Source organism: Sus scrofa, chromosome 12 (assembly GCF_000003025.6).
Source record: "Sus scrofa isolate TJ Tabasco breed Duroc chromosome 12, Sscrofa11.1, whole genome shotgun sequence".
NCBI lineage: Eukaryota > Metazoa > Chordata > Mammalia > Artiodactyla > Suidae > Sus > Sus scrofa.
Genome location: NC_010454.4, coordinates 22462855 through 22605075, shown reverse-complemented (window position 1 = coordinate 22605075; position 142221 = coordinate 22462855). Strand labels below are relative to the sequence as shown.

Sequence of the window (142221 nt, the reverse complement as noted above, 5' to 3'; positions counted from 1 at the left end):
CATGTGATCTTCTTGCTGTGTCTCAGTTTCCTCATCTGTTAAAAGGGGGCAAAAATAGTCCTACCCTCATCAGGTGGTTATAAAGTTTGAATGAAGTTTGAATGAGTTCATATTTGTAAAGCAACATAGAGCTGTGCCCAGCAGATACTATGTTAGTTTTTCCTATTTTATCGTAAATGTTTAGGGTTTTTTGTCTATAATGTGGATAGATCAGGATTATATTTTAACAGCTCCCCATTTAATGATGGGTATTTAGGTCTTTTTTTTTTTTTTTTTTGTCTTTTTGCCATTTCTTGGGCTGCTCCCACAGCATATGGAGGTTCCCAGGCTAGGGGTCAAATCGGAGCTGTAGCCACCAGCCTACGCCAGAGCCACAGCAACTCGGGATCCGAGCCCCGTCTGTGACCTACACCATAGCTCAGGCAACGCCGGATCCTTAACCCACTGAGCAAGGCCAGGGCTTGAACCCGCAACCTCATGGTTCCTAGTCAGATTCGTTAACCACTGAGCCATGACGGGAACTCCGGGTATTTAGGTCTTTAAATTTTTTTTTCTTTTTAGGGCCGCACCCACGGAATATGGAGGTTTCCAGGCTAGGGGTCTAATGGGAGCTGCAGCTGCTGGCCTACATCACAACCACAGCAACACGGGATCTGAGCCACATCTGTGATCCATACAGCAGCTTATGGCAATGCCGGATCCTTAACCTGCTGAGCGAGGGCAAGGATCAAACTCACATCCTCATGGATACTGGTCGGTTGGTTAACCACTGAGCCACGACGGGAACTCCTAGGTCTTTAAATTTTTAAAATTTTTGTTTATCTTTTGGCCTCGTCCACGGCATGTGGAAGGAAGTTCTCAGGCCAGGGATCAAAGCCGCACCCTAGGAGCCTCTGCCGTGACAACACCTGATCCTTAATCCACTATGCCACAAGAGAACTCCTAAATGTTTAGATTTTTAAGTTAAAATTTTAAATTAAAAAAACATTATTTTTTATTTTTAGGCCTGCAGGTGTGGCATATGGACGTTTCCTGGCTAGGGGTCGAATCAGCTACAGCCAGAGCAACACCAGTCTGAGCCACATCTGCAGCAATGCCACATCCTTAACCAGGGAGTGGGGCCAGGGATCAAACCTGCATCTTCATGGGTACTAGTCAGGCTCGTTTCTGAGCTACAATGGGAACTCCTAAAAACATTTTTCATTTTTTACTTTTTTTTTTTTTTTTAGGTCTTTTTGCTGTTTCTTGGGCCGCTCCCGCGGCATATGGAGGTTCCCAGGCTAGGGGTCAAATCGGAGCTATAGCCTCCGGCCTATGCCAGAGCCACAGCAACGTGGGATCCGAGCCGTGTCTGCAACCTACACCACAGCTCACGGCAACGCCGGATCCTTAACCCACTGAGCAAGGGCAGGGACCGAACCCTCAACCTCATGGTTCCTAGTCGGATTTGTTAACCACTGCGCCACGATGGGAACTCCATTTTTGACTTTTTTAGGTTTTTAATTTTCGCTCTAACAAACAGTTCTGCCTTGTACATGCCTCTGAGATTAGGGGCCAGAGTCTCTCTAGGCCACATTCCTGGAAGTCGGATTTCTAGATCAAAGAATGTAAATACCGTGTTGATCCTGCCAAACTAGGGCCTGGGCTTTGAAGCTCAGGATGGGACCAGCTGGGCTTTGATGGGCAAAGGGTTTAGGTGGAGGCACTCAGGCAGTCCCAGCCACCCAGTCCCAGTCCTTGACCATGCTGACTCCCCTCCTAATCCTCCTTCTAGGGACCCAGCCTCCAGCACTGCCCCCCTACAGCCTGAGCAGCTCAGAGTGTTTGAGACTCTGGAGGAGATCACAGGTGGGCGGTCTCTCTGAATCCTGCTCTGACGCTGCTGGGGATCCGCAGCCTGTCCCCACACCCCTAGCCTCTCCCTGTGCCTCCAGGTTACCTGTACATCTCCGCTTGGCCAGATAGCCTGCCTGACCTCAGTGTTTTCCAGAACCTGCGAGTAATCCGGGGACGAGTTCTGCATGAGTGAGCACCAGGGGAGCGAGCCCTGACGGGGGAGGAGCTTCTGGGGGGTGGGGCCGGGAGAAGCTTTGGGTCTGGGGGGAGGGGAAGGGGGGCGGGGAGGGCGGCTGAGGGGGGCTTCCGATTCCCCTGGGACTCCAGCAGCACCCTTTCCATGAGAGTTTGCAGCGTGTGCTGGAGGAACAGGAGGAAGGCGAAGGGCAGCCCTTGCTGACAGGGGAGGGTCGGCGGTGCGGTGCCGCCCTGCATTGGAGCACTCCTCCTCCCGCAGTGGTGCCTACTCGCTGACCCTGCAAGGGCTGGGCATCAGCTCGCTGGGGCTGCGCTCGCTGCGGGAGCTGGGCAGCGGGCTGGCCCTCATCCACCGCAACGCCCGCCTCTGCTTCGTGCATACGGTGCCCTGGGACCAGCTCTTCCGGAACCCTCACCAGGCCCTGCTCCACAGTGCCAACCGGCCAGAGGAGGAGTGCGGTAAGACCGGGAGCCCAGCGCTGCCTGCTGCCCATCTGCCAGCGCACGGGAGTGCCCACGGGCCGCTGGCGGCAGGAGTCTGGGACTCACTCATGCACGCGGACAGCCCGCCCCTGGTGCCCCGTCCTTGACACAGCTCTGGCTGGCCTGACTTCTTGGCATGGCTTCTGGCTGGGTCCTGCCACATGGCTTTTCCTCTCCACTCAGCTCCTGGAACCTCAGAGCCCTTTCTCTCCTGCTCTGCTCAGCCCCCACCCCCACCTCTCCAGCCCACAGGCTCCCCCCACAACCCTGGCTCCCTTGGACCCGGAGCCTCCTTTGAGTCCCCTCTGCCTCCTTCTTCCTCACCGCAGTGGGCGAGGGCCTGACCTGCTACCAGCTGTGCGCACACGGGCACTGCTGGGGTCCAGGGCCCACCCAGTGCGTAAACTGCAGCCAGTTCCTTCGGGGCCAAGAGTGCGTGAAGGAGTGCCGAGTACAGCAGGGGTACGCGGGGCAGAAGAGGGGGCGGCGGGGAGGAAGGGGTGCACAGGGACTCCTTCCAGACCCCTTCACCGGCTGTCCTCCCTTCAGGCACCCCCGGGAGTACGTGAAGGACAGGTACTGTCTGCCGTGCCACCCCGAGTGTCAGCCCCAGAATGGCTCCGACACCTGCTTTGGCTCGGTGAGGTGCTGGTGGGCTCAGAGTTGGGCGGAGGGAAGCAGGGCCACGTTGGCAGCGGGTCAGGGAGGGGATGCTGTGGGGGACCTGGCCGTCTCCCAAGAGGGTTCCAAGCTCAGACCTGAATGGTAGGAAGGTGGAAGGAGGCTGGGACGCTGGGGGCTGCGAGAGTTGTGGACCCTTCAGACCTGGCTAAGGGCCCAGGGAAGCCTGTGTTAGTGGCTGTGGCTGTGCCAAGGTGGTTGGACCTGGGGGCTCAGGCATCGGGCTACCTGGATTCAACTCCAGGCCCCACTTTTGACCTTGGTTTGCTCATTTGTAAAACGAAGAGTTTACTAGTACCTACCATATTGGAATGCAGTAAGAATGAACTTAAAATTGGGTTTGGCACAGGGCCTGAGCACAGGAAAAACTTTTTTGGCTTTTTAGGGCCGCACCTGAAGCATATGGAGGTTCCCAGGCTAGGGGTCTAATTGGAGCTGTGGCTGCTGGCCTACACCAGAGCCACAGCAACACAGGATCCAAGCCACGTCTGCGACCTACACCATGGCTCACGGCAATGCCGGATCCTTAACCCACTGAACAAGGCCAGGGATAGAACCTGCCTCCTCGTGGATGCTAGTCAGATTCGTTTCTGCTGAGCCATGATGGGAACTCCAGACTTGCTCTTATACTTTGAGTAATATACTCCCTCCCCCCGACCCCCAGCCTGGGGATCAAGCTTTGAAGGTGGGGACCTGGGTGCAGAACAGGGAGAGCAGACACAGCAGGTCTGGGGCTGTCTCAGGAGCGAGGGTTAAGTGCTGCAGAGTGGCTGTGGGGAGACCACTGCACCCCCTGCTGCCTTGGGGGTGTTGGTGCCAGCCCCTCACAAACCCTTCTTCCCCTCGCAGGAGGCTGACCAGTGTGTGGCTTGCGCCCACTACAAGGATCCCCCCTTCTGCGTGGCTCGTTGCCCCAGTGGTGTGAAGCCTGACCTCTCCTTCATGCCCATCTGGAAGTTCCCGGATGAGGATGGCATGTGCCAGCCGTGCCCCATCAACTGCACCCACTCGTGAGTCTGAGGGCCTTTTCGGCAGAAAGAAGGGCTTTATTGCAGGAGCTTCCCCGAGGCTCTTAGTGTAAACGTAGGATAACTCTGCCTTTGCTTACCCTCAGACCCTCGATTGTTTATCTCTCTCTCTTTTTTTTTCTGATCACAAAAGTAACATATTGTTAAAAAAATTTTTAAAGTGCAAAAGATAAATGAATAGCGTTAGCAGTTCATCCCAGTGTTAATAACTTGCAGTACTTTTCCTCCAGTCTTCCTTCCTCCTTCCTTTCTTTCTTTTTTTTGTTTTTGTCTTTTTAGGGCTGCACTGGCAACATATGGAGGTTCCCAGGCTAGGGGTCAGATCAGAGCTATAGCTGCCGGCCTACACCATAGCCACAGTGACACTGGATCCCTAACCCACTGAGCAAAGCCAGGGATCGAACCAGAGTCCTCATGGATACTAGTCGGGTTTGTTAACAGCTGAGCCATGATAGGAACTCCTTTTTTTTCTTTTTTGATCACCCCGTGGCATATGGAAGCTCCTGGACCATGGATCAGATCTGAGCCACAGTTCTGACCTCTGTTGCAGCTGTGGCAACACTAGATCCTTTAACCCAGTGTGCTGGGCCAGGGATCAAACCTGCAGGGATGCAGCCGATCCCGTGCACCACAGTGGGAACTCCTCCTCTTTTTTTTTTTTTCTATCCGTGCACGTGCTAACGTATTATTAGTATAACATAAAATATATGCTTATATATTATTTATCATTCTCAAGTTTTTAACTGCACATTCTAGTATATATATTTTTTAGCAAAATGGGGTCATAGACCATATATATCATTTGCAATTTGCTTTTTCTCACTCAACATTGCAATTTTTCTTGCAGTGTTTTGCTGTGTCCTAACATGGTAATCTACCCTGTTCTTTTTATTTTTTTTTTTCATTTAGTTGTCTTTAATTACACATGGAGTACATGCATACGTTCTTGGGATGCACATTTTCAGCAATGTCATAGTATAAGCCCTGTAGAGAAGAGGCACCCTTTTGTCTACTCCCCCCACCCTGCCAGCCCCTCCCCTGCCTGAGGAGCACCACCAGATCACTCTGGTGTGTGTGTCCTTCCAGGCTTTTCTCTACACATTTATATAAGTGTATTTTAGGGTGTTCCCATCGTGGCGCAGTGGTTAACGAATCTGACTAGGAACCATGAGGTTGCGGGTTCGATCCCTGGCCTTGCTCAGTGGATTAAGGATCCGGTGTTGCTGTGAACTGTGGTGTAGGTTGCAGATGTGCCTCGGATCCTGTGTTGCTGTGGCCCTGGCGTAGGCTGGCAGCTTCAGCTCTGATTCAACCCCTAGCCTAGGAGCCTCCATATGCCACGAGAGCGGCCCAAGAAATGGCAAAAAGACACACACAAAAAAAGTGTATTTTACATTTATGTTAGGTTGAGTCATAAAAGATTGCTGTTTTTGTAAGCCACCAATGACCAAGGGGAGTTCCCTGTTGACCTGGAGGTTAAGGATCTGGTGTCAAAGCTGTGGCTCTGGTTTGGGAACTTCGTATTGCTATCGGCATGACCAAAAAAAAAAAAAGATCTGGAAATAGCAATCTCATCTAATTCATATATAATCTGTTTAGGTGTTTTTGTGTGTGCATTTTTTTCTTTCTTTTTCCTTTCTTTTTTTTACAGCTGCATCTGCAGCATATAGAAGTTTGGAAGTTCCTAGGCTAGGGGCTGAATCAGAGCTACAGTTGCCGACCTGCACCACTGCCACAGCAGCGCCAGATCCGAGCCCCAGTTGTAGCCTGTACTGCAGCTTGCGGCAAGGCTGGATCCTTAACCCACTGAGCGAGACCAAGGATCTAACCCAAATCTTCACGGACATTCTGTCTAGTTCTTGAGCCACAACAGTAACTCAGTGTGTGCATGTGCTTTTTTTTTTTTTTTTGTCTTTTTAGGGCTGCACCCTCTGCATATGAAGGCTCCCAGGCTAGGGGTTGAACTGGAGCTACAGCCACCGGCCTACACCACAGCCACAGCAACATGGGATCCGAGCCACGTCTTCAACCTACACTACAGCTCATGGCAGCTCTGGATCCTTAACCCACTGAGTGAGGCCAGAGATTGAACCTGCATCTTCATGGATGCTAATCAGGTTCATTAACTGCTGAGCCACATCAGGAACACCTGCATGTGCATTTCTTAATGTAAATGGGCTCACACTCTATATATTGTTTTGTTTGCTCCTCTGCCCCTTTATGTGTCTTGGAGTTTCTTTTCTTGTGAGTGGACATGGATCTGCCTCCTTTTTTTTTTTTAAACTACTCAATCTGCAGTATGGATGTAGTATTTTTTTAACCGTGTCCCTGTTTGAGGGATATTAATTGAGCTTGTTTCTTTTTTTTTTTTATAGTTTATTGAACTTGAGCTCCATCTATAAGTGAGCATCTTATACCTGCTCCCTAGTGTACAAGGGTTGGCTTTTTTTTTTTTTTTTTTTTTTTCCTGCTATTTCTTGGGCCGCTCCTGTGGCATATGGAGGTTCCCAGGCTAGGGGTTGAATCGGAGCCGTAGCCACCAGCCTACGCCAGAGCCACAGCAATGCGGGATCCGAGCCGCGTCTGTAACCTACACCACAGCTCACGCAACGCCGGATCTTTAACCCACTGAGCAAGGGCAGGGATCGAACCCGCAACCTCATGGTTCCTAGTCGGATTCGTTAACCACTGCGCCACAACAGGAACTCCAGGGATTGGCATTTTTAAGGGCTATCCTGGCAACCGGAACTGCTGGGGCTCCATATGGCCAAACTGTCTTCTGCAGACATTGTGCCCGATTACAACCCTGGCATCTTTAGGGAGGGACTGGCTGAGCTGTTGGACTTGTTGCTCCTTTGGGTGCCCCCCCCTTCCTCCCCACCACTGGGAGGTGCAGGGGCTGGGGGTTTGCAGACTTGAGAAGGACTCCCCTGTGGGGTGGCAGGAAGAGCACTGGCGACCTTGAGTTTCTGGCGTTGTCAAATCGGGATAATGACCCAGCCATACACACCTCCTGGGATATGGTGAGGCTTGAGTGAGTGCAGGAGGCGGTTCCCAGCCTTGTTAACTGGACTCTCTCTTCTGCAGCTGTGTGGACCTGGACGACAAGGGCTGCCCTGCAGAGCAGAGAGCCAGGTCAGCCTGGTCCCCGGGGTGCATCCCACATAGCCCCTTTGTTCTCCACCTGCCTCTGGGTGTCACTGCTGCAGGGAGGGGGTCCCCCAACAGGACACGTGTCTCTCCCCAGCCCACTCTTCCACTGCTGATCCTTCTCTCACTTAGCTTCAACCAGTGGATGGAGGACCTGGTTGGGATGCTTGGGGGCGGGGGGCGGGTAGCGAGGAATAGGGGAAGATGGCAAAGACACCGGGCACCTCCCCACCTCAAGTAGCCAGATGTCGTAAGGGACACAGGCAGCGTCCAACCCCCTAGGACCCAAGGCACATTGAGAAGAGAGCGCAGCTGCAGCACTGAGGACAGGATGATGAATTCTTACCTGGGGGCGGTTGGGAGGCTTCAAGGAGGAGCTGGCATATGAGCCAGGTCTTGAAAGGGGGCAGGTATGTCACTTGGAGTAGGAGGAAAGCGACCAGGCCAGAGAGGGGTCAGGAAAATCCGGCACATGTTTGCTGGAGGTTCTGCTGTGATGGTCCCCTGAGCAAGGGATGAAGTCTGAGTCAGGTTAGGGTCAGATCTGGGGGCGTAGGCTCTCTCTCACCATTAGACTGGCACCATTAGGACGTGACATCCGTCATTGCCACCACTGGCCTTGATTCGGGGGCAGCAGGGTATTCAGGGCAGGGCTTTCGGAGAAAAACCAATTGGAATATGCCCTAGGTAAGCGTTTGTCCATGAAATGGCATTCATTAGAGGTCCGTGATGTGCCAGCCCTTGGCGAAGCAAGGGAGGGGGCCAAGGATGACGGTGACATAGTGTCAGCACCCAGGAGCTCCATCTGTCCCAGGATGAGCTGAGTCTTGCAAGATGACCCCATGCAAAAATGGTGGTCCATGCAGAAGTAACACAGGCCGAGGAAATCATGGCCTATGGCCTATAGCCTATGACCTATGGCTAAAGATTTTGGCCAGCGTATCAGAATCGCTGGGGGCACATTCCTGGCCCCACCCCATATCACGCTCAGAATCCCTGCAAGTGGGGCTCCAGAGCATATTAACAAGCTCCCTGGTGGTTTCTGTCAGGAAGTTTTGCGAATCCTGGGCTGGGGCCATAGGCAAGAGCATAGACAATTTGGAGATGTGGGTGGAGAGGGTTTTGAGTGCCCATCGAGGAGTGTGGACTTCATTCTGGAGGCGGGAAGGTGCCCAGGAAGGTTTTAGAGTAGGTTCAACAGGATGGGAGCCGGTGGGTCATCCTTGCAACTTCCCTTTCCAAACGCCAGTGACCTTCATGCCCCTCCATGGGACCCCTTCAAACGTCCTGCCCCAGACTGGTTCCCAATTCCTCACCCTGGCTCCTGCCCCCAGCCCCGCGTCGTCCATCATTGCCGGCGTGGTGGGCGTTCTGCTGGCCGCCGTCATAGGGGTGGTCTTTGGCACCCTAATCAAACGAAGGCGACAGAAGATCCGCAAGTACACGATGCGGAGGCTGCTGCAGGAAACGGAGGTGAGCGGCTCTGAGGGCCCTTCTGTCAGCCTGGGGGTCTGCCGCCCAGCCCGTGGCGCTCACGCAGCACCCCTTCACCCCAGCTGGTGGAGCCCCTGACGCCCAGCGGGGCGATGCCTAATCAGGCTCAGATGCGCATCTTGAAAGAGACGGAGCTGAGGAAGGTGAAGGTGCTTGGATCTGGCGCTTTTGGCACAGTCTACAAGGTCAGGGGCGGGGCCAAAGTCCGGGGTGGGCGGTCCCAGAGGACGCGTGCGCAGTGTGGCCGAGGGTTCTGTTGGGAAAGCCAGCCAAGAGCTGGGGGCGGATGGGTGGTGAACAGAGGCCGGGATAAGCGGGAAGGGAGTGGCAAGTGGGCCTCCTTGGTGAGTCCTCTAAAGTAAGGGGGTTGGCCCAAGGGTGGGGAAGGGGATTGGGAGCACAAATAACGACCCCCTGGATGACTGCAGGTTGGATCTGGCCGGCCCTCTCTCTGCTCACGTCCTCTTCTCTCTGCCTAGGGCATCTGGATCCCCGATGGGGAAAATGTGAAAATTCCAGTGGCCATCAAGGTGTTGAGGGAAAACACGTCCCCCAAAGCCAACAAAGAAATCTTGGACGTAAGCCCTTCCACCCTCTCCGGCTGGGAGTTCGGGTAGGGGTGGGGGACCCCTGGCTGCAGCTCAGGGCTCTGGGCTCTCTCTCTCTTCACTGGGGCTTTGGGATTCTCCAAACCGCTCTTCTTAACCTCCCTAGTCTGTGGGCCATGCTTCTGGTTTGTGGTGAATGGGGTTGGATTGCGTGAGGGTCCCCAGTGGTGCCCCGGCCCTGGGGAGGGGTGTGTGAGGGTTTGGGGTTGGTGGTCTCTCGTACCCTCTCAGCGTGTACCGTTGCTCCCAGGAAGCATATGTGATGGCTGGTGTAGGCTCCCCGTATGTGTCCCGCCTCCTGGGCATCTGCCTGACATCCACGGTGCAGCTGGTGACACAGCTTATGCCCTATGGCTGCCTCCTAGACCACGTCCGAGAACACCGCGGGCGCCTGGGCTCCCAGGACCTGCTGAACTGGTGTGTGCAGATTGCCAAGGTATGCATGTCAGGGCCGGGGCTCTGCAGGTGCCCTTGGGAGCGAGCCTCTGTTCCCACTCAGGGCTCGGAAGCGGGGGACGGGGGGTGGGGCGCTTCCTGGGAGAGTTCTGGCAGAGCGAGGTCCACAGATGCCTCTGATCCCAGGGCATGAGCTACTTGGAGGACGTGCGGCTTGTGCACAGGGACCTGGCTGCCCGCAACGTGCTGGTCAAGAGTCCCAACCATGTCAAGATTACGGACTTCGGGCTGGCTCGGCTGCTGGACATTGACGAGACGGAGTACCATGCGGATGGGGGCAAGGTTAGAGGAGGGAGCAGAATGAAGCAAGGTGGAGAGGGGGCTGGCCCCTCGGAGACCTTGGAACAGCCCCCTCCCCACCACACTTGGTGCGAGGACTTCCTTTGCTCTCCCAGGTGCCCATCAAGTGGATGGCATTGGAGTCCATTCTCCGCCGGCGGTTCACCCACCAGAGTGATGTCTGGAGCTATGGTGTGTGTGTGACAGGGCGGCTTGGGAGGGTGGGCAAGGAGCCCTGGCTCGGGGGGGGGGGAATGTGGGTGGGCAGATGAGAGCTGGGATGGGGCGAATTAACGGAGATGCCTTAGCATGAATGAGGGAGGGAAGGAAGGGGCCTCGGTCTGCCGGGGAACACGCACTTCCCAGGGACTAGGGAAGGACTGGCTGTCTCCTGCCCCTTGGCACCACATCCCTGCCCTGCTTCCCCCATGGTGCCAGGCTTGTGGGCAGAGCCTCTGAGGCTCTGTACACTATGTTCCCTCTTGTCTCCCACCTCTTAACCCCATCTCTGCCCTAGGTGTGACTGTGTGGGAGCTGATGACTTTTGGGGCCAAACCTTATGATGGGATCCCAGCCCGGGAGATTCCTGACCTGCTGGAGAAGGGGGAACGGCTGCCTCAGCCCCCCATCTGCACCATTGATGTCTACATGATCATGGTCAAATGTGGGTGGCTAAGCTGCTGGGAGGAGGGGCGGGAGGTCCGGGGGTGGTGGGGAGCTGAGAGCAGGGTGAACGTGGACCCAGAGGCTCTGATATGGTTAACAGAAGCTCAAAAGGGTCCCGCTTCCCCTTTCAGAGCGCCCATCCAGAGAAGCTCTCTAGGACCAGCTAGAAAGAGACTTACATGCAAAACAAAAAGGGGAAACTAGTAGCGATTCGCAAAGGTTCTGGCTCAGGACCCGAGCCTGGTACCTCTTCCCCACCACCTGAGGGCTTGGGACTCCAGTACCTGGGATTGTCTAGACCTGGGGGGGTGGCGGTGGGGTGCCACACGCGAGGCTGCGGCGAGGACTGAGACGCCAGCCCCCTCCTGCCCCCAGGTTGGATGATTGACTCTGAATGTCGGCCGAGGTTCCGGGAGTTGGTGGCCGAATTCTCCCGGATGGCCAGGGACCCCCAGCGCTTTGTGGTCATCCAGGTACCTGGGCCTTTCCACGCCATCCTGGCCTAGGGCTAAGGCCACTCTCCCGTGGCAAGGGGGAGGAAGGGAGAGGATTCCCGGGCCCCAGGCCTCCAAGCCCAGCCCCTGCCTGCCTGTGACACCCCGGCCCTCCCTGCGCCTTCCTCTGGAGGCCGCGTGCTGGGCTGGGGAGAGGCGGCCACGTGCTCTGTCTCCCCCTCCCCAGAATGAGGACTTGGGCCCGGCCAGCCCCTTGGACAGCACCTTCTACCGCTCGCTGCTGGAGGATGACGACATGGGGGACCTGGTGGATGCTGAGGAGTACCTGGTACCCCAGCAGGGCTTCTTCTGCCCAGACCCTGCCCCGGGCGCTGGGGGCACAGCCCACCGCAGGCACCGCAGCACATCCACCAGGGTCAGTGCCCCCAGTCACACACTGTGGTTGGTGTTTGGTTACCTCGCTTGACCCCAGTGGACGAGGGTCGCTCTGTCCAGTGTCCCCCCCAACCATCGCCTCTCAATGGTTACTTCTCATGAGGTTATCGCCACCCCATTATCCCTAAGATGGATTCCTACCATTTTCCAACTGTGACCCCATTTCTCTCCACGGTAACTGTTAGACCCCAAAGGCGACTTCTGTTTCTCTCCTGTGACCCCGTCACATCCCATGGAGTGTCCATCCCAGATCCATGACTGACCCCCACGGTGACCTTCTGTCTCGTCCTCAGAGTGGCGGTGGTGAGCTGACGCTGGGGCTGGAGGCCTCTGAGGAGGAGCCCCCCAAGTCTCCACTGGCACCTTCCGAAGGGGCCGGCTCTGACGTGTTCGACGGCGACCTGGGCATGGGGGCAGCCAAGGGGCTGCAGAACCTCCCCCAACACGACTCTAGCCCTCTACAGCGGTACAGTGAGGACCCCACAGTACCCCTGCCTCCTGAAACTGATGGCTACGTTGCCCCCCTGACCTGCAGCCCCCAGCCCGGTATGGAGTCCAGGCCCAAGCTAGAGATAGTGGGAGTTGGGGGTGCTCGGCCCGGGGCCACTGTGGGGACAGTTGGTAGCAGCTGGGACACGTGAGTCCCTTCCCCTAACGAGCCTTGTTCCCTTGTCCTTCCAGAATACGTGAACCAGCCGGAGGTTCGGCCACAGCCCCCCTCGCCCCTAGAGGGTCCTCTGCCTCCTCCTCGACCTACTGGAGCCACCCTGGAAAGGCCCAAGACGCTCTCCCCTGGAAGGAACGGGGTTGTCAAGGACGTTTTTGCCTTTGGTGCTGCAGTGGAGAATCCAGAGTACTTGGCACCCCGGGGCAGGGCTCCCTCTCAGAACCACCCTTCTCCGGCCTTCAGCCCAGCCTTTGACAACCTCTATTACTGGGACCAGGACCCATCAGACCGGGGCGCTCTACCCAGCACCTTTGAAGGGACCCCGACTGCAGAGAACCCCGAATACCTGGGTCTGGATGTGCCAGTATGAGCCAAAAGGCCAGGTCCACTGAGGCCGTGCTGAACCCTCAGGGAGCGTAGAAGGCCTGATGTCTGGGCCACATCGGGACGACGCAGCGAGAAGGCCCTTGGACCACGTCCTGGGAAGCCTGCTGTGCCAGGCATGTCTCTTCCTACTCCGATTCCTAGCTGGCTGAGAGTGGCCTGGCCTGGCTGCCAAAGTGGGCAGCCCCGGGGAGTCTTGATCCTGGAGCCCTGCCCCAGCAAACTCTAGGGTCCACAGGATGCCACAGCCACAATCTCCTGACCTGCAGGAGCAGCCCAGCTGACTTTTCTTCTAGACCCTTGGCACGGACTTAGAGAAGCTGGGCCTCCAACTTAGAGAAGGGGCTCCAAGGGGATGTCTAGGAACCAGAGCAATCCAGAGACTGTCCCTGAAACCTAGCTTGGCCCCTAGGAAGAAGGGGGCAGCATCACCCAGATCCAGTCCTTGTACAGAGTGGGGATTTTTGGTTTCGTTTTTACGTATGTTTTGGGTTTTTGTTCTTTTTTTTTAAGATGAAATAACTACTTGAAATAGACAGTGGCTTCTAGAGAAGGCGGGATCTCGGGGGTTGGGGGAGGGATGTCCCTTCTCCACCCACTTTTTCCTTTTGCAAATATATTTTGGAAAACAGCTGGGCACCAGTCTCTGTCAGGGTGGCTCTGAGCCCTCCCTCTACCGCTCACCTCCCAGCTCACATTCAGTTCATCTTTCCCGGAGGGACTGGCTAGGAGTCTTCCAAAAGCTTGAATGAGGAGCCTACTTCCAGTTTCCTGGCGTTAGGGTTGGGGGGCAACTTGGAGCTGGGATTCTGATGAGAGGCCTCTGGTAACCAGAACATTCTTGCTTAGAAAAAACAAACTCAGGGAGTTCCCGTCGTGGCGCAGTGGTTAACAAATCCGACTAGGAACCATGAGGTTGCGGGTTCGGTCCTGCCCTTGCTCAGTGGGTTAACGATCCGGCGTTGCCGTGAGCTGTGGTGTAGGTTGCAGACGTGGCTCGGATCCCGAGTTGCTGTGGCTCTGGCGTAGGCCGGTGGCTACAGCTCCGATTCGACCCCTAGCCTGGGAACCTCCATATGCCGCGGGAGCGGCCCAAGAAATAGCAACAACAACAACAACAAAAAGACAAAAGACAAAAAAAAAAACAAAAAAAAAAAACTCATAAGGCCCCTCACCAGAATGGGGTGATTTCCTCCCTGTAGGTGAGGGAGTCATGGAGGAAAGAAGAGGCAGCACCTACTATGTGGCTCATCTTCCCTGCTTTGGCTCTGAGAGGAGGTCGCTGAATTACAATTAGAGTTCCTGCTGTGTGTGGCTCAGTGGTAACAAACCCGACTAGCATCCATGAGGATGCGGGTTCGATCCCTGGCCTCGCTCAGTGGGTTATGGATCCGGCAGATGTGTGAGCTGTGATGTAGACTGCAGATGTGGCTCAGATCCAGTGTTGCTGTGGCTGTGCTGTAGGCTGGCAGCTGTAGCTCTGATTCAACCCCTAGCTTGGGAACTTCCATACGCTATAGGTGCGGCCATCAAAAGCAAAAAAAAAAAAAAAAAAAAAAAAAAGTAGCTATCCAGTAAAAAAGAAACAAAATCTAAAAAATTAAAAATCAAAAAGGAGTTCCTGCTATGGCACATCAGGATCAGTGGCATCTCTGCAGCACCAGGACACAGGCTTGATCCCCCGTCCAGCATGTGAGTTAAAGGATCTGTGTTGCTGCAGCTGCGGTGTAGGTCACAGCTGTGTCTCAGATCTGATCCCTGGTCCAAGAACTCCATATCCCATGGGGCAGCCAAAAAAAGAAAAAACTTTTTGAAAACATTTGCAGTTAAAGGAGAGAAAAAGAAAAAAGAAAATGAGAGAAGGAAATACTAAGACATAAAGCAAGTATTAGTTTGTGTAAAAAGGCAACTAGATTCCCAACTCATTCTAGGAGGTCAATATTTTCCAGTGTTAAAGCCAGGCAAAAATAACCACAAAAAAAGAAAACTACAGTCAAATAGCTCATGTAACAGAAATACTTAAACGAAATATTAGTAAACCATCTCATAACAAAAAAAGGATTATACACCATGGAGGGGAGAAAAGTAGCTATGCAGGAGTCCCCTGGTGGTTCAGGCAGTTAAGGATCTGGCACTGGTGTGGCTGCGGCACGGTTCAGTCCCTGGCCTGGGAACTTCAGTGTGCTGAGAGCAACCAAAATAAAAAGAAGTAGCTATCCAGAAAAAACCCATCCAACCAGCAAAGTTACGTTGGTGGCATAAAGGTTGGTTGGGCTGGCTTCTGTCCTCTCGCCCTTCCCCAGTCCCAGACCAGACATAAAAACACACACCAGCAGGCACAGGTGTTTGCAGTGCCACTTTATTGCTGATAGCTGACATTGCCTGGGGCTAGTGAAAATAAATTACAACTATGGTAGCATCTGACAGGTACGGCTAAGCTGGAGGGGGATGCAGGCTTTTGTGGGCACTGATCCTGGGAAAGGGGCATAAAGTGACTGGAAGTGTCCATGGAGAGGGTCTTCTTCCACCCCCAAGACCACAGATGCATCTATTCCTCCCGGTACCCAAAGGTGCGAAGTGGGGGCCAGGGTCTCTTAGTTACCAGGAGCTAAGTGAGGTGAAAGAGGCAGTGGGGAGCCCTCAGCAGGACCAAAGGGGCAACCAAGGCTTGGATCCCAAAAGAGCAGGAACCTAGAAACACATGTAGTCACAGGATGACGCAGGGAGGGCGGCTATTGGTAATCTTTTCTAGGGGTTCTCCGTTACTGGCTCTTCGGATGGCCTCAATGAGCTAGAAGGCAGAGACAGGGAATGGGATGATGCATTCGTTGTGGGGGCAGGGCGAGCCGGGGATCTTCCCAGCATTGCAAGTACTCACATCTTTCTCGTAAGGAAAGCCCCCATTCTCCAGCTTGGAGAACACCAGCTGTCCATTGATTTCGATCTCAAAGGCCCCTGGTATTAAACAAACGGATGAATGAACTGGATGCTGAGAACAGGTAAGAGTCAGGGGAAGCCCTCCAAAGTGGGGCCCTCCCCACTCTTAGATTTAACACCGGCTCTTTCTTGTCCCTCGCTGGCCCCATGAGGACTCTAGAAAGCCATTTGCCAACCCTGTATCAAAGCCAGAGGAACCTAATAATGGAGGCGTCTCAGTGTATCTTTCCCTTGAACTCAGCCTCATAACTCAATAAAAGGTTCCCTCCCCTCCAACTCTGCACTTCAGTCTCATCCGTTTTCCCCAACAGGCTTCATCTGTGACCCGCCTCACCAGGTAGGGGCCTTACGTTGGTTGGCCGTTTTACTATGTGCCACTCACTACTGTACACGATGTGAAACAGCCAATACAGAGTTCCCGTTGTGGCTCAGTGGTTAACGAACACTACTAGCATCCAGGAGGATGCGGGTTTGATCTCTGGCCTCGATCAGTGGGTTAAGGATCCAGCGTTGCCATGAGCTGTGGTGTAGGTTGCAGACGTGGCTTGTATCCTGCGTTGCTGTGGCTGTGGTGTAAGCTGGCTGCTACAGCTCCGAATCGACCCCTAGCTTGGGAACCTCCATATGCTGTGGGTGCGGTCCTAAAAAGACAAAAAAGAAAAAAAAAAAAAAAAAAAAAAACCTCAAAACAGCCAATGCCAGAGCCAGAAAGTGGTAGAGCTGGGATTTAGAACACTGACTCAGCAGGTGTTCTGCGGCCTCACCTGTGCCCCCCAGGCGCGACTCGATCTCGATGCCCGGATACTGCTCCTTCACGGCACTCGCCAGCTCCAGGTAGGTCGCTTCGAAGCCGCAGGGTTCACTAGGGAGAAGACACCTGGGGTCCACTTGGATTTCGGGAAAGGTTACTCCAGTGGACCCACCCTCGTTCAGCCCGAATCCTCGCACTGGCCGGAGCCGCTCACCAGTACTCAACCACGATGCGGACCCCACTGCCCGGTTCGATCTCCCCGGGAGGGGGCGCTACGGATGTCGGCCCTGTCTCCCCGCTCATTGCCTTGCCGCCGGCTCCCCTCTGCCGCTGCTTCCGGGTATGACGAGACGCCGCGGGCACGTGACGGGGCGGGGCCGCCGGACGGGGCCGCTCCTTACGTCTGGGCGCCCCCTGCAGGCCACGGCGGCTGCTACGTTTTGACCCCATCGCCAGCTTGAAGGGCAGGTGGGTCCAGACCACTTTCCTGCTCCCGGGCTATCAGAGGGCCTAACTTGCCGTGCACCTGGTGTCTGCTGGACTTCACGGTCTTATTTAATCTAATGAAATGTCTTAGACTGCAAAACGCTCTCCAGTTTACAAAAGGAAGGGAAAGTGGGGCAAGCGGACCCAGAGCCTGGGTTTGGCTGATGCGATAGAACAGTTGCCATTTCTCGCTAACATGCTGATGGCATTTTAAACCACTCAATAGTTACACGGTCACGTACTTCTGACTCTTAAGCGCTAGACTGCAGGCACAGTCTGGGCAATCGCTACCACTCTCCTGCCTTCGAAAACCTGAGGCTCTGAGCCTCCCATTCTGTAGGCTCTATGCTGCCATCACGTTCACGTTCACCTCCCGTCTCCTCCTTGCTTCGCAATAAAGAGCTGGGGGCGGGGGGACTGAGAAGGGAGTTCCCGTCCTGACTCAGCGGTTAGCGAACTAGCATCCACGAGGACTCCAGTTCAATCCCTGGCCTCGCTCAGTGGGTTAAGGATCCGGTGTTGTGAGCTGTGGTGTAGGTCGAAGACAGGGCTCAGATCCCCTGCAGCTGTGGCTCTGGCGTAGGCCAGCGGCTACAGCTCCGATTCGACCCCTAGCCTGGGAACCTCCAAATGCTGCAGGTGTGACCCTAAAAAAGACAATAAATAAATAAAGAGCTGGCTTCTTTATTTCCATTTTGCAGTTTTTGAAATGGAGGCTGACTCTCTGTCTCTTCTCTCCCTGGGGACATCCTTACAGGTTACCAAACCTAGCATTTCTTTAAACCATTCTTTTTTGGAGTTCCCGTTGTGGCGCAGCAGAAACAAATACAACTAGCATTTATGAGAGTGTGGGTTCGATCCCCGGCCTCGCTCAGTGGGTTTAGTATTGATTTGTAAGTGTTCTTTATATACCTTTGACCCTTGAACAATACAACATTGAACCATGCAGCACTTATGCATGGATTTTTTTCAATAAATACATAATACATAATCCAAGGTTAGTTGAACCTGAAGATGGAAACCATGGATAGGAAGGGCTGACTGTGAAGTTATACTTAGATTTTCTACAGCTCAAGGGTTGTCGGCACCCCTAACCTCTGCATTGTTCAAAGGTCAACTCTATTCTAGATACCAAGTCCCTAGTCAGATTATGATTTGCAAACATTTTCCTCCATTTTTCACAAGATTTCTTTCTTTCTTTTCTTTTTTCTTTTTTTTTTTTTTTAGGGCTGCCCCTTTGGCATATGGAGGTCCTAGGTTAGGGGTCTAATTGGAGCTGTTGCCGCCGGCCTACACCACAACCACAGCAATGCCAGATCCGCGCCGTGTCTGTGACCTACACCACAGCTCACAGCAACGCCAGATCCTTGACCCACTAAAGGAGGCCAGGGATCAAACCCGAAACCTCATGGTTCCTAGTTGGATTTGTTTCCACTGCACCACGATGGGAACTTCCCCCCAAATTTTAATTTTGATGAAATATAATTTACCAATTATTTTCTTTTGTCATTTGTGATTTTGCTCTTATATCTGAGATCTCTGCCTAACCAAAGGTCAAGATTATTTTCTCCCATAGTTTCTTCCCGAAGTTTTATAGTTTTAGCTTTTACATTTAGGTCTGTAATCAGTTTTGAGTTAACACTTGTACGTTGTGTGAGGCAAGGATCTCAATTCATCTTTTAGCACAAGGATAGACAATTGTCACAGAACCAGAGTTCCCACTGTGGCTCAGCAGGGTAAGAACCCGACTAGTATCCATGAGGCTGTGGGTTTGACCCCTGGCCTCGATCGATCAGCGGATTGAGGATCCAATGTTGCTGCAAGCTGTGGCATAGGATGCATCTCACATCTGGTGTCCCTGTGGCTGTGGTGTAGGCCGGCAGCTGTGGCTCCAATTCGACCCCTAGCCTGGGAACTTCCAAATGCCTTGGTGAGGCCTTAAAAAGGCAAATAAAGAAATAAATACAAATTGTCCCAGAGCAACTATCAAAAAGATTATCCTGGAGTTCCCGTTGTGGCACAGTGGTTAACGAATCCGACTGGGAACCATGAGGTTGTGGGTTCGGTCCCTGCCCTTGCTCAGTGGGTTAACGATCCGGCGTTGCCGTGAGCTGTGGTGTAGGTTGCAGACACGGCTTGGATCCCGAGTTGCTGTGGCTCTGGCGTAGGCCAGCGGCTACAGCTCTGATTCAACCCCTAGCCTGGGAACCTCCACATGCCGCGGGAGCGGCCCAAGAAATAGCAAAAAGCAAAAAAAAAAAAAAAAAAAAAAAGACTATCCTTTCCCCTATTGAACTATCTTGGCACCTTTGTAAAAATATCAACTGACCAGAAATGTAAGGGTTTTTACGTGGATTCTTGATTCCTTTGATCTATAAATCTATTCTTTGTTATTGTTGCTTTTATTTAAGAAATTCAGGAGTTCCCATTGTGTCTCACTGGATTAAGGACCAGATGCTGTCTCTGTGAGGATGGGGGTTCGATCCCTGGCCTTGCTCAGTGCGTTGATCCAGTGCTGCTGCAAGAACTGTAGCAGTGTAAAAAGAAAAAGGAAAAAAAAATTCATACATAATTTTTTTTTTTTTAGGGCTGCACTCACAGCATACAGAAGTTCTCAGGCTAGGGGTCGAATTGGAGCCACAGTTGCCGGCCACAGCCATAGCCACAGCCAAGTAGGATCAGAGCCGTGTCTGCCACTTACACCACAGCTCACGGCAATGCCGGATCCTTTACCCACTGAGCAAGGCCAGGGATCGAACCTGCATCTTCATGGATACTAGTTGAGTTTGTTACCACTGAGCCACATGGGAACTCCCATATATAATTTATCACAGTTATACCCATCCTCTTGATCGTACCTTTCTGTGAGTGCTGACACACTGGTGTACGTCCACCGTCAAGACCAAGATCCCCAGCAACTCCATTACCTCCTCACAGGCATCTCTGTGGTCGACCCCTCTCCCTTCTTCCCAGCTCCAGATCTGCCTTGGGTCCTTCTCATCTGCCCACTCCAGAAAGTCATATAAATGGAAACGTACTCAGCCCTCCGAATCTGGCTTCCCCCGCCAACCTACCCTTCAACACCAGAGTGAGTTTTCTAAAATATAAGTCTGCCCCTCTTCTGTGCCTCTACTTAAAGCCCAGATGGACCCTGCAGAGTCTGGCCTCTGCCCATAGTTCCTGCTGGTCTGGACAGACAGGATGGATGGCTCTTAAACCTGGTTTACAGAACAACCACCGGAGGGCTTGTCAATACCACACATTCCTGGGTCTTGGCCCCAGAGACCAAGATTCAGTAGTTGGGGAGGGGCCCAGGGACCTGTTTTTTTACACAAGCCTAGAGAGCGTTGGAGGCTGTGGTCACAGGCCACACTTTGAGAAACAGCTGTGTACAAAGCCTTTCGCCACACCTTCCATACCTGCTCAGCCACACCTGTAAGGCCTCCTGTCCTTCCTTCTCCACCCCCATTCTGCCTCTAGATGCTCTGTCCCCTTTTGCCAAGGGCTTTGGCGCTTGTTCTGTCATCATGAAAGGTGACATTCCCATCCATCAATCCACTTCTGTCCCCTGCCCCAAGACAACTTCCCCCCTGCTCCAGGGTCACTTCCATGGAGAAGTCTTTCCCAACCTCCCAGGTAAGTTGTTCTCCCAGTGTAGTTGTCTCGTGCCATTTCTTATTATTTGTGTATTCTTTGATTAACATAAGTCTTTGTGATGGAGCTGCATGAAGATAAGGGCAGGTCATTTTGTTGTATCCCCAGTGCCAAGCATGGGGTTTGCATATAGTAGGTACGTAACAAATATTAGTCAAGTGAATGAAGGAGTGACTGAGTGAATGGTCTACTGCGCTTTGCACAAACGCTTCTGTGGCCCAGGTGACCTCGCCCCTCCCTCACTTCTTGGCTTAGTCCTCTCATACTGGTTTTTCCAAGGAAAACCCAGTTTGGAGAAAGTTGAGCCTGGAGCCACTCCTCCACGCCCCCCCCCGGGGGGGGCAGACCTCTTATCACCCCTATGAATTGTTTGTTTATCCAACTGTCACCCGCTTGGGCTGGGAGGTGGCTACTGTCTTTGATCTCAGCCTCTCAGGCGGGCTCTTCACCGTTGTGTTTGCCTAGTGCTGAAGGAGAGCGCAAGGGGAGTCCCCTAGCACCTGGCCAGAGCTTTCCCCAAATCACTCCTCTCACCAGGGGACCTCGTCTAACCCCTTGGATTTCAGGAGACTGAGACCCTGGACTTTGCTCAGAAGACAGGATTTAGCCCAGGTGCCTCCGAGGGGCCAGGATGCAGGCTGGGTGGCCAGACTGTGGCTGGAGGTCAAGGGGCAGGCCAAGTTGCTGGACACCCCTCTGGCTGGCCTCCGGCTTTCGAAGAGTCGCCCTTTGCCCCAGGGGGGTAGGCCCCAGAGCTGCAGTCAAGCCCCCTAAATTGGCCAATGAACATTCCAGGTTTGGGAAGGGTGGGCGGGGCCCTTTCCCCTGACCTTCTAGCCCCCAGCCTCTCCCTCCCAGGTGGTGAGGACCTTCGCTCTCGGGCTGCTCAGTTCAGTTCAATCGCCTCTCCCCAGTCACCTGCTGCCAGCCTAAGGACAAAAACAATCCCAGCCAGCGTAGTGTTGGGGAGGCCCCGCCCCTCCTCCTGGGCTTCCTCCTCCCACGCCCCTCCCCCGTGCCCCGCCCCCACCTGCCCAAGATAATTTGTTTCCCTGGGCAAGGTGCCTGGACAACAGGGCTCAGCCTTCCCCCTCCTTCTGTGCCCAAAGTCAGGACACCCTCCTACCACCTGTAGAATAGAGGGAGCCGATTTGAAATCAAGTCCAGGTACCTGAGGTTCCTAGACAGAGCCGGACTTCAGCCCCTGTGTCCTGCGACTCCTGCTGGGGCTCTTCCAGGTAAGGGGACGGAGATTCGTCCCAGAAGACAACTTGCTCCCACCTCTAGCCGCACCAGGGCCCCAGGCTGTGCCAGTCTCAGGGCCAAGAGCTGGCTGGCTGGCTGCCCAGGTGGGCGGCCAGGCGTCTGCCTGGCTCCCCCTTCCCTTCCTCGCTCAGTGATGTCAGGCCAGGGCGGGGACAGGAGGAGGACAGGTAGTTAAGGGCTTGGCGTCTTCCTCCTTAAATCGGTGGCCCCAGCCCGGTGTACCAACGCCCAGGGTCCAGGTAAGGACCAAAGCGGACACTTCATCTTGGGGGTGGGGAGCCCCAGGGTCCATATGGAAAAAGATTCGGCCTCCTGCTGGGTTGCTCTGGCGGCCTCACTTTCTCTTTTCCTCCAGCCTCCCATCCCGCCCCCTCCTCACCAGCTGCCCTCAGTCTTTCCCTACTCTCATCTCCTGCCCTCCCGGCTCCTCCCGACCCTCTCCGCAACTCCCCGCACCCAGGTCGCCCCCATCCCAAACGCACACTCACCAGCTGACGGGGCCGGGAAGCGAGATCACAGATTCTCGCCTCCTGGAGACGCGGTTTTCCCGCTGAAACTAGCCCCTCCCCACATTCCCAGAAAGAGAGCTGAGAGGGGAGGGTCCAGATACCGAGGGAGCTGCCCCAAGTCTCTCTCTTGCTCTGTCTGATTTGACCGCAGCTTGAGTTCCCCCAAGTCTTTATGAAAGAGTCGTCTCCGCGGGGGCCACGGGGGCACCCTCAATTTGGAGGGCAGTAAGGGACAAGGATTCCCTAAACTGCCAGAACGCCGTCTCTCTGGAGTGTAGCCCCCACTCGGCCACAAGGATGCCCTCGGATGGGACGGTGGGGGTGGGCAGGCGGGGGGTCCCTCCTGGCTTCCGAAAGATGTGGTCTCGGTAGACTGGAGGGTTAGATGCGGGGGGATCCGCAGTGCCGTGTGCGTGTGTGTGTGTGTGTGGTGGGGGGTGCTGGGGAGTGTGTGCGCGCGTGCCTGGGGCGGGGGCGAGTGCCTTGTCTGAAGCGGCTGGGGAAAGACCCGGGTCCGAGTCTGGGCCTCCCGGGCAGGTCGGGGATGGAGAGTGCACCTGCCCGCCATCGTCAGTCCTTCCAACCCCGCTGTCCCTCGGGATTGCCCCCTCTTGGTCTGCCCGTCCTGGACTCTGCTCTCCCCTCTCCCCCTGCTCTCCTGCTGGGGGGGCCCCCCGTGAAGGCAAGCGGCCTGTAATGATTAACTTCGCAGACACTCTAGCATTCTTCCCAAATTAAACTTTAAAAGAGCTGCCCCCCCTCACTCCCATTGGGTGTTTTTTCCCCTTAGTGAGGGAGTGGGCGGGGCCTCAGGGTCCCGGGCCCTCCCCCCAACTCCGGGTCACCTAGGGGTTTCCCGCCTCCTCACCTGGGCCCTCGCCCTAAGAGCTCCCCGACAGGTAAGGCCTCCCCCCCGCTCCAGGGAGGGGGCGCGGGGTCCTGGGCCTGGAGGGCGCCTTCCCGCCTCCTCCCGGCGGGGGTTCAGGCTTCGGCTGTTCCGGCCCCTCCCCCCACCTGGGAGGCACGGAAGGTGGCCTTGTTTTCTCCCGGCCCTAGACTGTGGGCCCTGCCACCCGCCCTCGGGGCCAGCCAGGTGGGGCCAGATTCAGGAAGTAAACAAGGAGGCAGGAGGCCGGGAGGGCGGGCAAGAGGGTGGGGCTGGAGCCGCCGGGACAGGAGAGGCTCCTGGGGAAGCCGCAGGTACGAGCGAGACGCAGTGTTGAGGGGACAGATGGAGTTGCGAGGCTAGTTGTTTAAACAGAGCCTTTAGCGAGGGACCCAGTTTGAAAGCTTGAGAGTCTTGTGGATGCGGAGGGGGCTGGGTGGGGGGGTGCGCTGCCCAGGCTCCAGGGCTAGGACCCGGTTCTACTCCCACCTCATCTCTCTTGCAGCCCCTCCCCTAGTCCTCCCTGGAATAAAGTCACCAGGGCTGTTTGCCAGAGAGGAGGCTGGGGGTGGGAGGGGGCCCTGTGTTTGGTGTGGATGGGCGCCCGGTGGGCGTGGGGTCCCCTTTCCGGCAGGACCCTGCTCTCCCTCCCTGCCGGCCTGTCAGTCCTCTTGTATGTTCTTGACTTTCTTTTTTCTTTCTTTCTTTCTTTTTTTTTTTTTTTTTTTTTTTTTTTGCTTTTTAGGGCCGCACCCACAGCATATGGAAGTTCCCAGGCTAGGGGTCAAATCGGAGCTGCAGCTGCCGGCCTACACCACAGGCACAGCAAAGAGGGATCCAAGCTCCGGGGCGGGGCCCTGACCTACAACACAGCTCACAGCAACGCCAGATCCTTTACCCACTGAGTGAGGCCAGGGATCGAACCCGCATCCTCCTGGACACTAGTCGGATTCTTTTCCCCTACACCACAACGGAAACTCCTGTTCTTGACTTTCCACTCCTGCTCCTGAGTACACCTCTGGCCAGACAGGCGAGGATGTTGCTGCATGTAGAGTGAGGGGCACCCCGGAGAGGTTAACTCCATTTCAGATGGGCTTCTGAATCCGGGCCAGGTCTTTTTTCTCTCCCTCCTGGGTGAGGGGGCTCTTGGGCTGGGCTAGTGGCCAGGAGCCCATAGTAGGTCCCATTGCCAGTCCCACCTGGACTGGAGGAGTGGAGCTGTGCCGCAGGTGGGGAGGAGAGATGAAGTCAGAGGAGCCTCAGGCCCTGCATCCTCCTCCCCCATCCTGTTCCCGGCCCTCCCCCATTCCTCCCAGGCGCCTATGTTGGGGGCGGGAGTGGAGGGGGTGGGTAGAGGCAGGGTTGTTTGTGCTTCTCCTAAGCCAGGAAGTTGTGCGGATGAGTCAAGGTTGAATGGAGAGCCCCAGGCAGTGCTGTCCCGCCCCACCCTGACTCACCTGTCTCCCCCTCCCACCAAAATCTTCATGCCCTCACTTAAAAGTCAGGGACCTGCTTCATCCTGGGGGCTGGGGGGATCCCTTTGGCCACTGGTCTAGCATCCCGAAAGCAGGCAGGGGGCTGAAGTTCTACCAGGTCTGCCCAGGTCTCGGCCCAGCCAAAAGGGTTTGGTTCCTGTGGAGGAGGGAGCTGCAATCCCTCTCTACCCTCCAAGGGGCATCTTTGCCCATCTCTAATATCCTTGCTTGTCCTGGGAGCCTTGTAGCATGTGCGAGTGATAAGACCCTGGCCTTGCCTGGGGTGGCCGGGCATCTTGAGACCAGCGGGTGGATACAACAGGTGCACAGTAATTGATGCAGAGGCCCCAGCCCAGGGTCCAGAGGGAGCTCTTCGGTCTGAATGTGGACAAGCCAGGAAGGCTTCTTGGAGGAAGTAACTCTGGCATGGAGGCCTCAAGAAAGTGGGGTAGGAGGAACCCGGGAAGACACACAAGGTTTGGGGGCTGCTGGGGCCCAGGCCCCCAGGCTAGCCTTCTCCCTCCCACCACCACTGAGGCCACCTCTGGCCCTCCTGGTTCCTCCTTCTCTTTTTCTGTGCATCACTCAGCGCTTGGGCAGGCGTTGCCACAACAGGCTCTGGCAACAAAGCGCTGGAAAAGCCTGGGGCAGAGCCCAGAGGAGTGAGCGCCCCGCATTTGGAAATGAAGTGGTGACCTTGAGAGATACCGAGCCCCAGACCATCTGTGGGTCATGGAGTCTGTTGCTGCTGCCTGGCTTGTGGCAGGGGGACCCTCATAGCTCTTCCCTTGGGTAACTCAGGGCCAAAGGAAGAGCACTGGACTCAGAGTCCAAACACCCAATCCTCCTCCCTGGTTCACCTGTGATGGGGCAAAAATGCTTCCTTCTCAGGGACTCAGTGTCCCCTCTTGTCAATGGGCTCATTCTACCCTTCCCCAAAGGCTCCAGGAAACCCTCGTTATAGGAGGAGCAGCGAGGTGCTGTGTAAACTGAAGCGCCCCTTGACAGCTGGGTGACGTCAGGCGGTCTGGGTCCTCTTGGTCCCTCTTTCCAGGACAAGGGCACAGGAGCCGCTGCGTCAGCCCTTTCTTCTCCCTCAGATGTCATGGAGCTGGGTCTGTCTCCGTCTCATCTCAGCAGCTCCCCGGAGGACCTGTACCCCGCCCCTGGGACCCCTCCTGGGACGCCCCCATCTCCCGATGTCCCTCTGTCTGGGGAGGTAAAGAGGTCCCAGCCTCTGCCCATTCCGACCAGCAGGTAAAATGGGGGTGATGGCTGGGGAGGGCTCGCGGGAGCAGTCAGCCCTGGGCTAGTGCACAAAAGCTCACTGTCACTTCTGTCCCCAGGAAACTTCGAGAGGAGGAGCCGCGGTCAACCTCTCTACCCGCCATCCCCAACCCCTTCCCCGAGCTCTGCAGCCCTCCTTCACAGACCCCCATCCTTGGGGGGCCCTCCAGTGCAAGGGGGCTGCTCCCTCGAGACGCCAGCCGCCCCCACGTGAGTTGTCCTGGGAAAGAGAAGGCAGGGAGCGTGGGGTGGATGTAAGTGTCACTTTGGAGGAGGTGGGGGGATTTGGTCCCGGGTCCCCGAGGGTAGAGCAGATGGGGGAAGGGAAAGGGCCACGCCTTGCCCCTCTGGAGCCGTCCGCCGTTCCTGGGATGCAGGTTATAAAGGTGTACAGTGAAGACGGGGCCTGCCGCTCGGTGGAGGTGGCGGCGGGCGCCACGGCTCGCTACGTGTGCGAGATGCTCGTGCAGCGGTCTCACGCCCTGAGCGACGAGAACTGGGGGCTGGTGGAGTGCCACCCCCACCTAGCACTGGGTGAGTTGGGGAGCAGGGGGGCTGCCTGGCCCAGGAGGCGACACTTCACAGCTTGGGCTCATCGGGGAGGCCTGGCTGGTCCCCACTCACCCCTGCTTCTCGCCCTTGACCCCAGAGCGGGGCTTGGAGGACCATGAGTCAGTGGTGGAAGTGCAGGCTGCCTGGCCCATTGGCGGAGACAGCCGCTTTGTCTTCAGGAAAAACTTCGCCAAGTATGAACTGTTCAAGAATGCCCCAGTGAGTGTTTTGCTGGCCGGGGAGGGGGTGTGGGGGGGGGCGTCTGGGCACCAGGACATCCTGATCCCCAGCCTGGACCCTCCATCCCTGACTCCTGGCTCCTTTCTCCCCCAGCACTCCCTGTTCCCAGAGAAGATGGTGTCCAGCTGTCTGGACGCCCACACGGGCTTGTCCCACGAAGACCTCATCCAGGTGAGGGGACGGCCCCATCTCACAGCGTGTCTGTGATTCCCGGGATCAGCCAGTGTTTCTTGGCCTTGAAGCCTGGCCCTTCCCTCTATGAGGTGGAAAGCCCAGTGCAGCCCTAAGGGATGGTGGACAAGTCACTTTTCCTGCGTGGATATCAGTTTCTTCATTTACTAAATGAGGAAAATAAATGCACGCGGAGTACCTCTTGCAAAGGCGTGTGTGTATGTGTGTGAGTGTGTGTGTGTGTGTGTGTGTGTGCATCTCCACCTCTGGGCCGCTCACCCTCTTCTTGTTCTCCTCTGGCCTCAGAATTTCCTGAATGCAGGCAGTTTCCCAGAGATCCAGGGCTTCCTGCAGCTACGGGGCTCAGGACGCAAGCTCTGGAAACGCTTCTTCTGCTTCCTACGCCGGTCTGGCCTCTATTACTCCACCAAGGGCACCTCCAAGGTGAGATCTCGAGGGTGACAGCCCCCAGCCCCTCGACACCCCCTCCCTGGTCCTTCTGTTGGAGCTCCTGGACCTTATTCCCCCCGCCCCTGGGCTGGCCCCCAGGCCCTGAGACTCACAGGTCCCCTTTCCCTCCCAGCTTACCTGCCCCAGGAGGTAGCAGTGGGAGAGACAGATGAACTGAGTTCAAGTCCCAGCTCTACTTCTATTCGATGGGTGACCCCGGGCACTTCTCTGCATCCCTCTGTCCCCTCCTCCCCATGGCTTAGGGGGGCAGTGATGGGGGATGGGCCTGCCTGAACCAAGTCCCGCTCCCTCCCACTGCCCAGGATCCGAGGCACCTGCAGTATGTGGCCGATGTGAACGAGTCCAATGTGTACGTGGTGACCCAGGGCCGCAAGCTGTACGGGATGCCCACGGACTTCGGCTTCTGCATCAAGGTGAAGAGTGTGGCCTGGCCTGGCAGGGAGTGGGAGCTGCTCAGGCTTGGGGAACCTAGCTGGGGCTTCTGAGCTCCCTCGGGGACACCCAGACCCCTCTCCCTGCTCCCTGCCCTACCCCACGGAGACAGGAAATGATACCTGGTCTAGGCAGATGTGGGACCAGCCAGTTTCCTCTCCCCACGGAGACAGGAAACGATACCTGGTCTAGGCAGATGTGGGACCAGCCAGTTTCCTCTCCCCACAGCCAAACAAGCTTCGAAATGGCCACAAGGGCCTTCGCATCTTCTGCAGCGAGGACGAGCAGAGCCGTACCTGCTGGTTAGCTGCCTTCCGCCTCTTCAAGGTGAGATCCTGGCCTGGGCCCATCTCAGGATCCCTGGTGTCAGGCAGGAGTTATAGCTTTGCCCTCAGGAAGTCTCTAGAAGGAGGGGGCATCACAGCCTTGCTCTCTTGGAATTTGGTCTGGAGTTCCTGTTGCAGCTTAGTGGGTTAAGACCCTGGCATAGCGTCTGTGAGGATGCATCCTTCCTTAGTAGGTTAAGGATCCAGTGTTGCCGAAAACTGCAGTGTAGGTCAGATCCGGCATGGCTGTGGCTGTGGTGTAGGCTGGCAGCTACAGCTCCAATTCGACCCCTAGCCTAGAAACTTCCATATGCCACAAGCGCGGCTGTAAAAGGAAAAAAAGAATCCTTGGTCCAAAGCTGGAGTCACAGCTCTGGTTTAGGAAGCCCCTTATCCAGGGGCAGAGATAGAGACCTGCCCTTGGGAAGACCTGGTCTGGGGGGTGTCATGGCCCAGCCCCCCCATCACCTCGTTCTCTCTCCATCCCCCAGTATGGGGTGCAGCTGTATAAGAATTACCAGCAGGCACAGTCCCGCCACCTGCGCCCGTCCTGTGCAGGTTCCCCACCCTTGGTGAGTGAGCACAGGGGTGTTAGCGGGGGATGGGTCGGGGGAGGCACCCAAGCCCTGTGCCAGGAATAGTCTGGTCCTGTTCTGCCCCTCCACCCACCCCATCCTCTCCCACCTGCAGAGGAGCGTCTCGGACAACACGCTGGTGGCCATGGACTTCTCCGGCCATGCTGGTCGTGTCATCGAGAACCCCCGGGAGGCTCTGAGTGCCGCCCTGGAGGAGGCCCAGGCCTGGAGGGTGAGGGTTTGCATTCATCTGCATGTCGATCCTGGGAACTGCTCCCCACACGAGGTTCCATGGAGTGGGAAGATGAAAGGGAGGGCCGGGGGGTGGGGGGCAGCTTCAGAAGGAGGGCTCTGTATCCCTGAGGGGCCGCTGATCCCCCAGCCACGCCCTGACCCCTTGTGTCCCCCACTGTGTTGCAGAAGAAGACGAACCACCGCCTCAGCCTGCCCACCCCATCCTCAGGCACGAGCCTCAGTGCAGGTGGGTGAGGGCCCAGCGTCCCCAGGGGTGGGGCTGCCGTGGCTTCTCTGAGCGCCCCCAGTGGGGGTGGTTAGAACGAGGGTCCCTGCCCCGGAGTGACCGTCCATCTGCCTCCCTTCACCCCAGCCATCCACCGCACCCAGCCTTGGTTCCATGGACGCATTTCCCGCGAGGAGAGCCAGCGGCTCATCGGGCAGCAGGGCCTGGTAGACGGGTAAGGGGCAGTGCTGGGCCGGGCAGAGACCTCAGTCGAAGTGGCAGCCCTGTGTCTTTGGGTCATGGTGCCCTGTCTCCTGGCAGCCTGTTCCTGGTCCGAGAGAGTCAGCGGAACCCACAGGGCTTTGTCCTCTCTCTGTGCCACGTGCAGAAAGTCAAGCATTACCTTATCCTGCCAGTGAGTAGTCCCGGGTTCCTGCAGTGGAGACACAGGACTGCCAGCACCCTGTCCTCCTCTCAGGCCCTCTCAAGAGGCATCCCCTCCCTGCCCCCCACCCCACCCCCCACCCCCGGGTCTGGGATCTCCTGTTCTTTGCTTTCTCCTGCGAAAGCACTGGGGGACTTCAGCCCTGGCCCAGGAGGGAGCTCCCGCAGCCTGGCGCCCCTCCCTGACCTGCCACCCCTCTGGCCGCTCACCCCAGAGCGAGGAGGAGGGTCGCCTTTACTTCAGCATGGACGACGGCCAGACTCGCTTCACCGACCTGCTGCAGCTCGTGGAGTTCCACCAGCTGAACCGCGGCATCCTGCCCTGCTTGCTGCGCCACTGCTGCACCCGTGTAGCCCTCTGAGCACCAGGCAGGCGGGCCCGCGCCTCAGCCACTCCAGGCCACACGCCGCCACCCCTCCGCATATAGGATGGACCCGGAGCATGAAGAAGGCAGGGACAGGCTCACCGTGAAGACCCAGGACCTGGGTGTTCTCTGCTCCTTGCCTCTTTCAGGCCGAAGTGCCCCCCGCCCCCAGCCCCTCGCCTCATCCACCCTCGCCTTCTCCTTAAGGGAGGGCCCTGGGGTGGACCCCTCCCCTTCACGGAGCTCCCGGGCACCGCTCTGGGGTAGGGCATTATGGGAGAGATGGGGGCAGCTCAGGTGGTCTTTAGGCCCCACACTTTGTACAGACCGAGAGGCCAGTTGATCTTCTCTGTTTTATACTAGTGACAATAAAGATTATTTTTTGGTACAGCTGTGAGTTTTTTTCTGGCACCACCTGGCTAGGCCGGAGCAGAGAGGGGAAGAGGGCAGAGGGGGAGGGGAAAGGTCGGCCCCAGTTAAGGCCCTGCGAAGGTGTCGGATGGATTGAGGCTGCCTACCGGCCGGGCTGGATGTTTCTTGAGGTGCTTCTGGCTGTCTGCCAGTCTCTGGTGCCCAGCATGGAGCCTGACCCAGAGTCGATGTCCAAGAATTGCTCGTTGAATGAATGGAGGCATTCCTGTCGTGGCTCAGCTGAAACGAATCTGACTGGCATCCATGAGACGCAGGTTTGATCCCTGGGCCTCGCTCAGTGGGTTAAGGATCCAGCACTGCTGTGGCTGTGCCGTTGGCTGGCAGCTACAGCTCCGATTTGACCCCTAGTCTGGGAACTTCCATATGCCGAAGGTGCCGCCCTAAAAAGACAACAAAAAAAGACTGAATGGACAAGGCACTCTCATCCGGGTGCGATTTCCTGATGGGACCCAAAGCTACAGAGGGCGCTCTAACAGAGCCTGGGAGTTGGCGAGCATCCAGATCCTCAGCACCTCCTGGGCTGGGTGGGATAATGAGTCCTGACAAAGACACAGGCGCTGTCCACCAGCTACAAGTCAGCGACAGCTCCGACAGCTCCGTTACCTTGCCTCCAACCCAACCTGCCCCACCCCCTCCGCGCCGTCTCCCTCCTCCCCAGCCTCTGATCTGCTTCCTGTCCTTTTTTTTTTTTTTTTTTTTTTTTTTTTTAGGGCCGCACTTGCAGCATATGGAGGTTCCCAGGCTAGGGGTTGAATGGGAGCTGTAGCCACTGGCCTACGCCACAGCCACAGCAATGTGGGATCCAAGCCGCGTCTGCAACGCCAGATCTTTAACCCACTGAGCAAGGCCAGGGACCGAACCCGCAACCTCATGGTTCCTAGTCGGATTCGTTAACCACTGCGCCACGACGGGAACTCCCCACTTTCTGTCCTTAGGGTTGGTTCTACGCCCTCCAGAAAGCCGTAATGGAATCCCATAGCACTCAGTTGGCTGAGTCGGCTTCTTTCTCCAATCCATCCTTCAATGTCCAAAGTCACCCTTCCAAAACATCGATCTGCCTGCTCCCTCATGCTTCCACTTAAACCCAGATAGACCCTGAAGGGTCTGGTCTCTGTCCGCTGCCTGTATTAGTCTATTTTTTCCTTTTGTTTTTGTTTGTTTGTTTTGTTTCTTTTCTGGCCACCCATGTGAAGGTCCGGGCCAGGGATCAGATCTGAGCTGCATTTGGGACCTACGCCGCACCTACAGCAACGCCAGATCCTTTAACCCACGGGGCCAGGTCAGGGATCGAACCTGCCTCCAGAGATGCCCCTGATCCTGCTGCGCCACAGCAGGAATTCCCTGTCTATGTTTTTGTCTAAGATTTATGTCATTTGAGCTCTTAACATGATGGGAGGACCTTTATAAGAAAGGTACCAGGTTGGTAACACCTGAACCTGCTGCTCAATCTTCAAATCACAAAGAGACAGGTCCTCCCTCCAGAGGTGTGAAGTCCAACGGGGCATTATTTTTGCCAGAAATCAGACTCCCTGGATCTAACTACTAGTTTAGCAGAAATAGAGGGAATAGAGGAACATATGAAATGAAACATGGGGATGCAATTACCAAAATCTGGATTGGGAAACTACAGAACAAATAACCCAGTTTCTTTTTCAACAACAACAAAAAAATTACAAGAAAAGAAAAGATGGGAAATCTCTAGATTGCAAGAAATTTTGACATATCGAGCAAATGTAATGTGTTGACCTATTTGATTCAAATCCAAACCAGAGAACTGTAAAAAGCATTTACGAGCAATTGGGGGAAATTTGAACTCTGATGAGATTATCTGATACTATTAGGAAGTCATGGTTAACTTTTTAAAGGGTAATGGTGGCATTGTGGGTTTTTCGTTTTTTGTTTTTGAAGTCTTCCCATTTAAGAGATTCAAGTGAAATGATGTCTCAGCTTTGCTTTTAAAATAACCCAGAGGGTAGGGCAGAGAGTGTGAGTATAGTCATGGGTTGACCATGAGTTGTTTGAAGCTGGGTAAGGGGTACAGGCAGGTTCATTAAATTATTCTCCAATTTGGTATAAGATTGAAAACCCTATGATAAAATTTTTCTTTAGTTTAATGGAGAATTTCTTCCCCAATCTTTTCTTTCATTCTTCCTTTCTTCTTTCCTTTTTGCTTTTTCGGGCTGAACCTGTAGGGCATATGAACGTTCCCTGGCTGGGGGTCGAATGGGAGCTGCAGCTGTAAGCTTGACCTGAGCCGCATCTGCAACCTACACCACAGCTCACGGCAATCCTTAACCCACAGGGTGAGGCCAGGGATCGAACTTGACTCCTCATGGGTACTAGTGGGGTTTGTTTCCGCTGAGCCACAGCAGGATCTCCCACTCCCCCAGTCTCTGGCGTGGGCCAGTGGCTACAGCTCCATTTAGACCCCTAGCCTGGGAACCTCCATATGCCGCGGGAGCGGCCCAAAGAAATAGCAGAAAGAACAAAAAAAAAAAAAAAAAAAGATTGGTTGGGGACGGGGTGGCAGGATCCCATTTTGTAGGTGAAAAAGCTGATGTGCTGAGGACAACTGCCCCACATCACAGCTAGTGGGAGAACTGGGATTTCACCCCAGGTCTGGGCTGTGCTGCTACCCTTGCCTGGCTGAATTCCAGGTAGAATTCCCACGTGCCTGTAGGGGGTCCTCCCCTGGAGAGCCCCTCCCTTCCCTGCAGCCTGGTCTCTGGCTGGGGGTGGAAGGGAGGTCGTTGTCCTGAGGTGACCTTGAGAAAGACATCCTGGACCAGGCTTGGCAGCCTTAGCAGCCACTCGTGACTGAAGCAGCCCCCACCTTGGCTAATCCCCGGCTGGGGAACCAGGCCCAGCAGACAGAGATGGGCAGCAAGCCCACATCCACCTTTGCCTGGAATCTACTGGGTGAGGATTTACCCTGAAAAGCTTACTATAGCTTAGTCCTGAGAGGGGTGCAGGGGTGCAGAATTTTTTCTTTCTTTCTTTCTCCCTTTTTTAGGGCTGCACCTGAGGTATATGGACGTTCCCATGCTCAGGGTCGAATTGGAGCTGCAGCTGCCGGCCTACGCCACAGCCACAGCAAGGAGGGATCCGAGCCTCGTCTGCGACCTACACCACAGCTCACGGCAACACTGGATCCGAGAGAGGCCAGGGATTGAACCTGCATCCTCATGGATATGGATCAGCTTCATTTCCACTGCACCATGATGGAAACTCCCAGAGTTTGTTGCTTTTTTTTTTTTTTTTTTTTTTTTTGTCTTTTTCTAGGGCCCCACCAGCGGCATAGGGAGGTTCCCAGGCTAGGGGTCAAATTGGAGCTGTAGCCACCTGCATCTGTGACCACAGCTCACAGCAACGCTGGATCCTTAACCCACTGAGCGAGGCCAGGAATCCAACCTGCAACCTCATGGTTCCTAGTCGGATTCGTTAACCACTGAGCCACAACGGAAACTTCGGAGTTTATTCCTTTTCAGCAGGATTTGAGGAGGCAAGGACCAGGGCAAACTGCTGCCTTCCACCTGGCATCTGCCATGGTTCCCAGAACCATCCCATCAGCGGCTGCTCCTCGGGCTCGAGCTGGCTGGTGCTGGCTGTGGGCTGGCCAGGGCCACTTCCAAAGCCTGGGTGCTAGGGGTCCAGGCTGGGGTGAGAGCGAGGGGGTTAAAATGAGTCCTCTCTTGAGCACATCCAGAGATTTAAGTGCTTTCATCGCCGCAGCCTCAGCTCAATCCCTGGTCTGGAAACTGAGATTCCTACATGAAGATGCTGCACATGGCTGCCAAAAACAAAGAAAAAAGACAGGACACAGTGTCTCCTCACTACCTGAGGCACAAGGAAGGAGACAAGACCCTTCTATGTCAATCAGATGATCGGAGTATGTGAGACAGATATGGTTCCCATTTTATTATTATTGTCTTTTTAGGGCTGCACATGTGGCATATGGAGGTTCCCAGGCGAGGGGTTGAATCGGAGCTACGCCGGAGCCACAGCAACGCCGGATCTGAGCTGTGTCTGCAACCCACACCACAGCTCATGGGAACATCAGATCCTTAACCCACTGATTGAAGCAAGGGATTGAACCTGCTGCCTCCTGGTTCCTAGTCGGATTGGTTTCCGCTGCTCCACAACAGAACTCCGACACTATGTCAGGTTCCTAACCCGCTGAGCCATGGCGGAAACTCCTCTTGTACGTGGTGAACATAGGCCTTCCTTGCCCTGTCCTCTGTTCTCTACCCCACCCTTCCCGGTGCTAGCCACTCTGAGGGGCCTGGACTGCTGGGGGCCTTTGGAGGTGGCAGCTGGCACAACCCTGGGCTGAATCCCACTAGTCATCCTTGGTGAGTGGCTGAGATCCCTGGCTTCCTGGAGGACACAGGGAGCAGTTGACAGTGGAAGGGACAAGGGTCCCTGAGGCCAGATCTCAGAGGCAAGGTTCCCCAGCTCTGAGGATGCAGCCTGACCCACAGAGGCCAGACAGCAGAAAGCACTGCCAAGGAGAACTGCAGTGCTAGATAGCAGAGGCCTGAGGAAATCTGGGCTGGTGGGAGGGAGGCAGGGGCTTTGTGGAGGGGGTAGAAGCTGGCACCTCAGGTGATGTCTTTTTATTTATTTATTTTTATTATTATTTTTTTATTTTTAGGGCCGTACGTGTGGCATATAAAAGTTCCCAGGCTAGAAGTTGAGTAGGAGCTGCAGTTGCCAGCCTACACTATAGCCACAGCAACACTAGATCCGAGTTGTGTTTGCAGCCTACACTGCAGCTCACAGCCAGATCCTTAACCCACTGAGTAGGGCCAGGGATCGAACACACATCCTCATGGATAGTAATCAGGTTTGTTTCCACTGAGCCACAATAGGAACTCCTAATGCCTTTTTTTTTTTTTTTTTTTTTTTTTTTTTGTCTTTTGTCCTTTTTAGAGCTGCACCTATGGCATATGGAGGTTCCCAGGCCAGGGGTCCAATCAAAGCTGTTGCTGCTGACCTATGGCAGAGTCACAGCAATGCCAGATCCAAGCCGTGTCTGACCTACACCACAGCTCACAGCAACACCAGATCCTTAACCCACTGAGTGAGGCCAGGAATCAAACCTATAACCTCATGGTTCCTAGTCGGATTTGCTTCTGCTGTGTCATGACAGGAACTTCCTAATATCTTTTTTTTTTTTTTTTTTTTTTTTTTTTTTTTGTCTTTTTGCCTTTTCTAGGGCCGCTCCTGCAGCATATGGAGGTTCCCTGGCTAGGGGTCTAATTGGAGCTGTAGCCGCCGGCCTACACCAGAGCCACAGCAACGCCGGATCTTTAAGCCACTGAGCAAGGCCAGGGATCAAACCCACAACCTCATGGTTCCTAGTTGGATTCACTAACCACTGCGCCATGATGGGAACTCCATGGGTTTGATTATTTTTAAAATGTGTTTATAGGATTTCCCGTTGTGGCTCAGTGGAAACAAACCCGACTAGCTAGCATCCATGAAGACACAGGTTTGATCCCTGGCCTCTCTCAGTGGGTTAAGGATCTGGCGTTGCCATGAGCTGCAGTGTAGGTCGTAGATGCAGCTTGGATCTAGTGTTGCTGTGGCTGTGGTGTAGGCTGGTGGCTACAGCTCCGATTAGACCCCTAGCCTGGGAACCTCCAAATGTTTCTGGTGTGGCCCTAAAAAGACAAAATAAAATGAAATAAAATGTGTTTATCAAAGAACATTTGAGGAGTTCTTGTCATGGCTCAGTGGTTACCGAACCTGACTAGTATACATGAGGACACAGGTTCCATCCTGGCCTTGCTCAGTGGGTTAAGGATCTGGTGTTGCCGTGAGTTGTGGTGTAGGTTGCAGAAGCGGCTCGAATCCTGAATTGCTGTGGCTGTGGCATCGGCCAGTGGCTACAGCTCTGATTCAACCCCTAGCCTGAGAACCTCCATATGCCTCGGGTGCAGCCCTTAAAAGACAAAAGACAAAGAACATTTGAGAAATCTGAAAAAGACTTTAGAAAAGGAAATTCCCCATAATTCCCCCTTGCTGAGGATGAGGAGGACCCAGGCCTTGGGAGAGGGTGATGCAGGGCCCACGTGCAGGCGGCTGGTCCTCAGTGGCCTGCAGCACATCATAGACACCGGCTCCTGGGGTAGTGTGGCTGCTGTGAGCCTGGCACCAGGGTACAGAGCTATCCCGGAGAGCACCAAGGGCCTGTAGGAGGGTGTAGCCACAGGGTTGGCCTCCCTGCCTGCTCAGGTGTGGAGGGCAGGGAGGGCTGATGCCAACTTTCTGGACTCTCAGAACAGGTGGGCATGATTCAAGGGGAGCCCACCTCTTCTGGATGTCCTGGGCGGGGCATCCTGAGAGACAAACTCTGGCCGGTTCCTGCTCCCTCTGCTCTACAGACATCCTATTCAAGGAAACCTGCGCAGCTTCCAAGTTCATGGGCGGAGGGCCTCTTGGTACAGTTCTGAGAGTTCAACATTGGGTCACTGACCTTGTCTGGCTCCTTCCTCTTGCTCTGGTGCCAGGCACACAGAGAAGGGAGGGAAGGAGAGGGAAAGGAGAGAGGCAAGAGAGCACGTGGCCACTCAGAAGGATCCTTCTGAACTGTCTACAAGAGCAGTTTTCTAGTAGTTCCCTGGAGTCCACAGGTTCCGGCAGCGGCTGGGGGGCAGGTTGAGTAGGAGCGCTACCTTTATATCTGGGAATTTGGTTTCATGGTATATTTGGAAAAAAGGCTTCCACTGCTAAACCACTAATCTGGTCCAGCAGGCAGGAAAGGGGACCCGGAGAGGGCAAAGGTTGGCCCAACTTGCACAGTGCAGGGTGGGTCTTTGGCAGAATCTGTTTTCCTGTCCTGTTGGCAGAACCTCAGCTTTGCGGCTTAGGTGTGAGGTGTGCAGTGACCTCTTAGGACAAAGGACTCTGAGCTTCCAGCTGGGGTGGGGAGATGGGAGAGGAGGGAAAAGAGGGCGTTGGATCTTGGGAAGATGATGTTGCAGACTGGTGTCTAGAGCTATAAGGGAGGCGTTCCCATTGTGGCTCAGGGGGTTAAGAATCTGACTAGTATTCATGAGGACGTGGGTTATATCCCTGGCCTCGCCCAGTGGAGTAAAGATCCAGTGTTGCTTCAAGCTTGCAGCATTGTTTGCAGATGTGGCTCAGATCCTATGCTGCTGTGGCTGTGGTGTAGGCTGGCAGCTGCAGCCCCAAGGGGACCCCTAGCCTGGGAACCTCCATACGCCTCTGGTGCGGCCCTGAAGAAAACCAAAAAAAAAAAAAAAAAAAAAAAAAGGACTATAGGGTAGTGGGTGATCCTGAGGGTTGAGGCTGAGGCTGGTCCTCAGGAGTCCCCAATGATCTCCACACAGGAAAGTGTGCTGGGAAGTGGGGACCATTTGGGCCGACAGGGGTTGTGTGTGTGTCCTCTCGCAGGGCTGTGTCTGCCCCAGGGAAGGGGCAGGCTTTTCTTTACTGGGCACCTGGAGGGTTATTTAGCCAATGCTGTGTTTTCATGGTAAGCCGTATGTTTTTAGCCAGGGTACGTCTGTCTTAGGGTGGTTTGGGTGTGACTCACCGAGAGTGGCATGCCAATGCCACTTCTTCTTCTTCTTCTTTTTTTTTTTTTTGTCTTTTCAGGGCTGCACCAGTGGCATATGGAGGTTCCCAGGCTAGGGGTCCAATCGGAGCTGTAGCTGTCTGCCTATGCCACAGCCACAACACCAGATCCCAGCTGTGTCTTCAAGGTACGCAGCAGCTCTCAGCAATGCAAGATCCTTAAGCAACAGAGCAAGGCCAGATAGGAAACCGCATCCTCATGGATACTAGGCAGACTCTTAACCTGCTGAGCCACAACGGGAACGCCCAATGCCATTCTTTTAGGACCACCAACTGGATCCCCCTAGAATCTCTGTAATGGAGCTGGGCCCTGTGGCCCTGCAATTTGAAGGAAAGCTAGCTGTAGACAGGAACAGAATGAGCCAGATCCATCCCACAGACCTCCAGCCAATGGGCACGTGTTCCTCTGCATCTACCTGCCCAACTCCGCCCTGAGTCAGACCCAAAACAGTGTAGAAGTGGGCATTCCTAACAGACAGAACCTTCCCCAATTTTCCAAAAGATTCCAGGCTCTCTCCTTTCTCCCAGCCTTGGCCCATCCACAGCCCTCTTACACCCATCGATTCCATACAGGTTCCCGTCTTTTCGTTCCCTTCTCCCAAGCTGAGCCATCCGTCCCACACAGCTAAGGGATGAGCTGCGGGTGGGAAGGGGCGGCTGGGAGAGTAGGAGTGGGGACGCACGCGGGGACCCATCCAGCAGTCGCTCTGGCTCCCCAACACTTGATCTGCACCCACCGCTCGCTCTTCCTCCCCCTTCTCGCCGGGGAACAATCCGGCCCGTGTGCAGTCAGTGGCAGTGACCGGCGCCAGCCGAGCAGTTGGGGAGATGCGGTCGCCGGGCTCGAGGGAGCCGCCTCCGGCTCTGCGGCGGAAAAGCCTGCCGGCTTTGCCAGGGGGCGAGCTCCGGAGGCCTGACTTTCAGCACATCCGGCCCCGCCAAGGCAGCCGAGGATGCGTCGTCTATCCTCTGGCCTGACGAAGGAGGCTCGCTTGGGGCCACAGCAATGAGCCCATCCGTCGCGGGGCAAGGGGGTTGATTTGCTCTTCGCTGAGAGCCTGTGGGCCGGGTGGAGGCCTCTAGAGACCAGGCGGGTGGAGGAAGGTTCTGCAGGCCACAAACAAGCACGGAGGATGCTTCGGGGGCGAAGGCGGCGGTGGGCTCGGGTCATCCAGCTCCTTTGGACCCGCGCCCCCGCCTCCCGACGGCCTGGGCCGGCTCAGCCGCGCGGCTGCAGCGACACCCAGTGGCTATGGTGGGAAGTGCAGGCGCCTCTTCCTTGGTTCCCGCTAAGGTCTGTGCCGCTAGAGGTTCCCACTAGTGGTTACGGACGGGCACTCCCAGGAGAGAAGGCCTCGCTTTGCAGACTGCCCCACGCGGCACTTCCCCTTCCCCTCCCCCAGTTTCCTCCCCAGCAGTCGCCCGAGTGCTGGGAGATCCTGCAAGGCTGCAGTGCCCGGAAGGGCGGGGCGTGGCACAGCAGCGGCGCTGGGCTGTGACCCTGAGCGGTTTCACTTCTGGATCCTGCTTGGGGTGTGATGGGAGAGTACCCGGGCTGGGGGAGGAGGGGGGACACGCGGCGTGCCAAGGTCCAGTGCTCGGGACCCCGAGTGAGGGATGGCGTTTCACTCCTGGGGTGTCACGCAACCCACGCTTTCTTCCATTTTCCACCCCCACCCCCAAGTCCCATGGGTTCCACTCGGCTGTCCCCGGAGCTGCCGCTGCTCCTTAGCAGCCGCCGCCTCCGCGGGGGCTGTCGACCCCCGGAGAGGCCCCGAGCGGCGTGGGCGGCAAGAGGAGCGAGCTGTGAAGCCGCAGGCAGGGGGTTAGGCTGCGGGCTGCTGAGACGCCCGAGCTGTTTCTCAGAAGTGCAGCTGCCCCTCCCCTCACACCCCCCTCAACTCCCACCTCGCACCGCACCTCTTCCCCCCTCCGCCCGACCTTGGCTTTCCTCTCCCAGGCACCCCCAACCCGGGAATCTGGTGTCTGGGTTTATGCAGAGTTAAGAGGAGGTCCCGAGAAGAGGCCAGGGGCCCGGACCCGACCTCAGTGCCCATATCCATTGTCACCTTGCTGTCCCCATGCCCCGCCCCACCCCACCCCCACTTTGTGGGCCAGGGCTGGAATTTTATAGAATGGTTTTCTCTGACCACTTGAGAGAATCAAAGGCCGCCGTCACTCTAGCTCCGGCGCCCCACCTCCCTCCCAGTGCCTGAGTTTGGGGGAGAGAAAGAAGAAGGGCCAGAACCATCTTTCTCTCCTATTCTTGTTTCTAGATTTGGGGAAAGGCCTGGCTGGAGCGCGGGGTTGAGGCCAGGTTGCCTGTTGGATCCCTGACTCTAGGGGGAAAGCAAAGCCCAGACAGGGACGGCAGGGTGCTCAGGGGCAGGTAGAGAGCAGCCGGGCTGGGATTGGAACCCAGGAGTCCAAATACTCAGCTGGCGTCTGCACAAGGCCGGCCTTTGCTATACAGAGACTTTGCTGGATTCACTGATTCTGCCTGCTTTCCCCCAACACATGCACACACAACCCCCTCCCCCCCACACACACACCCAGGAGTCTAGAGGAGAGCAGTCAGTGTCTGTGAGTGAGAGGGAGATGGAGGTGCTGAGAATGGGATTCCTGTGGGGGTTGCATGGGGATGGAGCCCTGGGAGGACAGCCTGGAGGAGGAGGCAGCATCTGCCCCCCTAGTTCCCATCCCCCAGCTGCCCCCAGGGCTGTGGTTTATTTGACTAGGCGGCTCTTCTGGGGGGCCTGGGGGGTTTGTGGGGGAAGGAGAGGTGATGGGAAAAGGCTGCTCTGGGGCTTCCTGCCCCCTCAGTCCTGGGGAAAGGGAGGGGCAATTTACATCACCCGCAGGCCCTCTAACCTCCATTCTTTCCACTGAAGGCTCCTTCCTTGGGTGTGCTCGTGTTATTCTGGGGGAAGGTCTGTTATTTTGGGGGGAAGGGAGGCAGCTGCCTACTTCACAGGTCAGGACGGAGTTAAAAACAAAACCGCAACAAATTCAACACCCCGTGTCCTTCAGGGACTTTCCATGACACCTTCCTTCCCCCCTCTCCCCCAAGCCAGGGAGCACCTCCCCAGAGGGCCTCCCCACCCCAGGTGCAGTGGCTTTTGGCTTTTATGCAAACAACTGTCTGCCTGGGAATGCTCGGGTGCCAGACCTTGTGTCCTGGCCACAGGAGCTCCTCCACCCTCCCTCAGTGTTCTTGGCCTTCCCAGAACTGTCACCGTCCCCTCCCCAACTCTTCCTTGGCCTCTGGATTCCAGGGGATGGGAGGGAGGGAAGGGAGCTAGGTCCTGGTCCCCCTGCCTGCTCGCCTGCCTGCCTGCCGGGTGGCAGTTGCCTGCAGGTGGAGGTTTGCACCGCAGCAGTGAAGGGCCTGGTTGTATGGAGGGAGGGGGGAGGAGGAGGGTGCAGGTGTGGGGTGGCCGCCACAGCCGGGCCCACCGCCCTCTAAAGCATCAACGGAGTTCCCGAGAATGATAAAGGAAACTGCTCAGGCAAGAAGGAAAGCCATTCAGCCCCAACCCCAGTGCCAGCCAGCTGTGGGCTCTCTCCCGGGCCCCCCTCTGTTCTCCCTGGGCTGCTTCTGCTTTGGGAAGGGAGTGAGGATGTGGCAGGGCACGTCCCCACCTCTCCAAGCCTGAATGTCAGCAACCGAGGGGTCATTTTTGACTGTATTTCATGTTCCGATTCCCAGTGCTGTTCCTTGCCTCCTGCGCTTCGTGTAGAGACTGGAAAATCCTCTCAACAGTGGCGCTGAAGGGAGCGAGAGGGTGCTGAGCACAGGGCCAGCAAAAGCCACCACCACACTGGCCTCCTGTTAGCTAATCCCGAGCTTCCTAAACCGCAGAGGAGGGGAAAGGAAAGGTGTTCCGGATAAGACTGAGCAGAAGCCCAAACCACCTCTCAGACGCTTTCCTGACCTTTTCTCAGACAGATCAGAGGATATTAGGACAAGAAAAGAGCTGTTTGAGCCACTGGCCCTTCTCCTAGGAGTTTCCCCCAGCACCTGAGGCTTGGGTCTCCAGGTATTGACGGACGCATTTCAGGGTGGCTGAGTTCAACTGCAAGTTGAGCTGCCCCGTGTGGATATTTCTGAGACCCCAGAGATGGGAAAAATCAAGACCTGCCTATCTTGTAGGAAGGATCCTTTCTGGGAGGGAGGGTGGGTTGCGGGGCAGTGGCTTAGTTGAGCTTGTCAAGTCCAGGCTCTGGGCTCCTCGGGTTCCCTTAGTGAACCGAGGGCCAGGGAAACCAGAGCCCCACCACGGGGACATGGTGGCCAGCAACAGGATACCCATGGCAGGTTCAGCAAGGCAAGATGTTTTATTTCAATGATAATTCTGTTTATCTAGATAGCCGAACTTTAACCAGAGGGGCTAAATTAGAAAATATTCCAGAATTCTCTTGTGGTGCAGCGGTTTGAGGATCTGGGCATTGTCACTGTTTGGGTCAGTGCTGTGACACGGGTTTGATTCCTGGCCTGGGAGCTTCCATATGCCATGAGTGTGGGGGAAAAAAAAAGCTCTTCTTAGGAGAGAGTTAAAACCTTCCATTTTCTGACAGCAGCCGCTACAAATGATAGGCAGGCACAGTGACTAATTTTAAACACATCAGTATTTTTTTATTTTTCAGTGTAAAAAAATCAAACACGATAAACTTTGAAAAACTAACAGCAGGGTTGTTTTTGATGCAGGAATGCTCTCGTTACAGTTCTGGCAAGGTTAGCGTGGCTACATTTCAGAAGCTAATTCTTTACGCAGTCTCTACAGAGGGGTAGGGTGCTCCACTGCTCCAAAGGGTTGGGCTCCAGGTAAAATTCGAGAGTCAAGAGGGAAGGTCATTGCTGGGCAGGGAGGGCATTTCTGAGAAACCCAGACGAGAGGGCTGTGTGCACAGGCTGTGTCAAAACCACTCGGCAAGGTCTCCCTCCCTCACTCCTGGTGGGAAGGCCACCCTGAGCCCCAGACCACGTTCCCTTCTCTGCCCCCGCCCCCACCCCGTCCTTCTACAGACAAGGGTCATCCACAGACCACACGTGTGGTGGCTTTGGCAACCAGAAATTAAAAATAAGCTATGGTTTTTCCAGTAGCCAAAATGATCCCTCACCAAAGCTCACAGACTGAGAACTTGAGCATGCAAAACCACAGTCTGGGTGAAGGGATGTCTGCTTTTCAAATGACCTGCTAATTCTTTGCAACCCACAGTAATTTGGTTTCTGTGAACCCACAAAAGCAGGCCCACCAGAAAGGTCCTTGTCTGCTAACCTGGAAAAGTCCTTGTATAAGTGAGTCACCCTGGCAGTGGGATCAGTCATTCTTTAAGGCTGCCCCATTTTAGGAGAGGAAGAAGCAGAGTCGCACCTACATTCAGAATACGAAGCAGGCCCCAGAGACACACGGCATGGGCTTGCGAGAAGCGGGGTGGGATCCTGGGACCGCCCTCCAGGCTTCTTAGAGTGGGGCTGAGGGAAAGATGGACAGTGAGGACCCCTCGAAGAAACTCTAAATTGCTTGGAGACTCCATGGTTGAGGGCTCATAAGACAGCGAGGGAGCAAAAAGCTAGGCTCCCTCCCTGGCTGCAAAGCCATGAGGTGTCTGAGCCGTGTGGTTCACACACCTGGGTGCTAAGGGTTAGCAGAGTCTTGACTCTTAGGCATTAAAGCAACACGAGGGAAACTCTGTGTTAGAGATTAGTTCCACTGGCAAGCGAAGCACTCTTATGGTCCTAGTACGGCCTTTGAATATTTTCCATAGTTTTAACTCCAGACACAGTACACATAGTGGAAAATTTGCAACAAAATTGCCCCCTTCCCCACCCCTCCAAACAAAGTAATGTTATTACCCCCAACTACAGAAAACCTCACAACCACCTTGGGAGGTAGATACTGTGATGCCCTTAACAGTTTAAAAATCAAAACACATTGTAGTTTCAAATAACAACTCGGTATCAGTGGATAAAACAGTCACTCTTGTCATATTCAGAGGAAACTTGCATTCTGCTTCATCAAAGTGCAAAGACCCTTTTCTCACGTTGATGGCCCGGCGTGGTACAGGCTATACACAGCTTGGGTAAACAGAGGCACAGTCTTGGGCTATAAGCTCACAAAAGTTGAAAGCCCGTACCTCTCTTCCAGGCTCCTCCGTCCCAGTCTCCAGCCCCAGGTTCACTGATCATTCTTAGAACTGCTCAGTCCGTTTAGGCTTAGAGAGAACAGAATCCTTTCCTCTGCAGGGCTTAGGTTGAGCATTTGGTTTCAGGTCAAAATTTCCCTCTTTGCAGGCACTTAAATCCCAAATCATTCTGCTTTTCTGAACTCTGCCTATAGTGATTCTCTGAACTATACTTTCTGTTTGAGAATAAAAAGAGCTCCTAATTCTTTATATGATGAGACAGATCACTCAGTAACTTGTCTCTTCTGCACAGCCTGATTCTGTTTTCCAGGACAAAACTGTCATCACTCTGTTTTCTTTTTGTTTGTTTGTTTGTTTTGTTTTATTACAGTTGATTTACAATGTTCTGTCCATTTCTGCCGTATAGCAAAGGGACCCAGCTATATAGAAACACACACACACACACACATATATATACATTCTTTTTCTCACAAGTGATTAGATAGAGTTCTCTGTGCCATACAGCAGGATCTCGCCGCCCAGCCACCCTGTTTTCTTTTCTTGAGCTCACAACTCCCAATTCTGAGTTTTTGTGAAATGCCCGGGCACTCTGAGGACTCAAATCTTGGCGTCCTGGGGCTTCCAAAAGTCCGCTAGAGACCAACACAGCTGCTCTCAGCAGGGTACAGGTTAAAACTAGGACTCTAAATACTAAACATTTAACACTTCCATTGCAGTCTCACCACTTGTCCTGGGATGTGTGTGTATCTATCTATACATACATCAAAAGCACTGCTTTTTTCCCCTGAAAACCTTCTAACCTTACATTTAACAGGGAAAAAAAGCAGGAGAGGAGAGTAAGAACAGCGGTGCAGAGACCACTTGGAAAAAACTTTAGGTTGACCTGAGATTTGTAATGAACACAGTGTTTCAACTGAGTAGAATGTTGTGTTTTTAAACATTTCTCTTTGCAAAAGAAATTTGGGGTCATTTTTGCATCTGGGCCTGGCCAAATGTTAAGCCCTGCATTTGAAAGGGGAGATATTTTGTCACTGACAAAGTCAGAAGCGGAGTCTGGAACAGCTCAGAATGGGTAACAGAGCGTACGATTTGCTAGCTGCTCTGTGTCAAGGCTCATATCTTTTTGGGAGAATGACTTAAGGAATGGAAAAACTGGTAGATTCATGTCTTTTTTTCTTCCCCTGCTGCTGGTGGTGGAAGGTCATGCGGGAGACTTCTCTTTGTCCTCCGCCAGGAGGGACACCTAGGCAACGCTTCGGGCGGCGCTGAGGATGATGTGGGGAGCCACCTCTTGTCCTGTGCCGTCCTCACCCCAATCCTGCCACCTTGGCTCTAAGGGAATCTTTCAGGGGTTCGGCTGTTCCTCAGATTTCTGCCTCCTGGGTGTGGGATGGGAAGCCTGGCTCATAAGAGGGTTGCTGGGAAGGCCTACGAGGCTCACGTTCACAGGGACTCTGGCTGAGAATGGAAACGTGAAGCTGCCACGGGCGCTGACCGTCCAGCGGGGTCAGATGTGAGACGTGCCCGGCCCTCCTCGCTAAGCTTCTTGCTAAGGTTCTCCTTCACCTTCTTCCCACGCCCAGCGGGGGAGGCAGTCGGGAGACCAAGGCGTGCCTGCAGCGGCAAGTGGTTACCTGTGTGGTGGTAACCCCTACACACCACCTGGTTCACCTTCGAGACCTAAGTGGGCGGAGTTTCCACAGAGCCGTTCTCTCTGGACTTGATGTGTCTCCACTTAGGCTCGGCACGCTACAGTGAAAGAGCAGCCTGGGTGAGGGCTCACCCCACTCGGAAAACTGACCTCAGAAGAATGGAAGTCACTCGGAAAATCCATTAGTCACAGAAAATGAAGGTCACGTCTACAGAGTCCCCATGGTGGTGGGATGGGCTTTAGTTCCACTGACTTCAGGTATAGAAGCTGCTGTCTTCCCACCAGCCTGGTGCCAAAGCTCCCTTTCCCTGCCTTTCCTGCTGATCCTCGCGTCCAAGTTCTCTTTCTCTCGTCCCCTGAAGAGTCAACGGGATGTGTGATATTTCAAGACTCGATGAGACAGCTCCCTTGCCACAACGGGCACAAACAAGCTGGTGGAGGCTGGAGTCTAGGATTACGGACGTACAGTGAGGGACTGAAGACACCACCACGCCGGAAGACGTGTGTGGAGTCTTTTAGCTGCAATCTCAAACATGTTGGGACTGTTGCCATGGAATTTCACAAAATCTTTTTTTTTTTTTTTTTTTTTTCCTGAGACAGACGCCACGCTACAAAGAAGGATAAGCCATTTGTGCAGTCTGAGGTGGAACATTTTAATTACTGGCAGCACATAAACGAGTTGAGTTGGAGCCTCATGCATAAGCCCTTTCGAAATATCAAGGCAAATACATAAAACGCTGATCTACCGGGAATGTGGGATTCTTGGCTCCGGTAGAACTGTTCACACAGCTGACTCTGACTCTTTAGTTTGTAAATAGGCTCCATCAAGTTGTCCCTGGAAGCAGAAGTCATTTTCCCTAACACAAGTTCTTAAAAAGGACAAAAAAAAAAAAAAAAAAAAAAAAAAAAGGGCTTTGGCAAGCAGCTGCAGGTGCCAGTTTGTATGTACACTTTGGGGCAAGATCAAAATACCTTCCTGTGTTTTGTTCTTCCCCATCATCCCCTTCACACTCACAACTCAGTGGTTACAGGAAAAACTTAACAATGCTACCATTTTCACACCAAAGAAATGTGAAACGTATATTCACATAATACTCTTAGTACCCATACGTTAAGAGGTTTAAAAAAAATATACTGCGGTTACTGCATGATCACATCAGTTTAAAGCTGGGAAGGACCTTAGAACACAGAAATCCAAGTCCTAATCCTACGGTCGAGAAAAAGTAGTTTTGAGAGTTAAGTGATTTGCCAAAGTCGTCCCGCTCATTAGTGCCAAATGTGGAATTAGTAAACAGATTTTGTGACCCCTGTTCCAGAGCTAATGTCACAATGATCACAGCCCTCTTCCTTGATAGCCTGTCCTCCATACTTAATGATAAAGATGACTGAGGAGCCTGCAGAACCAAGATCGGATTTTCAGAAACCTTTGTGGACTGCAACAGCGCCACTGAAAACGGGGGTGGGGAGGACCCAACGGGCCTGATCAGGGAGCACCTGCCAGCAGAGGTGGTCCCCTCCCCACCCCATCCTGAAGCTCAGCTTTGATCAGGGTGTCCATCCCTGATGCCTTTCCTGCAGGGAGGGGGAGACTACGTCATACGTTTTGGATCCTTTGGTCGTTTTTGGTCAAAAAAATCATTGGCAAGTTTGCTTTGGGTTTGGACGCCACTTCTCCGTGAAGAAGATGGAACACTTTGTGGGTGGTTGTTCCCCCCCCCCAACCCCCTGGTGGTTCTGCTAAACCTTTTCCCCCTTGGAACCAAGCCTGCCAGTCTTTTCTTTTTGTGTTTTTAGGGTCACAGCCGTGGCACATGGAGGTTCCCAGGCTAGGGGTCAAATCAGAGCTGTAGCCGCCAGCCTATGCCAGAGCCACAGCAATGCAGGATCCGAGCTGCGTCTGCAACCTACACCACAGCTCACGGCAATGCCGTGATCCTTAACCCACTGAGTGAGGCCAGGGATCGAACCCGTGTCCTCACGGATGCTAGTTGGGTTCATTACCGCCATGCCACCACCACGGGAACACCCAGCCTGCCAGTCTTGATGGGAGGAAATGGATGCCATACCCACAGTGGACAACCTCCTGCAGGTCCAATGATGGTCTATATTTAAACCATTGGTTCTTCTGATGTAGAGTTGCTTCTATACAGGAATGGTTTAACCCAAAGCAGCTTTTAAGTGGAGACGGGTAGATAAAGAGTAGAAGCAGAAGTATCATCAGATAGCTTGTTTTTTTCTTCTCGTGTGATAAGTGGGTCTGATGCTCAGAGACTAGGGGCTTCAGTTATTCATAATGCAATTTTTGGCTGTTCTTTTCCTTACCCTTGGACTATGATCTGGGGTGGTGGGGGTTATGTCCTAACCCTTCAGCCTTATGTGAAGTGCAGAAGGCCAAGGCTTCCCAGCAATGTCAGTCAGCTGGTGGGCTTTTCTTCTCTGTGGCCCTGGGCATGTGACTAAGAGGCTTTTCCACATGTGGCTGATGCTTTTCCACATGTGGTTGATGTATCTCAGAAAAAGGGTCTCATGCAGCACAACCAGGGGATGCTTCCAGTTGGCAACAAGCTCCAAGGAATGCCTGTTCTACTGCTGCAAAAGATGATGACCACATACGTCGCTGGCTTTTAAATATCATAAAATTCAAGTTCCTGGGGGGAAGACAAAGGGTTCCCCAAACTAGGAACACGATGTCTCTGCAAACAGTTTCTAAATGGGGACAGCGTTTCTCTGCTGCCCACGTGAACGTGATCCTTTGGACACTAAAAATGGTGTAGAAAGGGGTTTGGAACTGAGTTTGTTTTGAGCGCAGGTTGTTCGGCGAGGACATTATATATCGGCCTTCAAAAATGATGTTGAGTGCGCAGGTGCCAAGCGTCTCCGGGCCTGATGTTCACTTCATCATGGCTCTGTGTTCTCCTCTGGCTATGTGCGAGGAGAACTCATAGCGATCGTGGCTTCGATATCCACACATGTTACACTCAAAGGGGTCACGGAAGCCGTGGCAGCCCATGTGAATGGTGAACATCACGTAATCCAGGAAGAGGACGCGACAGTGGTCACAGCGGTACACGTCCATCACCTCCCCTTCTTTGTTGATCACTTTGATGGAGTCCCTCGGGCAGATGGGCGGGGGCTTGAGGAGTTCATAAGAGCGGGGGACCTCCTTCAGAAGCGGCATCCCATTGCGGGCCCGGGGAGGGACCATGTGATTTTGCTGGTAGATGTGATTCTGGCGCTCCTCGTGGTTGCTGTCAGTGTCCGTGGAGTCGTGGCCACTGTTGTTGGGGGAGAGGCCTCTTTCAGAAGGCAGGTTCTTCTCTGGCAGGTGGACGTTCTTCTTTTCCAGGTCCTGGGGGGCACCGTTCGGCATCTCAGCTCGGGTGAGGGCTATGGGATACATGCTGCTGATAACGGGGACCATCTCCGAGGTGGGAGCAGGTGGTGTCTGGACCAAGGGGCGCAGGGCTTCAGCACCGAGATAGCTGATGGCGTTATTGATGGCCTGGTCCATCATCCGGGTCTGAATCATCTCGTTCTCTTTCTCGTACATGTAGCTGGGGTTATAGCTGACGTCAAAGCAGTGGCGCTTCTCACCTGGAACAAGGGAAAAGGAAGAGTGACAGGAGGAACGACACACAGGCAGAGAGTTCGTAAAATTATTTTCTGGAGTCCTTGAAAGGGGAAGAAGGACCCTCAACCCGGGCAGAACCGTCCCACGTGGCACTGAAGTCTCAGGGGACAGTGGCAGATGGCACATGTGTGGACAGTCAACATAACTTAAGCCAGCAGGCGAAAGGGGGCGTCAGAGATGTCATTAAGTGGAGGCTGCAATGTGAGTTGTTTCCACTGCTCAGGTCAGAGGGGCACTTTGGAGAAAAGGTGCAAGGGAACAGGGGGAGAGGGCTTAAGAGGGGGCGAGGGAGCTGCTGGTGCTCAGGAGCATGGGGCCTCTGCGCTTCCACTGCCCATGCATTCTTAGCCCACAGTCAATTCCCGAACTCCTGGTTTGCTTGTGCTTTTCTGCTTGTAACACTAGGGAGCCAGGGGGCCGGAAGTGCTGCAAAAAGTGGGGATGTTATTTAAAAAGCTGCAGAGGCAGAAAAAATAGCCCCCAAACTCCAAGTCCCCAAACACATCCGTCATCAGACTGGCAGATTGAAGTAAAAGAGCTTCATACATAGAGAGAGAGGCTTTCTGGAGGAAAGATCACGAGGACCTTTGTCTTCTTTAGAAAGTGTGTTCTTCTTCTTCCCTTGCTTGAAAAGATGTATCATTGATACATACGTGATCATTAGGACTTACCTCACACTTAACTGAAAAATTTATTTGTGGTCACCCTCTCCTACTTCTCATGTCAAACTGCTGAGAAATTTTGAAAACAGAGTTTAGCCACCTTCAGGGCGTGTGGGTGTTGTGTGTTAGAAAACAGAGGCTCTCTGGCCACAGGGAAGGCAGGAGCGGGGTCTGCAGTGATGGCAGATGTGTGCTCCATGGGGAGTGGCTGGTGGAGGCAGAGAAAACAGGGCAGGTGTGTCAAAGGCTGGAAGGGCGGCTACGAGTACTGCTGATGCTTTTTTATCTCGGAGACACTGGGTTCTGAGAGATCTGCTGAACCACCTCCTCTTTTCTCTGACATTTCCTAGGCATGCTGTGCTTCCAAAACTTGTCCCTGCCACACATGAAAGGGGCTGGGGAGGAAAAAAACGCAAGAGGACAAAAGGGACTGGAAGAACTCGTTTCTGCTGAGGTGTCCCCAACCTAGGGGGAGAGAAATAAGACTTGGATGGATGGAATTGGAGAAAAATAAATGTTAAGGGTTGTGAAAGGGCTGCGTGGCTTTTTATTTTATTTTATTTTATTTTGTGCTAAATGCCATATCTGAGACATTCAACAGGGAGATGTGTAGCATGTCTTCCTGTAAAAAGAATTATAAGGCAAGAGCAGGGTGCTTCGGTATATTTAAGTGTTAAGGGAATGCAGAAAACTCAGCAGTACCTGGGGAAGGGACAGCATTCCTGGACAAGCGAAATTCTGAGAAGGGTCTTGATGAACTGGTAGGATTTAGATTTTCAGAGAGGCCGAGAGAAACCTGGTTGAGGGTTTTGCACGAATGGAGACAGAGAAGTGGGACCTTCCAGGCCATGAGCAGGGAGGAGTAATAGAGTCTGACTGTAGCCATGTCAAAAAGTATGGACTAAAGCATTTCTCGAAGGTCGCCTGTTCCTCCACATTCTGCAGTATTCACACCCCAGGGCAGAGTGGGTTTGATGGAGCCTCATCATTACTAGTTATGTGACCTTGGGCAGGTTACTTGACCTGTCTCTGGCTGTACTCATGTCAAACAGGGCTAATAATTATGATTTACCTCAGCTGGCAAGTGCTTAGAACAGTGCCTGGCACAGAGAGAGCACATGGTAAATGCTAGGGTTTGTTTTTTTTTTTTTTAAACTTTGAATCAGCTTGCTTCTCTTTCTTTCCTTTTTTGCTAAAAGAAATTAGTTTTTTTTTTCTTTTTTCGCTTTTTTTTTTCTGGTCTTTTTAGGGCCGAGAAATTTGTTTTTTAAGGAAACTTTATATCACGAACATAAACGGAAAACCAGAATCACCTGCTGCAAACAGAAGGTAATTATGAAAAATAAAGACAACGAGACAGCAATTTATTAAATTTTGATCAGATACTGTAAGCACCCGGAGACAAAGATGCCCTCTCTTTGCTAAAAATAGAGATTACTGAGTGTGCAATTAGCGTTGACAATAACTAGCATCTAGTTAATTCTAGATCTTTCTCCTTGGTGTAACAGGGAAGACTGAAAGAGAACTAAAAAGAAAATAACTTTCTTGGCCATGGGCATCAAGGTTTTCAAATGCCCTGTGAGCCTCCTGGCACTCTGCCTCCGACATTTGGGGACATATTGAAAAAAGATGACACAGTGGGCCCACATGATAGGCCTTCTAAATGACCAACCGTAGGACGAACGGCAAACCTCTACATGCCCCTGAGCAAGACAGGCTTTGGTCAAAATGTTATTTTCAGGATATTAACGTAACAGCCATGTGTAAGGTGGACCAGAACCACCAAGCAATCAGAGGCAGAAAGAGCAGCTAAAAGATTTGGTCTAATCAGATGGGTTTGTCCGACATCCCCACTACCTGAAGGCCAACCTGACAGTTTCCAGACAAATACCTGAGAGGAAAAACTATGCAAAGAAAATCACTGGGCCTTGGCAACTCATCAAAAAGGAACAAAAACACAGACCTTTGCCAAGGGAGGCAGTGGTTCTTTTCGACTGCCAGGTTGGCTATGTCTTTGATCGGAGCTGTTTGGAAGAATGAGACAGGGGACCTGAAAGGTGGCCAAAGACACAACTATTCATTCCCCTCAAAGTGACCCAGAAATGATGGCCTTTGGTTTCCCGGCCTTTTCAAGGCTACTGAGAATTTTCCAGTGTGGCTAGCGCTACTCCACTACCCAAATCCCAGGGGTCTCCGGGAATCTTTTCACCTAAGAGAGAAGCTCCAGAAGGTTTCCAGGATGAGGCAGGCACATCACAACCTCCGCTTTGATCCTTTTTTTTTTTTTTTTTGCCCCAAGAGTTTGTTTGACTTAACGAGGCCTACGATTTCACCATCTACACCACCTGCAGCACATGTCAGAAAACAGCTGAGTGCTCAGGTTGTAAGAGGCAAAAACAGCAAGAGGAAAATCAAGCCCTGGATGAGGGGAAATCAGTGACTGAGTTCTGTGGTTAACGCAGACCATTGTTCATTGTGAAGGAGATGGGAGAGCCTCAGATCTTCACGTGCACGTACCCTGCACTCATCAGATCCCCTCATCTCTGAGTTACGGTAACTTGAGTAGTGCAGATGATTATCAGTCACCTGTAGACACGATGACTCAATGTGTATGAAACTCAGAAGGGGTGAGCTACAGTAATTGAAAAGCCAACAGCTCACGTTTCTTTAGTAACACACTCATAAAAAAGGTTAGTCAAACCACAAGAGTGTAACTGCTCCCAAACCTGCACGGAGCCTCTAGTCCAGGTTCTAGTCAAAATCGTACCACACCTTTGAATGATTAATGAGAGCAGCTTCGGGCTGAATTAGAGGTTTTCTTCCAGTGAAAACACTAATGGCAACAGCAAGTGCTAAGTTTAGAAACCAAGGCTGCCCCGGTTGGGCCATGCCCGACCTGTCATTCCTTGGAAAGGTGTCAATCCCTACTATCCAGGCTTTGGTAACTCCAAAGGGAGCAACTGCCTGACCTGAACTGCTGCAGTGTGGTGAGGGCATACGGATGTTGGTTTCGAAGGGCCAACTTGAAAGTACAGAATCGTAGCCTAGAGCAAAAAGGGACCCGAGCATGTGGATTCAGACTTTTCTGCCTTCGGATGGAGGGACAAGATTCGCCACTCTAATCTGCTTACTTCTGTACCTCATGGTACTCAGCGCTGTGCCTTACGTATAATACTAAGAAGAGCTACTATTGACTGAGTCCCTACGATAGACTCAGTGCTGTCCTAGGTACTTAGCACACTGTCTCCTTTTACTTAAGATGAATTATCATCTCCTAGTCGATGAAGAACATAAGCACAAACCTGCCAAGGTTGGTAAATGGAGAACCAGGATGTGATCCAAGGGCCCATGACCTTGGTATGTGTTTGAGCATCAACTAGTGTTTCCTGGCTGCTACCCTGTCCATGGCTGCACAGTCCCACCACTAGCAATGACTTCAGATTCTCTGCTGGGATGGTTCCAATAAGCAGTAGAAAAACAACTATGCATTGTTCCATATGGACTAGTACCATGCATTCAAGAAACAGCTATGATGTGATGTGAGTTGTGATGTCCATAAAGTGCTTAACAGAGTTCCTGGCACATGTAAGCACTCAATTGGTGGTAGATCTATTATTTATTATTATTATTATTATTATTATTAGCCTCATACCATGTTAGGTGCTTTGAAGAATACAAACTTAATTGCAATCCAATAGAAGATGCAGCATTTATGCAATTTCATTACAAATCAGTATCTTTTTTTTTTTTTCGGTCTTTTTGTCTTTTTAGGGCCACACTCGCAGCATATGGAGGGTACCCAGGCTAAGGGTCGAGTCGGAGCTACAGCTGCCACCCTCCGCCACAGCCACAGCAATGCCAGATCCAAGCCGCATCTGCGACGTACACCACAGCTCACAGCAACACCAGATCCTTAACCCCCTGAGCGAGGCCAGGGATTGAACCCGCAACCTCATGGTTCCTAGTCAGAGTCGTTTCCGCTGCACCATGACAGGAACTCCTAAATCAGTATCTTTAATACCGTGTAGTGCAAGGAAGTAAAGAGGAGCCAAGGGAATGGAGAGAGAAAAATACAGACCATGTCTCATAGATGCCACATAACATGGGACAAATATTAATCTCTTCTTTCCTCGGAAGTCCTTGTAATCTGAGGTGGTGGAGGCAATTTCAAATATCACAAAAAGCAGACTTTGAAACTCACCTTGAGTGCAGAGAGAGAGGAGAGAGAACACGGGGAGTTTGGGAATGCAGACCACGTGGAGGTATCAGAGCAGATGGGACGGAGGGCGGTCCAGACAGTGAGCACGGAAACAATGATTACACACAAGTGGGAGTGTTCATTATGGCTGAATGAAAAGATAAGTTGGCTGAAATGATACATGTAGGAAAGATAACTTAACAACAGATTGTGAAGGGTTCAGAATGCTTGGGTGGTTGGATTTTATCCTGATGGGGAACCATTGAGAGATTTTTTTTTTTTTTTGAAGACGGGGAAAATAGATTTGAATATTAGAAAAATAGCACAATTCTCATGTTACAGCCACCCTGACAGGGTAATGTGAAATATCCGGGTTTTCTTTCTTTAGTTCCTTCAGGTCACTTGACTACACCTGCTGATACCTTTGTCCACCTCCCCAGGCGTAGCATCACTGACTTTCACCCCAAGCACAGATCCTCCCCGAAAAAGGGCAGGTAAGTAGGGTAAGTGGAATATCTGATGGGGATGATGGCTCTGCTCTCAGTCTCACTGAGACTACAGTGGCTAACACCTCTTCCAGGAGGAGAAAAGCAAAGGGTAGGAAGCCACAGAACAACAAGCGGGAAGGAGGAGAGAGAACAGAGCGGGCTGTGGGGGTGGGGGTGAGGAAAACTGAGCTAGAGACCACGTTTTTGTGGCTGCAGCAGCCTCTGTCCTCCGTGAGACAGCATGAAGTGCTATTTGGTCGTCATCTCTCCTGATGGAGTCACCACAGGTCGTTCTTCCAGAAAACACACCCTTAAGAGAGAATGGCTGCCCTTCTTCAAGGATTTTTCTTCTACCAGCTTTCAAAGACTCGACTCCTCCCTTTCCGAAGGCCCTGTGTAGCAACACAGGATATGCACTGCTCTGGGTGACTTTCCGGGGAAGGAAGGCCTTGGACTGCAGCACTTGAAAGGCCCAGGTTCTGGCCCTGCTCTGTCACCTACTAGCTGCGTCTCTCCATCTTTCCCACCCCCCTTCCCTCCTTAGTAAAAGAACTAGGCTGGGTGGTTCCTGACATCCCTTCAAGCTCCAAAGTCCTATGCCTTTAGGGATTCTGGGCCTTGAGGAAGGAGTTGGAGAAGATACTTTTTGCTTTTAGAAACAGGTATAAAAACTGCTTCCTGTCACTCTGTTAACCAAAGCAGACACTTTCTCATTAGTTACTGCACAGGGAGAACCGACAGTGTTTGCTGAAGTGTCAAAACCTCACTAACATGTTTACCGGGGTGAGAGAGAGCTTTTTTCATGTTCTTTTTAACATGAAAACGTCCCTTAATAAAGTGATACATGAAATTAAAAAAAAATAGGGGGAGATGCTATGGTAACCACTTTGGTCGGAATAACACATCTGTTTTTGGATAAAGAATGAAAAATCAGAAAAAGAAATATGCAGAAATGTAGTCATTTTCCTCCTCCCTCCAGGAGAGAAATCTGGCCTCTATTTTGAGCCAAGTATTTGAAGATGGCCTAGTTAGAAGTATGGCGAAGCAAGTTTGTAACCAGAGAGTAAGATTTAGAGGAAGGACCCACCCCTAAAGGGTTAGGTGCTAAAGAAGTCTTCTTGGTCTTTGGTGATACAAAATTTTTCAGAGAATTAGGGAGAAAATGATTTCATTTTTCTCCTACTAAGCTTTTCTCCTACTTAATTTTACTCTTGCTCTTCCAGAGAGGCGGTGTTTGTGTTTCTAAATGCATTTATGCTTACTCCATCCATCCCTCTTCCTCAGTTCATAGCTAATGGATGAAAAATGCTATCTACTGGTGATTATTTCTAGCCTGCTAGGAAAGTAACAGGCTGACCTGATGGTATAATTTCACCTTTACCCTCACAGTTCAAGAGGTCAGGGAAGCCAAGGTTGGTCTGAGTGCTGTGCAACCGTCAGCCAGGATTAAAGGGAATGACTCATTCTTCCGTCACACCTTACGCATTGCCGTTTCCCTGGAAGCCGAATCTTTTCAGAAAATGGTGCCTTGGGAGTTCCCACTGTGGCTCAGTGGGTTAAGGATTTGGCATTGCCACAGCTATGGCTTAGGGTGCAGTTGTGGCTTGGACTTGATCCCTGGCCTGGGAACTTCCACATGCTGCAGGTGCAGCCAAAAAAAAGAAAGAAAAGGAAAGAAAGAAAGAGGGAGGAAAGAAAGAGAGAAACAGAGAGAGAGAGAGAAAGAGAGAGAGAAAGAAAGAAAGAGAAAGAAAGAAAGAAGGAAAGAAAAGGAAATGCCTTGGAGAGGAAATATAGGGAGAGAGATGAGAAGAGAAGGAGGGAGGATATTAGCCCCATATGATGTGTATCACTTCATCCCATATACCACACAGTGTCATAACATTCCTTTATTTTCCCCTTGATACTACTATTTTCTATCAAAAAGGTTGATTCAGTTAAATGTTTCAAGGGGTTTCTTTTTAGGGCTGCACCAGCGGCATTTGGAGGTTCCCAGGCTAGGGGTCTAATCGAGGCTGTAGCCGCTGGCCTACACCACAGCCACAGCAACACAGAATCTGAGCCGCGTCTGCGACCTACACCACAGCTCATGGCAACGCCAGATCCTTAACCCACTGAGCAAGGCCAGGGATCGAACCCACGAACTCATGGTTCCTAGTCAGATTTGTTTCCGCTGAGCCACGGCGGGAACTCCGCCAAGGGGTTTCTTTTATTTGAGAAAAATCTCTGAAAAAAGGTTAGGGTATAAGGTAATGCTAGATTAGAACAAGGCTCCAGAACAAGAAGATCATGGATAAGGCAGGAGCACTATAACCATTCACATGATAAATGAATGCATGAAAGAGCAAATGAGCAAGTAGTAGTGCACTAAGTAAAATGTATAAATCTTGAACTAAGGCAGCTATTTTATAGATTTTCAGGTCAATGACATCTTCCTAAAAAAACCCCCTAGAATATATGATATGGTACATAATATAAAAACACCATGTCTGTACAAGCCTGAGGAAAAAAGTTATCTGAAGTTATACACATGGACTTATAAACAAAAAGTGATGTTCATAATTGCTGCCTTTTATAATTCATCTCCAAGACTTATGGGATGATAGAGCTGGGAAGGACCTTCTTGGTCATTTCATCACCTGTTCAGTCTCTGCATTTCATAGGTGAATAAACAGAGGCCCAGAAAGTTTATGTGATTTGTCCAAACACACGGCTAAGAAACGACTGAGCTGGAATCAGAATCTGGATCTTTTGGTTTCTAATCCAGTGCTCTCCCTACTGCACTATACCACAATTAAAAAAAAAAAAAAAAAAAAAGTCCTTCAGCCATTCAGGGCCCTGAAGTCCTGAAGCTGCTACCTCAGCTCAAATCAAGAGCTAACTCCTCCTGGGTTTCCTAATTCTAGCTCAGACAGAACGTGGTAGTTCAGAAGATGAGAAAAATCAGTACCTTGTAGATCAGTATCTCTCCTGAGTCTGGAAACAGAGGACTGAAAATCCTCTGGTCACAGTGACAACAAACAAATGGAATGGATCCCGGATGAAATAAGCAAAATGGCAATGAACTTGCACAGGCGAAACATGAGTTTTTAAACTCATGAAAAAACCAAAGCAACTTTTCTTATATTAAGTAGGGTTTTAGCTCAATGACAGGTTTAGGGCAACCATGTGAACCAGGTACTTTCTCTCATATGGTTCTCTTAGACCAGCATGCCTTGATCATAACTAGATTGAAATTGAGTCACTTTTTTTTTTTCTTGCCCACATTTCCCCACATTCCTCTCCATCAGCTGCAACCATTTCTAGGGTCAAAACTTCCCCCAAATTAAATCACACTCATGGCGCAGAATAACAATCCAAGCTTCCTTTGGACTCCAGCCAGAACCTTGTCACAAAAGTAAAGCTTAAAGGATACATGAGCAATATTTGAAGATACTGTCTTGAAATCACAATTGGTCCTCTGCCCAAACCCCAATGGAAATCACTACATGTCCCTTGACCTTTCTCCCAGGGAGAGGGGAGATGGTCAGAAGGAGAGGATCTCTCTGAACTGAAATGCATCAACTTTAGTCTGAAACAGTTTATTTATTTATTTTTTTGGCCACTCCTGTGGCATGTGGAAGTTCTGGGCCAGGGATTGAACCTGGGCCACAGCAGTGACCCAAACTGCTACAGTGACAACACTGGATCCTTAACTTGTTGCACCACTGGGGAACTCCACGACACAATTTATTCTTCAAGTGACTAAAAGGATACAAAAACTTCCCAGCCAATCAAAGTAAAATAAACAAACATAAAAACCAAGCTAGGTAGTTCTGAAATATATGAGTTCTTTCAATATATCTCTATAATTCACATAAAATTAAAAAATTAATTAGACCAGAGTTTAAAAATTACCTAGACCAGAATAAAACTTAACCAGATGTAAACACCAAGCAGGCACTTGGTATCTGTTAAAGCCATTGAAAAGAATAAACACAAAAGGATTGAAGTAAGAAATCCACAGCAGCAGCAAGTAGCTTTGGAGAAACAGACTGACAGGTTTCTAAAATATTATTGGTATTGAGGGAGGTCTATTTTCGTGTGATAACTATTTTTGCTCAATATCACTGACTTTCAGTTCATAGCAAAACCAGTACATTTAATTCAGCTACCTACTTCACAAATACAAATCTATTTTAAATATCATAGGCATATTTATGTAAACATCTGGGAGAGTTCAACAAAATATTTCTGCCATTTGGCAGTCCTAACACCTTTAATGGACACAATTATTTCTCAGCCATCTCATTCTTGCTGCATTTTTGACAATGTGAAAACCGATGGCATAAAAATTAACTGCAATAACACAAATGATTAAATCAAACCTTGTTATTTAAATCTATATATTCCTAACCACTTTCTCTTAAAATCAATTCTCCATCAAATTCAAGAAAATATGGCAAAACATTTTAGAGCATGAAAAAGTTTGAGCATGATAAGGGAACCAACTTGTAAGATATACTCACAAAAGATTACAAAAATGCTATCTTGAACATCTTACTGGTGCAAATTGCATAAACTCTCTCATGCAACATATGTCATTTAGAATAAAGAGGAAGGAACAGAATTTTTAACACCGGTTTCATTTAGGAAATTGGATACCAAATACTCCCATCTTCAGTAGTTAAGATTCTTTAGTTAAAATATTTTATCCTCGTTGCTCTAGTTATCAAAATGAATCCCAAAGAATAAACGTGTACAGTGGAAAATTAAATACCTTATTTTAACAGAGATTAAACTAGGAAGGGCCTGTGTAGTAAGCATCCAATGTTATCTCATTCAAACTATCTGCTAACAACAGCAGGAAAAAGGGTTATATTCTTACCAATGAATTTCTGAGGCATTGAGCTTTTTCGTTTTGCCACATTGCTTGCTAATCTGTCCAGAACGAGAGCTCTTTCACTTCCCATCTCTGCTTTGATGTGTCTTGCCTCCGCACTTGCTGGTTTGGAAAGATGAAACGAGAAGAGGGAAAAGAACACATTGATAAATGCAGAGGAAAAGAATTAAACTGAAACGCAAAGTGTCAGAGGTCTGCTGTACACTCGGTTGTTACCTGTTAGGACTGCTCAGATTCTTGCCTGGGGTACCTGCTGTGGTCAGTGAAGCCAACACCAGGGCACATTCAAATCTTGCAGTCTTAAGCTGACATGGGAAAGCCCGACCCATCCCCAACCAGTACCTTCATTAGCAAGAGGAAGTATTAAATAAACAGCCTGGACGTGGTTGGTTGCAAAAAGATAGATAGATGGAGAGCCTCTAACCCCCGATCAGCCTTCTTTCTGATTCTGAGTAACTGCGTGTGACACCTGCAGACTGATATAATTCTTCTTAACAACTTTGAAAAAAAAAAAAAAAAGTATGGTGCCCCAGATTTACTGCTCTGTTTATGTTAATAGCACTTTTGAAAATAGATACACTTACCCAGACAGCAAGAAATCTACTCAGTGATTTGTGTATTGAAATTCTGAGTGGTTTTTTTTTTTCTTTTTTCTTTTTTTCTTTTTCCAGTATGCTCCTTTCGGTTCCTATCTTTTAAATTCTATTTTTCTGGGCTCTGCATTATCTGTTTCGTATGCTCTTCACATTTCAAAATTGTCTCAGTTAAAATTTCCCTAAGCAACACTTCTGTCTTGAAATTAAAGAGCAATTTGTATGATGCATCTTTGTTATATTTCTAATGAAAAATGTGAACAAAAACTGCCTAAGAAGATGGTCTAATTGTCAATCCACAAACAGACCTCTAAGTGGTATAGACCTTTGGTTCTCAGGCCTGCCTGAACATTAGAATCATCTAAAGAGCATATAAAAAAAAACACCTATGCCCAGGCCCCCCTTCAGATCAACTAAATCAGGATCTCTGGGGTAGGGGCCTAGGCAATAGTATTTTTAAAGCGCTCCAGATAATTTTAAGATTTGGGCCAGATTTGAGTACCACTGGAAGAATGCATAAATAGAGCCCACATCAAATCAACCATATATAGTAAATTGGAATAAATATAGTACCACTTAGCTTGGTACAGCAGACAGTACCAATAAGAAGTTGAGACATCAGCTGCTCTAAATATAAGGCTTTAAATGTTAATACATGATGCTAGCCCACATTAGGGGTAGGTCAACTTTTTCTGTAGAGGGCCCTGGTATTTTCGATTTTGCGGGACACATACAGTCTCTGTCCCATATTCTTTGGATTTCCCTTGACCTTTAAAACTGTAAAAGCCCCTGTTCAAGCAGGCTGCTGACTGCGACTGGCCTGAGGATCGTAGTTTCGCTCACCCTGCCCTGAGCAAACATGCTGCGATGCTACAAGCACTTCCCTTGGTTTTATCATAAGTATTTCAGGAGAGCCAACCTAAAGTGAAACATCCATGTGTTCCTAATGTCTCAGAGGAAGAGGAAACTGACATCAGTTTAAGGGACCAGAGTAAAAAGCAAGGGATGACTGCGGAATGGAATCCCTCCCCCCCAATATACACACAGATTTAGGAACTGACCATGCTCATTCTGTAGTTTAAGAGTTTGCTGTGTGTACAGAAATAAGCTCACACGTTCCAGTCTCTCAGGTACTCAGGACTGCAAGTGGACAGACCCAGAGAGAAGGAAACTGGCCACCTCTGCAGTAAATGAAAGCTAGACCTCAAGGGCAAGACTGTCAAGGATGGCCAGGGTGAGAGACCAAAGTCAAATCAGAAAAAGAGATTTCAAAGTATTAAATATTTTTCATTTTATTATTGGCATGTTTTTGGTTCTGTGTTTTTTGTTTTTTTTTTTTTCCCTTTTTAAAACTCCTTGCCAATCATTATACAATAAATTATAAAGCTCAGGGTTTTTAAAATTCAAATGAAATCTGGCTTCAAAAATGAATGAGAAGAGGAGGATGATAATGACCATACTTACTAGCCTGTGAGTTTCTTATAAGAAATAATTCTATGCTCTAAAGGAATAAAACCCAGCCTCTGGTTTAAGCTCTAACGATACCATTTGTGTAAAGGCAAACAATAACGGTCCGAATAAGGGGCCTGGGCTGCTTTGGGGCTAGTGGTTAAAGCCCTGCAACTCTGGCTGACTGATGGTTGTAAATAACAGGCACATTAGTGACAGGACACTGCTATTGAGTGAAGCGGGTCAAATTCTGTCCAGCTCAGGGATAGGTTTAAATGACCAAACAGGAAACTATTATACATATTATTTCCTTTCACACAAACCACCACCAGATGTGGCACTACCCAGAGCCCCAAGAGCAGAGAGATGAAAGACAAAAGCCTGGGATTTGACACAAGTTCCTGAGGCTGTTATTAGGAGGCTTTTTCTTCAATGCATCAGCGAGGCTGCTCAGTTTGTGCTTTGACTAGGAACCCCCATTCTGGTTCCGGCAACTGGGAGAGGATTAAATCCAGGTAAGTTCCTCTACTCCCCCCCACCCCACAGGCCACGTCTTTATTATCAAAAAGATTTACAGTGAACTAAGAATGAAAAACAGTACTTTGGGAAGTTTAAACATTGTCCCCATTTCACCACTACTCTTAGTTAGTCTTTTGGTCACTCCTCTAACGGCCCCATCATTACTCAGAGATCTGCCCCTCAGTTTCAGTACTGCCTGTGAGCATGCTACGCTGCCAGTCTGGCTCTCCTGTTTGGCCCTCAGCAGTCCCTGTCTACATTTTACCAAAGTCACTGTCAATTACTACAAGCATCTTTCTGAGGACACATAGGCAAAATACGCTCTATTTGGGAGGATGCTAAAGTGGAGATACACTGACCTAAATAAAGTCATTGGGGCACGTCACTAAGTGGCAACCTTTAGAGATAACATCATCTTTTATCCCTGGTTATTCACCAAGCTTGTCTTGACACTCATTTCTAGGTAATCTTATTCTGTTAATCAGTGGCTGGCATTTAAAGAGATAAAATTCTGGGTGTTTATGGATAGACAGAGCATTGGAGACAAGAGTGGAGCCTTTCCCATTTCCATAGCTCTGGTTAGACTGAAAGGAATCCTCTGAAACTACTCAGTTAGAGGGCTGCCATCTACCAACACCCTCCTGCTGGGTCATTCACTCCAAATATCAGCTCCAAGATCCCAATCCTCACTGTACAGGGGAATGCACTCTAGAGATTAAGTTAATCTTTACCCAGTTAACTGTGTTTTCTAATTGGTGAGCTAGGCACAGACTAAAATTTCAATTGGCTACTATGGTATTATGCCCATTTTTTGTCCCAAACTGCTAGTCTTTCACCTTACAGTTGGGGGACAGCTGCTGTACTGAATGGGCACCCTTTAAAACACAAAGAGGAGTTCCCATAGTGGCTCGGTGGTTAACGAATCCGACCAGGAACCATGAGGTTGTGGGTTCCATCCCTGGCCTTGCTCAGTGGGTTCAGGATCCGGTGTTGCCGTGAGCTGTGGTGTGGGTTGCAGACACGGCTCGGATCTGGAGTTGCTGTGGCTGTGGTGTAGGCTGGTGGCTACAGCTTCGATTCGACCCCTAGCCTGGGGACCTCCATATGCTGTGGGTGCAGCCCCAGAAAAGACAAAAAAGGACCAAAAAAAAAAAAAAAAACCCAAAAAAACCCACAAAGAAATGCTATGGAATCAAGACAGTCTTTTGATGCTATGGAATCAAGACAGTCTTTTGGGGATGACAAGGAGTTTAGGCATCACATGGATAAGGAAAAGAAAAAAAAAAAAAAAAAAAAAAAAAAAAAAAAGAGGACTCTGGGCATTGGGTCCTCTGCTTAACTCTAAGACCCAACTGTCTATTTATACAGTCTAGACGTGTTATCTTGCCACATCACGTCTCAGAATGTAAGTGCAGGGAAACCAGTTTGGCAAGATAGTAAGGGAACAAGATAATGGGTTTAAATGACGAAATAGGAAATCCGTTCCTGGGTGGTGTTTGGCAGTTTAATGTTGCAAGGAGTGGGTGTGGGGAATATGGGGTGGTGACAAGGAACAATTCGCACCTGAGTTCACGAGTAAGCATAGTAAGAGCAGGGCTATGATGAGGGGTCAGTTCTCCTTTACGTTACTGGCCTGCTAGTATAGAGTGGATACACCCATTTTCATTAGCAAAATGATTTTCATGACATGTTGAAAAGTAACCAACAAACCTCATACCAAGTCATAATTACAGAATGAGTTACCACCTCTAATCTCTACAAACGTGTTAAGAGGCTGTCTGGTTTTTTTGTTAACTGTTTGCATGATGCCATTTCTATTTCAAAGTGATAGCAGATTTAACTATATAAAATTTGCTGTGTTTTCAGTTTTGTTCAAAGTCCTTTACTGGATCTCGAAGTGTCAAGTGGAGCTCAAATAAGAGCCATCGCTTCCTGTCTCTTCTACGGTGTGGTCAGCCAGTAGCTGATGGAGAGTGGAACAAGGGGGTGTTATTGTGTAATAAGAATTGTCTAACAAGAGATTGTTATCAAAGATGTAGGCAGGTTCAAACAAAAAAGAGACATAAAATTGTTGCCTTTTTGAGCAAGCAGAATAAATACGACTTGTGAGTTAGTATTGATTTTTTAAAAGGGATAATCTGTTAGGAAAACAGACGTTTAAAATATTTTAAGCTTTTCCCTTGGACTGTTGTTTGGAAAAAATATAAGCTTATTCTGAAACTGTCATGCTTGTTTTATCTCAACTGCAACAATAAGCATGAAGATAAAAGGTTTCGACTCCTAGATTCATAAATAAATATAATTATTCAATTACTTTAAAAATCTTGTTATTGCTAGAACTCACTGTCATACAAAAATATGTCCCGCTCCAAGTATTCATAATTTGTGTGAAATGAGGCTAAATGAATCTCTATACCAGCTGTTAGTCCCTTTCTGGAATAAGGATCAAGCTAATGAGAAAATGAAATCCGTGGTCGTCTATATTCATTCTTCTTTTCACACAAACTCCATTAAGACAGCAGAGCTGGAGTATCTTGATGATGCCTGGTGTAGACGCTTGGACTGAAGTATCACTATCACATGTGTCTATCAGACCTTTCTATTATACTAATAGATCAAGGACCCAGTCTCTTGTTGGATGGTGAGTTCTCTAAGGGTAAGGGTTTAACCTTCACTCATCTTCACAAACAGCTCTGACACAGAGCCTGGCGCATGAGAGTCCAACAAATGCTATCTGACCAAAAGAAAATGATGAGCCAGGGCAGAGGTCCTGATGCCCAACACAGTATTCTTTTGCAGACTGGTCTCCAGTCCAAGGCTGTTTCATGTGTTCTGCTTCCATCAAGGTCTGCTTTCTGATGAGGGCAGGTCTGTCCCAACGCATGACTCTCACACTAGGCTACATTTCAATTTATAGTAAGTACCTGATGAACAAGTGCCACACCCACAATGGCGGCTCATCGATTTCAAAGCTGAGGATGAAAGGACAGGAGGTACCACTGGTAACACTATATTGGTCAGGCTCAGAATGGAACTTTACGTCTAGACTGGGACTCCAGTTTTAAGGAGGAAACAGAAGTGGAAACCATGAAGAGAACAGTGGCAGGAATTAGAGGATTGGCTTGTGTTAGATTAAACATTCTTTCTATTTTGGATTTCAGGAAAAATCATGAGAACTATTTATGATGTGCAGTATTGATTACATTTGATTAAGCTGTGACTTTATACATTTTGTAAACTGAAACCACCACAAAAACATATTGGTTTTAAAAAAAAATCAAGCTTGCTGACTTAGTTAACCTTTTATTTTATTTTATTTTTGCTGAGACTTCGTGTGTTGCCTGCATCCATCAAACCAGCCTATGAAATGCAAATTAACTCAACCTCTGTATTTCAGTATTTCCTGAATCACCTTATACCACTGAAGACAGCAAAAACATTTCTTTTGATACTTTTCTAATTTGAAATTCCTAAAAAGGGTCAGGAGGATGGGAAATAAGGTGGTACCCTTACTTCAAAATCAGTAATTTTGAACTCACTGTTCATAGAGGATATTTTACTGGTTTTTCCTTCTACTTCCAGGACCATCAAGACATATGTATGTGTGTTACTCCTTTTGCTAACTAGATAATATATAACCTTTGAAAAAATAGCTAACCAAGTCAAATTTTCCAAAAGGGGAAAAAAACCAAATGTCCATTAACTGATAAATGGATAAACAAAATGCAGAGAATCTATACCATGAAAGATTATTTGGACATAAAAAGGAATGACATAATACCACATGGATGAACCCTGAAAACATCATGCTGAGTGAAAGAAGCCAGACTTAAAAGGCTATACATTATATGATTCTATTCATGTGAAATGTTCAAAATAGGCAAATCCACAGAGGCAGAAAGTAGATTACTGGTTGTGGGGGGCTGGAGAGAAGGGGAATGGGAGTGACTGCTAATGGGTACAGAACTTCTTTTGGGGGGGACAAGTCATGAAATTAGTGGTGATGATTGCATAACTTTGTGAATTTATATAAAAAACTACTGAATTGTACACTTTATTTTATTTTTTCTTTTCAGGGCCCCATCCGCGGCATATGGAGGTTCCTCATGGATCCTAGTCAGATGCGTTAACCACTGAGCCACGACAGGAGCTCCCTGAATTGTACACTTTAAAAGGGTAAGTTTAATGGTATGTGAATTATAGTCCAATACATCCTTGAAAATGAAAAAATAGCTAATCATGAAAATAATGAAAGTTCTAGTGACTTTTAAGTAAGTCATTGAGTTTTTGATGAGTCTCAATATCCTCACCTCTAAAATGAAGAGACAGGATTAGATGCTCTCTTTGATTCTTCCAGCATTAAATATTAATGATTCTATTTGGAACAGAATAGATTTTCACGACTTGAGAATTTCTCACAGTAAGAGCTTTGTCTGTGGTCTGAAATATGGAACTGCAAGGAAAGATGCCCAGGGAGTGCCAGACTAACCTTAAGCATGTTGGTTAAGCAGGGGTCAAACTCACAACCTCAGGGTTACTAGGAGGATTCGTTAAGATATCAAAACCCAAGTTTTAGATGCCCTTTTTTTTTTTTTTAAGAGTAAACATTTCTCTTTAGAAATAAGGAGGAAATCCAACTCCTTGATAAAACTTAAAGATGCCATCAGGATAAAAAGCAGAAGCAGTGCAAACCAACGGAATTCAGTTGGCCAGCTCCTAACACCATGAAATAGGCTTTATCTAAAACAAAAGTTTCCTCTCACTCAAAATGGGTACAGTTACACTCCTCACGGTTTTCACTCCATTTTTCCTGAGTTCCACATTATTTCTGATCGTATTTTTATAATCTTTACATTTTAGAATGTCCAAACTATTCAACTGCAAGTACTGCTGTCAAACACCAAATCCCTCGAGGATTTATACTTACTCTAGCAACCAGTTCAAGTAACCAAATAAAAACATCAGATAATCTAAGCGGCAGAACCAGGCTGATGGTCAACTACATGGGTCAAAGGACAATTGCAGAGATGTGAGACAAAAATACTTCAGGCTGTTTCAACTCAAGAATGAAAGGAGGAGTTCCTGTTATAGCTCAGGGGAAACAAACCCGACTAGTATCTATGAGGAAGCGGGTTCAATCCCTGGCCCCACTCAGCGGGTTAAGGATCCAGTGTTGCCATGAGCTGTGGGGTAGGTCACAGACACAACTCAGACCCCATGTTCCTGTGGCTGTGGTGTAGGCTGGCAGCTGTAGCTCCGATTAGACTCCTAGCCTGGGAATGTCCATATGCTGCACCTGTGGCCCTAAAAAGCAAAAAAAAAAAGAATGAAAGGATATAAAACTACAATTTTGACATATGGAAAGACATCCATTCAACTAATTGCCACTAGGCAACTATTCAAAACGCTATTGAATAAAATATGAAATTCCCAAAGCCAAATATAAGCATCACAATAAATCCTATGAGTAGACAAGCATATGATTTGTGGGCCTTGTGCAAAGAAAATCTTTGTGGTTTTAATAGACTCTGCCCTAGCCACCCCACAAGCTGCTCCTACCCTTAACCTTTGCCATTTGGGTTAATGGCAATCACATTCTTCATCCGGTATCAATCTGTTAAAAAGTCCTATTGGTTCCATCTTTGCGCCCTGTGGAGTTAGAGCACTCTGCACCATCTCTACCATTACCAAGACACGGCTTTCTCTAGCTTGAATCACTGCAATGGCCTCCCGCCTGGATGCTCCAATTTCTAATCCTGCTCCAAATATAATCTATTCTCCATAGTGAGTAGAGCGATTATTTTTTCAAATGAGACGTCCGATCATGTCACCTGTCTGTTCCAAAATCCTCTGAAGATTTTCAATTTCACTCAAGAGTAAAAGCCAACGTTCTTACCATGGCCTTTAAGGCCTGATAAGATCTGGTTGCCTATTTCCTCTCTGGCCTCCTATCCCATTACTCACTCTGTTACAGCCACATAGGACCAGCTATATGTCTTCAAACTCAAGCCTCAGGGCCTTTGCACTTGCTATTTTCTAGTTATCTCAGGGTTCCCTCCTCATGCTTTTAAATCTGCTAAAATGTCAGCTCATTGATTTTTTTTTTCTTTTTTTTAAACACGGTTGCACTGTGGCATATGGAAGTTCCCGGGCTAAGGGTTGAATCGGAGCTGCAGTGGGCTAAGGGTTGAATCGGAGCTGCAGCTCCAGGCCTACACCACAGCCATGGCAATGCCGGATCCGTCAGCTCATTGATCTTTTCCCTGACTCACCTTCAACCTTCAGCATGTGCTTCATTTTTCTCAACAGCAATGACTATCTTCTACTGTTAAGTTACTTATTCACTTTGTTTCTAGTCTGTCTTTCCCTCTTAAAATGTAAATTCCACGAGGGTAGGATTTTTTTTTTTTCCTTCTAATTTACTACTGTATCCCACCACTAGAACAGCAGATGCTCACTAAAGGTGTGCAGAACAGGTGTTGCATGAACTCACCAGTCTCCCCCAGGTCAGTGCTCTGAAGAAATGTACGGCAGCGCTCCTTGTGCTCCTCAAGGGAACTTCTCTGCTTGTAACTCCTTCCGCAAAACTCACATTTATAGGGTTTCTCAACTATAAGGAGAGTACAAAGGGCACTTAGTGACCCTCAGGGGTTACAGAACAAATGATGAATTGGGGCCCCGTGAAAACCATCCACGAGGGATGAGACTGCTGAGAGAAGCCAGAATATTTGGATACTTGTGCACCTATGTTACTTTTATTTTTAAATTTATTTTTATTTTCAAATTTTTAAAATTTTTGTCTTTTTGCCTTTTCTCAGGCTGCTCCTGCGGCATATGGAGGTTCCCAGGCCAGGGGTCGAATGGGAGCTGCAGCCATCGGCCTACGCCAGAGCCACAGCAACGCGGGATCCGAGCCGCGTCTGCAACCTACACCACAGCTCACGGCAACGCCAGATCCTTAACCCACTGAGCAAGGCCAGGGATCGAACCCACAACCTCATGGTTCCTAGTTGGATTTGTTAACCAATGAGCCACGACGGTAACTCTGACCTATGTTACTTTTAAATTTAGTAAACCGAAGTCAGCTTATGGCCTATGACTGATTATCATGTTAAGGTGTTCTTGAAAGGGTAAGTTCCTTTCACAAATGAAAGGCTTTGGATTTAATGACTAGCATGGAGCATAGTGTTTTGGCTCCAGATCCAATCTTGTTTCTTCAGGAAAATAATAAAAAGAGGAACTTTTTTATGTTTCAAGGCATTTAGTGTGGTTTAAGACCGAAATAGGAAATAGGAAATGGATAAGCAATGAGGTCCTACTGCACAGCACAGGGAGCTATCTGCTCTCTTGGGATAGAACATGATGGAAGCTAATGTAAGAAAAGGAAAGTATATATGTGTGACTTGGGTCACTATGCTGTACAGTGGAAACTGGCACAACATTGCAAATCAACTATAATTTAAAAAAAAAAGAAGAAAAAAAGAATGCAATAGGAAGAGATCCCTTATTCTGTGACATCCATGTGGCTGTAAGTAGGGAAGCCTGCAGTTTTGGGGAGTTAGCCATTCAGCCTTTTTAGAGCACTGATATATTTGCCCAGTGGCTATAGCTAAGTCCGGGCTAAATTAATAGAAACTGAGCTAACTAACTGAGGACAGTTTTGAAAAACAGAAATAAGGAATCACAAAATGACTTCATCTTAATTTCTAAGATAAAGTAAAAGTTTCCTCAAGAATTCATCCATACATTCAGGCCAGCTTTATCCTCCTAACACCTCCAAAGGCATGACTGTTGAAATTATGTAGGAAACAACTTCAACTCTTTGTGCAGAGCTGGCCTTTCTGACTTGATAAAATGTACCCTATGAGTTTTTCATTTAAGGGACTAAAATGTTTTATTTTCTAATCTTGCTCAGTTTAAAAGAGCCTTTGCAAAACTTAAAGCACTAAAAGATCCCTATAGGATCCTATGCAGGTTTGCTAGGGCTAAAAATGCCATTTCTGCATAAATCGGGGTCCTCCAGAATCTGACTTAAAAATGACTACTACTTTTGGATCTTACTTGGAAAAAAGCAACAGAAAAGAACTATTCTAATTTTTTTGGACCAAACTCAGTCTTAATTCACTACTTTGAAGGATAAGCAGTAAAAGAAACCCTTGTTTTGCCACTTAGGATCTCTCAAGGTGGGTTTCACTGAGGCTGATTTGTTTAATACTTCGTCTCTGAATTGTGACCAGTTGTGGGTTTGGGGCTGGGTTTTAGTCAAAGCAGTATGTGGATTGACATAAAAACAAACCTTTTTTTTTTTTTCTCTTCAATTAAAATTTTGTCAGATAACATCAAGAACATGAGGTCCCAAATTTGAAAATAAACGCGATCTTATTTTTCTAGGAGGGAAATTCTAATGTTGAAAAAAATTTATCTTCCGTGGTTAAAATAAGGAGCAAAAACATCAAGACAGAGAACATAACATTTTATGAATTCTGATTGCTGCTCATCTTTTAGAGATTAAAAACCAATAGGCTAATCAAGAAGAAAGAGTTGGATTTAAGAAATGTAGCTCATATACATCTAAAACTCATACAATGTGAGTCAATTATATCCCGATGAAAAAATAAATTTAGACCAGCATGGCCCCAAAAAATCCCCAACATAGCCCAGACTAGCCAAAACTCACGCCCGACAATGATTTAGACCCAGTTTTCAGTTTTACATAATTTACTAGCTGTGCATCATTTGCTTTACCCAGACTTTTGAATGGAAAGTATGTGGGTACATTTTTAGGAAAACAATCTGTTAATAAAGTTGACCATAGGAATACTGATGGCTATAATTTTTTTTTTTTTTTTTTTGCAAAAGTTAAAAAGGCTTTTTTTATAGGGCAGGCTTTTCCTGTCTGACTGTGTTGTTCTCCAGGGGGGCAAAGATGGTAAGGAGACGATCATCCCCATTGAGCCAGACGGAGAGCAATTAATGCCTTAATGGAAGTGTAATTAGCCCTAGAGGTCTCTGCTGTTGTAACCCTTCAGAACAGGAATGACAGATTAAAAGCTCCATACTTAACTCTTTCTGGTTTCTGCAATGGGCACTGAGGAACACACAGCTACTAGATATGGGATGCTCGTTGCTTTCACTTACCAGAATGTGTCCTAAGATGACCTGTGAGCGCATCTCTCCTCTGGCATGCGTAGTTGCAGAGGTGACACTTAAAAGGTTTTTCCCCTGTGTGCAGTTTAATGTGGCGGAGGAGGTTACCTTTCTGAGTAAAAGATGCCCCGCACTGATTGCACTGGAACGGGCGTTCACCTTTAAAAAGGACAAAAAAGAGATTTCTGATTACCCCGCAAGTGGTGAAGCATAGGCACAGATTAGACGCCTATGGCCAAAGCTTGTTTTTCAGACAGTTTCTGCTTATATTGGGATCAGACGGGAACTGTGTTTCAAGGCAAGCCTAAGACTTACTTATGGAATCTTCCCTCTAGAAGAGGAAAAGCACTCATCTAACAAGGTTACTTCTTAGCATCTTGTCTTGGGTCAGAGCAAAAAACAAGAGTAGCTTTAGACGTGTTTTCTAGATTTAAGTTTTTACATTACTGAGAATTCCTTTTGAATAGTCTCAGTCTGCAAAAAAGAGTCACAGACTACAGAAATGCTTTTTAAAGTCTTCACATCTGATGTCAGATGGAATCTGTTGGGTCAGGGGGACTGCTGGATTTGTAGGCATGTCTATAGACTGCCTTTTTGTTGTCTGAAAACAAATTTTTTAAAACCGTCAATAAAAATTATACCCTTTCATCTGCCAAATTTGAACCCAATACAAAAAGGAGATCTGCTTCTTAAAACGTTGTGTAAAAATATATGAAAAATGCTTACAAAGCATATCACACAACTCAACAGCTATTCATTAACTGAAGAAAAATATCTGGCTGACCTAAAACACTGTACTCTATAGCCTTCATTTATTCATAGCTTTTGCAGTATTTTTGCTAAATGCATGGTGAAGCAGGAATAAGAAGCACTGAGTAAGTGGAAATGCAGAGAGGGAGAGCTGTATCAGAATTACAGCAAGAATCAATGAAAAGTAATGAAAAGGAAGTCCTAAATTCCATTTTTTTTTTCCTCTCACGTAGCTGCATTAGGACACATCAAAAGAATAGATGAAGGAGACTATTTACCAGTGTGGCTCCGCTTATGAACCATTAAGACATTGAAGCTAATGCAGGATAACCCACACACATCGCAGTTCATCTTGCCACTGGTTGGCCTGCTACCATCATACGAGACAACGTGTCTCTCCAACTTAATGTTTTCATATTCATTATATTCTCTTGAATAGCTGTAAGGAATTTCAGGCTCTTCTGCATTTCCCATGGGCTCTGGCTTTAGGACATTCTCGTCCCTTTCACTGTATTCATCTTTCACTTTCATTGAATCATCTGCAGGGAGGAAAATGCAAGAAATGAACAATGATTGTGTTTGGAGCGAACAAAGCAGCTCAAAGAGCAGAGACCCACAACTGACAATTAAAAACCAAATGGAGCTAACGATATAGTACATCTACGAAACAAGAAAACACCATTAGGATGATGGCTCCTTATGTGAATTCAGAACCACAGAACCACAGTCATGGAACACACACACACACACACACACACACACACACACACACACACAGAGGACAGCATTTTAGGCCATCCAGAAAATTAGAGATAGTAGATTTTAGCTATGACTGCTCAAAGCAACTATGAAAAAAAACCTTTTTTTTTTTTTTTTTTTGGTCTTTTTGTCCTTTTAGGGCTGTACCTGTGGCATATGGAGGTTCCCAGGCTAGGGGTCGAATCGAACCTGCAGCTGCCAGCCTACACCACAGCCACAGCAACGTGGGATCTGAGCCACGTCTGCAACCTATACCACAGCTCATGACAACACCAGATCCCTAACCCAATAAGCGAGGCCAGGGATCGAACCTGCAACCTCATGGTTCCTAGTTGGATTTGTGTCCTCTGCGCCACAATGGGAACTCCAAAAAAAAAAAAAAAAAAAAGCCATTTTGAAGCAATTTTCCAGTACCAGGGGAGAAAAAAGGTTCTCAGATCTAGTACCTTTTTTGGTGGCTGCAGTTAAAAGGCAAGGGGATGTGCTCTTTGGTTTCAAGAAGAAAATACTGGTTTAATTCTTCCTTACATCCAATTTAAGCCACTAAGACTGAGAATTGAATCGTTAACACGTTTTTTATGATTTTAAGCCATGCTCTGCCTCTTCCCCTTCCATGTATATGAACTGCTGACATGAGTCTTATCTCTCTATCTCTCTTGGAACTGATAAAGAGACTACATTGAATGTAGAGGAAGCTGGCAGTACTAGTGAAATACTGTTGAGAAAGATAAAAGGAGAACTAATTCTTTAACATAAGCTTCTAAGGAGTCACTTTCATTGACACAGGTAAATGGACCTCCACCTAAGCAAGGGGAAGGGCACCGGTACCCAAGTGAGGGAGGGCTAAACTCAAGATCCTAGAATTGCAGAACTGGATAGGAGAGGAAGGCTTGACCCAAGTGAACTTGGCTGGCCAAGTACCATCTTTAGAGTTGCAAGGTTTTTGTTTTTTGTTTTTTCCCTGCACTTGCAGCATATGAAAGTTCCCAGGCCAGGGCTGGAATCCAAGCTGCAGCTGTGACTTATGCCAAAGTTGCAGCAATGCTGGATCCTTAGTCTGTTGCACCACTGGGGGAACGCTGAGTGTTGCAACACTCTCAAACTGAAGAACATAAGAAATGAAGAAGGCCAAAAAAAAAAAAAAAAAAAAAAAAGAGTTCCCATCGTGGTGCAGCGGAAACAAATCTGACTAGGAACCATGAAGTTTTGGGTTTGATCCCTGGCCTCACTCAGCGGGTTAAGGATCTGGCGTTGCTATGAGCTGTGGTGTAGGTCACAGATGCTGCTCAGGTCTGACATTGCTGTGGCTGTGGCGCAGGCCGGCAGCTGTAGCTCCGATTTGACCCCTAGCCTGGGAACCTACATATGCTACGGGTGTGGCCCTAAAAAGCAAAAGAAAAAAAAAATGAAGAAGGCAAATTTACGTACTGACCCTAAGAAAACCTAAATATTTGCCTGATGCAGTAATAATAAATATTTATAAGTGATTTTTCATATATAAAACACGCTGCATAAATGCTTACTTTTAAAAAAGTTCTTTCATAGAAATTGGAAATTATAACGCTCCATGAGGAATCACAAGTCAATGGAATCTCAGGGCTGGAAGGGAATTTAGAGATCATCTAATCCCACCCTTGTTTTTCAGATATGGAAATCCAGGGACAGAGATGCTTTTGGTGAGCTATCCAAGGTTAGACAGCCAGTTAATAGCAGACATGTAATTAGAACACTCAACTTGGATCTGCCCTCACACTCTGACACATAAAGTCTAATTTGCTCCTTAACATCGCATTCCACACACCCCTACCAATGGTGTAGATGTTACAAACCAAAACACTCGGAAGAAAAGCTATTTTAGAAAACTACATCCCTTCCAAACACCACCCCGTAAGTGCAGCTCCTGCTGCCACATAGGAGGAAGTTATAACTGCAGCTGTGCCTGGCTTGCTACCTTCAACTCGAGTTTCAATTTTCACTTCTATCAAGGTTACCTTTCATCTATATTAACTGTGTTTGCTTAATAGAGCAAGACAGGGCCTAACCACCGACAGAGGAGCCATTGCTGCAACACTGTTCCACTGCTTCTCACCACGGTTCATGGTTCACAACCTTTCACTCTTTGTTTAGAAGAGACATGGGCTGCGGGAAACATCCAACACCTTCCAAATTTGCCATCCTATGCATCTGGGTTATATAGGAATTGATATCCAACTTCTACATGGTAAGAGGTTCATTTTCTTCTTCGCTGGACCCATCCTACCTGCTTTCGGAGGTACTTTGGGTTTTGACTTTTTAAATTTTTTAAAAGAGAAGGATGCACCTGAGGCTTGTACCCGCCTCCCTTCCTCCATCACTCCAGCTGTGGGTGATATCCCACTAAAGCTTGAGTGCTCTTCAGTTTGCATGTAGGCGTTTAAAAGAACCTCAACGGAAAACTACAGCTACTGAAAACCAAAAACAGCATATAAGAAAGGGCTAGCTGAAAAGGATCCTTTTCATTTTGGTTATAAAACGTTAATATGAACAGATGCAGTCCATTCCATGGTCAGTGACAATGAAAAACCAGTAAGGTCAACGTTTTGGGTCTTTCTGAAAACACAAGACCTAAGAGGGGTTGCTCCTCTCAGGATTTTGGCTCTAAATGGGCTTGACCTAGAACTCAATGCTACACTGACCTGGCTCAAAATAAATTCTTGAATTTTGTCTTTAGGATTTAACTGTAAAGCGAGGAAGTCAGTATTCAGTATTTGACACCCAGCGCCCTAAGGGAATGCAGAAGAGTCATGCATTAAGGAAGTCCCTTGGATTTACTGGACCAAAAGACCTCCTGGTACAGTTACTGGTTTGCCCTTGGAGTTTTACCGGTTTTAGATAAAAGACCCGGATGGCCTCTCTGAATGGTCACTGGGGATCAACAATTCTTTATGGCTTACCATGTGGAGATAAACAGAGTTGAATGTGAGCATACATTAGTATCTAAGATACGAAAGGGATTCCTGAGAGATTAGCTTAGCACCCAGGCTCCAACTGGCTTAGCACCCAGCCTCTGACTATAGTCCACCAAAACTACCAGAAAAGAACTCTCGTCTGCTCTGAGAAAGAGATTCATTCCACTCCTTGGGAGGAAGACTTATTGGAGTAGAGGAAATGGGGGAGGGGGGATTCTACGTAGAATCCCTTGAAAGTATTAATAAACATATCTAAAGTCAAACTTGTCATCTTTGAACCCAAACTTGCTTCTCATTTTTGACACCTTGATAGGTACATGGCATCTTCCTTCTTCCAGTTTCCAAGTCTTGAAACTGGAATCCTTTTCCTTCCAATCTCTGTATCGCATCAGCCTCTAGGACTCTACAGATTCTATGGCCTCAGGCTCTCTAGATGCCAATTCCTCTTTTCTATTCCCTTTGCAATTTAGTTCAGCTTCTCACACCATCATACGGAAACTCATCCTCTCTCGACATTCCTTTCTAGATAGATTGAATACAAAAGTCATCTATACTTTTTTTTCCTTTTTTTTTGTCTTTTTAGGGCCGCACCCGTGGCATATGGAGGTTCCCAGGCTAGAGGTCCCATCAGAGCCGAAGCTGCAGGCCTACGCCACAGTCACGGCAACTCGGGATTCAAGCCACATCTGTGACCTACACCATAGCTCACAGCAATGCTGGATCCTTAACCCACTGAGCAAGGCCAGGGATTGAACCCATGTCCTCACGGATGCTAGTTGGGATCGCCAACCGCTAAGCCATGAGGGCAACTCCAAAAGTAATCTATACTTTTGTCTTACTGTCTCTACATTCTCCAAACAAAATTCCTTGTAATCAGGCTTCTGCCTCCATAATTCACTCAATCTGCTGCCCTGAAGATCACCAATAATCTCCCGAGTCCTATGCCCAATGGTCTTGTGTGTGTCACTCTCCCCAACTTCTCTGAAGCCCCTGACGCTCTTGACCAGCACTCCTTGTTCTTCCGTATTCCTACTGTATTCTTCTTTCCTCACCTTTCTGATTGCTTCTTTCTAGCTCCTTTTCCTCCCTCTGCCTCCTAAATACTGTCCTTAACCCTCGTTTTGCTTCCCTCAACATCCCCTCCCCATGGTGATTTCATCCACTCTCCAGGCTTCAACTAGCATGTTATATGATTGCTCCTGAAATATCTATCTCTGGGTGTAATCTCTCGCGCCTTCTTCAATCCTCTGTTCCTAAAGGCCTCCTGGGTACCTTCACAGTTGCTCAGGCTAGAATCTTTACAGTCCTCTTTCCTTCTTCTTGTTGGTGCCTCATATTTAATCACCAATGGGTTCTATTTTATTGTGGTGCTTGCATCCATGGCATGCGGAAGTTCCCCAGTCAGGGATCAAACCTGTGCCACAAGCGGTGACCCAAGCAGCTGCAGCGACAACACCAGATCTTTAACCTGCTGTGCCACAAGGGAACTCCCCATTGGTTCTGTTTTGTACCCTCGATCCACTCTGAGTCTCCTCCTCATTATTTTGCACAGCCATTATCCTAAATCTCAGGCCCTGATTGCTCTCCTCACACTCCACTGTAGTAGCCTCTACATTGTTCTCCCTGCCTTCTTTCTCTCCTTTCCAGCCCATCTAGACTCTGCCACCAGACGGTAAACTCTAACTCTGGTCATATCATGACACTGTCCAAATTCGCCAATATTTTCTGCTGCCAACAAAATAAAATCCAAACTCAGAAACAAAGAATTTGAAAGACGTTTCAGTATCTGGCCCCAAGTGTCTTTGTCATGTTGATTCTGAATATTCAGATATCTTTAACCTAACTAAACAACTTTTTTTCTGATTCTTTTCCATTATAGTTTATTACAAGATATTGACTGTAGTCCTCTGTGCTATACAGTAAACCTCTGTGTTCATTTTTTATTTAATAAACAACTTCTGAGTATTCCTCCTTTTATTCTTTCTACTGCCTAAAAGGTCTCTCCCCCAACATTGTCACAGGTCCAAATCCTATACATCATTTAAAGCCAAACTAATAATGCCCTTTCCCCCACTATGCCTTCCTTGATTCCCCAGCTGCAAAATAACCTGTCCCTTCTTTCTCTGAGTTACTTGCAAACGCACCTCACCTCCCGTATGGATACGGAAGCTGTCTGAGGTCAGAAGCTCTACAAGTTTGTTTTTGTTTTTAACTCAGTATCCCCTATGTCACTGCTTGTCCTCTATCTGTAAGACCAGAAGTGGCAGGGTTTCAAAATAGAAATTTGGGGGGTTCCGCTGTAGATCTACTCATCTGGGTGTGGAGACTGGAAACATACATTAGAAAACATGCTCTCCAACAAAGCAAATCAACTATTCTTTAATAAAAACAAACAAATAAAAATTTTAAAATGCTCTCTAGGTAAGTTTTATGCACAATGGAGTCTGAGAACGGCTGCTCTAGAATTCAACACGGTGCTCTGCGTAAAGTATATGCACGATAAATACTTAGTACATCAATACGCCACTATGTTAACCTCCCAGCTGGTCTGCAGTGTATGTGAACTCAATAGACTATATCCTACTGCCAGATTAACCATCCTGTAGCACTAAAACCTTTGTTCGGAAGCTTTCAATGATTTCATTTTGTTTATAGAATAAAATCTAAATTCCTTAGTGAGACATTCAAGGGCCTGCCCAGTACCTGCCCCAAGCTAACTTGATCATCTAATTTCTCCCGAGACTCTTTGAATCCTCCTACCTCTTTTTTTTTTTCCCCCCCGGTCCGCACCCACGGCATATGAAAGTTCCCAGGCTAGGGGTGCAATCTGAGCTACAGCTGCCAGCCTATACCACGGACACAGCAACGCCAGATTCAAGCTGTGTCTGCGACCTATGCCACAGCTCACAACAACGTCGGATCCTTAACCCACTGAGGGAGGCCAGGGATGGAACTCACATCCTCATGGATGCTAGTTGGGTTCATTTCTGCTGAGGCACAGTGGGAACTCCGAATCCTTCTTCTCTTCAGAGTAGAACCTTGCAAAGTGAGGTCATTGGATCAGCAGTTTCAGCATCCCCAGGGAGCTCGTTAGGCATGCAGACTCTCAGGCCTCACCCCAGAGCTCCGGATCGGATTTTGCATTTTAACAAATCGCCAAGGATTCTTTTTCTTTTTTCCTTTTTTGCTCCCTCAAAGATTCGTAGACACATTAAAGTTTTAGAAGCACAGTTGCAGTCTTACTAAGTGCAGTTTTCCAAGCCTCTTCTCCAGTGTTCCTTCACCTAAAATGCCCTGTCCCACATCAAGATTCTATTCAAATTTCCAGAAACTGTTTAAATGTCATTTCTTCTGTGAAGTCTTCCTGATACCCTAAACTAGAAAAAAAATTCTCCTGTTTCTGTGCTCATAAAACGCTACATGTAAAACCAGTAATATTGTCCCGGAGATTTACACTATACATTCAGAGATGTTTATTTTCATTTGTCCTTGATTTTCAGTTGTCTGTGACTGGCAACACCTGAACAGTTAATAAAAGCATAAAATCTTAAAGATTTGGCATCAAATACTTGAATATACTTAAGGAGCGGCCCACAGTATCCTGAAATCTTTTGTAAAGTGAACAGACTTTTTGTAATGTGAATCACCTCCCATTTTAGTTTTGTAAATTCAGTATCTTATCATATGTATCAGGTTTCTGAGACACATGACTTAAATTGCCACTTAACAGGCTATCAAGAATTTTCATAGGCACTAGCAATATTTTATCTCTTCAGCCAGGTGGTGGGTCCATGGATGCTTGTTTTGTTATTATGCTTGATACATGTAATTATATTTGCCTTTTTGCATGTATATTTCATAATAAAAAATGTTAAAGTCTTCCTGAGTAAATTTTTTATAATTGAGCTTTCAGAAAAAGGAACATATCAAATCACAAATTGCTGATAAAGGTAATTGCTAAACATTCCCAGAGGTGGGGGAAAGATGTCTAAATTGAATCTAACCCATAGAAAATTAGATTAAGTGAAGTTCTTTTGAAAGGAGCTACTCTGGGGTACAATTGCTCCTATTTTTGTCTATGTTCTGGAGGCCTCTTAGGAAGATGACACACACTAACACACACACACCCCCCAGAGAGAATTTTGTAGGCTGAAGAGAACAAAGGCTTGGCTCACGGGGGCTGATGCACATGGTTTCATTTCCTGGGGTGATGGTTATCACATGAAAGGCTTGCACTCCAGAGTAGACATTTTTGGTTTCACCTGAGACACTGCAAAAACAATGGGTCTTGGAAAGGATCCAACATCTAAATCCTTCAGGGGCAATAGCAGTCTCTGCCAACTGTGCCTCAGTTTGTTTTTACAGGCACATAAAATGCTCAGTTGGAGAGAAGAGCCTGTCAAAGATGGCAAACAGAACAGGCAACTTGGGTGTCTTGGGTAGCATGCTTTTCGTATGAATGTCTCAGTGTAGAAAGCAGGGTTTTGAATTTCCACTCTGAACTATGAGATCCCAGCATCCAACTCAAAGGAGGACAAAGGTGGGAGTCATAGCCTCAAGTGTGCCAGAAATAGGGTGAGAAGGGACAAACGAGATAGCGGCTGTTAGACAGGGAAGACACAAAAGGGTGATGTTGTTTAAGTGTTTTACAAAGATTGGGGGTCATAACCATGAAATCCTCAGCACATGCAAAAGTCAACTGGATAACAAAGAAGCTTAATCATCTTAATGTGGCATTTTAATGATGCCACTGATTTGCTATGCCAATTCAGAGATAATGAGGCCCTAATGCTACAGATGTTCAGCCAGGCTAAAAGAAAGGGGGGTGGGTGGGCTTTTCTAGTATGCCATTTTCTAACTATCCAATTAAACAAATTGTGAAAGCATCTAAATAGTTTACCAGGTTTTGACAGCTGTTAATAGGATTTAGAAGCTGAAGCACTAAAGAGCAAAACGGGAGATATATGTATTGTAGGTATTTAGTCTACAGAGTTTGTTGCTATCACCCAACATAACACAAATAGATTAACTAGAACAGTTTTCCTTATAAATTAATGTCTGTACTTCTTTCCCACAACGGCTTCTTTGTATTACGAACGAGAACCCTGAAATTATGGGTCATTTTCATTTCTAATTTACATTTTTATGTGTAGAGTGAAGAGGGAGAAAAGCCAACAATATTTTGAGAAATAAAGAATAAGAAGTTTTGGTATTTTCTGACCAGTAAAGCTATAAATCTTTAATAAAAACAAAACTTTTGGTCATTGATTTATAGCGTCCATTATGTTTTCACTTTTCTCTTCTTTTAAAATTTAAAAATGATAGCCATCTAGCAACTTTAAAAACATCTATTTTAAAATTAGGGAAAAACTGGAAAGGGTAAATCAGACTAATAAGAGATAAAATATTAATATCTTTCAAGAGCAATGAAATAAGAGGTAGCAGTTGGGACAATATTTGATTTGGTTTAAGTTCTCATTAAAACATATTCTTATCAGACTTTCAAATTTGTCCTTAAAGAATCTAAACTGATAATTATCGAATCATGTCACTTCAAATTCAAGAGTATTGGAATGCAAACTTGAAGAAAGTTTCAGTTGCAAAGAAGCCACCCTCAATTTTACTAATGACATTAATCTTTGTCGGATTATCTATCAAATAGCTCATTCATTGCCATAATAGTAAAATAGTAAAAACAGTTCTGCTTAATAATTTTAGGGTAATTCTTGGCTTCCCCATTAGAACGAGAGATTTATTATTTTTAACAACAGGCATATACTACACATCAGCAGTAGGTACGGTTATAGCTGAACAGTTGGGCTAAGCTCTTCAGTGACCATGGGGCCAGGTGAATTCTTTATCTTGATATGTTGTGCGGATTGAACGATACGGGGTGTGAAAGGTCCTTCTAAACTATAAAGAAGCATACAAATGCATTTTTTCATTTCTGTCCATTATGACTATGAACTTTTTCTATTGATTAACCTATGTATTTATTATTTTAAACTTCTGAGAAAGAACTGCTCTCCATTGAAAAATAATGACTGAAAATACATGTAAAGAGGTTAAAGTTTTAGATGTTGCCTAAACATACTAGAGATAGACTAAAGTATGCCTCTGGCAAATAATTCACTTATAAATCCAGAAGACAAAATTTGCTTTTCGTTCGTAATTCCCTTGTATAGAATATTCGCTCTTTCTCTTAACAGAACTCAGTTAAAAAAACTTAAAGCATGATTGGAGTTTCCGTCGTGGCGCAGTGGTTAATGAATCCGACTAGGAACCATGAGGTTGCAGGTTCGATCCCTGGCCTTGCTCAATGGGGTAAGGATCCGGTGTTGCCATGAACTGTGGTGTAGGTTGCAGACGTGGCTCGGATCCCGCGTTGCTGTGGCTCTGGTGTAGGCCGGTGGCTACAGCTCCGATTCGACCCCTAGCCTGGGAAACTCCATATGCCGCAAGAGCGGCCCAAGAAATGCCAAAAAGACCAAAAAAAAAAAAAAAAAAATTTAAAGCACGATTAAAACATAATTCTTAGAAAAATGCAAAATTTGTCATCCAAATACAATTAAATTGGTTAAAAACATTCTGTCACAATACTAACCTCAGGATCATGGGTAACGGAAGGCATGAAAATGTCTTGTATATCCAGGGCATAAATAGCTCTCAGTATACATAGTATATGCTGTGCTATACAATAAGTAACAGGTTTATTTCCCATATAGATTAAAAGTATCATCAAGGCAAGGGCCCAGTTTTAGTAATATTTGTAACCCTAGAGCTTTGCAGAGGGCCTACTTATCGTAGGTACTGAATGAATGAATGAACTCCTTAGGCAGCCTGAACCGATTTAATAATAAGAAGGCCAGCCAAAGAAGTCAGTCAATTTTCAGGTCCATTCCCTAACTTGTCTACAGCCATCTAAAGCTGAGCTGTAGCATGCAGTTTCTCCTCATGATACATCAGAGAGAGCCCTAAGCCCCATAGTGATAACCAGTCTTCCAGTTGACTTCTTTGGCTGGTTTGGGCTGGCTTCTGTCCTTCCTACTCTGCTACTTTGTAACAGGATGCCAGTAACCAGTTCCTGCCTCTTGAACCTCTTCTCTGAACTCTACTCATTCCTGATTCTATTCCTACCTCTTTTATTTTCCATGTTTACTCCTTTTTCTCTATCTCCTGGATGTCAATGGTCTTCAGGGGCCTGTTTCTTGAAACTTTTGTTTTTTCACATTACATATTCTCCTGATCCAACTTTTTTTTTTTTTTTTTTTTTTGGTCTAATGACTCCCAAATCTGTATTTCCAGCCTAGAGCTCCCTGCTGAGCTCTACAAATACTTCCAATCATCTCTTGGATTTCTTTTTTTTTTTTGTCTTTGTTGTTGTTGTTGTTGTTGTTGTTGTTGTTGTTGTTGTTGCTATTTCTTGGGCCGCTCCCGCAGCATATGGAGGTTCCCAGGCTAGGGGTCGAATTGGAGCTGTAGCGAGCAGCCTATGCCAGAGCCATAGCAACTCGGGATCCGAGCCGCGTCTGCAACCTACACCACAGCTCACAGCAACGCCGGATCGTTAACCCACTGAGCAAGGGCAGGGACCGAACCCGCAACCTCATGGTTCCTAGTCGGATTCGTTAACCACTGCGCCACAACGGGAACTCCTCTTGGATTTCTTATACTTGTTTCGTAACTCAACAAGTTGCAACCTAGTTCATTGTTTCTGTCTTCTGTACTTTCCAAATCTGCTCCTCCTATGGTAGTCCTGGTTTTCCCTTCTGCATAGTGGCTCCTTGATGTCAATGTCTGTATATCATTCCACCAGCACCCTTAATATTTAGTATCTCTTGGCACACAGTTCAGTGACTGCTTACCCAATGAACAGAAGGAAGGAAAGAAGCAAAGAAGGAAGGAAGGAAGGAATAAATAACTATTTGTTCTTTGCTTCAAGTACAAACTTGAGGTTGGATATGTTTCCTAAATATTGCATAGATTAAAATTTTGCCTAAGCATATTAGGCTACAGCACAGGAAAACAAATAAATTGCATTGCTAACTTAAGGTATACCAGCCAGACCCAAAGGGTACAAAGGATTCTTGGGAGAGAGGAAAATGAATATAAGGATTAAGAATTAGAAGATTCTTGCTCTTTTTAACATTAATTAAAACAAAAATGTACAAAATAATATAAAATTTACCATCTGATACATATCATTTGGACTTGTCTTTCTCTCTGCTTCCTCCATTCTCCTCTCTCTGGTTTTCAAATAATGGAATTAGAGCACTAAGAAACCATGGAAGAAACTCAGCACTGACTTATATCCTAGGTGAATACACAATGTTAAAAGCACATAAGGGAATAAGCTATCTTGTCACTGGAATATGCTTGTCCCTGGGGGTAAAGTATAACTGTTTAACAGCTGCCCAGTGACACACTTCAAGGCTGCAAACAAAAAATATGTCCTAGCTCTACCAGAAACTGTGGAGGGAATATTGTCTGGCAGAATAAAACTGGATGGAACCTAGCCAACAAACTGGAATAGATGCTCTTCTCTATTTCAAAAGTCAACTTCCAATGATTACAAATAGAGGTTTCCAACAATAGTATTCAAATAGCACCAGAATGAGTACTGATAATTATAAGGAAGGGATAATATCATATTTCACTTTTATTTTGCCCACTGAAAATAGATTTGAATGTCTTGGTCTTTTTTTTTTTTTTCTTTTTAGGCCCACAGCCAAGGCATATAGAGGTTCCCAGGCTAGGGGTCCAATTAGAGCTGTAGCCACTGGCCTACACCACAGCCACAGTAACGTGGGATCCAGGCCACGTCTGCAACCTACACAACAGCTCATGGCAACGCCAGATCCTTAACTGGCTGAGTGAGCCAGGGATCGAACCCACATCCTCATGGATGCTAGTCGGGTTCGCTAACTGCTAAGCCATGACAGGAACTCCTGAACGGCTTTTTTTTTTTTTTTTTTTAAGTTCTGATGAAAGGGCATGAACTTTGGAGTAAGACTGAATCTACGTTCAAGTTGTACTAACAAGATGTGTGATCTCAGCAAGTCACTTGACTTCTGTGAATTTTCTTATTTGTGCCATGATGATAACATCTATGCCTAACAGGGTTGTTACAGTAATTAAATTAGGCAAAATAATGTATATGAAGCCCTAGCAAAGTACCTGACACATAATATCTTTGTGACCTTGGAACTGATTTCTTAGATTTGACACCAAAAGCATGATTCATAAATGAAAATATCTTACGACTCAGTAGTAAGACAAATAACCCAATGAGAAAAAGCAAAAAATATTTGAATTGACATTTCACCAAAGAAATTACACAAATGAACAACAGGAAAGTGAAAAGATGCTCAACATCATTAGTTATTAGAGAAATGTAAGCTAAAACCACAATGAGATACCTCTTCAGAGCCACTGGAATAGCTGCCATCAAAAAGTCAGACAATAATGAGTGTTGGTGAATATGTGGAGAAATTCCAACCTATTACACTGCTCGTGGAAATGAAAAATGGTGCAACCATTTGGGGAAAAAGTCTGGCAGTGTAGTAGGCAGCCTTCTGAAATGGTTCCCAATAATCTCTGATTCCTAGTATTCATATCCTTGTGTAATCTTCCCTTGCATGTGGGTGGACCTAGGAGATGAGCTTCCAATTAACAGAACATGGCAAAAGTGATGGGAAATCAGTTCTGGTATTATATTATAAAAGTCTGTGGCTTTCATCTTCTCTTTCTCTCTCTCTTTCTTTCTCTGGTGCTTCTCATGAGCTTCTCTGATGAAGTAAGCTAGACAGCCCACATGGCAAGGAACTGAAGGCAGTTTCTGGCCAACATATAGTAAGAAAATAAGGTGCTCAGTCCAAAAACCCTTAAGAAAGTAAATCCTGACAAGCACATGAGTGAATTTAGAAGTTGATCCTGCCCTACTCCAGCCTTCAGATGAGACCACAGTCTGAGTCAACACCTTGACTGCAGCCTATGAGAGACTCTGAAGCAAAGGACCAACATAAGCCGCGCGTCTCTATTTCTGAGATATTAAACTTATATTGTTTTAAGTTGCTAAGGTTTGGGATAAGTTGTTTTACTGCAATCAATAACTAACATGGGAGTTCCCGCCGTGGCGCAGTGGTTAACGAATCCGACTAGGAACCATGAGGTTGCGGGTTCGGTCCCTGCCCTTGCTCAGTGGGTTAATGATCCGGCATTGCCATGAGCTGTGGTGTAGATTACAGACGTGGCTTGGATCCTGCGTTGTTGTGGCTCAGGCGTAGGCCGATGGCTACAGCTCCGATTGGACCCCTAGCCTGGGAACCTCCATATGCCGTGGGACTGGCCCAAAGAAATAGCAAAAAGACAAAAAAAAAAAAAAAAAAAAAAAAAAAACACCTAACATGGGCTTTTTGGGGGTTTTGTTTTTCGTTTCATTTTTTAAAGTTTTATTGAAGTATACTGCACAACAAAATGACTTGATTATACATATACACACAATTCTTTTTCAGATTCTTTTCCCATATAGATGATCACAGAATATTGGATAGTGTTCCCTATGCTATACAGCAGGTCCCCATTAGCCAGTCATTCCAAATACCATGGTGTGAATATGCCAATCCCAGATTTAGACTGTTTCTTATTAAAGTACACATAAATTTACCATACCACCCAGCAATTCCACTCTTAGGGATCAATTTAAAAGAAACAAAAATATATGTCCACACAAAGACTTGCACATAAAGTTCACAGCAGGATTATTCATAAAAGTCAAAATATGGAAACAATCAGACTGTCCATCAACTGGTGAACTGATACACAAAATGTACTTCATCAGTACAACAGAATACTCTTGAGAAATAAAGACAAACAAAATACTGATAATGATACATCCAACAACACAGATAAACTCTAAAATATTATGCCAAGTGAAAGAAGCCAGAGCAAATGACTACATATTGTATTATTCCTTTTATATGAGATGTCTAGAAATGTTAAGTCTACAGAGACAAAAAAATCAAATTAGTAGTTGCCTGAGGATGGAAGCAAGAGTGAGGAGTGACTGCAAACAGGTACAAGGAACGTTCTTAGGGTGATCGAAACGTTCTAAAGCATGGTGCTAGTTGCTCGACTCTGTAAAAATCATTGAATTGGACATTTAAAGGTATGTAAATTATAACCACATTAAGGCTTTTTTTTTTTTTTTTTAAAGAACACGTAAAGGATTTTTTTTAAACCCAACAATTGATGGCTAGCTAGACTGATACTGACTCTGTTCCAAGAGGGGAGAGTTTAGCAGCTCATTCACCAACTATTACAAAAAGCATCATGACAAGTGCAACTTTTAAGCTATGATTTATCTCATATGACGAATCCTCATAAGACTATCTTTAACTCCTTTTGCTCCTGTGCAACTAATTTCATGCCCTTTTCAAATAAAATAATAAATGTTGTGTTAAAAAACACACATAACACACAAGGTTTATCTGCTACTTAGCAGCAGGAAAGTGGCTGAAACAATCAACTCTAAGAGTTGGCCTTCTAGGACCTCTCCTATAGTAATTAATTATTTTATTATCTACTTCAGAGAACACCTAAGTAACTACTAATTTTTGTTCTCTTTCTAAATTGTACTAAAATCCATGAAGATCTGGATCTTCTGATGGTATTAGGTCTTTTTGTCATATTTTGTGCTTTTATGTCTTTTTACGTGTTTTTATGTCTCACTTTCTATTCTGTCAGAGCTATAGTGTGTTTTACTAGGCTAAGACTATTAATTAGTTAATGATCACTGTCAAGGACCTACAAGTAGCAGAGGTATAAGGCATTTGGGGAAACTCTCTGAAGATTCACTTGGGAATGTGAGAATTTATTCTCCCATAAGAAAAGAAGAAAATAAGGAATTAATTTTTCTATAAAGTCTAAGAGAGAGAACTAGTACAACCTGAAGGACTAGAACAGGGAAATCGAGTTGATTGATGGTGAGTAAGTGTTCACGTAAAAATGCCAGAAATAGTTCTGGGCTCCAAGTAATGAAGAGAGGTAATAAAGGTACATTAAAGGGGATGAGGAGTAGGGCCAGAAGCCTAGACTGACTTAAGGGAAGCTAATAAAGAGCCTTTCCTATTTCTCTAGGGCTGCCACGAACTTGCTTGAGGAGTAACAAAGGGTCACAAAGGCGTGACTGGGATTTCTGCTTCTGCAGTCGCAGGTGCAGAAAAGCCTGGTTCTGACAAACCTTGTCAACGTTTTGAATGCCACCAGACTGACTAATACAGTGAACTATCTACCGCAATCCAATTTTTACTTATTCAGTTGACACAATTAACCAATCTACTAAGGGTAAGGTCACAAATTATCTTTAATTATGAAACCATGGATGTCCATATGTTGCTGTTTGGACAGCATCGCTCACTGCAGAATACGGGGTACAAGACTGTCATTTCTGCAACCTCAAACCTAGATCCAACTGCAGACGGTTAAAAAGCAGATTTCAACCAGGCAGCTGAATGAGAAAACATCTGGACCCACCAGTCAGAATGAGAAAGGTCACATGTTAAATCCAGATAATCTTGTTTATTGGTGTTTGAAGGTTATACACCAAGGGCTGGATTACTGGGGTCCTCCTTTAGGCCTGGCTCTGACATCTTCATTTGTCTGCTCTGTGTGTGACTCTTTAAAATCCAAAGCTTTGAAACTACAGGGTTGTCAGTCACTTCCAAATGTAATTTTCCTAATTCTAAGCCTGAATACTCTGTCAACCTATCACCAGACTGCTAAGTTTTAAATGCTGGATGGAAGAAACCACATAACAGAATTGTCTGTTCCTTTAAAAACTATTTTCCAAATTGCCACCCAGCATTTTTCTATGGATGAAGCATTTCCAACACTCTCTATCAAAATTAAGACAAGGAAAGACTTTTGAATCAGCACGGAATAAAATTAAAAGGGTGCTCTAGGAGAGGTTTCAGGCAGGTGATGAAGAAAGGAGGATTGTACCTATTTCATGGTTTTTCAAAATTAGTACATATTACTTTATTCACATACAGAAATGAATCAAAATTGCTCAGATTGGAAGCATACGGACCATTACATATGAAACTATTGCAAAAACAGCAAAGTCAAGAAGTCTTAAAACCTCAGATATTTTGGTCAGGGCTTTTTCTTTATCTTTTCTGGGTTGTAGACCTACCTCTTGAGAACTGCACTCTTTATCCAGAAAAATGTATGCATACCAATAAACACAAAATTTCACACAGTTTTGAGTTGCTTCTCAAACCTTGAGGTATCAAGTTTATATTAGGCCTTTAAGTAGGCTCAGACTGAAACTGAAGACTCCTTATGGTATATATTATACACATGACAGCAGTTGGTCTCCAAATTTTTGCTCAAGTGGTATCAAAAGAATTTCGAAAGATTATGTTTCTTCCTTATATACAGTGGACATTAAGTTGACCTCTATAATTTCTTGTCATAATTTAAGTTTTTAAAACAAAAACATTTTTGTTAAAACTGTTATTGCATCTTTTCAAACAGGCACAAATGGAATATAAATATCAGTGACTTGATTTACTCCCGAATACATTTAAAAATATATAAATAAGCTTTTTATTTTATTTTATTTTGCTTTTTAGGGCTGCACACGGAGTTTCCCAGCCTAGGGGTCAAATTGGAGCTACAGCTTCCAGCCTACGCCAGCGCCACAGCAACGATGGATCTGAGCCATGTCTGCAATCTATACCACAGCTCATGGCAACACCAGATCCCCAACCCACTGAACAAGGCCAGGGATTGAACCCGCATCCTCATGGATACTAGTAGGATTCGTTTCTGCTGTGCCACAAAGGGAACTCCCAAAAATACATAAATAAGCTTTTGAAAAATCAGAAAACTTTCTCCTTGAACTTCTCTTCCCACTTCCCTTTCCCCACAGAATTTTACCTTTAAGTGCTAGTCTTTTTTTTTTTTTTTTTTTTCCTTTTTGGCCACTCCACAGCATATGGAGTTCCTGGGCCAGTGATCAAATCCAAGCCTCAGTTGCAACCTATGCTGCAGCTGCAGAAAGGCTGGATGTTTTAATCCAATGTGGGGGGCTAGGGATGGAATGTGTGCCCTGGCACTGCAGAGATACCACTGATCCTGCCCCAAAGCAGGAACTCTCTTATGTGCTATTCTTTTGTGAATTTTCTATTGCTCATCCTATCATGTCTCTAATATATATATATAAATAAAAATATTTTTATTACCATGAAGTGCTATGTGTTAAAAATTCTTTGGGATTGAGTTATCATTACAATTATTAGCAAACAATTCATAAAAACAATATAGGTATATTATAAATCTTGATCAAATCAAATCTTGAAGAGTAAAATTTGTTGGGGCTGCATCTCTAAATGAGATGGATGGAGGGGCATGTATTTATGAAAATTTGATAAGAGGAATTATCTAATTGACCCTTTTTTCGGCATCCTGGAAATTTTTTTCTTCTTTTTTTGGTCTCTTTAGGACTGCACCCGTGGCATATGGAGGTTCCCAGGCTAGGAGTTGAATTGGAGCTTTAGCTGCTTGCCTATGCCACAGCCACAGCAACGCCAGACCCGAGCCCTGTCTTCAACCCAAACCACAGCTCACAGCCATGCTGGATCCTTAACCCACTGAGCAAGGCCAGGGATCGAACCTGCATCCTCATGGATGCCAGTCAGATTCGTTTCCACTGAGCCACGACAGGAACTCCCCTTTCCTGGAAATATTTACACTTTAGGGCAAAGAGGTAAGATTTGGGGCGAGTGAGAGATGCGCCTTTCTTTTACAAAGTGGAGAAAGATCACTGAAAAAAGGGGAGATGGGGCTTTCCTATCATACCTCAGTGGGTTGAGAACCCTACATAGTCTCTATGAGGATGAGGGTTCAATCCCTGGCCTAGCTCAGTGGGTTAAGGATCTGGTGTTGCAACAAGCTGTGGTGGAGGTCACAGATGTAGCTTGGATCCAGTGTTGCTGTGACTATGGTGTAGGCCTGCCGCTGTAGCTCCATTTCACCCCCTAGCCTGGGAACTTCCATATGCCACAGGTGCGGCTATAAAAAAAAAAAAAAAAAAAAAAAGTAAAGAAAAAAGAAAGAGAAAAAGGGAGATGGGAAAGAAAAGCCTCGACAACAGCAGCCATAGAGGGGAGATCAGTTTCAGGAAACAGAATACGCTGAAGGTGATTTTCTTAAAATTATCCACACCACATAATCCTTGGAAAGTCTTCCCATGTCCCAGTTTGAAGACCACTGTGGAAAAAAAGACCTCAAGGCAAAATGAACTCACATGATCTTCTTCATTTTACTTAATTGGTAGTTATTCAACAAGCACTGGGAACAGTGCAGAGGATGAATGGATAAATGGATGGTTGGATGGAAAGGCAGAAAGAAAAATGCATAAATATCAAGCATTTACCTTATACCCTAAACTTCGGTATAAAAGAAGAATACGACTGAAAAAGATTGTTCTTGTCAGGTCATCAACTCTTTGGGAGACAACAAAGTACAGTAAGCACCCCCCACCCCACCCCCGCCACAATGCACTATGTATTAATTTGTATATAACAGGATTAATGATGGCCTACAACTGTCCACTCTTTTCCTCTTCTCTGATAGGAGCAAGCTAAAATTCTTATGTTATGGGATTAGGTAGGAAGTAACTGCCTCCAAATTATTTGAGACTTTTAAAAGTTCCAATGTATGGTCAATTGTGCCTAGTCTAAATTTCACTGTTGTTGCTTTGTGCTTTTTGTAACAGTATCTATCAAAAACTATATTTCATTAACTTTGTAATAACGTGACTCCTATATTTTAAAGAGAAACATTTCTGGATCCAGCCCAGGACGTCGTGGGAACATCTCACATTCTTCTCCAACAACATTCCCCTCGTGAAAATTCACACACTCACCCCCGACAACAAAAAAAGCCCCTGTGATGTATAATGAAAAACTATGACCTAGTGAGCTTTAGAACAGGATTTCATTTGGTCCTCAGTCCAGCAGTGTGCTGGTAAATGCTTAAAAACCCACTCAAGAGTCGGGGAAGGGCTGCTTCATTAGCATTTGCTGATGTCAGTGGTATAAATACCAGGGCTGTTTTCAAGCTATCAACATGAAGTCAGCCGGCTCACTGAAAATTTAACAAGTGATTAGGAGCTGACTCAGGCACACCACAGGGACTCCTCACTTAGCCCTCAGCAGGGTGCATTCATGTGGTTACCAAATTGTACCAGGGTACACAATGGCCGGGGTCACCATGCCTGGTGCTCAGCTTGGTTTGAGCAGCTGAACTCACTTGGCAAGAGCAGATGCTACGAGAGTTAGTTGGCACAAATGAGCGTTTCACACGTACTGCTAACCAACTGGACTGGAATCGACGTTTTATTTCATGCATCTTGCTTCCACTCCAAGGAGGTGCCAGTATTATGACTCTACAGTTAAAGAAAAGCCAAAGGGAGAGGAAAAGTCTCCGAGGATCCACTAAGGACAGTCGGCAGATCTATTTTTCTGTCAACTATTACAAACATGTATTCCTTTTTTTGCAGATGCCAAATATCTTCCTTTAAGTTCCTTTTAGTTTACTGTGCTACACAGCTTGGTTGGGGAAAAAAAAAAAAAAAGAATCCAGGAGTGTTTTTTTGTTTAAAAAAAAGTCAGGGAGAGGTGTCTGGGTTTTATCATCAACAGAACTTACCCGTTTGACACAGTATGAGCTGCGAAGCCTCCCTGCCCATTGTGAGCATTTACAGAAATCCCCTGTGAGTGAACTTCTGCAGCAAAGCACTGCTGATTTTGTAAGATAACCCCTGCATCCCATGAGCGACAGGTCTTGATCTGGGCTTGAGAGATGTAATATTTTGATAAAAAACGGCACTTCCTTTTGAAGCACATATTTGCGTGTGCTGAGCAGTACCGCTGGAACCTCAGTGAGCGCCTAGGCGAGGCCGACTCGGTCTCTCCCAGCTCCCTCCAGCCATAGACCCCTCCTTCGCACATCTAAATGTAGCAGTAATTAGCATCCATAAACCACAACTGTGGCTTGGTTTTTTTTCTCTCCCCCCTTTCAGAAGCATCAAAATAGTTTGTATTTCTTATGAGTGCAAGAAAGCGATACACTTCAAAAGGCACTGAGACCCTGACATGGAAAACTACTGGGGATGGGAGCTCTATTTCCTAAGGGGGGAAGAGTTAATTTTTCAGCAAACTTTCTAATTAAAGTTATCACTTTAATTAAGCATCACGCAAAGTATCACAACAGAGAAAATTTAAGGCCTTTCAAAAAATGATCAAATTGAGCTTTTCTCATGGAATCAGGCAGGATCCTAACTTTTACACACAGGAATAATTACAAATACATAAATTGATCACCACTGTACCATTAATTAAAAAGAAATCTATTTCACAGTGAGTGTCAGGTATGTCTGATATCTCTTGTAAAGGTTTTTGGAGATGAAGGGTGGAGTGTATGAATGTACCCCCAAAGTTCACGTCTGTCAAGAACTTCAGACCCAGAAATCAGGTCATTGTAGATGCAATTAGTTAAGAAAAGGTCACACTGGATGAGGGTGGGCATTTACCCTGATGACTACTGTCCTTATAAGAAGAGAAGACAGAGATATACACAGAGGGAAGAAGGCCATGCAGTGATGGAGGCAGAGGGCTAGAGTTACACTGTTACAACCTGAGGAACTCCCAGGGTTGCCAGGAGCACCAGAAGCTAGAAAGTGGCAAGGAAGGATTCTTTTCTAGAGCCTTTTAAGAGGGAGCCTGGTAGTAATAACCCCTTGATTTGGGACTTCTAGCCTCCAAAACTGGGAGAGAATAAATTTCTCAGTCTGCAGCAATTTGTTATAGAAGCCTAGGAAACTAATGTGAGGGCAAATGTGCGACTGAAGCAGGGTTAACAGTTGATGCCGATGGATACTGAGATTTATTGTGGACTTTTTGCCCAGTAGCAGCTCCAGCACAAACTGCTAGTGTAAGTAGAAAGAGATGGTGGTTGTTAGGAGAATGCTGAAAAACAGAGGCCAGTAGCAGGGAGTTGGTAGCCAAATGTATAATCCCTAATTATTCAAAGAGGAAAAGCAATGCCACCAGCACATGCATGGAGAATCACACACTCAAGACATACATATAAATGACAGAATCTTTCCTTCTCTGTTCTAAGTGGGAAATGGTAAAGATGGGGATCCAGTTTTAGTGGAAAAAGGACTAAAACAAAAAACCGTGAGGTTCTCCCTCAGTCATTCCACCTTTAACTGCATTTCTTTTTCTCAGGGACCTACTGGGATGACACTCCACCATCTCCTGTGTCATCTCTACTAGTTATATTTCCAGGTATGTGACCATCAAAACATCTTACTTCTAGCCCTGAGATCCAGAGGCTTAATTTTATTGTGTTCCTCTTGTGAACACAGGACAGATATAAGCAATAGGAATATTCTCTCTCATGAGAATTTTGCTTTAACTTCTGCTTTTTCTTTTCTTTTTTGGCTGCCCCAAGGCACATGGAGTTCCCGGACCAGGGATCAGATCTGAGCTGCAGTTGCGACCTATGCTGCAGCTGTGGCAATGCCAGATCCTTAACCCACTGAGCCCCGCCAGGAATCCAACCTGCATCCCAGGGCTCCAGGGAGGCCACCAACCCCATTGTGCCAGAGTGGGAACTCCTAATTTCTACTTTTGACATCATAGTATCTCAATGACCTTTTAGACCCAACAGGAAAGTCCCAAGATCCTTTGCTTTCAGTGAAGTGCCTATGATACGCCCAGCACTCATCCAAGGCTAAACATAAATAAAGATGGGGGAAACCCTGGGTTATTTCCTACTGCTCAGGATTAGTCTGACAACAGTTGGAGCTGGTCCCTACTAAGAAGAGAAATAATAATTGTTCACACAGGAGTCAATGACCAGGCTGGAAAAAGAAACTCTCAACTTCAAAAATCTGAGTGGATATATCACTTCCTAGGCAGGCATTTTGGAAAGATATAAATGTGAGCTACTAGGGCTCCTTTTTCCAAAAAGTTTATAATGTAATGGGGTGAAAGCGAGTGTTTCTAAAATAATTTTCTAAGAGTTAGAAAATTAGAAAGATGCATATGACATTATGTCAATTAAACATGATCACAATTATCCTGAATTTAAAACATCCCAAGACTGGTCTTAGTTTCTAAAACTTTTTAGAGAACATTTAAAAATGCTTCCAGGAGTTCCTGTCATGGCTCAGTGGGAATGAATCTGACCAGTATCCATGAGGACACAGGTTCGATCCCTGGCCTTGCTCAGTGGGTTAAGGATCTGGGGTTGCCATGAACTGTGGTATAGGTCACAGATGTGGCTCAGATCTGGCGTTGCTGTGGCTGTGGTGTAGGCTGGTGGCTTCAGCTCCACTTCAACAACCCGTACCCTGGGAACCTCCATATGCAGTAGGTGTGGCCCTAAAAAGACAAAAAAAAAAAAAAAAAAAAATGCTTCCACTATACTTAAATAGGCTAGGATCCTCTAAAGCATACTTTAAAGTTATTTATAATCAAATAGCTAAATTTCCTTCATTACCTTTAAAAGTATAATCCTAACTCTGGTCTTAATGTTTCCCTATGCTGAATATGGCAAAATGCCTTAATGTATATTAAGATCCACTATTACATATCTTTTAGCAGGCAATGCTACTTTTCAATTCTGTGATTTTATAATTTAGCATGTAAATTTGCATATACTGATCATATTATATCTTTTTAAAAAGCAGGGGCCTGATAAACTTTCCAAAGGTATATAACACAGATTAAGTGCCAGCACACCCTTATGTGACAGTAGAATAATCAGTTTGGAGCTTGATCATGAAAGGGTGAATTACTCTTTCCACGTTAAAGTTAGCCTATTCATTTCTTTCTAAGTCAGGCTTAGTGGAAAGAACTGTTTCTTCTCTTTCCCAAATTATGTAGAATGATTGATTACATCTTCTAGTCTCTACCAAGAACTACATGTCACTCCCAGACCCCTAGCCACTGACAAAAAGACACAGATATCCCACTAATCCACTGCCATGTAGTTGGAGGTAAGGTGACAGATGGCATAGGCATCACAGCAGTTGAGGATGACTCTTGAAGCACTTCTGGAGCAAGGTCAAGGTCAAAACACAGAGGCCAGAACCTACTGCAGGGATTCCTAGAGAAGTGCTGTACCACATGGCTTTTTACGACATTTGCTTTAAATTTCTACTGCTTGATGGAGTTATTTGGTTGCTTGTTTATATCTGAGTATTTAATCTTTTCTCCCCGGCTACCTAAAAACATAAAACTCACAGGTTACTTCTGAATCCACAGCACATTCTAACATAAATGATAAATTTCCAGACCAAAAGTTGTATAGGGCTCAACATTTCACACCTAAACTTAAACAGTGTTACCCACCAGAACTCAGAAACTGTAACTCAGAAAAATGCAAGCCAGAGGCACAGTTATCATTTGCTTCTTTCTGAGTGTGACTCCATGGATGTCACCTTCGAAAAGTTACGTGAACTGGTAGAACACCATATGCCTTTCCTCAGCACAAATGACCACATCCTGTGCCAGGCAGCATTTTTCAGTCTCTGTGGTTAAGAACTGGTACAAACTAATGTACAGCTAGGCAGAGTTGGAATGCTAGTTGAAGCTGTGATTTGAATCTCAGAAGTTTTAAACAGAACTTCATTTCTTGGTCCCATAAGAACCTAAGGCAAAAGAAGATCCTGAAAAATGATTTTTGTCTTTTTCTTTTCTTCCTTTAAGGAAAAAAATGTATATGTACGTGTGTGTGTATGTGTATTTTTTTTTAACTAAACAAATACTTATTGCACCTCTACCATGGGCCAAATACTATTCTAGATGCTGTAAATACCTGGTGTGAAAAAGAAAGCTGGAGATCCTGGCTCATGAAGGGTGGAGGGAAAGACACAATAAACAAATAAACAAAATTATCCATCACAAGTGCCATGAAGAGAATTGAAATAGGCTACCGTGCTAAAATAGTGACTGAGTTGTCAAGAAAAGTCTCTGAAGAAATGACAAGATGAGTTCTGAGTGATATTTGTAAAGCAATAGTGATAAGATTTATCAACAAAAATATTAGCATAAAATGTGTGCAATGCAAATATAAATATAGTACTCAAAATCCCTAAAAAAAGCCTGGAAGTATTCCGTAATGCTAATACAGACTATATTTGGTTGAAGGATAGAAGTGGATCTTTCTTTTCTTTCTACTTCTATGAACTTTCCAAAATGTGGTAAGATACAAAAATATATTTAGTCTTTGTCCTCAGTTCCTTACACAGAGTTCCTTAAATCCTTGAAACTTCCTGAGTAATAGGAGTGTCTTTTGCTATTCATCACAGGCCCCTTTCAATCACACCTGAGTTTTTGCTACAGAGGTGACTTAGGGTGGGGCTCCTAAATAGTCTCAGGAGGGGTTGATCACCAGAAAGATCAAGTGATCAGAGGGTTGGAACTTTCAGCCCCACCCACCAACTTCAGGAAGGGGAGGGAAGACTGGAGAATGAGCTCTGTAAAACTAAAGATTCAGAGAGTTTCTGGTGAAGACATCAAAGTGCTGGGAGGGTGGTGCGCCCAGAGATGGCATGGAAATTCCACACCCTCCCACCCCACACCTTGCCTTATGCACCTCTTCCATTTGGCTGTTCCTGAGTTGTGACTTTTATTACAAACCAATAATAGTAAGTAAAGTGCTTTAAGTTCTGTGAGTCATTCTAGCACGCCCAAGGGGGTATTGTGGGAAACCCTGAACTTGCAATCGGGCCAGACAGAAGTGAGGACCTGGTACTTTCAAATGGTGTCTGAAGTGAGGGCAGTCTGTAGGACTGAGCCCTAAACCTGTGGGTTCTGTGCTAATTCCAGAAGTTAGTGTTAGAATTGAACTGACAGCAAATTGGTATCTGGAGAATCAGGTGCTGGTGCTGGAAAACATTTCAGAATAGGTGTCAAGAGTGGGATTTGATAGCCTAGTCCTGGCTTATGGAAACATGTGGTTTAGGAAGAAAAAGGAAAAAAGAGCAGGGGATGAAGAACCTCTGATTCTTGGCCACATGGTCATCCATGTTGTGGAGCAGTGGTTGCACTGTGATTAGTTACTAAATGTAAAATTACCAAGGGTATTCAGTGATGGATCCAACTCTTGGGATCACTGGATACATACGGAAATGCAAACTAATAAAAAAAAAAAAAGTGAAATGTGCAATTCCTTGGTTACTGTTGTCTGCAATAGCTAAAGTATAATGAAAAGAGAATTCTGGGTCAGACCTTGATGATGGACCAAGCTCAGATTTCTACTGGTTTGTGCTTCAAATATTAGACTCAAAGCTTCCCCCAAAGAGAAAAATTACGCAGGAACAGTAGAGAATACCTCTAAACTTCTGGTCAGCAAGAAGGTAGTTCATGTGGCAGGAGAGCAAAACCAAGGAACTGCTGAAACCTGGGGGTATGGTGTGAAAGTGACGTCCTATTTTGCGAATCAGTATTATAAGCTTTTTGAAGAACCTTTACTAAAATGGATTGTAAGAGTGACTAATTTAGGGACATTGTCTTTAGTTTTGAATGCTACAGAGTGGAAGAGCAAGTTTGGGTTGATCTAGGATCCACAGCTCTTTTTGGAACAATCACAAATGGTTTGTTATAATGGATCCAGACACACAGCAGTTTTTTCCTGAGGTAATGTCCAGCCTAGTGGACTGGATATAAGCCAGCATAAGGTCTGTCTACCCAAAGAAAGAGGACTTTTCAACTGCCCATACCAGTGCCAAGTGAAACAACCCAGGTGAAGTGGCTGATATGATTCATATGTAAGCTGTATGGGATTGGCTTTATGATAACCAAGATAATCACTCACTGAATATGCCTATTACCCAGGTCATGGTAAATGCTAAAGATTAAGGGGTTGCTCTAAGAATGTACACATTAGACGTAGTATGGTAAAGTTGGTGCAGTCATAGGAGGAGATGCCAGCAAGTCCTGGAAGGAAGAAGTTTATTATCCTCACAAGGCCCATAGAGAGTGGTCACCACATACCATGCAGGGCCACAGGGGGATGCACCAGTGTCAGTCAGGATGCAGAAAAGGGGAAGGAAAATTATAGGCCAGAGCCTTTACTGGAATTTCCGAGAAAAGGCAAGTCAGGTAGGAAAAACGGTTTAGGATTGGCTGGTTTGAATAATGTCAGCAGGCTTGGGGATAGAAGAGTGGTCTCTAGTTGTCTGGTCCTTGGCTCTGGGTTGATTTCAGGCAGGGGAAATATTAGTCTAGTGTGACAGATTTATATAGGGAGATGGCTGGGAGGTATAGACTCTGGATTGGTTGGTTTGTATAAGAAAAGCATACTCCTGGCCAAGCCCTTTGCTATCTCTAAGAACTGGCTGGTCCTGGAAAGGGCAGTCTTTCTTTGGGTCTGCAAGCCTCCCAAAGGCAAAAGCATCAAAAATACAGAAAATAAAAAAATAAAGTTAATACAATTGGTTCTGTGATGACTAGATGCCAAAGAGAAAAATACAGAATCTCAGAAAACACAGAATAGGGGACATCTTTTGCACGGGCATCCCATTTAATATTACTGCTGTGAAATAGCAGTCACAGTCTGAGAAGGCTTATTTGAAACTGCTGTCTCAGCTTTTCCTCTGGAGTCTTTCAGATGCTAATAAAAACATTAGGTTAATTAACAAGAAAATGAAGAGACACAGAAGGGAGAGTCAAGGGACTTGTCCCTGCAAGGTGGAAATTGTAAATGGTTATTAAGAAGTAGGATGAATAAAGGAAACATTGATAGGGCCAAAATAAAGAAAAAGAAAGGGGAGTCAAGGGACTCATCTCAGTAGGATGAAAATCTAGATGGTTATTAAGAAACGGGGTAAATAAAATGGACACTGATAGCGTTGAAATGAAGGTCTTTTTTTTTTTTTTTTTGTCTTTTTTGTCTTTTGTTGTTGTTGTTGCTATTTCTTGGGCTGCTCCCTCGGCATATGGAGGTTCCCAGGCTAGGGGTCGAATCGGAGCTGTAGCCACCGGCCTACGCCAGAGCCACAGCAACGCGGGATCCGGGCCGCGTCTGCAACCTACACCACATCTCGCGGCAACGCCGGATCGTTAACCCACTGAGCAAGGGCAGGGACCGAACCCGCAACCTCATGGTTCTTAGTCGGATTTGTTAACCACTGCGCCACGACGGGAACTCCGAAATGAAGGTCTTAATACAGCACTACGGAGGGTTGGGTGAACCAACAAGATGGCCTTTTCCCTACTTCAAAGGGCCCCAAACAAGTCCACTTTATTCATCCCAGGGTGGAGGGAAACAAAAAAGCAGAAGGCGGAGTTCCCGTCGTGGCTCAGTGGTTAACGAATCCAACTAGGAACCATGAGGTTGCAGGTTCCATTCCTGGCCTCGCTCAATGGGTTGAGGATCCAGTGTTGCCTTGAGCTGTGGTGTGGGTCACAGACGCGGCTCGGATCCTGAGGCCGGTGTAGTGTAGGCCGGTGGCTACAGCTCCAATTTGACCCCTAGCCTGGGAACCTCCATATGCCGCAGGAGTGGCCCAAGAAATGGCAAAAAGACCAAAAAAAAAAAAAAAAAAAAAAAAAAAAAAGCCAAAGGCAAAGACTGCAGGGAGAAATCTGATCTGAGATCACCTAGGGCAATAGTCTGGCAGATTAATCTCTGTCACAACGAAAGAGCCAGGGGCCCTTGGCTCCACTTTTCACTAGCAGGGGTAAAATGGTCAGGGGGTAGCAAAGTCAAGTCTCTAGAACTTCCTGACATGGGCACCTCAAGTACTGTGGTACCAGAACCTACTAGTGAGGCGTTCCCTTTGTGGCTCAGCAGTGAACGAACCCGACTATGATCCATGAGGATGCAGGTTCAATCCCTGACCTCACTCAGGTTAAGGATCTGGCATTGCCATGAGCTGTAGTGTAAGTTGCAGACGTAGCTCAGATCCCGAGTTGCTGTGGCGTGGCACAGGCTGGCAGCTGTAGCTCCGATTCTACCCCTAGCCTAAGAACTTCAATATGCCTGAGCTCGGCCCTAAAAAGCAAAACAAACAAACAAACAAAAGCAAAACTTGCTAGTGAAGCAAGTACCACCTCACACTGGTCAGAATGGCCATCATCAAAAAGTCTACAAGTTGGAGTTCCCACTGTGGCATAGTGGATTAAGATCTGGTGTTGCCACAGCTTTAGCTCAGGCTTGACCCCTGGCCCAGGAACTTCCATGTGCTATAGGTGCAGTGCCGGCCCTCCTGCCCCCCAGATGTCTACAAATAACAAATGCTGGAGAGGGTGTGGACAAAAGGGAACCCTCCTACACTGTTGGTGGGAATGCAAATTAATGAAGCCACTATGGAAAACCTCTATGAGGTTCCTTAGAAAACTAAAAATTGGAGTTCCCGTCGTGGCGCAGTGGTTAACGAATCCGACTAGGAACCATGAGGTTGCGGGTTCGATCCCTGCGCTTGCTCAGTGGGTTAACGATCCGGCGTTGCCGCGAGCTGTGGTGTAGGTTGCAGACGCGGCTCGGATCCCGCGTTGCTGTGGCTCTGGTGTAGGCCGGTGGCTACAGCTCCGATTGGACCCCTAGCCTGGGAACCTCCATATGCCGCGGGAGCGGCCCAAAGAAATAGCAAAAAGACAAAAAAAAAAAAAAATAAAGAAAACTAAAAATAAAATAGTCCTATGATCCAGCAATCCCATTCCTAGGCATATATCTGGAAAAGACTAATTCAAAAAGATACATGCATCCCAGTGTTTATAACAGCATAATTTACAATAGCCTAGACATGGAAGCAACCTAAATATCCACTGAGAGATGAATGGCTAAAGGAGATATGGTATATATACACAATGGAATACTACTCAGCTGTAAAAAGGAAAAAAATAATGCCATTTGCAGCAACACGGATAGACCTAGAGATCATCATGCTAAGTGAAGTCAGATCGAGAAAAACAAATATCATATGATATCACTTATATATAGAATCTAAAATACGACACAAATGAACATATTTATGAAACAGAAACAGATTCCCAGAAGTAGAAAACAACCTTATGCGGAAAGGGGAAAGGGGGTGGGGGAGGGATAAATAAGTTTAAAAAATTGTTTTTATTATACTTAATTTACAATGTTCTGTCAATTTCTGCTGTACAGCAAAGTGACCCAGTTATACATACATATATACATTCTTTTTTTTTTTTTTTGTCTTTTGCCATTTGTTGGGCCACTCCCGTGGCATATGGAGGTTCCCAGGCTAGGGGTCGAATCGGAGCTGTTGACACCAGCCTACGCCAGAGCCACAGCAACGCGGGATCCGAGCCGCATCTGCAACCTACACCACAGCTCACGGCAACGCCGGATCATTAACCCACTGAGCAAGGGCAGGGATCGAACCCGCAACCTCATGGTTCCTAGTCCGATTCGTTAACCACTGCGCCATGACGGGAACTCCGTAGGGTTCTTTTTTTCACATTATCCTCCATCATGTTCCATCACAAGCGATTAGATAGAGTTACCTGTGTTATACAGCAGGATCTTATTGTTTATCTACTAATCCCAAACTCCCAGGCCATCCCACTCCATCCCCTTCCCCCTTGGCCACCACAAGTCTGTTCTGCATGTCCATGAGTTTGTTTCTTTTCTGTAGATAGGTTCATTTGTGTTGTATATTAGATTCCAGATATAACTGATAATACATGGTATGTATCTTTCTCTTTCTGACTTACTTCACTTAGTATGAAGAGTCTCTAGTTTTATCCATGTTGCTCCAAGTGGCATTATTTTTTCTTTTTTTATGGCTGAGTAGTATTTCATTGTGTATATGTACCACATTTTCTTTTCTTTTCTTTTTTATAATTTTTTAGGGCCTCATCCGTGGCATATGGAGGTTCCCATGCTAGGGGTTGAATAGGAGCTGTAGCTGCCAGCCTACACCACAGCCATAGCAACACGGGATCCAAGCCTCATCTGCAATCTATACCACAGCTCACAGCAATGCCAGATCCTTATCCCACTGAGTGAGGCCAAGGATTGAACCTACATCTTCATGGATGCTATTCAGATTCACTTCCACTGAGCCACGACAGGAACTCCATCTGACTTACTTCATTTAGTATGAGAGTCTCTAGTTTCATTCATGTGACTGCAAATGGCATACATTTTCCTTTTTTATGGCTGAATAGTATTCCATTATTATATATGTACCACATCTTAATCCATTCATCTGTCAACGGACAGTTAGGTTGTTTCCATGTCTTGGCTATTGTAAATAGTGCTGCGATGAACATAGGGGTGTATATTTCTTTTTAGTGAAAGTTTTGTCCGGATATATGCCCAGGAGTGGGATTGCTGGATCATATGGTAGTTCTATATTTAGTTTTCTGAAGTACCTCCATACTGTTTTCCATAGTGGTTGTACCAATTTACATTCCCACCAACAGTGTAGGAGGGTTCCCTTTTGTTCACACCCTCTCCACATCTGTTATTTGTAGACTTACTAATGATGGCCATTCTGACTGGTGTGAAGTGGTACCTCATTGTCGTTTTGAGTTGCAGTTCTCGAATAATTAGTGATGTGGAGCATTTTTTCATGTGCCTGAGGGCCATCTGTATGTCTTTGGAGGAAGGTCTATTTAGGTCTTCTGCCATTTTTTAATTGGGTTGTTTGTTTGCTGTTTTTGCATATTTTGGACACTAAGCCCCTGTCAGCTGCAAAGTTTGCAACTATTTCCTCCCATTCCATAGATTGACTTTTCATTTTTTATGGTTTCCTTTGCTGTGCAAAAGCTTTTAAGTTTGATAGGTCCCACCGGTTTATTTTTGTTTCTACTGCTTTGGGAGACTGACCTAAGAAAACTTTTGTACTATTGATATCAGACAATATTTTGCCTATGTTCTCTTCTAGGAGTTTTATGGTATCTAGTCTTATGTTTAAGTCTTTAAGCCTTTTTTTTTTTTTTTTTTTTTGTCTTTTTTGCCATTTCTTGGGCCGCTCCCTTGGCATATGGAGGTTCCCAGGCTAGGGGTCCAATTGGAGCTGTAGCCTCCAGCCTACACCAGAGCCACAGCAACGCAGGATCCCAGCTGCGTCTGCAACCTACACCACAGCTCACGGCAACGCTGGATCGTTAACCCACTGAGCAAGGGCAGGGACCGAACCCGCAACCTCATGGTTCCTAGTCGGATTCGTTAACCACTGCGCCACGACGGGAACTCCACCACACTGTCTTAATTACTGTAGCTTTATAATATTGTCTGAACTCTGGGAGAGTTATGCCTCCTGCTTGTTTTTTATTCCTCAGGATTGCTTTGGCAATTCTGGGTCTTTTATGGTTCCATATAAATTTTTGGATTGTTCTAGTTCTGTGAAAAATGTCATGGGTAATTTGACAGGGATTGCATTGAATCTGGAGATGACTTTGGATAGTATGGCCATTTTAACAATATTAATTCTTCCAGTCCAGGAGCATGGAATATCTTTCCATTTCTTTGAATCCACTTTAATTTCCTTGATTAATGTTTTATAGCTCTCAGCATAGAAGACTTTCACTTCCTTGGTTAGGTTTATTCCTAGGTATTTAATTTTTGAGGGTGCAATTTTAAAAGGTATTGTGTTTTTATATTCATTTTCTAATATTTAATTGTAGTATGCAGAAATGCAACCAATTTCTGAATGTTAATCTTACATTCTGCTACTTTGCTGAATTCATTGATCAGTTCAAACAGTTTTTGTGTGGAGCCCTTAGGATTTTCTCTACATGGTATCATGTCATCTGCTTAGAGTGACAATTTTACCTCTTCTCTTCCAATTTGGATACCTTTTATTTCTTTTGTCTGTCTGATTGCTGTTGAATAAAAGTGGTGAGAGTGGAAATCCTTGTCTTGTTCCAGATTTTAGTGGGACAAAAATTAGTTTTTCTCCATTGAGCATTATATTGGCTGCTGGTTTGTCATAAATGACTTTGAGCATTATATTGGCTGCTGGTTTGTCATAAATGACTTTTTTAATGTTAAGGTATATGTTCCCTCTATACCCACTTTGGTAAGAGTTTTTATCATAATGGATGTTGGATTTTGTCAAATGCTTTTTCTGCATTTACTGAGATGATCATGTGGTTTTTGACTTTTGTTAATGCTGTGTATATCATTGATTGATTTGCATTTTTTTTGTTGTTTCTTTTTTTTGTCTTTTTAGGGCCACACCTGCAGCATATGGAGGTTCCCAGGCTAGGAGTCTAATCGGAACTGTAGCACCAGCCTAAGCTAGAGCCACAGCAACGCCAGATCTGAGCCTCATCTGTGACCCACACCACAGCTCACGGCAATGCTGGATCCTTAACCCACTGATCGGGGCCAGGGATTGAACCCACAATTTTATGGTTCTTAGTTGGAGTCATTTCTGCTGTGCCAAGGCAGTAACTCTGATTTGCATATGTTGAACCATCCTTGTGAACTTGGGACAAATCCCACTTGGTCATGGTGTATGATCTTTTTTTATACATTGTTAGATTCAGTTGGCTAAAATTTTTTTTTCAGAATTTTTGCATCTATATTCATCAAAGATATTGGCCTATAATTTTATTTTTTGGTAGTATCTTTATCTGATATTAGGTTGATATTATCTGATTTTTTTTTATACTAGGTTGATGGTAGCTTCATAGAATGTCTTTGGGATTATCCCTTCTTCTTCAATCTTTTGGAAAATTTAAGAAGGATGGGTAAAGTTCTTCTTTGTATGTGTGGTAGAATTCTCCTGTGAAGCCATCTGGTTCTGGACTTTTGTTTGTAGGGAGTGTTTTCATTACATATTCAATTTCATTTCTATTGATTGGTCTGTTCAATTAACCTATATCTTCTTGAGTCAGTTTTGGTGGGCCGTATGTCTCTAGAAAGTTGTCCATTTCTTATAGGTTGTCAAATTTGTTGGCATATAATTGTTCATAGTATTCTCTTATTATTATTTTTTGTATTTCTGCAGTATCCATTGAGATCTCTCTTTTTTCATTTCTTATTTTATTTGAATTCTTTCTCTCCTCTTCTTGGTGTATCTGGCTGGAGGTTTGTCAATTTTGTCTACCCTGTCAAAGCACCAGCTCTTGGGTTTATTGATTTTTTCTATTGTTGTTGTTCTTTTTTTTTTTTTTTTGAGATAGTTGTTTTTTTTTTTTTTTTTGTCTTTTTGTCTTTTGTCTTTTGTTGTTGTTGTTGTTGTTGCTATTTCTTGGGCCGCTCCCGCGGCATATGGAGGTTCCCAGGCTAGGGGTCTAATCGGAGCTGTAGCCACCGGCCTACGCCAGAGCCACAGCAACGCGGGATCCGAGCCACGTCTGCAACCTACACCACAGCTCACGGCAACGCCGGATTGTTAACCCACTGAGCAAGGGCAGGGACTGAACCCGCAACCTCATGGTTCCTAGTCGGATTCGTTAACCACTGCGCCACGACGGGAACTCCTGAGATAGTTTTTATTTTTATTTTTTCTTCCGTTTTTATTTTTTAGTTTAAAAAATTTTTATATAATGATTTTTATTTTTTTCACTATAGCTGGTTTACAGTGTTCTGTCAATTTTCTACTATACAGCATGGCGACCCAGTTACACAAACATGCATACGTTCTTTTTTCTCACATTTTCATGCTCCATCGTAAGTGACTAGATACAGTTCCCAGTGCTATACAGCAGGATCTCATTGCTTATCCATTCCAGAGGCAATAGTTTGCATCTATTAACCTCAAGTTCCCAATCCATCCCACTCCCTCCCCCTCCCCCTTGGCAACCACAAGTCTATTCTCCAAGTCCATGATTTTCTTTTCTGTGGAAATGTTCATTTGTGATTCCAGATATAAGTCTATTGTTCTTTCAATCTCTATTTTACTGATTTCCTCTCTGATCTTCATGATTTCTTTCCTTCTGCTGACTTCAGGTTTTGTTTATTCTTCTTTTTCTAATTCTTTTAGGTAGTAGGTTAAATTGTTGATTTGAGGTTTTTCTTCTTTTTTGAGGAAGGCCTATATTGCTATGAACTTTCCTCTAAGAATTGCTATTGCAGCATCCCATAGATTTTTGAATGGTCATTTCTTTCCATTATCATTTGTCTCAAGGTATTATTTATTTATTTATTTATTTTTGTCTTTTTTTTTTTTTTTTTTTTTTTCCTTTTCTAGGGCTGCTCCCGTGGCATGTGGAGGTTCCCAGGCTGGGGGTCCAATCGGAGCTGTAGCTGCCAGCCTACACCAGAGCCACAGCAATGCAGGATCTGAGCCGCATCTGTGACCTACACCACAGCTCACGGCAACGCCAGATCATTAACCCACTGAGCAAGGCCAGGGATCGAACCCACAACCTCATGGTTCCTAGTAGATTCGTTAACCACTGAGCCACGATGGGAACTCCTCAAGGTATTTTTTAATTTCCACTTTGATTTCCTCGTTGACCCACTGGTTTTTTAGTAGCATGTTGTTTAGCATCCATGTTGTCAGTTTTTGTTTTGTTTTTTGTTTTTTTTTTTAGTTCACTGAACTTCTTTAAGAGGATTATTCTGTATTGTCAGTCAATTCATCAGCTTCCATTTCTTTAGGGTCAGTTTGTTTTTGTTTTTGTTTTTGTTTGCCATTTTCTTGGGCCGCTCCCGTGGCATATGGAGGTTCCCAGGCTAGGGGTCAAATTGGAGTGTAGGATGCCAGCCTACGCCAGAACCACAGCAATGCAGGATCCGAGCCACGTCTGCAACCTACACCACAGCTCACAGCAACACCAGATCCACTGAGCAAGGCCAGGGATTGAACCCACAACCTCATGGTTCCTAGTTGGATTTGTTAACCACTGAGCCACGGCAGGAACTCCCTAGGGTCAAGTTATTGAGCTTGGATGGTTTCCTTTAGCGGTTTCATGCTTCCCTGTTTCTTCCTGTTCCTTGTATCCTTGCAATGGTGTCTGCATAGTTGAGGGAGTGATCACTTCTATTCTTTACAGTTTGCTTCAGCAGGGAAATCCTTAATTTGTCATTCTGTGGTACTAGATTGGCCAGCTGGTAGCATCCAGGGGTTAGTGGGGCTTGCTTCTGGGGGTCTCTTGTTAGGTGGGCTTTGAGGTCTGCTGGCCTCACCGCTAATCTCCCTGGTTGAATGGGTGCACTGTCTGTGTTCTGCATTCAGGCACTGCTCATGGCTAGGCTTAGCCATCAGATTGGGTCATTGGCTGGACTCTGCATTAGGTGGGGCCACTGGTTGGGCTCCCTGTTTGGGTGGGGTGGCAAGTTGGGCTCCCTCACTTGTCAACTGGACTGTGGAATTTGATAGGGATGCAGGCTGGGCTCCATGTTGTCAGTTTTATCTTATTTCTTTTCCTTTGGTTGATTTCTAGTTTCATGCCATTGTGGTCAGAGAAGATACTTGAAATAATTTCTATACTCGTAAATTTGTTGAGGTTAGTTTTGTGCCCCAGTATGTGGTCAATCCTTGAGCATATTCCATGTGCACTTGAAAAGAATGTATATTTTGATTTTTTGGATGTAATGTCCTGCAAATATCAATTAAGTCTAATTTTTCTATTGTGTCCTTTAGGATTTCTGTTGCTTTATTGAGTTTCTGTCTAGAGGATCTGTCCATTGATGTGAGTTGGGTGTTAAAGTCTCCTACTATTATTGTATTCCCATCAATTTCTCCTTTTTTATTTTTTTTTATTTTTTTTTTTTGTCTTTTTGCTATTTCTTGGGCCGCTCCCGTGGCATATGGAGATTCCCAGGCTAGGGGTCTAATCGGAGCTGTAGCCGCCAGCCTACGCCAGAGCCACAGCAACGCGGGATCCAAGCCGTGTCTGCAACCTACACCACAGCTCACGGCAACGCCAGATCGTTAACCCACTGAGCAAGGGCAGGGACCGAACCCGCAACCTCATGGTTCCTAGTCAGATTCGTTAACCACTGCGCCACGACGGGAACTCCCAATTTCTCCTTTTATGTCTGTTAGTATTTGTCATATGTATTTGGGTGCTTCTATATTAGGGGCATATATATTGATGAGTATAATATCCTCTTCTTGAATGGATCCTTTAATCATTGAATAGTATCCTTCTCTGTCTTTCTTTATGGCCTTTGTTTTAAAGTCTATTTTGTCTGATATGAGTATTGCAACTCCTGCTTTCCTGTCTTTTCCATTCGCATGAAATATCTTTTTCCATCCCCTTTCAATTTATATGTGTCTTTTGCCCTTAGGTGAGTCTTTTGAAGGCAGCATATTGTGGGCTCTTGTTTTATATCCAGTCTTCAACTCTATGTCTTTTGATTGGAGCATTCAGTCCATTGAAATTTAAGGTAATTACTGATAAATATGTATTTAGTGCCATTTTAAACTTTGTTTTCCAGTTGATTCTTTCTCTTTTGTTTCTTCTTTTCTTTGTCTTTCTTTCTTTTTTTTTTTTTTTTGGTTGGATGATTTCCTTTTATTTTATGTTTGTGTCCTCTTTAGTTTCTGTGAATGTATTGTTTGGTTTTGATTTGTGGTTGTCCTGCTTTTCAAGTATATTAAGCCCTTTCCACATCTGCTTGCTTTAGCCTAATAGTCACATGGGTTTAAACACATTCTAAAAAAAGAGTCTAGATTTTATTACTTTCCTTCCCCATATTTTATGATTTTGATGTCCTTTTTTAATATCTTCATGTTTAGTCTTGTTGTTCCTTGTGTTTATCTTCACTTTTAAATAGGTGTTTTTTTGTTTTTTTTTTTCTTTTAGATCTGTATACTGGCTCATTTAAGTGATCACTTTCCAATTGTTATTTTCTCCATCCTATTTCTTACTCTTTTTTTTTTTTTTTTGTCTTTTTTTTTTGTTGTTGTTGTTGTTGTTGCTATTTCTTGGGCCGCTCCCTCGGCATATGGAGGTTCCCAGGCTAGGGGTTGAATCGGAGCTGTAGCCACCGGCCTACGCCAGAGCCACAGCAACGTGGGATCCGAGCCGTGTCTGCAACCTACACCACAGCTCACGGCAACGCCGGACCGTTAACCCACTGAGCAAGGGCAGGGACCGAACCCACAACCTCATGGTTCCCAGTCAGATTCGTTAACCACTGCGCCACGACGGGAACTCCTCCATCCTATTTCTTATTTCTTTTTTACTTTGAGAACCTCTTCCAGTATTTCTTTTTTTTTTTTTTTTTTTGTCTTTTGTCTTTTTGTCTTTTGTTGTTGTTGTTGTTGCTATTTCTTGGGCCACTCCCGCAGCATATGGAGGTTCCCAGGTTAGAGGTTGAATCGGAGCTATAGCCACCGGCCTACGCCAGAGCCACAGCAACGCGGGATCCGAGCCGCATCTGCAACCTACACCACAGCTCACGGCAACGCCGGATCCTTAACCCACTGAGCAAGGGCAGGGACCGAACCCGCAACCTCATGGTTCCTAGTCGGATTCGTTAACCACTGCGCCATGACGGGAACTTCCAGTATTTCTTTTAGAATGGGTTTAGTATTCCTGTACTCTTTTAGGTTTTTTTGTTGGATAAATTCTTCATTTCTCCTATTTTAAATGATATTCTTGCTGGGTAGAATATTCTAGGCTGCAGATTTTTCCCTTCTAGAACTTTGAATATATCTTGCCATTCTCTTCTGGCCTGTAGTGTTTCTGTAGAGAAATCAGGTGATAGCCTTAGGAGGGTTCCCTTATAATTAACTGTTTGTTTTTCTCTTGCTGCCTTTAGAATCCTCTTTTATCTTTAACTTTTGTCATTTTTATTATAATACGTCTTGTTGTGGGTCTGTTTTTCAACTTGCTTGGGGCCCTCTGTGCTTCCTATATCTTTATATCTGTTTTCTTTATTTTTATTATTATTATTTTTGTCTTTTTGTCTTCTTAGTGCTGCACCTGTGGCATATGGAAGTTCCCAAGCTAGGGGTCAAATCGGAGCTGTAGCCACCAGCCTACACCACAGCCACAGCAACGCCAGATCTGAGCCACGTCTGAGACCTACACCACAGCTCATGGCAAGACTGGATCCTTAACCCATTGATCAAGGCCAGGGATCAAACCTGCAACTCCATGGTTCCTAGTTGGATTCATTAACCACTGAGCCATGATGGGAATTCCCTCTAGTGCCTTTCTAAAGTAATCTGCATTACTGCTCATATCAGCTTTTAATTCCTTCAGTATTTTCACTATCTCCTTTTTGAATTTGGTGTCTATTAGACTGCAGATGTCTTTTTCATTGTTTGCTCCTTCAGGTGAAATCTCCTGTTCTTTTAACTGGAAATGGTTCCTAAGCTTCTTCATTTTGCTTATATTTTTCTTATTTTGTGAGTTTAGGGAAAACAACTATTGTAGTCTTGGAGAGTTATTTATATGCAAGAGTACCCCCTGGGTATTTTGTGAGGGCTTACTATTTATTTTTGGTGTGAGGACTGCTTTTGGTTTGGATGCTTGTTGTCTCTTTCCTCAGTGTGTGCAGACTGTTAGCCCCTGATAGAATGCTCAGTGTGCTTCCAGAGAGATGGAGGAAATGGGCAGGGCTAGTAGCCAGTGGCTGGTTCCTGGGCCTTGACAGTGGAAAGGTGGTGCAGGCTGCTCCTAGTTGCAGGGCCTTGGGAAGGGGCAGTGACTCTCAGGCAGGTGTAGGTGGTGCCCGGATAATTTGGCAGTGGCAGCGGCAGGGTGTGCACACTCCCAGGGGTGGTGCTCAGTTGCAGTGCCCACCTCTGTGCCAACTGCTGAGTTGACTGGGGTCCAGGTGATGCCTGTTCACGGACCCCTAGTGGCAGAAGGCCACACCCTCCTCTGGAGTCTGAAATGCCTTGGGTTTGCCCCTGCCGTCTGTAGCCCATACAAGAGGGGCTCATCACCTGTAGACTGCACAAACGGCACCTTACCACCAGTAGCCCCATCCTCCAACAGTCTGAGTGTGCACAGAGAAAAATATTTCTATGGAAATCTGCCCTTCCTCCCAGACAATGGTGCCTTGCTTCTCCTGTGGGCTCAGACCTCCTCCCGAATTCCCTTGGCTGTGGTTCTCTGCTCCCCAGCCCTTTGTGCACTGCTCTGTAGGCCCTCAGGCTGTCTCCACACAGCCTACCCTAGTCCTCTCCTCAGAACTGACCTCTGGACTTGAGTCTCATCAGCCAGTCCCCTTCCAAGGGTCTCAGGCTGTGGTGTCTGGGGAGGTGATACCAGTGGTCTGTGCAGTTCTCTCTGCTGTGCCTTCCTCGGTCCAGCCGCTGCACTTTTCTCTGAGGCTTTGAGGTTCCTCCATCTCAGCTGATCTCTCCATCAGTTAGGTGGCTTCCCAGGGTGTGGGTTCCTTTCCTCTTTCACAGCTCCCACTCAGGAGTGCAAGTCCTGTTCTGATTCTTTTTTTTTTTTCTCTCTCTCTCTTTTTACTTTTGTTCTACCCAGTTATGTGGAGGGTTTCTTGCCCTTTTTGGAGGTTTAAGGTCTTCTGCCAGTGTTCAGTAGATGTTCTGTGCAAATCATGCTACATGTAGATTTTTTTTTAATGTGTTGTGGGAGAAGGTGAATAACGCATCTTAATCCTCTGCCATCTTGATCCTGCTCTAAATTAGGAGTTTGGAAGGCAGTTATGCTAACCATGATACCATCAATGCTTCAAATTAGGAGTTTGGGATTAGCAGATACAAACTACTACATATAAAAGAGACAAACAAGAATATCCTACTGTATAGCACAGAGAACTATATTCAGTATCCTTAATAAACCATAATGAAAAAGAATATGTATATATACATATAACTGAATCACTTTGATGTACACCATAAATCAACACAACATTGTGAATCATCACTTTGATTTTTTTAAAGTGATATAAGGGTTCATGGATTAAGGTGAAAGTTTGTATGAAAACTGGTATCAGAAATGGTTGAGTCTCTTTTACCTGAATGTCTTATGGGGATGGATGTTGTGTCTGACTGGGGAACTATTTCTGTTAAACAGGAGGCATGTAAATCTATCCTCCAGGCAATATTAATTGGACATGCTAAACGGGAATGGATAGGATTGCCCAAGTCCACACAGTGTAGAAGAGAAGCTGGAGTGCTGGTACAGACAAATTTTGTGTGATAGCTCTATGTGGAGCATAGATTGGGACTTACAGCAAAGACTGAAAGCACTTCCTAGTGACGACTATTGAGATGATGGAACAGAGAATTATCTGAGGTGAAAATTAGTAGGCTGATATCAGACATTAATTCAAACTTCCCCTATGATTGCAGAACAAAAAATAATCTTACTATCTAAAATACTCATGATGTATTAGGTAATATCAGAAAAACACTCTAATGGGCGATTGCCATCCAATGCCCAGAAGAGTTTTATAATAAAATGGAAATGGGGAGTTCTCTGGTGGCTCAGCAGGTTAAGGATCCAATGTTGTAACCACTGTGGTTCAGACTGCTGCTGTGGTGCAGGTTCAATGCCTGGCCTGAGAACTTTCACACGCCGTGAGCTCAGCCAAAAAAAAAAAAAAAAAAGTAATAAAATAAAATAAAACGGAAATGGTTTATACAGGGTTATGCTACAAAGGGAATGTAAGCAGGAGATACTCACAAGCAGGGAGCCTCTTCTAGGATGACTTTGGAACTGTGGGAGGAGCTAGATTCTATCATCACTTAGACAGTGCCCTATAAACAGCTCCTGACTCACCAACAAAGGGCTGCTTGGTTTATGGACAGGAGTTCCAAGGTAAATGGCCAATATTCTGTTTGGAAGACTACCATTCTAACTGAAAAGATAAAAATAAATCAGTTTGATGGGATGAATTACATGCTGTTTCCCAAGGAGTGACGGAAAAATTGGACAATAATAAAAGCCTCTAGGTTTCAGTTTTTACCTGACTTAGGAGTGATGACCAATGGCCTGGCCATACTGTTAGGCAGAGGGCAATGGAAATCTGGCCTATTAAAGGGATGCTCACATGGAGCATAGCCTTGTGGAAATCACCACGGGAATTTGATTGGTACATTCAAGTAGGACAGGTTGATGCCCATCAGAAGAATCCCCTTCCAGGTTTGGATGATGACAAGCAAGTGGATGTCATGGTGCACTAGCTTGAGGTGGCCCTCTGGGTCCATGAAATGAGTACACATTCAGGGACCAAAGCGGTGCAGAAGGACATTTTCCTTTTGCATCCTCTGAGGCTCAAAATACCACCAAGAACTATCCTGTGTGCCAATAAGAGAAACAGAGGCTACGGATGCATATGGGTGCTTCCTCAAGGGGAAGACCCCACACATAGCTGGCAAGTAGGTACACTGAACCAAGGCCAATGGTCCCAGTGGGGCTACAAATAGGATTTGACAGAATGGACACCGACTCTGGACTGGGCTTTGCTTATCTGGTGGCAGATGAGAATGATCAGAGTACTATGAAAGAACTGGAACAGAAGATATTGCACCAATTTGGACCATCAAACCACATTTGTTCAGACCAAGGAATACACTTTACGGTTCACAATGTCAAACAATGCATGGCCAAAGAGATATTCTCCTCAGAATAACACTTTCATAGAGAATTGGAACAGGCTGTTGAAACATGGGTCATTTAAAACAGGGGGGGATGTAAGCATGAAGGGTTGGTTTATGTGTCTTCAGGAGTGTGTGTTCACACTCAACGTCAGAGGAGCTAAGGCAGTGTTCTCCCCACTAGACAGAGTCCTCTGTTTTTCTGGTGGATGTGGGGAAGTGAGGGGAGATAGAGCTGCTATAATGACGATACAGTTTTTTCCATGGGAGGAAGGGACGGTGATGGCATGGCTGTATGATTCTTTCAAAGGGGAGAGGACACTGGTATGATAACTATACTTTTTTTTTCTTCTCTACATTCCTCAACTTTCTCTTTCCTATCTGATGCCCTATGGTCACGGGATCAAGGATGCAACCATAACTGGCAGAAATAGGGATGATGCCTAAACGAGAAACTGTAAGTATAGTTTTAAACCTTTATGTCAGACTTCCTGAAGGCCTGGTAGGACAGGGTGGGCCTCTACTCCATTTGGCAAAACTGAGGTTGACACTCAAAGTAGCTGTTGCCTGGGGGTATAAGCCCACTGGTTCTGTACCTAAGTAACTCTACCCTAAGTGGACAGGAGTGAACTGAAGGGGAGGCCTTCACTGGATTAGTATTTCTGCCTGAAACCTAGACCAGCACAGTGGCTGAACCCAAAGTTCCTTCCAAACGGGGAGAAGTCCGGGTATGAAATACATGGAGAGGAGGAATAATAATTGAAGGTAAAGGAATGAATCAATGAGCTGCTTAATAAAGGAAATCCAATATTATAACACAATCTCAAGAGAGGCTCAGAGCAAGGGAATAGAATTATTTCTTAGCTCAACTATACCAGACGCTTGAAAAGATGAAGACATGTGTTGATGGGACCACTCCTGCCTTTGGAACCTGACAAAATCAGATGGAAGTCTGCAAACCTGAGTGGTCGCACCCGGGAGACACTTTCTTACGACATGATGATGGACTGGACTCATTACTAATGACTGAGTGTGACTGAGTGTGACACCAGTATATTTTGACTTTGATGATCCTTTTTCTATATGAGATTCTGTGGTGAAAGACAAAATATGGAAATACATATATTTGGTCTTTGTTCCAGGCACAGAGTTCCTAAAACCCTGGGAATTTCCTGAGTGATAAAAGCATCTTTTGCTATTCAAAGAAGCCCCTTTCAATCACACCTGAGTTTATGCTACTGAGAGGACAGGATGCAGCTCCTAGATACTCTCAGGATGGATTGATCACCAGAAAGATCAAGTGATTAGGGAGTTGGAACTTTCAGTCCCACCCACCAACCTCTAGGAAATGGGGGGAGACTGGAGACTGAGCTCTAGGACTACTCTTGAACTATAAGATTCAGTGAGTTTCTGGTGAAGATGTTAAGGTGCTGGGAAGGTGCTGTGGTCAGAGAGGGCATGGAAACTCCACACCCTCCATACCTTGCCCTGTGTACCTCTTCCATTTGGTATTTCCTGAACTGTGTCCTTTATAATCAACCAGTAACAGTAAATAAAGTGCTTTCCTAAGTTCTGTGAGTCATTCTATCAAATTATTAAACCGGGGGGGGGGGCCGTTGTGGGAAATCCTGAATTTGTAGTCACATTGGACAGATGTTCAGGTAATAACCTGGGGACCTGGTACTTTCAACTGGTGTCTGAAGTGAGGGCAGTCTTGTGGGACTGAACCCTTAATCTGTGGGTTCTGTGCTAATTCTAGAAATTTGCATAAAAATTGAATTGATTTTGCACAGTGAAGGAAACCATTAAAAAAAATACTATGGAATGGGAGAAAATAGTTGCAAACAATGCAACCAACAAGGGCTTAATCTCCAAAATACACAAACAACTCATACAACTCAACAGCAAAAAAACAAACAACCCAATTGAAAAATAGGCAGAAGACCTACATAAGCATTTCTCCAAAGATATATGGACGGCCAACAGGCACGTGATAAAATGCTCAACATAACTAATTACTAGAGTACTGCAGATCAAAGTTACAATGAGGTACCACTTCACATCAGTCAGAATGGCTACATCATTTAATAAAACTACAAATAACAAATGCTGGAGAGGGTGTGGAGGAAAGGGAACCTTCCTACACTATCGTTGGCAATGTAAATTGGTACAACCACTATGGAAAACAGTATGAAGGTACCTCAGAAAACTAAATGTAGAACTACCATATGATCCAGCAATCCCACTTCTAGGCATATATCCCGACAAAACTTTCACTGAAAAAGATACATGCACCCCTGTGTTCACTGCAGCACTATTCACAATATCCAAGACATGGAAACAACCTAAATGTTCACTGACAGATGAATGGATTAAGATGTGGTTCATATACATAATGGAATACTACTCAGCCATAAAAAAGAACAAGATAATGCCCTTTGCAGCAACATGAATTGAATTAGAGATTCTCATACTAAGGAAAGTAAGTCAGAAAGAGAAAGATATCACATGATATCACTTATATGTGGAATCTAAAATATGGCACAGATGACCCTACTACCACAGATGAACAGAAATAGACTCATAGACATGGACAACAGACTTGTGGCTGCCGAGGGGGAGGGGGAGGGGGAGGGAGTGGGATGGACTGGGAGTCCGTGGTTAATGGATGCAAACTGCTATATTTAGAATGGATAGACAATGAGGTCCTGCTGTATGGCACAGGGAACTATGTCACTTGTGATGGAACATGATGAAAGATAATATGAGAAACAGAGTGTGTAGAGATGTATGACTGGGTCACTTGGCTGTACAGCAGAAACTGACCTAATGATGTAAATCAACTATAATAAAAAAAATTTTTTTAAAGAATGGAATTGAATTGTCAGATGCCCAATTGGTGACTAGAGAATTGGAGAATGGTGGAAAACACCCAAACTTTCTATAATGAACACGTATCACTTTTTAATGGAAAAGAGTAAAATAAACATACTATTTTAGAAATGTAGTATAACTTGGATACTGAAAAAGCACCTTAGATTCTTAAAACTTGCTGATATCCTGCAACAAATTATTAAATGTAGACGTGTAAAGTGAACAAAAGTGAATTCCTCCCAACTCAACCCACAAATGCAAGTTTCCTTTGGAGATTTCCTGGTTTCTCCTCTATATTAAGCCTCAACCATATCTTTAGCTTCTGGGTTTGTTCACTACGGCTCACCTCCTACATCTTCATCTTCATTGGCTGGGCCTTCGGCACCGTCCACATTTTCTGTTTCATGAGGTTTGGTTAAATCGTAGTCATTCAAAAGCACTGAACCTTCTAAGAGATAAAAAGAATTTTATGCAGTCAACTTTAAAGGATTTTTATAAACATTTTTATAAGACTCCTATTTCAACTTCACCCAAACCCTGAGTGAGAGATAATATCCCTTTCACACACACTCAAGTAGGATATATGAGAAAACTCTTGAGGTTTAGAAATATGCCCAAGGATCATGTGCTTTTCCATGAGGTATAATTTTCTTGAATATTTCTTTCACCTGAGTTGAAATGCACTCAAGTTCCTTCTGGATAGAAATTCTCTTTCCTTGGTGTATCTCACAATATTCAGTAGGATGTTACTTCTAGTTATGACCAAGAAATATCAATATATAATGATGTGAGATACTGAGCTGGAAACTACTAGCATAACTCAATTTGCAAAAGGTGCTTTCCTGAGAGGAAGCGTGTAAGCTTCTGTATACCAAATGCTATTTTCCCTTTCTGTTCCCAGTATATATGCGATTCTGTGGAAACATATTGCCCCTCGGTTCTTTTCTTCCTTCAAACATTTACTAAATGTTGACAAGGGTACAGATAGGAATAAGTCATAATTCCTGTCTTCAAGAAGCTTTATACTTTATCGATGTCTATAAGACAAACCCACAACTGTAATGCAAGATTCAGACAAGAGATAAGTCTATAATGTAGACTCAGAAAGAGACTAAGGGAAATAATGGGAGTTCCTAAATAAAAGGCAAAAGACATAATAAAAGCATGGTTAAAGTAAACAGCAAACTTATTAAAGATCAAATTTAACAAAAATATAATTTTGTACACTAAATAGTGATAATATTAGAAGTAAGGAAGAAGGCAAATGTAGCTGGAGGTATTTCACATGCAAGCATGGTAGCTTAACAAAAAAAAGACAGTGAAAGAAATGAACAGTAAAGATACCCACTTGCTATCAAACTCCTTCCAAATATTCAATAAAATATTTACTGAGAATCTATTATATGCAACAAATATTCAAATACAAATAGTCAAATAGTCAAAGGAGGGGCTGAAGTAGGAGGGATGAGCAGAAACTCTGCAGTGGCTTCCTTTCAGCTGCAGGCATGACTGAACACATGGAGCAGAAGGTTCACTGGAAGGCAGGAGTGAAATGGAAACATAGTCATGAAATCTATGATTAGGAAGTCCTGAAAATGTGTGGGAGTTCCCGTCGTGGCTCAGTGGTTAACGAATCCAACTAGGAACCATGAGGTTGCGGGTTCAATCCCTGGCCTTGCTCAGAGGGTTAAGGATCTGGCGTTGCCATCAGCTGTGGTGTAGGTCACAGAAACGGCTCGGATCCCACATTGCTGTGGCTCTGGCTTAGGCTGGCAGCAACAGCTCCGATTAGACCTCTAGCCTGGGAACCTCCATATGCCACGGGAGCAGCCCCAGAAAAGGCAAAAAGACAAAAAAAAAAAAAAAAAAAGTCCTGAAAATGTGGTCATCATGGACTCAAGTTTGGATTTATAGGTAAAGCTTCTCAATTCTGCATATTATAACCTACATGCTAAGACACTAAGGCACTGCTCTAAATGATAGTTTACTTTTCTCACACCTGAAATGATGGACATAAAGTGCATGTCTGAACAACTAATATGAGGTACAGGTTTAACTAAAATATAAGGTTACAACTCACAGTAATACAACAAGGCACTTAAGTGGTAAATTTTATAATACGGTTTAAGCTTCGATTCAAACAAAGGAATCAAAACCAAGTTATTTTTAGGAAATAGATTATTTTAAATGTTTATAGTTTATTCTGGAGCAGGGGTCAGCAAACCAGGGTCCAAGGGGTCAAATCGAGCCATGGTCTATTTTTGTATGGGCCCAGGAGGAAGGAATGGTTTTTACATTTTTGAAGAGTTGTAAAATAACATAAAGGGGAATACGCAACAGAGACTATCTATGGCCTTCAAAGTCTAAAATATTTACTCTCTGGCCCCTTACCAAAAAAAAATTTCTGACTACTGTTCTTAAGTGAAAAGCACAAGCTGTTCAAATATAAGTTACTGTATTACTAGGAGTTTCATGAGGGCCTGGTGGTTAAGGATCCAGCATTGTCACTACTGTGGCTTAGGTCGCTGCTGTGGTGCGGATTTGATCCCTGGTCCAGGAACTTCTATTTGTCATGGGTATGGCCAAAAAAAATAATGATAATAAAGCTACTATACTGTTCAACCAAAACTGTCTTTATTCAAATCAATCAGTTCAGTTGAAATTTTTTAAAAAGAAAAAAAAAAACAGTGATTAACATTAGGTGGTATGGTTTGGCTCTGTGAGGTAAAGAACTTATATGATCTAAATGGATGCATTATTTTATATCAGGAAAAGACAATCACGTTTTTTTCCCCAACGCATTTCCAAAGCATTTTTACTGCAATCAGAATATTCCTTTCTTTGTTCTATTCAGTAAAGGCATATTTGAGAGAGGAAAGACCTGCAGTTACCTGTGGACACAGACTGCTCCTGACTGCTTTTCAGTTCCACATTTGGTTTTATATCTGAAAAGAAAAAGATTATTAATATTAGCTACTTAAGAGTAAATTTTTTCAGGATTGAGCATTCTAAATTTAATAAGGATACCATTTTGGAAGACTCAGCAGCTGATTTCCTCTTCAGAGCAGGACTATTCTTTGTATCTTTCCTAAAAAGTGCCTCAAGGAGAATAAAAGGAATCATCAATGCAGCAGAGGAAAAAATTAGTACTCTGTATTTACCCTCATATTTAACATTTCTGGTGCTTTTCATTTTTTTCACGCAGACCTGAATTCCTACTGGTTATTCTCTCTTCAGTCTAAGGAGCTTCTTTTAGCATTTCTAGTAGTGCAACTCTATGAGTGAAAACCTTTCTTAGGTTTTTTTAAAATGAATTTTAAAAAATAAAGTATAGCTGATTTACAATTTTGTGCTAATTTCTACTGTACAGCAAAGTGACATACACATACTTTTAATATTTCTTTATTATGGTCTATCCCAGGAGATTGGATATAGGTCCTTTGTGCTATAGAGTAGGACTTTGTTGTTTATCCTTTCTAAAGGTAACAGTTTGCGTCTACTAACCCCCAAATCTCAATCCATCCTTCTCCTTCCTCCCTCACCCTTGGCAACCACAAGTCTGTTCTCTATATCTGCGAGTCTGTTTCTGTTTTGCAGATAGGTTCATTTGTGCCATATTTTAGATTTCACATATAAATCGTATCATATGGTATTTGTCTTTCTCTTTCTGACTTACTATACTTAATAGGATAATCTCTAGTTGCATCCATGTTGCTGCATTCTTTCATTCATTCTTCTTTATGGCTGAGTAGCATTCCATTGTATATATGTACCACTTTTTAATCCATTCATCTGTAGATGGTCATTTGGGTTGTTTCCATGTCTTTGCTATTGTGAACAGTGCTGCTACGAACAAAGGGAGTGTTCCTTAGTTTTCATTTTGTTTGAAAATATCTTTATTTTTTTCTTCAATTTAAAGGATTTTTCCCCCCACTGTATAAAGGATTTTTTTACTTGGCATAGAATTACTGGTTGATAGCCTTCTTCCAGCACTTTATTTATTTATTTATTTAGTCTTTTTAGGGCTGCACCTGCAGCACATGGAGGTTCCCAGGCTAGGGGTCTAACAGAGCTATAGCTGTCAGCCTATGCCAGAGCCTAGCAACGCCAGATCTGAGCTGCATCTGCGACCTACACCACAGCTCAGGGCAACGCTGGATCCTTAACCCACTGAGTGAGGCCAGGGATCAAACCCACAACCTCATGGTTCCTAGTCTGATTTGTTCCTGCTGCACCACAATGGGAACTCCCTTCCAGGACTTTAAAGATGGCATTCCAGGAGTCCCATCATGGCTCAGTGATAAGAGAACCCAGCTGGCATCCATGAGGACGCAGTTCAATCCCTGGCCTTGCTCAGTGGGTGGGGATCCCCACTGCCGTGAGCTGTGGTGTAGTTAGGACAGAGAAAATACAGATATTTTAAAAAATAAACAAAGGGGCAACCTGGTATGTGGTGTCAAAACCCAAGATGGGTGAAAGGAACATCCATGCAAGGAATGAGGACTGGCCAGGGCAGGCTGCTAAAGACCAATCAGCATGAAGAGTGCCTGTGTGGGATGGGCATTCAAGAACGAGATAAGGAGGAATTCTACACAAGGGGCAGACAGCATGGGAGGGCAGAGCCTGAGGAGGATAAAAAGGGCATGCAGGCAGGAGAATTACCTGACTTGGAGTGTTAGAGTCTGAGAGGGACGATAAGGGTATCCAGGTAAGGAATGGCCTAACATGAGCAGTCAGAGGCTGAGCATAGTGAAGAGGGAATCTATGCCTGGGGGCGGTCTGGTGCAGGGTTTCAGAGATGAAACAGGGTGAGAAAGGCACCCATACAGGGACGGTGGAGGCTGGCATGATGGAGGCCAAATGGAATGAGGAGAGTTATGTGCCAGAGTGGTCCAGTGCAAAGCATCAGAACTTGGAGTGGGGTGAAGAAGGCAGCCACCTGTTAGCGGCAGCCCTTGCATCAGGATGGATGTCAGAGCCCAACAGTTGAAAAGAGTGTCCCCACAGATCAGGGGCCATGGTACAGGATGCCAGAACCCAAAGGAGGTAAGGAGAGCATCTTCACTGAAGAGGAGATGAGGTGGCAACGGACGGTTGGTTATATAAAGGAGGACTGAACAAATAAGAAAAACATAATAAGGATAATGAGACCCACGTTTTTCTTGTTAAGAGAAGGACATTACACACATGAAAACCTACGGTACTATATTGGAAATGGAAGTACTGGCAGAAACACACAGCTTCCACTACATTAATAAATAGATACAAAATATAGGCATAAATGTGTGTAGGGTATACACACACATAGCCTCTAGCCCTGTCTATTGAGAGCACCTGGGAGCAGCGTGCAGCCGCAACACCATGACAGCTTTTCGCACACAGATATTCACTTCTAAATATCATTCTCAACTTAAAGGAACCAGACTCCTTAGAAAATTGCTGACTCCAGCCCTGGGGCAGGGAAAGTACAGGCGCGTCTGGATTATTTTGTTGTGCCAGAACCAAGAAACGCTCACAGAACGGAGAAAGTATGTTAAGAGGGTACAGAAATCGTTTCAAAGGGCTTTGGCCAAATCTGGGACAAGGGACCATCGAGATGATAATGGTAGTTTTGGACTATAACCCATTGGAAAAAAAAAAAAAAGAAATTCATGAATCTATATGGACATTTATAAGTTAATAAATTGAAGATCTAGTAACAAAAGGAATAGTTATATAATTTCAAAATGCTTCTCCTCAGAACACTTACTGCAAAGATTAAAAGATAAACTATATGGTGGAGAACCTGGTAGACACCACCGGAACTGAGCAAAGTGATCACCTTCAGTAACGAGACACGTGAAAATTATGTGCCCCTGATAATGAAAAGAATATAGTATCACTTCCGTGATATTCCTGCCAAATAGGCCTAACATGAATCCAACTGTGAGAAAGCAAACTAACTCTGATTGAGGGATACTTTACAAAATGACTGGCTTGTAATCCTCAAAAGTGTCAACATCATGACAGACAAAGCAGCTATTCCAGACTGAAGGTGAGTGAGGAGACAGTGACAACAAAATACATTTTGTGATTCTGAGCAGAATCCTCCTGTCATAAAGGACATTATAGAAACAATCTGAATAGGGTCTGAGGATTAAATGGTAGTAACGTATCAATGTTAAGTTCCTGATTTTGATGGTTGTTTTGTGGTTGTGTTAGGAGAAGGCAGAATAGCACATTAAAATAGTCAAGAGTGCTAGGCTTCATGTCAGCAACTTATTCTCAAAATTTCCGGAAAAAGAAAGTTTTGGGTTTTTTTTAACTGTAATGCAACTTTTCTGTAAGTTTGATAGTGTTTTTTAAAGTTTTGTTTTTTTTTAAAGCTAACTGTGAAACTTTTAACTGCACACTAAAGGGATTCTGAACAGGAAAAAAAAAAAAAGAAAAAACTAGCTCAAAAGTTTCACATGAGCAAACTTCATGTGAAAACACCTTTTAGTTACTACAGAGCAAGATGCCTTTTGCTTTGGTGACCTAAAGGAAAAAGCCCCTCGTCCTCTGAGCCTTTTAAACTCTCCGACAATGACATTTAAATAGCTTGCAATATTTTTTTCCAGCAGCCTTCGTGTGCAGTAAATAACACCAGAAGGAACTTAATACAGTTTCCAAGAGAAAGAAGAGATTCCACTGCCGAAGTATTCAGAGCTTGAATGAGACGTTAAAACCATCTATAATCATGCTACATGGATGTTCTTCTTAGGTGCTAAAAAATACTTAAGACATAGGACAAATAGATTGAAGTGCATTTCCTCTTCTTGAACGCAAAGGTCTTTGTAAAAATATGAAGTCCAGTAGATGCCCATCTGAAGACCAGAAATCTATTAAAATATTTCTAACTGAAGCAAAAGCTTTATAGATTTTAATGGACCATTTTGTAACTTCTTCATACTTCAGGTCAAAAAAGCCTTCAAAAAGTTTTCATGATGGGGAGTTCCTGCTGTGGCTCAGCAGGTTAAGGACCCAACATTGTCTCTGTGAGGATGCAGGTTCAATCCCTGGCCTTACTCAGTGGGTTAAGGATCGAGCATTGCCATAAGCTGTGGCACAGATCGCAGATGCAGCTCCAGTTCGACCCCTGGCCCAGGAACTTCCATATGCTGCAGGCGTGGCCATAAAAAGAAGGAAAAAAAAAAAAAAAAAAAAAAAAAGGTTCCATGGTGGGATCTACTGGGGTCTTTCTGATGTGTTGGTAGTCAACATAGCTTTAAACTATTTTTTTCCAAAAAGAATGCTCTAGAAAGCTAAGAAGGAAAGTTCCCTCTATTGCCTTTTTCTTTTTTGGCCACACCCAAGGCATACAGAAGTTCCCAGGCCAGGGATTGAACCTGTGCCACAGCAGCGACCTGAGCTACATGAGTGAGAGAACAGGATCTTTGACACACTGAGCCCTGGGGAACACCCCTATATTGCTTTTGATAGAAATATATTTTCCTTTACTGATATTTATACATACCTGCTGAAAATGACAGAAGAATTCCGAAGTGGGTTAATTTTGTTGAAATACAGATCTCATCAATTTTGTACATCTCTCCTGTTCCTTGAATTCATAAACCGTGCTTCTGCCTCAGGGCCTTTACTTTCACCCTCCTTTACCCTCACTGAGATGCCCTTCCCTAGAGAGCAATCCGGCCCTCCTCCTTTCTTCAGGTGTACGCTCAAAAGTTACCTCATCAAACAGGGTTCACCTAACTACCCTGTAATAAAATGTCATTCTCCATCGTCACTTTCTTTTCTCTTGCTTTACTTTTTTTCATGAAATATATTTTTTCATTTTTAAAATCTGTCTCCCCACCATCAGAATATCAACTCCACGAAAACAGGGATGTTGGCTGTCGTTTTCGTTGCCATTTTGCGCTATCTTCATTTCTCAAAAGGGTGCCCACTCGTGATGGCCACCCAATACATACTTGTTGAATGAACACATGAATTGTTACATCTCTGTCTTTGCTACGTATGAACACTCTAGGTCAAGGTTCTGCAAACTATAGCTTATCACCTGTTTTTGTATGGCCTGTGAACGAGGAATTATTTTTACATTTTTTAATGATTGAAAAAAAATAAGAATACTGTTGAAAATTGTATGGAATTCAAATTTCAGTGTTCATAAATAAAATTTTATTGGGACACGGCCAAATCCATTCATTTATGTGAGGTTTATGGCTGCTTTTGTATTCCAACAGCAGAGTTGACTACTTGGAGTAGAGACTATGTGACCTGCAAAGCCTAAAACATTTACTCTCTGGTTCTCTACAAAAAAAGTTTGCCAAGACCAGCTTTCAATCTATTATTATTATTAATACTAACACTAATACTGTGCTGTATATAAGTTTAAAGTTAAGTTAATTAAAATTAAAAATTTAGTTTCTCAGCCACCCAACCACATTTCAAGACTCAACAGAACATGTGGCTAGGGGCTTGAATATTGGGTAACACAAATAAAGAACATTTCCATCATCATAGAAAATGCTATTGAATAACACCGCTCCAGATTTTAAAATGTCTCATTGCTGCTTGGGATACCTTTCACAGCAAAACTGTTTATTTAAAACAAACATTAAAACTCTGGATCAGGAATCGAATCATCTCTAAAAACTAAATACCAACTAAACTTCTAAAGATACTGTACTAGGAGACAGCTTAACAATAACCATTTTCAAATACTATTTCCAAACTCCTGCAATTGGAATTTCAGGGCAAAATAGTTTCCATTAATGCAGGGATCAAGGAGATAAGGGATCTAGATGGCATCTTTCAAACAAAGCATTTTGCAAAATTCACTGATTAAAGAAGTTAATGTTACTTTTTAGAGGGTTAAAAAAAAAAAACCCACAGGGGCAAACATCCAGAAAAAATACTTTATTTTTTAACAATTTTTAAAATTTATTTTTTTGGGGGGTGCACCCACAGCATGTGAAAGTTCCTGGGCCAAGGATCAAACCTGAGCCACAGCAGTGACAATGCTGAATTCCCAACCACTAGGCTACCAGGGAACTCCCAGATAAAACATTTAAAAATGTACAAATATAAACTTAGCATATACATTAGGATTTTTTGATCTCATTAGATAAAACCATTTTCTCTATCTCATTTAAAAGTTGAAATTATAATCTAGCAGAAAACCCTGGCTAACACTCTTTCGTATCATTTGTCCTCCTGCTCTTTCCACAACTAAATAACTAATCTCATGATATGTTTTAGATATAATTAAATCATTGGTGTTTTCCATTGATGCTTTACTTCTTAAATAATAAATCTTGTAAAAAATATAACTATTCTATTACTGATCAAGCTCACAAATATATTTTCTGTAAAATTTAAAGATTATTTGTTCTGTAGCCTTCCAAGTACTCTGCAGATTCAAAGCCTTTATTAGAAATCTCGAATTGTTTTCTACCATTATTGAAAACAAACTTCATCACATGCTTACTGAGAGATTACAATTTCAAACTTGTTTTTATTCCTTCAGATTCTCTTTCTTCGACAACATGCTGTTAAAAAGTTTTCACTAGTTAGAATTTTTGTTAAAGGATACCAAGATTTTTCTCAGAGATTCTAGCATTTTATGTGCTGAAAAATGAAGAGATGTGTAATCTTGTAAAAGATTACAAATAAAGTTTAAACTTGGAAACGGCAGGAGTGTGGTTAATTGAGAATTCATCAAAATTCACATGTGAATATCTACAAACAAAATCAAATATTTACATTAGCAACAAAATTTTGTATTTTGCTAATGTATTTTGAATTTGAATGGTTATAAACTTGTCTTTGCTTTCTTACTTCAAGTAATTATCATTCAATTAAGAACACCAGCTAATAAAATTCTACTCTTAGTTTCAGAGGTCAGATTTCTACTTGCTATTCTGTTTTCCCAGTAGGAAGAAAAGATGCTAAAAGAGCAAAATGTCAGTCTTAGAAAGGATCCTGCATTGACTTTGCCAGCTGCCAGCGGCACTGGTGCCTGACAACTGTCAGAAGCGGTTTCTGAATATCAACATTCCTCTTTGTCTTCCTAACAGTACACTGATTCCTCTATCCTCCAACCTCTTTTTAAAATCTAAGATGTCCACTTTTACTTTTTAACTAAAAACTTTGGAAACTGAGTCACTGACTACAAAAATGAATTCATAATTACAACATTAACACTTAGGACTATAGATGTGGCATAGAAGTGTTAGCTACTATTTCTGAAAGGTCTTTCATGATTTCTCTTTATTAATACCACATACAATCATTCCTGGAATCTTACCATCACAAGAACAGTTCTGCGTAACAAAAACTATTCCTATAACTGATGAAGTTAGAATTTTAGAAATGGACTGGATATCTTAACTACCTTACCTCTTCTTTCCCTGCCACCTGATACCTGAATTTTCTCCAATATCTCCCTATTTGGGTTTTAAAGCCTCTGCTTAAACACTTCCAAGAACAGAAGTTATACCTTCCCATTTCAGAAAGACGAATGATTTAAAAAGTTACTCCTGAAATGTAATGGAACTCAAACTTCCTAAACTGTCCATTTCAGGTCCTAGTTCAGCTTTCTGGGAATATCCAGAATAAGCTGTTACTCAAAGGCTACCACTCAGTTCCCTAACCATGATGAGAGCTTTCTTCTGAATCTGGTTTTGTTTGCCTGTGGTCCTCCAAAAATGTGGCACCAAGCACTTAGCCCAGGAGAGTAAATGAGACTTCATATTATCTTATAGCATTTCTGGGAGACAAACAGGTGCAATGGCATTTATTAAGAAAATAAATTAGCAAATTACAGACTCAGAGAAAATAGCTGCAGTACACATATGGCAAAATACATGCTTCTAAAAAATTATTATTATTAGTTTTTGCTTTTTAGGGCCACATCCACAGCATATGGAGGTTCCCAGGCTAGGGGTCTACTGCTGCCAGCCTACACCACAGCCACAGCAATGCCAGATCTGAGCCTTGGCTGTGACCTACACCACAGCTCATAGCAACACTGGATCCTTAACCCACTGAGGGAGGCTGGGGATCGAACCCACAACCTCATGGTTCCTAGTTGGATTCGTTTCTGCTGCGCCACGACAGGAACTCCTAAAAGTTTTTTTTAATGCCTACAAAGTCAGTAAAAAAAAAACACAAACGATCCAACTTTTAAAAAAAAATGTATGGAAGATTTATAGTACTTCAGGAAAGAGAATATCTAAACAGCCAACAAACGTACAAAAATGTACTCAACAACATTACTCATCAGGAAAATGCAAATTAAAACCACAATGAAATACCACTATGCACTCACCAGAAAGGCTAAAATTAAAAAGACTGACTGACAATAGCAAGTGTTGGCAAGACGTGGAACAATTGGAACTCCCAGACATTGCCAGTGAGAGGGTCCAATGCTAGTCTTGGAAGTGTTTAAGCAGAGGCTTTAAAACCCAAAAGTAGAAACTTTTTGGCAGTATGTGTCAAAGCTAAATGTACACCTATTCTACGACCCAGAAATGCTAGTCCTAGATGTATACCCAAGAAAAATGAATGTATATGTCCACCAAAAGACCTGTATAAGAATGTTCACCATTTATACAACCACTGGAAACAAGCAAATGTCCATCAATAGTACAATGAATAAACAAGCTATGCTATGTTCATACAACTCAACAATAAAAGAGAATGAACTACTAGTAAATGTAACAATATGGATGGATCTCAAAGGTATGTTGAGCAAAAGAAGCCAGACACCAAAAAAAGTGCGTACTGTATGATTTACAAGACAATCAAGAAAATCTGAATGGTGTTTTACTTGGGCTAAAGCAAGGTATTATAAATGGGCACCAGGGCACCTTCTGGGGTGATGCAAATGTTCCATATCTTGACCTAGAAGGTGCGTACAGAGGTAAAAATTAATCGACCTATATATGTAAGGACGTATACTTCATTGTATAAGTTATTCCTTAATTTAAAAAATCTATTAAACTCATTTTCAAATATCTAAAATCCAAAACTTTAGAAACGCAATTATGGCAATAACTTCCCACTTTTTAAAAAAGTTTGAATTTCAAGCGTTTCTCATGATTCTTCTTTTTTCTTTTTTAGGGCCAGGAATCGAACTTCCACCTCATGGATACTAGTTGGGTTCATAGCTTGCTGAGTCACAATGGGAACTCCTCTCATAATTCTGCTATAGAGTCCTTATAGATTATAACTATACTAACACCCACTGAATAGGCATTATACAAAAATTCTCACAGTGAGGAAATTTATTTACATGTTACATGCCAAATAAATATGAAGATATTTTCAGTGATAGCAAATTCTCCAAATTTCCTGAGAATTGAGATTTCAAGATTTGTTTCAATTTTGATCTTTGATTTTTTTTTTTTCAGTGAACTTAGGCTACAGATAGTTTGTGTCTTTCATCTTTGGAAAACAAAAACAAACAAATAAAACCTCTGATCCACATTTCTCTCCAACAACAGCCCCGCTTATTTCTCCACTTCCCCTCCCAGCTAAACTTGGGGGGGGGGGGAGAAATGGCTGGTATCAGTGTTTCTACTTCCCCTACTCCCATTCCTGCTGTAACTGTTTCCATCCCCACCACTTTGCAAAAAGCACTTTTGTGAAGGTCACTTGCAAGTTTCATGTTGTCAAAACCAACCCACACTTTTTGCCCTCACCTTATCTGATTTTCCAGCAACCTTCAGCAGGGCTGATCACTCACTCCTTCATGAAACCTTCTCTCTTGAATTCTGCTACACCCTACTTTCCTGGTTTTTCACCTGTCTTGCCACTGCTGTTTCTCTTATGCTGGCCCCTCCTCCTCTACCTGACCACCTAAATGAGATGCTTCTCAGGGTTCAATCTTGAGCCCCATTCTCACAATACATTTCCTCTATGACTCCAATTATTCCCATTGTGCTAAATATCATCTATGTGGAAGGATGACCAAATTTCTATCTCTAGCCAGATCTTTTTTTTCTGGAGGAGAGGTTCACCAGCGCTGCCCTTGACCATTACCCTTCATTTTAGGACTTTAATTTCCTTCATAATATTTAGCATAGTTTTAATTATTTCATTGGGGATTTATTTGTTTGGGAGCCTGTCTTCTTCTTGGACTGTAAATCCCATGAGGGCAAAAGCATTGTCTTGTTCATCATTGCATTGCCAATATTTTGCATATATGGCACATAAAGGACATTCAATAATTATTTTTTTTTGGCTGTGCACACGGCATGTGGAAGTTCTCGGGCCAGCAATCAAATCCATGTCACAGCAGCAAGCCAAGCTACTACAGTGACAACATCAGTTCCTTAATCCACTGCACCACAAGGAAACTCTTCAATGAATTTTTTTTGTTGCGAGCCACAGGGGAAGTCCAATCGATAAATATTTTTGCGAATGAAGAATGAATGAATAAAGATTTCTGACTTTTGGATTATACTGTGTTATAAAATGTATTATAAGGGAAGTCAAAATTAGATTTATAAAACTTTCATTGCCCAGCTATCTTTTAAAATCAGCATTTAAACAATAAAAAAATACATTCTAAGTCCATATATAAAGATGATCCAGGAGAGTTCCTGCTGTGGCGCAAATAGATCAGTGGCATCTTTGGAGCACTTGGATGCAGGTTCAATCCCTGGCCCAGCACAGAGGGTTAAGGATCCATGCTGCCACAGCTGCAGCATACATTACAAGTGTGGCTTGGATCCCTGGACCCATAGTCTCTGGGGTGGCCAAAAAAAAAAAAAAAAGGCAATCAACCACTAACCCAACTTGTGCTATGAAAATGGCAATAAGTTTCCCTGATACATTTCAAACTGTGGGCAATGCTTATCAGACTTCAGCACGAACAAGAATGTCCTAGAAATCCTGTTAAAATGCAGATTCTGATTCAGCAAGTCCCACCTGAGATTCCACAATGCTGCTGGTCCGCAGACCATACTTAGCAAGGATCTAAAGCATCCTTGCAAATGATTTACAAATTAAACTGAACTTTGCTGGACACTAACTTTGCATCTAGCAGAATGCAAGGTGATTTTCATACACATTTTCTTACACTGCGGCCGGTCTCTCGTAGTATAGGAAACTTAGAGTTCTCAACCTTAGCAAGACCAAGTCACTATATTTATTTTTCAATACGGCAAGAGAGATTTATTAAGGCATCTGAAGTGGATGGGCAGAGCTCAAGATGGTGCCAGCTGCCCCTCACTTTAGAAAAAATATTTTATAATACCTCTTTGTCATCGTAAATTAAATATAATCTCTCCACACATATGTTTTCTAAAATTAAAGCCCTAACTGTAACATAATAGTGAAATAAATAATAAATTAATTTTAACATGTAAATATAAAGCACAATTATTCTAGAAGACACAATAAGAAAGTAGTCAGGTGTGTTTATAGAATCACCATGAATGCAAAAGATAAAAAATGCAGGATACAAGGGCTGCATCAATAATGGCAAAAGTCTTGGCTCTCTAAACAAAGACTCATCTCTTAATTTACACAGCAGTTGCATTCTTAAACAATTTAGATGGCTTTAAAATCATGAGAGCACACTTTATGTTTATACATAAAATGGAGTTTGAGTCTAGAAGTCATTAGATAGATATAAAGTGTTACTAAGTTTCAGGAAAGGGAAAGATTCCACCTTAGAATGAGGAACAGCTTCCTAAAAGACAAGGGATTTCAGACAGACTATAATGGATGAGTGAGGATTTCAATTGGCACAGTTGTGGTGATATTAGTGTTGAGAAGTCAGAAGTTGGTTTGGGTTGGAGAGACAGTGAGTTCACTTTTGGACTTGCTGAGTTTGAAGAGCCTAGAATGGGGGTTAGGAAAAGCAATGTGCTCAGGGAACACTGAGCAGTCCAGAATAACAACTTTACAAGATAGGATGCCACTGACAAGGTATACTGAAGCCACACTGTGGATTATTTTAAATGCCCAACTAGGAAATACTTAAGATGTTTGTTGAGCAGGGGAATAACTTGATATTTCAGGAAGATCATTCTTGCAGCAACCCTCAAAATGAATTCAAAGAGGCAAGTCTAGATACAGGGTTACCAACAGGAAAAACATGTAACAGTCTGAATCAGTAGTTTTCAAAATGTGTTCTATGGAAACTCCAGAGTTCCAGAGGGCTGCCAGGGGCTGATCAGGGCAAGGAAAGCGGCAACAGCTAGGTAGGTCTAGCAGTAGTCTCTCTTTGATATTCTTATTTAAATAACTCTACATGAGCAAATTGGCACAGGAAAAAAAATACCAGTGTGGAACTACAATCTCACATCAAATTTTTAGTATTTTCAAGGAGTTGGTTCAAAAGTTTTATTTTGAGGTCGGAATGTAAATTTATATGTGGATAATCCTCAATGCATTAAAATTTTGGTAAATGATACACATAAAAGTCAAATGAAATTTAAATCAAGCCTCTGATGTACATTTGTGATACTATCTGCACTGTACTCAAGCATATAATCAATCAACTAATAGTGAGTATTAGTAAGTGATTATTTAACTACAGAGATAAATGGCAAAAATTAGTTGTTAAATGTTATAAAAATTAGTTCTTCAGACCAGACCTATTATAGTTTACATCCGCTATCATGTAACTCCATAGCTATAAAAAGTATTTATAGATTAGTGAGCATAATCTTTTTTTTCATATCCATAGAGTCTATATGATTACTACTACAGGAAATTGTTCTGATGTGCCAAATATTCTGATATGTTAATAGCTTCTCAAATAGATAACACTTTTCAGATAAACTGATCATGCTGTGATAGAGAGCTCAAATTAAGTAAAATATATTATTCGCAACTTTAAGAATCAGAACATAAACAATTTGGCTTATTATGGGGTATGCAGTACTACACTGAAACAAAGAATGTAGCAAAATTTTAAAACGAACCCAAGTTAGATTTCACTATATTATTTCCTCCATGGTAGAGGCAATATTGGATTAGAAAAAGGTAACAGCATTCATCGTGTTGGATTAAGCCAATATTCCAAACTTGTCTACCAAACCTTTAACGGCATCTCGACAAATTAACCAGCAAATTTAACTAGTTTCTATGTCACTATTTTCCTTACTCTCTTTACCATAAGAGCCGAACAAATAAATGGTCAAATTACCAAACACACTGGCAACTCATTCATTAATTTATTCTATGAATATGACTGCAGCCCTACTATGTGCTGGGGATCTGGCTGGGTACTAGCTATCACTGGAGATAAAAAGATCCCTACACTTTGGAACCTGACAGTCTAGATGGGGCTACAGGTGTAGTAATGACCAAAATAAGCAAGAAACCTGGTTAAGTAATCTTTGGGCAATTAAGAGTTATGAGTAGAAACATAGTTTGGCATTGTTTCATCAGTGATGCTATTGAAATGTTTTCTATTTCCCCTATTAAAAAAAAAAGTTTCCTTTATAAATGCATAAATAACCTGATGTGCCAAAAATGCTATCTCTAAGTATACTCATTAATAAATACAATGTGTGATATGTTGCCAATTCCATTGATATAAAAAGTTATAAGGCAAGCTGATTTTGACGATAAGTAAAAAGTACTGTTCCATAAATGTGTTTTATTCTGTTTCATATCCATTAATAAACACTTAGTTTGTCATCTCTCCTAAATGGGACATATATCCAATATAATATGATATCAGCTCCAAATTATTTTTATTTACCCTACACCACTTTGGATCCTACAAACTTTAATTTTGGATGCAGATTTAAATTAAGGATGAAAAAATTACCTCATTCAAAGTAATTATGGATTAAAGTAGTCTGATATTGAGTAATAATTACTGAGTTATATATAGACCACTTTTCAACTAATCCACATATATTAGAGATATAATTACTGTTTTATTATTTCATCTTTTTTAAAAAGTGGTTCAAAAAGCCTTGGGGTCATCCTTATGATTCTAATTTTTATGAATGTACCAGTTAATGGGAGAGTTGTATTTTTAAAAGGCTTGAGAGCAGAGTGTACTCTATGTCCTTGTGATATTTAGAATCTCTTTTCGTAATAATTAATGAATCTTTAGCACACACACAGAAATATTTATTGAGCACTTACTATAGGCAGGTTTCAGTTAGTCACTCAGTTCTTCTCCTATCTGGTCTAGAACTACCGTTTGAGTCAGGAGCCAATTAATATTGGGTGTCTGATAAAGGATCTACCAATAATCTTTGAGTCCTAAGTAAGTATAAATATAGACATTTATACATTAACGACAAGTTTATAACTATGTATTAAAAAGGTATCATTGGAAAACGTACGCTAATTTTACGGCACCACCTATATATCTTACTGATTGACAAAACAAATTTCTGTTCATATTTGATCCATACGTTAATGGACTAATAAGACATGATCCTGAAATCGCAGATATAAAGTTAAAAGATAAGAGTTAGCAATAAATGATATTCTAGCCAAAAACCAATAATATTTTTTGGTTTTCTAAGTTTTCTTTTTCTGTTATATCAATGGTACCACTTAAAGGACTGTCTAAGTACTTTAAAATTTTTCTGAGACCTCTCTAACAAAGAATCACTAGCACCAATCCTTATTCACAAATATTAATTAAATAAAAGTCATCATAATAAACAGAATGAAAATTACATGCAGCATCATTTTTTAAACCGAATGCAACAAAGTCTGAGGGTCTTCTATGAACCACAAACTGTTCCTAACACAGAGCATAGAAAAATAAGGCACAGTTTCTGCCCTCAGAATCTTAAAGACCAATGGGAGAACACACTTAAATCAATAAATAATTTCAATATTGTTGGCAGAAATAGGCACAGTAAGGAAAGGCCCTTAGCCTAATTGGAGAGAGGCAAAAGACTGGGTAGAATGACCAACAGAAGGCACTAGGGAAATTCATGAGAGGGAGGTCCTTCATGGTGAGAATGCCTGAGAAAAGTCTGAAAGATGAGTAGGCATAACTAGGTAAAGAATGGGGTGAAAACTGTAGCACAGACATGCAAGTGTGAAGTAGCATCTCGGATTATAGGGAGCACAAAGAGGAATTTTCTAAAATTATGTTCTACTACGACCCCATGGTCTTTCTGTGGCTTTTGTTCCTTTGAACTTTACCATTTCAGTCTTCACATGTTCGTAATGGAGGGCTAGTCAACCCCACCACCTGGAGGCTTTATTTCTGTAAATCCCAACCATTCGGAGCATAGAGAAGGACCTAGAAATGAAAAATGGCTACCACAAAAGCTGTGTGGTGCGAAGGAGAAGCTGACATCAAGAAGGAGACAAAAATTACACAAGAACCTGTGATTATTTAGTGCAGGGACATTCAGTTTCACACAGTTCAACCCTCCCCCCGCCCCTCCCCCGGCTGCCGTGAGAATATACTATAGAACCACACATTACCTGATGGTCAGAATAGGGACCCTAGGTCACCAAGATAAAGTTTTTTTCCTACGTACCTTTTTAAATAAAGAAAAGGGCTGTGTAATAAATACTCTTAGATCTCTATCCAATATTGTTTAAATAAAACATTTTATATTAAATGACAACTATGCCAATACCTGTGAAATTCATATTTATGAACCACCCATTTCTCAACCATACCAGACAGAAAGGATATAATTAAGCACAGATAACAAACGTTAGTAACATAAAGAACCTCCGGATAGAAAATATTTAAGATCACAAATTGTGAAAAAAGAAAAAAATTACAGCTTTTGATTTATTAGGTGCCTTAACTCTTTTCATTTTTACATGACAAGCTTCCTCTTCAAAAGCTTATTCATTTGACATCTTCAGATATAGAAAGCCTCGATAAATGTCTGGTGATGATAAAAAAATGAATGAATTTTTTAAAAGAGTTTATATGCTGAAGGAATGATTGACTAAATAGCATCACATTTCACACTAAACTATAGCATATTAATTCAACCCCCAAATTAGGCAGAAAATAAAAGTATTCCATAAGGTAATAACATCACACTGTTCATTGATTTAGCATTTAGCATTCTACTTTCTTACATTGCCAAGAAATGAGAGGTATACACTACAGGTCAAATTCTAGATTGAGACCAAGATATCGAAATAATATAAAAGCACTTTATTTTAAATATCAAACACATGAGTCAGATTAGTCAATCTTGGGTGGCTATAATGAATCAGATATTTTACTACATCAAATACTCTGGTCCTCAGGGACCTGATGTTAAAATAGCCAAATTCACAGCAATAAACTTTTTGTCAATTTTATCTTTTGCTTTAAGTACTGAAGTATTTGCATTAAGCATACCACATAAATTCTATCTCTATGGACCTATGAATATAATCTACTTGCATAAATTTACAGCTTATCACTGATTCATATTCTATATTCTATCTCTTTCCTCTTACAGTCTGTACATTCCAAATCAAATCCTACCCAACTTTTCACTCCTTTCTTATTCAGGCTTATCTAAAAGTCAGGGCTTTAATATCCTAAATTATGCTATTTAGTTAATAATTTATTTCATCTTAAATAAGTGAACTCAGAAATATAAACATTTGCAGAGAAACATTCCAGTTTCCACTGTTTTACACTACTCTGTACGTTATTCCTGAGAAGTGAAATGATTAATACTAGGGAAAAAAAAGTGTTGGATTATTGATTTATAATTTCACAAAACAAATTCAGCAATTAATTTATAAGAACTAAAGCATGACAGTTTTTTAAATTACTTGTTCATAGTGTACAGCAACCTAATTTTTTTTCCTGTTCTTGGCCAATGAAATCTTTACATGTAAAAATTGCACATCATAAATCACTTTTCAAATATTCAAAGTGCAAATTTTTAGACTTGTATTTTCAAATGTAAAGCATAAAGAGTTTTTCATAAGAGAACTTTGAAGTATTATTCAATAGTCATTTAAATTTTTCTATACACATACTAAATACACACTGTTCATTGATTTAGCATTTAGCATTCTACTTAGAGGGAAAAAAAATGTTTATAAAAGCCAAGTCAGTTTAAAAAAAATTGTAAACATATCCATGTACAAATTGAGGACTTAGTACCCCAGTATTGTACTCAATTACATTATGAAACAAAAATCTATCTTATATTCCAAAGTATTCAATTAGGTTTTAATAACTTCATATACTCTAGACCTAAGGCAGACAAAGATCAAGGTTCCCTGGCAATAAGAGAGCCTTAGATTACTATGAAGAAAATATCCATGCTATTCATAATATTTACCAAGTGAACATTTTATTTAGGTGTCAGTATCTCATTTATCAACAGAATGAATATATTCTCACAAATTCTGGTTTTCTGTCACTACCTCCCCCAATCTGAGATGCATCTGCCATTTTCAAACACTTGTTGAACAGACTATTGCAAAGTTTAGACTACCAAATAGTAGTGGGAAATTTTAGTTATCCCAAGGAAGTACATACTGAAACATTTTTGAGAAGCGAAGAGTTTTATGACTTTCAAAATTAATTCAAATGAAACTCAACGCGAGCTTGATTTTTGCTTTGAGTAAAGTTATCATTAGAAGATGGAGTTCCAAAGGAACCGCTAAGTGCCAATACTTTAACATTTACCTCCCCATATGACAGCATTTGCCTTTAGGAGGAAAAACAATCTCCTTTCATTCTAAAGAAGTCGCTCATATTAGCCTAATTCCAATGGACAGTAAGGCCATGGACGGAAAAAAAATCATCCAAAAGGATTAGTTATTCCAACTCAGGTTTGCTGCCAATTCAGGGACACCTCGTCCTAAGTACTCTTCCTCTGCAGACTCAAGAACTGACCCCTGACAACTCCTAAGAAATGAAATTGCGGAGAAGTTATCACTTTCCAAAGTTAAGTGCGGGGAGGGGGTAGGGAGCAAATGGGAGATGTATGAAAGCCGGCACACGCTTTGCCCTCTGAAATGCCTCATATTTACTTCTGACAAAAGAAATAAATAGAAGCAAAACCGAGATTCAGAAGGAACTCTCTCTGCTGCGTGCACCGGTCGAGCATTTCAAAGATCCCTTAGAAAAGAAGCGGGCTGGAGGCTCACCTTCCATCTCGCCGCCGGGCTGGGCTGGGCTGGGCTGGGCTGGAGCGGCGGCTCTGGCTGCCCAGTGGCTCCACGTGCTCCTGCCGTCGCCGGGACGCAGCGCGCAGCTGGCGGGAGATTCCCAGCTCGGGGAGTCCCCGGGAGCCGGCCGCCGCGTCGGCGCAGACTGAAGGGGGCAGGAGCCGGCGACCCGCCGGTGCGCGGGGTTACAGCGGCGCTGGCTGGCGGCGGCTTTAAAGGACGCTCACCGCGGAGCGCCCGGAGGTACCGCGCCTCCAGCACCCTTTTGAATGTCACAGCCCAGAAGCCGGATAGGATGGAAAGGCACCACAGTAAAATGGTCTCAAAATGTCTCTTGGCGAAGGATGTGAGTTGAGAGCGTGCTATCACGTGGAGGGGAGAGGAGGAATCTGGATAGCTCTCTTCCAAGTTTGAGTTCAGAGAGGTGTGGCAGGAATTGAGCAAAATCTGGAACTTTTGCTCTAGATTCGAGGATGAAAACCATGAAGATCATCAAGGAGCATTCACTTCACTCGATAGGTTTTTCTTCCTCACATTTTCGTTTCACGTAATAAAGTTTATTGGTCCAAGTTTTCAGAAAGTTCTAGGATAGCTTAAAAGAATTTTGGCACTTTTATCAACTCAACTTTTTCATTTTTGGAAGCAAGTCTCTCACTTTTATTTTCCCTCCTGGGAACTGCTTGCTGTATTTGTCACCACTCACAAAATACTACGTGATCTACGTATGTGTGTTTATTTTCTACTACCCTGCCTTCTTCCAAATAAGATGTGAGACAGCCTACAAAAACCTATGTATAATGTATAAGTGCTAAGTGGTGGTGGTGGTGGTGGTGGGGAGACACAATAAGATAATAACATTAACTCAAAGATGTTAACAAGCAGAGCTGTACCAACATCCATCCTCCACACTTTATAGAGGTCAGCACACTTTTGACTACAGGGAGAAGAAAAGGGAAAGGACCACATAACAATTTTTCAAAAGCAGAATTTTTCTCCACACTAAGGTCTAAGGGACATTGTTCAAGTGAGTCCTTCCTTATAAAGTTACTAAATATGCTGAATTGGACAGCATGTAAATGATTTTCAAAAAGACCACTGTCACCCTTGTTAGAAACATATTGTTAGTATACAAATATATTTGAGACTTAAGGTTGGGGGTTTGTGCATCAACAAACCACATAAGAATAAACCCACACTTAAAGTGTGCATATTATAATTTTATGCATGTTTATTTTAAACATGCTTTGGTGTAGGAGATATATATGATTTTTAATGAATTAATAACTTGTATTGGCTTTGTTTTAAGATCATGGCACCATGAAAGCATCTCTATAGCTTGTTTGGGTTGGAGCTCTACAGGATAATATCAGTTTCAGAGAAATACTCTAAACACTAGGTCTAATTTTAGTATTGAAAGGGGAAATTTGTTGTTTGTTAGTTTCTAAAAGCAAAAATAGCACATCAAAAGTAGCAGAAGAGGAACTGTAAAATTACACAGGGATGGTATAAGGATGAGTAGTTATTTGATTAAAGAGTTATAGAAAACTTTTCTACTACAATGTTCTTTATACTTAACAATGGCATGTGTCACTACTCTAAAGAATTTGTTCAGTATTGAGTATTTCGGACTCAAGAACGTGATACCTAAGGGGAAAGATAAAAAGTACATGGATAAAATAATTTATGCAGCTACTTCACCCTCAAGGAGGTGGTACATAAATCCCTACTCCATAAGTGGGATTCACATAGTGACTTCCTCCCAAAGAGTACACTATGAAAAGGGGGGAGAGAGTAACTTTACAGCAGAGAAACCAGACAAACACCACCACAGCCAGGTGATCAAGGGAACAGTGTGATGTTAAGGCATGTTGACAGTATGTACCCTTGATATGACGTGGTGAGAATGGCACTTCACCTCTGTAGTCTTCCACCCCAAAATCTATAGCCCCAGTCTAATAATGGAAAAAAAAAATGAGAAAAATTCCAATAGAGAGGCACTCTGCAAAGTATCTGACCAGTTCAAGTCAGGTCAATGTCATCAAAACTGTCACTAACTGTCAAGGTCATCAAACCCAATTTGTCACAGCCAAGAAGACCTGACGACTAAACGTAAGGTGGGATCCTGATTCGGATTTTGGAGCAGAAAAAGGACCTTTAGTAAAAACTAAGGAAATCTAAATAAAGAATGGACTTTATTATCAATATTGGTTCATTAATTTTGAGAAATGTACCATAATTAACGGAAAATGCTAACAGTAAGGAAGTAGGTGGAGGTACATGAGGACTTTCTGTACTATCTTCACAACTTTTCTGTAAATTTAAAACTTCTAAAATTAAGTTTATTTTAAAAGAGTGGACGATACTTTGAACAAATAACTACCACTCATTTGATTAAAGTCGCTTCTCAGTGTTCCAAGCTGATCACACAGGATTTACAAGGATCAGTTAGTTATGCCCGGGAAGCTATTAAAACGCTGTGGATTTACAATGTACTTGAACTAAAACTGGATGATAAACTTCCAGGGAAGCAGAGAGGATGCCTAAATTTATCTTCTTTATCCTCACTTTAAGAAGGAAACAACAGTTGAGACTGAACCATGAATCTAGACACCGTAACTGACATGGGTGGATCTGACTCACTGAATCACATTTCATGGCTTAGGCTATGTAGGTAAAATTAACAGTGACTAAAAATGAAATCACTGACAAAGGTTGCTCCTGGACCATCTGAGATAGTCCAAGTACTGACTCGGCTCAAAGGAAATAAAACTGAAAACTCTTGATCTCACCCCAAATAATCATTTTGCACCCTGTCTGAACCTTGGGCTCTCTACCCACCAGCCTACTCAAAACCACGACTGCGGGTGTCCCGCTGCTAAGAAACAGACAATACACAGGGCTTTCCAGGCCACCAAATTAGTAGCCAAGAAGGGACCCGTGAAAAACGCTGGCACGCTTTATTTTGGAGCTCGCTGATCTTGACCTAACCTCCCTTCCGACCGGAAAAGCCGATGTGGGGACCTTGCCTTTCAATTGGGCCCTTTTTCAAAGCAGGCTGACTTCTCAACCCTGGAGAAATTTGCAAGCGGGGCGGGGGGTCTCTCAACATCGCTGATACTCGAAGATGAAAATGAAGATGAAATGTTCCCATAAAGTGAAGGCCTGGAGACGCCTTGTTGGCGCAGTAGCGGTTCGCTGACTTCTTCGTTTTGTGGGTAGAATACAGTTCAGCAAAAAACGGGTGTTAAAGAGTTTGAAAAAGATTGTGCCCACAGTTTCAGCCAGTTCCTGAGAAGAAAGGCACAGAAGTTCCCACGTGGGGTTCTCTGCTTCCTATGAGGTGGAAATTTTCACAAGCTTCTCCCTCTTCGGTGCTAATTCAATCGCTTCCCCTACCCGCCCTACCCCATTAGAGCCATGGTGTTCCTCCTGTGGCTTTCTTGTCCCTAGACTAAGTAAGTGACAGAACACTCAAGGCCCTGGTTTCTTCTCCTGTACTCTTTTCTTCCCTCTGGGCCCTCGCAGAGAACTAAGCCGCCCAGAGCGCAGGGATATGGCGCCAGACGGAAGGCGCGAAGCATCCTAACGACGGCGGCCGCGTGCGCGCAAGGGGGCGGGGCGCTCGCCTCCCGCTTGCACCAGCCCAGGGTCCTGCCCTCTGCCCACGCCCCGCTCTAGCCCCGCCCACGTCCCTGCGCCCCGCCCACGTCCCTGCGCCCCGCCCTCGTCCCTGCGCCCCGCCCACGCGCGCGAGGCCCGGTAGCACGCACGCGCTGTCCGGCGCGTCCGCTCCTGCGG

General features: G+C 45.4%; 5 protein-coding genes across 19 annotated transcripts in view; 3 read left to right on the top strand and 2 right to left on the bottom strand.

The window, feature by feature from the left end:
- ERBB2 (erb-b2 receptor tyrosine kinase 2) overlaps positions 1 to 13455 on the top strand; it is a 29764-nt gene extending 16309 nt beyond the window's left edge. Inside the window, exons 9-26 of one of the 2 annotated variants that reach the window (XM_021066119.1) lie at positions 1775 to 1848; positions 1935 to 2025; positions 2294 to 2493; positions 2847 to 2979; positions 3067 to 3157; positions 4048 to 4208; positions 7314 to 7361; positions 8711 to 8849; positions 8933 to 9055; positions 9350 to 9448; positions 9729 to 9914; positions 10061 to 10216; positions 10330 to 10405; positions 10731 to 10877; positions 11255 to 11352; positions 11561 to 11749; positions 12063 to 12315; positions 12451 to 13455. In XM_021066119.1, coding sequence (XP_020921778.1) covers positions 1775 to 1848; positions 1935 to 2025; positions 2294 to 2493; positions 2847 to 2979; positions 3067 to 3157; positions 4048 to 4208; positions 7314 to 7361; positions 8711 to 8849; positions 8933 to 9055; positions 9350 to 9448; positions 9729 to 9914; positions 10061 to 10216; positions 10330 to 10405; positions 10731 to 10877; positions 11255 to 11352; positions 11561 to 11749; positions 12063 to 12315; positions 12451 to 12806 — 2620 coding nt within the window. In that variant the 3' untranslated portion in view covers positions 12807 to 13455. 2 annotated transcript variants of the gene reach the window in all.
- On the bottom strand, positions 15164 to 16882 carry MIEN1 (migration and invasion enhancer 1). Of its 2 annotated transcripts, none has more exons than XM_003131517.5 (4): positions 16723 to 16882; positions 16522 to 16619; positions 15699 to 15775; positions 15164 to 15611 (listed from the first exon to the last, which is right to left on the bottom strand). In XM_003131517.5, the coding sequence occupies exons 1-4, from the start codon at positions 16809 to 16811 to the stop codon at positions 15528 to 15530; spliced, it is 348 nt and encodes a 115-aa protein (XP_003131565.4). In that variant the 5' UTR covers positions 16812 to 16882; the 3' UTR covers positions 15164 to 15527. The 2 variants fall into 2 exon arrangements, with proteins under 2 accessions (XP_003131565.4, XP_013835160.1); XM_013979706.2 differs by having other exon boundaries at positions 16522 to 16634; positions 16723 to 16873.
- GRB7 (growth factor receptor bound protein 7) lies at positions 21690 to 30497 on the top strand. 8 transcript variants are annotated; one of them, XM_021067040.1, is made up of 15 exons: positions 21690 to 21886; positions 25885 to 26041; positions 26131 to 26281; positions 26449 to 26605; positions 26721 to 26842; positions 26957 to 27034; positions 27341 to 27478; positions 27808 to 27918; positions 28166 to 28264; positions 28755 to 28835; positions 28954 to 29070; positions 29259 to 29319; positions 29446 to 29533; positions 29620 to 29713; positions 29958 to 30497. In XM_021067040.1, exons 2-15 carry the CDS (start codon positions 25890 to 25892, stop codon positions 30102 to 30104), a joined length of 1596 nt encoding a protein of 531 aa, XP_020922699.1. In that variant the 5' UTR covers positions 21690 to 21886; positions 25885 to 25889; the 3' UTR covers positions 30105 to 30497. The 8 variants fall into 8 exon arrangements, with proteins under 8 accessions (XP_020922699.1, XP_020922695.1, XP_020922694.1 ...); XM_021067039.1 differs by lacking the exon at positions 21690 to 21886 and adding an exon at positions 21911 to 22153; XM_021067038.1 differs by lacking the exon at positions 21690 to 21886 and adding an exon at positions 21911 to 22153 and having other exon boundaries at positions 25839 to 26041.
- On the bottom strand, positions 42756 to 138690 carry IKZF3 (IKAROS family zinc finger 3). Of its 4 annotated transcripts, none has more exons than XM_005653923.3 (8): positions 138403 to 138690; positions 120237 to 120290; positions 117692 to 117793; positions 72540 to 72800; positions 71503 to 71670; positions 68858 to 68974; positions 59789 to 59905; positions 42756 to 49536 (listed from the first exon to the last, which is right to left on the bottom strand). In XM_005653923.3, exons 1-8 carry the CDS (start codon positions 138407 to 138409, stop codon positions 48833 to 48835), a joined length of 1530 nt encoding a protein of 509 aa, XP_005653980.1. In that variant the 5' UTR covers positions 138410 to 138690; the 3' UTR covers positions 42756 to 48832. The 4 variants fall into 4 exon arrangements, with proteins under 4 accessions (XP_005653980.1, XP_013835155.1, XP_013835157.1 ...); XM_021067034.1 differs by lacking the exon at positions 138403 to 138690 and adding an exon at positions 120373 to 120726 and having other exon boundaries at positions 42766 to 49536; XM_013979701.2 differs by lacking the exons at positions 68858 to 68974; positions 71503 to 71670; positions 72540 to 72800; ... (1 more) ...; positions 120237 to 120290; positions 138403 to 138690 and adding an exon at positions 60020 to 63661.
- ZPBP2 (zona pellucida binding protein 2) overlaps positions 142158 to 142221 on the top strand; it is a 7945-nt gene continuing 7881 nt past the window's right edge. The window contains exon 1 of one of the 3 annotated variants that reach the window (XM_005653912.3): positions 142158 to 142221. This exon is cut by the window's right edge and continues 177 nt beyond it. The gene's annotated coding sequence lies outside the window, so the exon portion shown is untranslated. The other 2 variants (XM_013979545.2, XM_005653913.3) reach the window with 2 other exon arrangements.

What these genes read in the sequence shown, in the direction of transcription:
- MIEN1 (XM_013979706.2), bottom strand. Translation starts at nt 16,811, where the DNA reads ATGAGCGGGGAGACAGGGCCGACATCCGTAGCGCCCCCTCCCGGGGAG. An exon ending in CGCATCGTGGTTGAGTACTG is followed by an intron (nt 16,635 to 16,722) that starts GTGAGCGGCTCC and finishes AGTGGACCCCAG; the next exon opens with GTGTCTTCTCCCTAGTGAAC. An exon ending in GCTTTCCTTACGAGAAAGAT is followed by an intron (nt 15,612 to 15,698) that starts GTGAGTACTTGC and finishes TCTGCCTTCTAG; the next exon opens with CTCATTGAGGCCATCCGAAG.
- GRB7 (XM_021067036.1), top strand. Translation starts at nt 25,890, where the DNA reads ATGGAGCTGGGTCTGTCTCCGTCTCATCTCAGCAGCTCCCCGGAGGAC. An exon ending in CCCACGAAGACCTCATCCAG is followed by an intron (nt 27,035 to 27,340) that starts GTGAGGGGACGG and finishes CTCTGGCCTCAG; the next exon opens with AATTTCCTGAATGCAGGCAG. An exon ending in CCACCAAGGGCACCTCCAAG is followed by an intron (nt 27,479 to 27,807) that starts GTGAGATCTCGA and finishes CCCACTGCCCAG; the next exon opens with GATCCGAGGCACCTGCAGTA.
- IKZF3 (XM_005653923.3), bottom strand. An exon ending in TCATCTTAGGACACATTCTG is followed by an intron (nt 68,975 to 71,502) that starts GTAAGTGAAAGC and finishes CTCTCCTTATAG; the next exon opens with TTGAGAAACCCTATAAATGT. An exon ending in AATGCCTCAGAAATTCATTG is followed by an intron (nt 49,537 to 59,788) that starts GTAAGAATATAA and finishes CCCTTGTTCCAG; the next exon opens with GTGAGAAGCGCCACTGCTTT.